Below are 141,877 nucleotides of genomic sequence, written 5' to 3' on the forward strand. Positions count from 1 at the left end.
TGCCCAGCCCAGCTCAGCTCTGCCCAGCTCAGCCCAGCAGTGCCCAGCCCAGCTCAGCAGTGCCCAGCTCAGCTCAGCTCTGCCCAGCTCAGCCCAGCAGTGCCCAGCCCAGCCCAGCAGTGCCCAGCCCAGCTCAGCTCTGCCCAGCTCAGCCCAGCAGTGCCCAGCTCAGCCCAGCAGTGCCCAGCCCAGCCCAGCCCAGCAGTGCCCAGCCCAGCTCAGCTCTGCCCAGCTCAGCCCAGCAGTGCCCAGCCCAGCTCAGCAGTGCCCAGCTCAGCTCAGCTCTGCCCAGCTCAGCCCAGCAGTGCCCAGCCCAGCCCAGCAGTGCCCAGCCCAGCTCAGCTCTGCCCAGCTCAGCCCAGCAGTGCCCAGCCCAGCCCAGCAGTGCCCAGCTCAGCCCAGCAGTGCCCAGCCCAGCCCAGCAGTGCCCAGCCCAGCTCAGCTCTGCCCAGCTCAGCTCAGCAGTGCCCAGCCCAGCTCAGCTCTGCCCAGCTCAGCCCAGCAGTGCCCAGCCCAGCCCAGCAGTGCCCAGCTCAGCTCAGCACTGCCCAGCTCAGCCCAGCAGTGCCCAGCTCAGCTCAGCTCAGCTCAGCTCTGCCCAGCTCAGCCCAGCTCAGCTCTGCCCAGCAGTGCTCAGTTCAGCTCAGCTCAGCTCAGCTCTGCTGCCCCTGCCCACCACAGGGAGCTGCCTCTGACTCTGCCCCTTCTTTTCATGTGTCCCTCCAAACTGAATCTGCTGCCTCAGCAGCCCAAATGCCTCTCCCAGTCCCTGCTTGCTTGCCCTGGGAGGCAACTTGGCGTGTCTCTGCCTCTCCAGGTGTGCCAGGGATTCCCTCTGCACATTCCCAAAGCTGCTGCTGAGAGCTCTCCAGCTGTGTGACCTGCAGCAGTCACAGAGCCCCTGCTGGGCATTGCTGCTCTGCCTCCAGAGACCAGCACGAACTGCAGCACAGACCCACTGAGGAGGACAAGGACCACTCTGGGCAGTGACTTTGGGCTTTTCTCTCAGTCCCAGCCCCATCCTGCTGCAGGACATGGCTCCACACCCCACAGGATGTTCCTGCACATTCACCAGCTTTCTCCTGCTTGTTGGCATGGATGTGGCTGAGCATGGTGCTCCCAAAGAGCCTTCCAAGGGCAGTGGTTTCAGTCATGGGGAGGAAGTCTCTGCATGCCTGTGATTCAGCCTGTGGGGTGAGGCTCCCCTGTGCCTGACCACAGAACTGGCTCACTCATCAGCTTCTCAGCCCCACTGCTCACCCCAGGAACACAGCCCTGTGTGTGAAGTGCAAGGGAAGAACCACCAGCAGCAAGAGCTGTTGGACTTTCTCCTTCTGTCAGCCAGGACCAGGCTTTGCCTGAGCAACAGGAGGCCTTTACCCTGCCCCAGCAGCAAGTGCTGCTGCCACTGACTCCAGGTGCTTCTCACAGAGGATGTCTCTCCTTTCTCCAGCTGCCTCAGTTATTTGTTCAATATTTTACAGCAGATACCTTGAACTCCTGCTCCAGACCCAGTTCCACTGCTTGTAAATACTGGACACAGATGTCACTTGGTAACTGCACACTGGTTGTTTTTGCCACAGCTGAGATTAAATCTGAGAAAGAAAACCCTACCTAGTATGGAAAGGGGCCCTGCCCTCTAGTCACTGAGTGCAATAGGAGCTGATTGTATTATTAATCTTATAGCAATGACTTCAGGAAACACAATGTGTTTACTCGAATTGCACACTTTTTTTGAACAGCTGTAAAATAGAGTATATGTGTAAATATTGCCACCACTGAAAAAGTATTTGTAATTTTAGCATATAAATATAACAGGCTTTTCAGTAGGCTTGATTATGCACAAGGCCATGCATTGAGCCCTCGGGTAATTCCAAAGTTGTAAATGTATTTGCTGTACAGAGGAAGTGTGTCAGTGCTTGCTGCTCCCAAGGAACCTCAGCTGCTGGTGCCTTCTGGAGACCCAGTGCTTTCCCCAAAGGGCTGGCTCCAGTCTGAGGGCCCAGCAGCTCACTGCTTCATGGAATGGCTTCCTTCCTGTCCAGAACCAGCTCTGCATCCTGCAGAGCTGCCCCTGCTCCCCAGAGGCTGTGGGGTGACAGCCTGGCCACTGGAGCTGGGCAGTGCCAGCACCACGGCCCCAGCAAGGGGCAGGGGCAGGAGGCACAGGGCAGAGCAATGTGCCTTGGTGCTTCAAGGGACACTTGACACAAGCAATCTCCCAGCCACAGATTGAAGCAATAGTCACACTGGTGTCACCTCTAACACAGCAGAGCTCATCTCTGCCACCCTTGCACACGCTGAAGCAATCAGGGCACTGCTCCAGGCCAGCCTGCCCCAGGCTGTGCTGTGTGTGAACACAAAGCCATTGGCTGCAGATGCCTCTGCTGGGCAGAACCCAGGGCCCAAAGGATCCTCCTGGGCTGCCCCACAGGGAAGCAGCACTCCAGGCTGCATGGAATGTATTTTTAAGAGAATAAATCTATTTTTTTGTATTTGTGAACATAGATATGGGTGGGGCAGCTTAGTTAGAAGACAATGCAAGGAATCTTTTCATAATCACAGGTTCATCCAAGTTAAGAAGATTTTCCAGGGTTGCAGTATTGCCTTTTCCCCTAAAATAAACTTTGTGTCCAATAGAGCTATGAGCAGTGTTCCACCCTCTTAGAACCTGCCCTGTCTCAGCATGCTGAGCAGAGGAAAGCCACTGCTTTCCTGCCCAGGCTGCCCATGCAGTGGATACAGATGGTGCTCACCTCCTTCCAGTGACACAGTGCTCTTAGTCTGCATGCCAAATGTAAACACACACTTATCTGCATGTCTCTCCTGACTCAAACACTGTCAGTGCTACAGTATATAACCAATAAACACTCTTTTTACATGGGTGTGATGTGGTGTTTACAGCTGAGCCCTGTGTACAGCAGTGCCCAGTGCTTGGGGGTGCTGGGAGTGTCTGTGTGTATCTGTGTGTGTGTGTGTGTGCAGAGGTGTGTGTTTATCTGTGTCTGTGTGTCTGTCTGTCTCTCTGCAGGGTGGTTCAGTGTTGGAGCTGAGCACCTTGTACTTGGTTTTGTGCCTTGGTTGAGACAGATCTCACACTCCCATTCCAGGCTGTATTTCCATCCACAGCACAGCCACTCCCCACTGAGGCTCCCTGAGCTGGATGTGGCATTGCAGAGAATGAGGAAGGGCATTACCATAGAGTGAAATGAGTCACCACTTGGAGTCCTTTCCCTCTGCCAGTACTGACTGTAATGGACCCAGGATCCTTTGGCCAACTCCTGGACAATGGCAGCAGTACAAGTGAGTGTCTCCTTCATGGTTTCCAGCTGTCACATACAGGATGAGCCCATAGGAATATAACTTGAAATACACTGAGTTTCAAGGGGTGCACCACAATTTATAGAAAAAAAATCTCTTTGAGTCTGGTTTATTCTGATTGCAAAACCAGACATGCTTTCAGGAGCTTTGGAAAATGGGTTATTATTATGGATGGGCAGTTAAGGAGTCATTCACAGCTGTCACTTCAGCTGCTGCTCCCTGGGTAGAGCCCATTAATGCAAGGTGAAGTCCTACAGAGATAGCATTTGTTAAACATTTGTCTAAGAAAATTGAATTTGGCTTGGCTGAGCTCCTTCTGTCCCAGTTCAGAGGCAGCTACTGAGCATCAATAAAGAGAGGGTTATTTACCTGTAGCTGCAAAACCACTGCTGTGTGTGGCCTGCCAAGAGCAGCAGAGCTGTACATGTGCCAGTGGTGTTATTCTCCAAAGCTGCCATGTCTGCTCCAAGTCAGTTCCATGGTTCTGTGCCCTGTGGGTCAAGACCAGGCTCACCACTGCTCCATGGGGACAGTGCACTGCACCAGTGCCACCCATCATGGCATTGCTGCTCAAGAGCCAGAAAACTTCACATTTTCCAAAACCTTTATTTCACTCTGATCTTTTCCATCAGTCACATGTGCTTGCTTCAGTGGGTTCAGGTGGACTCTGAGTGCTCCAGCTGCAAAGCTCTTTGCCTCAGTTGCACCTGTGAGAAGGTTGCTGCTGTAGATCATCTTCACTGGTGAGATGTTGAGGCAGAGCCTGTGTGCTGCCCCAGGCCCAGGGTTCCCAATCAGCTGCTCACAGAAGGGCAGTGTTGCACATTGACCTCCAGAGCCACATGCAGAGCTGCAGAGGCAGCTGACAGCTCCCCTTCACTCTGATTCCTTGTAAACAGCTGCTCAACAGCACTGCCACCAACAAGCAGCCCAATGCCCACTGGCCTGTCCTGCAGAGGCAGGGAGTGCCCAGCAGCTCTGCAGCCAGTCCCCCTGACCTCTGGCTGCTTTTATCCTGCAGCACTGCTTCTCCCTGGCACAGGGCACTGCCTGCCTGGACCCACTCACTCATGTTCCCAGCAGCCTTCCTCCTGTCAGCTGCCAGTGTTCTTATCCTTGTTGTCCTCACTAATGTGCTTTTCAATCCAGGGGTCAGAAACCCAGACTCACTTCCCTGGTTTCAGCAGTTGCACAGATGAACACACACAATATTGTTTTCAAGTTCTTGTAGCAGAGGCTTACAAAATTGAGACAAATAATTAATCCAAATATTCATTCTAACCACCATCCTACCAGTGCTGAAGTTTCCTGCCACTCTCTGCTGGTTTCTTGGAATGTATTCCCACCACTTGTGGGACATGGACCCCTTATCAAAGACAGGCCATAGAGAGGGCAGGGGCAAATCACAGGCTAATCCCAAAAGAGGTGGATATAAGTGAGAATCAGGTATCTGTCAGGGCAGGCCTATGCCATGTGAGGGGTTCTAGCAGCAGAGGATGTTTGCCACAAGCCTGGTGCCACAGCTACCAGGTGGACAAAGGGTGTTCCCTGTCCTGCTGCAGGTTAAGGCAGAGGGTCACAGGCAGACAGTGCTACTGTACCAGGAGTCAGCTCTGTGCCAGAGCTTTCTGGCAGAAAGTTACAACCATAACAAAGGCATTTGACAGATCTTTTATGGATATCCATACATCAGATGGCAGCTCCAAAGCAGGGATTTCCAGACTGGGGATGTCCCATTGTTTCTCTCATCCCAAGAAGCACTGCCTGTTCTCCTGGCCCCTTTAAGGTTAAAGGACAAGCACTGGCGTTCGCTTAGATGCCCTGGGATGACCATTTCAGTCTCCTTTGGAATGTTTAACACTCCAAGAGGCATTCAGTGGTTCTATGCACTGCAACAGGTGGGCAGCAGTACAGCACACACAGTTCACCTCAGGACATTGGAACACTCCTCAGCACCTTTTCTTTTGTTGGAAGTATTTAATAAAACAGTATGCTTAGCATACTCAGTGATAGCAGGATGCAGTGGTGTAGCAGCCAATGGACCATTTTAGAGAGGTTTGCTTTGCTGTTGCTGGTAGGCAAACAGTTGCCCCAAATTCTTGAATGCCAGACAGGAATAGAATTGGTCAAAAATATTACTCTTCAAAACAAAGCCATAAAAAAACCACAAAGAAATTTACATACATTCTACACTAAGCTAGTATTCATAGCAACCAGCTTCTAGAGGTCCTTGTGCAATTACCAAACTGTAAATACACACATAGGTAGAAAAAAAACCCCCAAACACCCTAAAAAACCCTCCAGCTATTTTGACTTCCAAGAAGTATCTGCAGAGTCGAAGTCCCTGACCAGCTTTGCAGGAAAGGATTCTCTTTACCAACCCTTCAAAGATTCTGTGAAAGCTGCCAAGCTCCCGTAGGACCGTTCTGGTGCAGAATGCGGGCTCCTCCCAGCAGCCACGGCTGCAGCTGCCCGGTGTGTCTCACAGGCTGGCGGGCGGCGGGGGCGGCCCCGCGGGGCCGGGCTGGCGCGGCAGGGTGTACATGGCGCCCAGGAACTGGTCGGCGATGCGGCCGGCCTCGCGCAGCCCGCTCAGCAGCGCCCCGTGCACCGTGGCCGGGTAGTTGCGGATGGTGTGCTCGCCCGCGAAGAACAGCCGGGGGATGGGCTGCGGAAACAGCGCAAACGGCCTCTAATGGCAGCGCGATCTCACCCGCGGCAAGTACTGAACCATTCTAAGCGCTGTACAAATCACTCGGTAACGACCTGCCCCAGCTCTAACTCTAACCCTACTGCCAAACTGTCAGTTGTGTTTCATCCTGGAACATGAACTCTACCAAAGTTAGCAAACAAAAACTTCAACAACTTACTCTAATCAGTTTCTCTTTAAACTGAGAACTTGAATAGTTACCCACAGAATCATAAAAAGTGGGAGAAAATGGCTGTATATTACATTTTGCAGGGAATCATTTTATATCATTATACTTGAATAATTACCCACAGAATCATAGAAAGTGGGAGAAAATGTCTGTATATTACATTTTGCAGGGAATAATTTTATATCATTATACTTGAATAATTACCCACAGAATCATAAAAAGTGGGAGAAAATGTTTGTGTATTACATTTTGCAGGGAATCATTTTATTCATAGCTGTGTGTATTAATGGCTTGTATCATTAGAACAAGAACTCTAATAAAGCCAAAGCCACACAGCTTTTCCTGGCAGTGCTTTCAAGTGTGGCTGTTGCTTTCAAATTAATTCCCTGACCATGATCTGGAGGTGAGTCTCCTGCCTTCATTGTGTTGGGCCCCCTTTTGGAAGAGACCTTTTGATTCTTATTCTTCTCACTCTGGCCTTTACCCTCGTTCAAATCACTACAACTCACTTAAATATGGTCATGGACAACAAAAATATGGAGTACAAAACAGAGATAATTTTAAATACTCTGTTCATAATCAAACTGGCTTTCTGAATAAAAACACTTTCTTTAGGAAATGAATTACACCAAACCTGTGATGACAGAATTAATGAATGAAAAAAACTAATTATTTTACAAGTTTTAATCATTCATTGTAAGATATAAGTTACCTAAACTTGTGTTTAGATACGAATGTAAATTTTACAGAAAAATCATTCTGTTTTGAGGTTTTTGTAAAGATAACTGGGACATTTCTCACCTGTGGAGCACCTGGAATGGCTGGCCCTGGAGTAATTGGCTGAGCCATCAGATCATAGTCATTGCCAGAGGATCCAGCAGCCACGTAGGAGTAGGAGCCCCTGGCCCAGGGGTCAGCACGCCAGCGGGACACCACGGTCTCCTTAGGCTGAGACAAGACAGGAGCTTCACTTGTTGAGAAAGTGCAAATTCCAGAGTTTGTGACAAATACAAACAAAGCAAATTGCAACAATACAAGGGACAAAGTCCTTGGGCTGATGTTATAAATGTGGTGGAACTCCACGTTTACAATTTCTGTAATAAATCTTTGATGGCAATTCCTCAAGTCTTTCCAAAGTATTACCAGCCCCCTCAGCTGAACTCAGGCATCTACAGCTGCACAGGCCTGCTGTGTGTGTTGTTTCTTCCCCCACACAAAGCCAGTGCACTCTCCCCTCTCCCTCAGCCAGATCTCACCTGGGGCACAGCACTGCTGCCAAAGATGCCTTTGAGAATAGCAAGGCACCGACCAACAATGACATCATCACTGATGTTCTCCATGATCCCTGCTGCTTCTCCTGCTACCAAGGCCAACAAAATTGGTGCTGGGAGGAGTAGGAGAGAATAAAAAACAAAGCAATTGAATTACTGAAATTGAACATTTTGATTGGACAAGTTGGACTTGGATAGACATGGATCTGCAGTTAATCCACGAGGTTAGAGACTAAAATCCAACAAAGTAGTCCTAAATTTACCATGATCAAGTCAATATAGCAAAAAGAAAATGAATTTATATATGCCATGGTACTACTTAGAATTATCAAGAGAATTGATGTATTAAAAAGTAAATAAATACATCAGGAATGATGTTCCAATGTTTCACAGTCTAAGCACATTAACTACTACCCAACTATCCATGAGAAATGGTAATTGTTTTTTATTTCAGCCATCTGACTTGTGCTTCAACATGAGGTTTTACTGCATTTCTGCTTCATTTCTACCTGCTCTTCAAGAGAAGGAAGACTTAGAATTTAGCATGTGAAGCTGATTTGTACATGACATGACCTTTCCATCTAAGCCAAACCATGACCCTACTTGTTAACTTTACAACAGAGCCATCATATAGCCACAAAAGCCATAAGAACAGCCTTGCTCATTACTTATATTCCTCCAGTAAAAGAAAACCAACTGTAAAACAACTAACTCACTTAGTAATGTTATATTCCCCTTTGCTTTTAGTCTGGGCAATGGCAGTAACAAAACCAGTACACTTAGTGCAGAGATCTCCTGACAATCCATTGTGGCAGCACCAGCCACAGATAAGCCAAAACTGTCCTGCTGTAGCAGTAATGCAATTTAACAGGCCTGGAACCTGTATTAGCATTAGTAAACTCACATTTATCTCTGTGCTGCCCTAACCTACTACAGAACTGTCTGCAATCAGTGCTGCTCTTTGTGCTTCCATTTGTCTTCCTAAAAATCCTCCCTTCTTATCATACCCACATGTGAACACTAACAGCTTTTTAAAAAGTGTTTTTTTCTAGATCTGAAACTATACAAATAAGACACTGGCAAAAGCAGACATGCACCACAGCTACCTTTGTACAGGTTCCAAAAGAGGAAAAGTTCTCCTCTGCTTGCAGTAGTGCTCCCAACATGGCCAAACAAATTGACACTGGGATCCCAGAAGACACGATCAAAACACAGCACAACCTGGAGAGAACAAGTACCAACAGTTAGGAAGAGTGCAGGAAAAAATAAAAATAAAGCAAATTACACTCATGGATGTTTATCACTGGACACATCATGAAAGGGAAATCTGGTGAATATATAGTGCATATATATAATGCATGGAGGTGTTTGCCTCCAACTGCCTCCCCACAGGTTACTGTGCTCTCAGAATTTACCAGTTTTCTGGTTAACAAGTTCCATCAGATCTACTTCTGCAATTTAATTATTTTAAGCCTGTGTGAGAAATAGACAAGAAGCCCTTATAGTTCCTCAGACAATTTTGATCATCAAAGCCTAACAAAACAGCTGTGGAAAAGGCACTGACAGATTCCACCAGGCAGATCCCCCCCAGATTTCAGATTCTATGAAGCTCTGGCCTGTGCAGCCCCAGTGACAATGCACCTTGTTCAGGTTGCCAAATCCCATCCGCTGCACTGCAGAGGTTTTCCACTCAGGAAGGGGTGGCACAAACTGCACAGCTGGAGGCTGCTGCTTCAGCACCCCCAGGGGCAGAGTGCACAGCACAGCATCACACTTATAGATGAAGGTCTGGCTGGTGGATCGGGTATTTACAGCTATCACTTCACAGCCTGGAAAAGGGAGAGAAAACCAGTTTAATAGGCCATGAGGAAAAGCACTGGATTAAAAATAAAGAAATTACCATAACCACGTCAGAAAGTATTTTGTTTATGGACAGCTTTATACTAACAGTACTTGTAGGCAAGTTGCTACTGGCCATTTAGCTCTATTCCAGGAAACACAATTAAGACAGCATCTGAAAATAGCCTTACTGGGATAAGCCTAAAGGTTCATCCAGGTCAGTAAATATTATTTAAATATAAATAAACAAGTAGAGAGTGAGCCTCTTATTGCATTGCTCTCCCAGCTGAGAGTTTCCCAAGCCCAATGTTTTGAAGAACAACAAAAAAATACATTCCTTCCATTACATTAATTTATATTTCTAATAACAGGTCCTGTAGCACCAAGCCTTAATGCAGCCTCAGATCTCTTACTTCAGATGCTTCAATCAATGAAGTAAATAAATAATGTGAACAATCAGCAAATACATCTGGAAAAGACTGTGTCAAATGAGTCACAGAAAAAAATCAAAAAACCACTCAAAAAATCTCCAGCAACTACTTATACAATCCCAATAAGAAACATGGCTGTTTATCTAACCCCAGACATGTAATAGGAGGGTTTTACACTATCATTCCTCACAGTTCCTGCCAGAAGCACTGAAATCTGTGTTCTCTGTCCCACTCCTGGGAGCAGCTCCCTCAGGCTCACGTACCTGAGGCTGTGTAGCGAACCTGCCGCACGGCCGTGTTTAATTTGATGTCCAGCCCTTCTGCTAAGGCTACTGGCACACAGGAATATCCATTCCTCACAGTCAAGTGACTGCCTGTGAATTCAAAGTCATCATCCTAAAATGAAGAGGGACAAAAAGCATGCATTCGTCATGAAGTCCCCTAAGTCAACAGAAAATAATCAACAATTCTACATAATGGCAAAAGTTATTTCAAAAACTTTTGTTAAAGAGTCATATAAATATGAAATTCTTTCTGATTATTCATCAAGTAGTAAGTGTGGAAACTTTAAGCAGACAGTACTATTAGAGATTGTTTTGGCACTAACAAAAAGCTGTCTGGAATTTCATCATCAAATAATAATCACATAAGAATTCAGTACCTGCACAAAAGCAGACACACCTAACAGTTAGAAACTCTTAACATGGACAAACTTTCATGAGAATGAAATAAAAATAATTCAAGTTTTAATGAATTGCTGAGTATTGACAACCTACCTGGTCCCAGTGCTTCAGTGAAAGTGTGGAAAGGGGTGTAGCATTAGCAAATTCTAGGTTTGCAAAATGCCAGTCAAGTATTTGCCTGTCTCTTGATGACAAATAAACATCACTAGAAAAAACAAATATAACACAAAGCCATTTAGTTTATTAGAACAGCATATTGTAAATGCATTGCTTCTGAAAATTTCTTCACAAGTCATTTCTGAGTCTCTTAGTCCAGAAATAAAAACATTAGAAAACAATACAGATTCTGTTTCAAACATCTGGACCTCTCTCATGAAAGCTGAGTATCAAAACCCAGCAAATTCAGGTTTTTAAAGCAGAGTTCATGTAAAATACTCAAAGAGAAGCTAAAAATTTCAGAAATAAAAAAGGTTACATAGAAAATGGCTAAGTAAAATTGCACAGAATAATAATATTGTACCAATATAAGTAGGATTGTATGCTGTCATCACTGACAGGTATTTAAAACCTCAAATGCCTTTTGAGATCAGGCACTGATTACTGCCAGGATTTCTACAGAATCAGCCTCTCAGAACAACCTTTTCTGTTTGAGTCATCTCTAAAAATGAGGAAGTTGAGCTCTAAAGCTGAGGGAACTCAAACTCCACGTTTGTACCTTTGTAACCCCTTGAGTTCCCATAATAAAAGCATCCCATAACATTTCAGAAATTCAAGGAAAAGGCAATAAAAGAACTGTTTTTCTAAGTATTGATCCTTTTAGTTTGTATCTTTACCTTGGTGGGTTGGCTTCAAGTTCTTGTAGTTTCTCTTCCAGTTTTCCCTGTGTTTCTGCCAATTCATCATATTCCTATTAAGATTAAAAGCTAACATTAAAACCAGTTCACATGTAAAAGGACTTGAAGACATCATGTAGCATCAAGAGAAATCCCTAGAAAAATCACTTCATGGATTTAGTGGAGGCTAAATCAAGTTTGTTTTATTTTCAACATTTAATTCAGCATATTTTGCTCTTCTGCTCTTTGTATATAGAGAGGTCTGTGTCACACTGCAGGAAAGATTAGTTTGGTGATATTTCAGATATTTCAGGAATTTAAACACAAGGGTCCATTACATTCCTGATATTTTAAGGGTTCCTATGGCTCTGACAGCTTCATATTCCACAAACTATTTCTTCTGTTCTTCTCTGTCTTAAAAGTTTATATCTAATATTGAACATGGAGATTTGCAAAGCAGAATCAATCATATGTAAAAACCAAAGACATTATTTAGTTCAAGCTTTTTCCTGATTTCAAAAAGTATAAGTAAAACTAGGTATAAAGTCAACAGCCATCTTCCTTCAAAGCACAATAATTTGGAGTGTCCAATAAAAACAACAGGAGCACAAAGCTGTTCACTGGTGACAAAACAGAAGAGCCACTACTAATGTATATACACATACAAACAGACCCAGAGCTTCCAAATAAGGGTTCATATCTCTGTTTAGCAAGCAGCTGAAAAATGATCCTTAGTTCTACCTGACCTGGGTTAGAATCTGTGCTCACCATCATAGATGGAACAGTTTTTACAGTTTCCTTTTTAAGGCACATCCCTACATCAAGATATTCCCAGAGAGGGGAAGTAACTCTGCTTGTCAAGACAGAGCTCTGTGCATGATAATCTTTGGATAGAAAGAAGTCTTTTAGTCAAGAAATCACCTTTATTTATCTTAGAGAAAAGGTAACTCTTGAAATGCAGATTTTATTTCCAGGCTATTGTGAAATCTAGCTGTATTAAAGACCAAATCTGACCTATAAATTCATCTCCAAAACATTCCATGCTGTCTGACATGAGCCAGCACAGATTTATCTAAAACTGAGCTTTAGTATTCCCCAGCTAAAGATACTCAATGCAGAGCTATCAGAGTTACTGTTAATTATGTTCTCTGGAAAACACTGGATCACAGCAAGAGATGTGCAAACATTTCTATTGGCTGATTTCATCTGGCTGTCCAAGTCCTGAGAAGACAAACACATAACATGTATGACATCCTTTACCTTGCAAAGAGCAGTCAGGTCTCTGTGCTTGCTTTTCACAAGGAACTCTGCTGTAATATCTCGAGGTGGCTTCACTTCTGATGCTTCCTTATATTGCTGATGAAGTTCTTTAATCTTCTCCTTTAAATTCACCATCTTTGAAGATAGAAAGAAAGGGGGGAAAATGATGAAAGGCAGATTTCAACAAGTTACTATGTAAACTGGATATTCACCTCAAACTATGTCATTATACAAAAGAGATTTCCTGGTTTTGGAAGTATCACAGATACATGCAAGTAAATACCACCAACCCTAAATATGGCTCAAACCCATCATCATTGATTTCTTACTATGTTGCAAGTAATTTCAGAGCAGTCCACAAGTGTTTTCAATTTGAAAAACTTCCACAGAAAAGTAAAGATGTCATTTACCACGAGCAAAAATAATGGAAGTAGTCCTAAACCACTTTTTCTGTACTGCAAATCAGATGGGTAGTAAAGACAGTAAACATTTCCAAATAGCCCCCAAAAGCCTCAGCCAGTATCAGCATCTCCAAAGGAAGCTATGAAACATCACTGTTTATCATGCCTTCCTTTCTTTTCCCATATTATGTTTTATGGTTTTCTGCCTAAGCAATTTTTCTCCTCCTCAAGCAGATGACACCTTTGTCCTAACAGGGCTTCTAAGCAGGTCTTAAGCAATGAGATATTTTAAGAACAGCATTAATAGCAACTTTTTGATGTTTTTCTTTGGACATTTTTGTACATTTTGCCACTTTCTGAGGAACACAATGCCTATTATCTTAAATATCTCATCTGACCTTGTTAAGAAGATCTTTCAATTCCTCCTGTGTTTTCACAATTTTTTTCCAGTGCTCAATCTGCTCATCCTTCACATGTTTCTCCTGCAATCTGGAAAAGGTGAGAAGTGAGAGTCAGGTCAACATAAAATGCTTGTGTTAATGAGAAAACTTATTATCACAATCTAATTAGTGGAACATGATAAAACTGCATGTCATGGGATATTTTAGTAAATACCTGTATGGCAACTGGAAAATTAATGCAAATTTCTGTAAATAAGGGATACATGACTAGCTAAAATGTGAGTGTGAAGTCACCTTCTGCTATTAAAGGGCATTACAATTGCCATTGGCTTTCAAGCAGTGTTAGTGCACTGTATGGACACCAAGCACACTGAGTGGCTGTAGCAATGATTTCAAGAAGAGAGGTTGCTCCTTTAACCATCTGTGAGATCAAGCAACTGTATCAAAAGGGTAATGCTTACATCTAGGAGCACCAGAATTGTTTCAGGTATCTTTTGGAAATTCATCCAAAAAGAGAGAAGTCACTTACTGTATGACAACCTCCAGAGCCTGACCTAGGGAGACAGGCTTATTATTGAGAACATTAAAATCCAGCTGATGACTAAGATAGGATGTGGCTTCCAGCAGACGATTAAATTCTTGCTCCACCATTTCATCTTTCTCTTTGGGAACCTAGGAGACAAAAGAACAAGCATTGTTCTTAACCCATTCATAAATAATGCAGTTGCTGAGAACAGCCCTTGGGAAAAAAAAAATTAATACCCTCAGCTCTGTCAAATGATCAGACACCAAGGTCTGTACAACACAATGTCACACTTTGCCAGGATGGGCACAAGAAGTGTCAAACCACAATGACAACAGACTTCTCTTGCAAGAGAAACCAAACTGCCTTAGGGGCTCATAGGATTTCCTTACTGGAAAGAAAGGTGTGTTCATCAAAGCTACAGAAGCTTGCCAAAAGACTCTGATGTAGAATGGCTCTACACAATCACAAGGCTTTAGAGGGCTTGGCATAGCTCAGTGAAGTAGACAGACAGTAATTTATCTTCTGGAATGGTCACTGTGAGTGAGAAGTACCAATCCAGCTTTTCTAGGATGATGGTGGAAACACTGCTGGACACGTATGGAATGGTGGCATTTAACTGTACTGATGATACTCAGTTAAATAGTGAGTGCTGCCAGTGTGAAAATACCTGTTACATGATGAGAGCTCAAGTGCTGGAAAGAGCAAACCTCACATCTGTTAAACCGCGCACGGCTTAAACAAAGGAGAGAGAACTTGGCTTCCACAAAACCTCTGAAATGCAAAGGTAAAAACTCATGTGGAAAGAGCAGGTTTTAGAAGAATATGTGCAGGTATGCTACAGTATTACTCAAATGCCTAAAAAGGGACACACACTTTCCTTCCTCCCTCTCTCTGGAAGCCATCTCATGCTACACCAATAGCCTGGTACCAAACAGATTTGAGATTTGACTTTTTTTTAAAAGGTTCATGGAAACAGTATCACACTTACAGCTTGTCCATTAGCTTCATAAAGTGGACATTTTTGTTTGATCTTTGCCAGTTCCATATTTACTTGTTTGCTGACCACAGCCATGGGATTTCCTCCTGGAAAAGATTTTCTATGGTTAACAGAGACCCTGTCTCTTTAGGGTCACTCCCATCATACAGCTTTGCTATTTATGAAAACCACTAACTGCCAAAAAGCCTGAATGAGAACACACACCTCTAAAGAGTTAAAAATACCCAAGTATTTTGGCCATGAAAGAAAATAGCATTAAGGTTTCACATTTACAGCATCTTGCCTCCCAGTTCTCCTCCCTGAGGAAATCAAATCCCTTTTTGATTTTGAAACTCACCAAGTCCTGTTACCACCATTGCTCCCAGATCAGCAACGTAATTCCCTTTGCGAAAGGTGGCAACTCTTCCTCCTACCCGGTCCTTTGGAAAGCACAAACAAGATTTTAAGCCTCCAGTTACACTCAGCAAGACATCTCACTGAAATATAATCACTGAAACATCTACAAAACATGGTGCAAGTATTCTCTTAACTGAAGGTTCAATAAACAGAATGTACACTTTTCTAAAAACCCCTGCAAATGAGCTCAATCATAATTAATTTGCCTAAGTTAAGGAATAAAATGCTTAAGTAGCATTTTAAAAAGGGGGAAAAGAAAAAAACACTAAAGAAATAGAAAAAAATATGTCTAATCTGATTTGGGCAGATTTCACACAGTATTTCTACAGTAGGATCCACTGTGATTCCAAAGCCAATCCCTTCACTGTCCATGCACAAATTTAGTTATGTACTAGATTTCCTCCTCTCCCTCATGCCTAAAGAATTTTAGCTTTTTATATATTTTTCATGTATTTTTAACTTTGTAGATTTTCAATAAACAGTTATAACTTCTAGTATTTTTCCTGCACTCTCTCACAGTTTAACAAACTATTAATAATACACTCTTGAAATTCTCCTGAAAGAACAAGCAGCCAGTTCCTACACTACAAAATGTAGCACTAATTTTAAAGTCTCTTTTAAGAACACAGTAATAAAGAATTAATCTAGGTTTAAAATCCCACTTCATGTTGTATGGCAGTTCCAAGCCATGATTATTTTTAACAAGCAAGTTCTCAAAATATGGACATGCATTCTGCTTTCTGATGAAAAAGCAGTTTCTAATCATGAAAGAAGGTTGCTGTAAGCTGTTCCTGGTATAAGCACACAGCACTAGCACCTGATTATCCAGCCCAGCTCTGAGAAGGAATCAGCCAGCTCCCAGCAAGAACAGATGCACTCAGTTCCCTGCTGTGGGACAGGTTCAGGATCAGCAGTTCATCCTGACTGCCTGGAACATCACACCCACTGACCCCCCCCTGAGCACCTGCTGGGCCACAGCCCTGCTCTGCTACTGAACAGGGTTACTGGGTAAGTTAAATAGCACAGAAATTCATACTCTGGCTTCCAGAACTGTGACATCCATTCCAAAACTCTGCAACTGGCGAGCTGCTGCCAACCCAGAGACTCCAGAACCAATAATGATCACCTTTCCTGTCTTCTTGGCTGAGGAAAGAGAAAAATCAGCTGCAGTCATTCTTTATACATGCAGCACTAAATTGCAAAAACAGTCACATTAAAGTTGCATTTAAGATATCAAGAACAAAAAACAGCTTTCTTCTCTTGAGTAGTTCTAAGAGAACAAAATCTTTAACAAAAAGAAAACTGAAGTAATTCTGATAACACTGAGACAGGTAAAAGGAAAATACACTAGCAGTGCATCTGGAACCAGGAAATTAACAGCAGAAAAAATGCTCCAGATGACTGTGTGAAGAAAGCAACTCATATTAATTACTGGGGACAAAGTATCACAGTTTGACTCCTTTCTGCTCCAGAAGAATAAAACTTTAAAAGGGCAGAGAAGTTCACTTCCAAAATTCAAGAATCACATAAGCATGTAACAAATCTAAGTACAATATTGTGCTTCTGACTTCAGTTATTCAAATGAGGAACCAAGATAACTTATTAAAAAGCAACAGCCACTGAATTATCTACAGAAGATTTGCCAACATTTTTTCCTCTCACAGTGATTTATGTAAATACATGGCTTCTCTATGCCAAAATAAAACACATTAACATCAATACTCAGATGGCTTTCCAGCCTCTTTTTTAAAATTTTCTTAGCATTGCAATTCTGAAAAAGAGCACTCAAAAAACAGTCCTAAGAAATCATGGAACAATAAAACAGAACTTCAATTAGAAACAATGTTCAAATTTCTTACTTGGAAGGGGCTTCACTCTTTTGTAGATGCCGAAGTTGATCAGCCCATGACGCTCCAGGTAGCTGTGAACCCTGTGAACGAGCACTGTGTCACCTGAAAGAATGTGCAAAGTTTCAAAGTTATTCTGTATGTCTAGCAGCACTATGATATAATTATGATATAAATATCAGGACATATTCACAGCAGCAATCTGGTCAAGTCCCACTAAGCACATCCTGCCCTACAGCTCTGCTGCCCTACTGATCCACTCATCGTCCTGAGGCTACTCTTCTGAAAATCACCCATGCTGTACTGCAGGTTTGAATCCTGCCTGAAAAGCTGTACAGGACATTAGGTGCTGCTTTTCATCTTTTCTGAAACTGACTGCAAAATCATGACACAGAACTGTGATGTGATTTCTGGTATTATGCCAATACTTACTGCAACACTGAACTCTCATTTTTATTTTTAAAAGCAAAATAATTCACTGTTTTGCAATCCTTGACAGTATATTTGCATTCATTTCAGCACTATTTTCTCCTTCAATTTTTTTTATGGCTACCCTCCACCTTTTTCCAGTTTATTGGGATCTTTTCTGAGAAGTGTGGAATGGTCTCCATTTGCAAGCAGTAACTCCTCACTCTTTTACTTCCAGTCTGTTCAAGTCTTTTAGAAAACCTCCCAAAAACCATATGATTAATAATGTTTTACAGCTGAAAACCACCAAGAAGCTGCAGCAGACCTTAAAAGCTGCACATGAATTAACCCTACTAACAATCCATCTTTTTAGCAGCTTTTATGAATCCTGCTAGTGATATTTCTTTACCAGACAATGAACTCTACCAAATCTGAGCCTTCAGTATAATGCATTATCCCAGTCTGTGCATGACCATTCATGGAGCTCCACTAACAAAGGACTGAAATATCTGAAGCAGCTTTTCATCAAACAAAACTGAAAAAAAAACCAGCAATGATACACACAGTATGATTTTGGCAATGAAAAAGTTGACTTACTATTATAAGGTGCTTCTAATTGTTGGATAGTTGCTTCAAATGTCAGCTGAATCTTGGGGTTATCCAACCAGAGCTGCAGCTGGATTTAAACAAACAATGCCACATGTTATATTGAGCAATACAAAAGGTGTTTCCAGGTGTGTGTTTGCTACCAAATACTGCCAGATGAAACCCCAGAATGAATTAAACTTTGGCAGGACTACCCAAGACACACTGAATTTCACTCTCCAGTGTTCCTTAAGGTGCAATACAGTCTGAAATTCTCACACCATTTCAAACAGTGGAAATGCACCAAGATAGCACAAAGATGTGTGTGGCTGGCAATGTCAGCCAGTACTGTCTTTTAGGCATCAGATTTCATGTCTTCATAAATCTACAGCAGTACTTATCACATTAGAAGATTTATTTATCTCTGACATTTATGATCTAATCAATCTTCACCAATATAAGACCATGGACTACACTGGCCACATATACACAAAAAAGCATATTTACACAACATTTACAGTTCAAAAATGGAGCAGGAAGAATTTTCTGTGATATGTTAGTAGGTCAATTCATACTTTCATGTTTTCCCAACAAAACTCCTACTTTGTAGCAGAGAGGCAGGAGTTAATAAATAGTTTTACTGTTCCATTCCTAGATCTAGGTCATAGATAGCATTTCCACTCCATTTTGCATTCCATAATTAGACATTTATTTGGGTATTTCCCTAGAGTTGCATTATACTCTACAGGACTATAGTAGTATAAGAGCTTCACAGTTCCTCACAGATACCACATTAAAGTGGAAATTCTACAACTATAATGAATAGGAAAGATTAAAAAATAATTCCCTCATAATTTGGGAGGCTATTTGAGGCAAATGGCTCATGAGGAGTCTGCACACTGCAGTTTGCAGCTCTGCTGAGCACTGGGTTCATATCAGCTGTGCACAGTCTCTGCTATTCTCACTGGACTCTTCTGGCTTCCTCTCACACTTCTCAAACAGGACTCCTGCTCAGGAATTTCTTCAAGTTCCTCTGTAGTCAGTAAAGCCCACAGAGCAGCAGTGCTGCTTTTCCCTGCAAATATCTCTCTCTAGTAATTTCTTAGTTTCAGTGGAAGGCTTTTCTGCTTCCAACACATTTTGTGCAAATTGCTTCCCAAACTTTTTGTCATGGTCTAGCCCGTTTTTACACATCTCATGACTTCCCAGAAGTTACAATTTGAGTTAGAGGAAAATTTGACAGGAATAACAGAAGTCATGCTCTTAGCATGAAGATGTTCACCACACATAAATCTTAAATAACTTCTTTAAGTTATTAAGCACTGGGTGTTACCATGGTCAATACCCTGTTATGTTTCTTGATCATCTTTAGTCTGTGAAAAAACTGAGTGGTGCATAAGGTGTTTTGTCTCTTAATTATGGTAGCACAACAATTTTCAAAATATTTCTTGCTTTCCTACTTTAATTTTTGAAATGTGAGTTCAGTTTTCGAAATTATTCTTTTCAAAATACAGAGAAAGTCTTGATCCCTGTTTTGGATGTTGTAAATACACTGGAGATTTTTTATGCTGCTCATAGCACTGCTTTGATCAAGAACTGGATAGCACATTCTTAACTACTTAAGAGCATGACAGATGCCAGAAATGAAACCCCACTGTCTGAAAACTAAAAATTCCATCAAACATGGTAACTGCCCAAAAGTCTCAGCAAGGTGCACAAATTTCCTGCCCTGTTTTCACCAAGACTTTACAACAAACTTACAGTGCGGTTCCTGATGTACAGAAACACCTTCTGAGTCTGCTGGGGCCCACTGATGATATCAGGGAAGCAGGCAGCTTCCTGGGATGTCATCCTGTCATGTGGGAGTCTGCTCTGGAAAGCTGCACCCTCCACACCTACAACAAAAACACAAGTAGTCTACAGGCACTGCAAAGGAACACTGCCCTTCCTGGCCAGGGCATTCAGCCAGGACATCACACAGGGGCCAACTTCATGGGATGCTTTCATTTAGTCCTTTCATTTACTTCTGCAGGACATACAGGTTTCCATGTCAACAGTTCTTTGAATTACAGGTATCTAGAGATAATGAAAAAACTACACTGTAAGAGATAAAGCAAACAAAAACCCCCAAAAAACAAAGTCTGAAAAATATCACATATCAATACATTATAAATAACACACACACACATGCACACATATGTATATGTATTAATTAAAACATGACTGTTTTAGATGCTGTCCTTAATTTGTGTGGTTTCCATTTTTTAACAGAACTGGAAAACCATTTTAGAACCTGTTCAAAGCCAAAATATCTGTAACATACAAGCACAGCATCTACCATCCACTCTCACCTGCTTCTCAAAGTTTATTTTGCACTGACCTCCTCCAGCTAAAGGAACCCACCTCAAACTCTTATTTTGCCTATCTGATATATTTACAGCACATAGTGCAATAAAATACAATCACACTTATGCATTTCCTGTGCTGCCTACAACAGATTTCCTACTTTTCACTTTTTTTTTTGCTCCACATGTAAAAGACTGATGCTGAACCCATACAAGAGAGGTGCTCTCTAAGAAAAGCCTTCATTCATATAGGAACCTGCATTCTACCAATTCCCACTGGAAGTGATGTAACTACATTTCTGTACCTTGCTTCCTTCAGTCTCCGGTATGTTGTACTACAGAAAAAGTGACAAACTAAGACACAGCTGCATCAAGTGCAACAGCACAAGTGCAGAAAGCAAATCCTGCAGGCACAGCAAGCAAAGCAAAGTCCTGAGATGTGAAATACAGCAAGAAAAATATAAACCTCCCATGTCCTAGAAGTGACTTCAATCAGGACAGAGGACAAGGTGTTCAATCTAGAAAGACAGAAGCCAATACATCCCAGGGGCAAAAAACCCCACAAGTAACACAGCATGATTCAGATCACTTACTGAAACTGGAATTGCTCAAAAGATTACAATAAATAGCAGAGTAAATATAAGCTTGCAGTGTGTTACACTAACCAAGGCAACTGTTTAAGAGGTTGAAGTTCATGTATAGCAGTACATGTCACTGTACCAGGGAGAGCAGTTCCCTGCTTTTAATTCTGGTGCCACCACACACCCCTTTAACTTCCAAGTACTTTTAATTCCCAAAGGTGCTGAAAAAAAAAAAAAAAAAATCAAAGAAGCAAATGGGGTTGTGAAACTAACAAAAAAACCCCAAACCAAAACCAAAACCCCCAAAACAAACCAACCAAAACCAATCACACAAAACCCCAACCAAACAAAAAAACCTCACAACAAGAAAAAAAAAAAAACAAAACCAAAAACCCCAAACTAAACAAACAACAAAAAAACCAACAAACCAAAAAACAACCAACCAAAAAAAAAACCCACAACCAAAAATTCATCCACAAGTAAAGATCAAAAGATCTGTGTAATGACTCAAGGTAAAGAAAACTGTCTGTAAACATTTACACAAATTTTACAAGAAGAAGAAATTAGTAAGAGAAGCTACAGAGCACTGCAAGTAAAATAAAATTAACCAAAGGAGAAGTTGACACACAATGTTTCCTGCACTAATATTCAGCTGTGGAATAGAAACCCACAGCTCTATCAGGACTTCAGTTTCTCCAGCAAGAACCATCCCCAGCCCTTCTGCTGTCCTTCCATCTAACACTGGCCCAAGTGTGCCAACATCTGCTCACCTATGAATTCTGTAAAACTGGGCATGGAAATCAAACCAGTTACCAATTTTCTGATATTTTATTAAAGCTAACAATCTTAATTAAGACCTGAAATGCTGAACCTGATTCCCTCTTACAGGTCTGTGCTAAAGGTTTGTGCTTCTCCAGGTACCTGTTGAAAAGCCATGCAGTCATCAAACACCAGCAAAATCTCAGATGTGTGAATTTAAGGCAACTTGGCAGTTTCTTAAAAAGTTTTGGGATTTACTTCTTCCAAGTGAGCAGCCAGAGAAGATGGTGCTGCTAAGTTTTGAAAAGAACTCCCAAGGTGGATTGAGTTTGGCCTTTAAGGCTTTCATGGCAATACCCAAACTTTAAAACTAGAATAACAGAGCAGCTCAAGATGAGCAAAGGTATTCAGTTAAAAAAAACAAAAAACAAACAAAACAAGTAATAAAACAACCCACAAGAGTGTTCCATACAAGAACTTAGAAAAAGCATAGCTATTATAGCAAAGATAGCATTTTTATTTGGCCAACCACTAGAAGATCTTATAAGAACTAAATGCCCTTGAATTTACTTCTGCAACTACACAGCTCAAATCTGAATGGATCTGGATTTCAGGCTAAATCCATTTCACACCCTTACTGCTTGCATTTCATGAAAACCACACATGACAGGGATTACCAGTCCAAAACTACGTGTTCCTCCTTGGGAAGGTTCTGCCTAGACTGAATTATCAGCTCCTCCTCACACACATTTGTGCACACACACTTGCCCATTCCTGACATTCAGCACTAACAACTAATTGGCTGAAGTTTTGTGTACTGAGTTTCTTCCCCACAGAAGAAATCCTGAGGGATGTTGTTTATTTAAAGAAAACATCTGCAGATGAACACACTGAATGAAAGGATTTTGGCTGTCAAACTGGACAGTTGTTAAGAGTATTCTCTCAGCATGTAATACAAAATGCAAAATATGCAGAATTTCCAATCAGCCAATGCCTATCTAAAAATGAAACAGGCATCCTTAAGCCCATGAGCCACAAAAACCAGCAGTTCCATGCAAATGATAACATCCATAACAGTATTTGGCTCCCTTACAATAGCAAAGGATGCACTCTTAGATGAGTATCCTGAAGTTCTATTTGCTTCAAAAAGAGCAACTTGGAGGTACAGAATAGATTCTGGAGCCTTTGACTCTTGTTTAAAACCCTAACCCTGAAGTGAGAGCAAAAGCAGCAGAGTTGGAGGAAGATTTTAAGTAACTTAGTACTCCAAGTACTAATCAAGTAACTCCAAGTACTTAGGAGTAAAGACAGCAATCCTGTGAGTGAAGCAGTGAGTACTGCCAGCAGCAGTACCAAGGCCAAATGGAGAATGCAATTCCCATTGCAGTCAGTGAGCAGCAGACTGTGAATCTGCCCAGCAATCTCCTGGGCTAAGTTTGACACAGGTCAAACACAAACCCTTCCAAAAGACAAAAAGAAAGGAGCAAAAAGGTACTCCTTGCTATGTTTCTTCAGCAGATTAGAAAAAAGTGTATACTGTTCTAAAGCTCTGTGTGTCAGTCTGGGTGGTACAACCTGGCTAGGTAAGAATCAGCTTCCTGTATGCTTAGACTCCTCTGAACATGGAGAGGAGTGGAGGGATGAGAGATCGGCCTGAGGCATTTCAACACAGGTTAGCTAGTGCCCTTTTCCACAGTTGTTAGAGACCTCAACTGAAATCTGAACAGCCCACATCTTTAAACAGTGGGTACCCAACTCCTGCAGCTCCTGCTAACCTGGGGCCAGCCACACCCATGCACACCTGCAAGCATCGACCCCTAACTGGCGGCTCTCGCTATCAGTGGCAAGCATCAAACGCCACCCTCACCTGATGCTTGGCCGTCTCCATACCCTCCAGAACTGTCGTCTTGAAGTCCTCCTGCTTGCCCTGTGGAAGGAAAGAGGAGAACTCAGGGACCTTACTCCATAAGTTAAACCATACTGGACATAAAGGCCCGGCAGTTGGCGTTTTAGGTATTAAATTTCACCAACTAACTAAACCCGTTTTCTGAGAATCCCATCCTCTGGAACCTAGGTTCAGGGCACCAAAAATTATGTTCTAAAGTGTCATCCAGGTTACTGGAACGCTTTACATCAGACTTAATGGGAAAGAAAGAAGTACACCACATGTAGCATTCCTGGTGGCTAAATACTTATGATCTGGCAGATGGATACCATCAGATTCTGTGGATCTCAAACCCTAAGAATTTGATAATCTTGTCTTTGGTGCTCCCAAGTCTCCCCACATCCCAAGGGGATAGTGAAAAGCATTTTGAAAAGCCTCTTATATTCAGGAGACCCTATTATTCCCCCACAAACCCTTCCTTTAAGCTTGATGCCAGAACAGTTCTTGAAAGGCTCAGACTACTTGTTTTGGCTTCAGTACCCTTGATACACCATCAGTGTTCTATCTAACACACTACAACTGCCTTTGAAGCCAATACACGTCATACCATTGATCAGGGATGTGATCAATACCCAGCACTGAAAGACACCAGCCTTTCAACATTCCCTGTGGTAGAAACATGAGGAAAGGCTAAGCACTCATCTAAAGATCTGAAGAAGTCTCAGAATTACCTTAGCCTGCATCTAAGTCCTAAACAGAACTGCAACACAGAGCACTTTGAGAAGAGGGATGAGTACAGCTGCAGTCTGCAGGAACAAAGCCATGACACACCTCACACACTGCTCACTTCACAGGAGACACCAGCTCTGAGGTGAGCCCATGGGCAATGCTCTTCCACCCTCAGATGTTCCCTGAAGTCCCCTGACCTGCAGAGCTCAGAAGCCATGGCACACTCCTGGCCCAGTGCTGTTCAGCTGGCCCCTGCTGTACAAAGGCTCCTTCAAACCACACAGCTCAACAGTCAGCAAGTCCAAATCAACAGGCACTGAAACACACTGCAGTGGTCACTGGAATGGAACAGCCACTTCCTAGAGCACAACTGCTCAGGTGGAACCTCCAAACAGGTAAGAGCAAGGTCTAACCTGAGGCTGAACACTGTTAATACTCTTCAGAGTCTGGGTGGACAATTTTACCAGATGTTATTTAAGGCTCTTAAGGAACACACTAACTGAGAAGAATTTCATCTGAACTACAGATTTAACCCCTAAAGCAAGACACAAAGTTAAACAAATGTTTCCATGCTGTTCTAAACTGGATTAATCTAGTGTCACAACATTAAACATCTACAGATAAAACAAAATAGGAACTGAAACAAGACAGACATTTTCCCTCAGTACAGCAGAGGAGCCATAGCTAGTACTTGTACAAAATTAGTCTACCAGCAGGGAAATAAAAAAACTCATGGTGAGACTGTGACAAATAATTGTATTTTGGCAGGCCTTACAAGGCCCAAGTTATGATTCTGTGAATAAACATATCTGCAACAGCAAGATATAATTCTTTACTTGATCGACATTGCAAGTATTTTATTTTGCAGGGAACATTTCAAGACTTGCTTCCATTCTAGGTGAGACTAACACAATTGAAACATAAATACTTACAGTCAAGCATAGGCCATTAATTTGCAATAGGAGTTTCACCTGTGCCTTCCATAAGTTAAGAAATTAAATAGATTCTGACTTCAGTCTATGGCATTCATAATCCCTGAATTAACACTGACAGTGAGCAGAGGGGAACAAACTGGTCTCAGCTTACAGAAAGAAATCAGAATCTTCCTCTTCTCATCACTATTACTGATTGCTTGGACACAATTCTAAATGCTACTCAGTCTGAGCAGAGAAGTGTGGAAACAAGGCCTGCTAGAGCAGATTGCCTCTCCTTCCCTGGAAGAAAGGTTCTAGCTGTAAAGGAGCTAGCAGCAAGCAAACTGCTGATCTCTGTTCAAACATCAAACTATTTCAGCTCAACAGAATGTGTGTGAAAGCAGAATCTGCTCAAAGTCTCAAGGCAACAGAATAACAGAGCATGAGCTGAAGAGCAGTGAGGAAGAAGGTCCACAAAGGAATCTAATTCATTTAACTCTCCACTGTCTCAAAATTAGGAATAGCTGCACACAAGTATCACAGAGTACTGAATTTATCTAGGAAAAGAGCCAAGTCAGATAAAATAGAGACAAAGCACCACTAAGTTTGACCATTCCCTTGATCTTAATCTTGATCATACTCAGTTCCTTAGAAAACAGCACCTAAAATTACAGGATTACCACAAAGTAAGAATACTGACAACACTAAAAGGCCAGGAGCTAGTAAAGAAAATCTTCTGTAGCTCAAAAAATGAAAATACAATTTGGTGAGGAAAAACAAAACAAAGATTCTTAGAGGAAAGAAAAAAAAGAAAAAAAGAAGCAAGCTCCTTGATTCCAAAAGGGATAGTAGCAAACAAGAACAGAAATGTCATCAGTCAGCACTGAAAGGGAGTTTGGAAGCTTTTTTGCTCTTAGACAATATTCCTCAAGTAAAAAAAAAGATACTGTAAGAAAATTACCTTAACCATGAAATACTGCCACACCTTTTGAAACTGCTCTGCAATAGCATGCAGTACATCTTGCAAATCCAGACTGTAATAGCCAAAACACCTGGAAGTCCCCACAGCTGGGCACATGGATGGAACTACTCAAGCAAGACCAGCACTGTGCTGCCACCTGTAGTGTGACACTCAATAATCCCCTTCCTGTCTGCAGGGACAGGCTAATGTAATACCACACCCTAGCACCAGCACATTTTGAAGTTGCACAACCAGGATTTTCAGCTCATGTGACAACCTGATGCCTCTACTACATTACCTGCATTTTTACAAGCTTTTAACACAGAAATGTATTTTTCAAGGTCTGCAATGAGAAAAAATTAATAGTAATAACCAGGCTAACTAAAATTTTCCTAGATTTTTAGTATGCAATCCTACTCTGGTATTACTGTCCAATTTATTTCTTACTGAACACTTCAATTTTTCCTTCAAAGTGACAGAGAGAGGGAAAACCTCAATTATAAACACTGCTTTTATATATAGCAGACTCCATGCTGCCTCCTCCTTCTAAAGGATGGCTGAACTAAAAGTTTCAAAGCACTTTTAACAGCCAGCATAAGAAGACCTGATGTTCTCCACATCTATATTAATAAAGACAAAACCAGAGAGATCCACAAACATATGTAGTCTCAAAAACCTTTAAAATTACAGCAAGACTAGCTACAGAATGACAGCTTGAAATGTCTTCTTTCTACTTTACTGCTTCATGCATATTCACAGAATTTCTAGGAATAGAGAAAATATATGATGATCTGAAACCTACTCATTTCTAGGCAGCTAGATACAGCCTGTTTGAAAATTGATTGTATTTAGATGGCTAAACATAGTGCTTGCAAAATAACTGTCTATCAGCCTGCTGTGTGTAAAGAACAGCATGATTTAAAACTGCTCATCTTCCATGTTTATTCCTTCATGGGACAAAATCTGTTCCACTGTACTTCACTGATTATGCCTCAAACTGATTTCAATACTCATTCTTAAAGGTACAAAATGGAATCTAAGAGAAATAAAAAAGTCTCTTAATACTAGGTCTCAAGGATTAAACACAATGTCTAAGCTAAATTATATTGTAAGTTTAAAATACTTGCTTAATTACACCTATTAAAATTCCATTTTTGTTATACCAGCTACAACTGGTGTGAAGGATTTTTATCACTGCAAGTATTTCAGCCAAGCATTTGAGCTACAGTATTCCTGTATCAAGGCAGGAGCCAACAGCTGCAACAAGGAGAGATTACAAGGGCAAATTGTAAGAGGTATAACACACCTACAGCTTTTTATATTTTTTCTGCAACTGAAGGTAGGTATCCCCAAGCTAACATCAGTCCTATGTTCTCAAACCTGCCAGCCAAAAAGAATATTAAGGTAACTGAAGACTAACAGTGACTCACATCAGTGATGAACCTGCAAAGATTCAACCACTAGATTTCAGCTCTAACACCAGCTAGTGCACGTTACCACATGAAATCTCCTGACCCTGAACTTTGAAAAGCATGACCTAGACAGCTGAGTGCCACCCCACCAGCAGACCTCACTAATGCTGGCAGCTGTAAACACAATGGAGGTAAAGAATGGGGTACTGCTACTACCACAAATTTCAACAGCTGCCTCCTGAACAAGACTGACCAAAAAACTTCTCAATGTAAAGTGAACCTCTGTCTAAGCTAATAAGGAAAGCACTGAAATTTAAGCAAACAGTATCCAACCAGAACTTAATATTAGTTTAAAGCCACAGGAATCACAGTAGTTTAAATCTGTTCTTCTGCATAAAAAATCCCCCATAAACCCCACCTGTTTTATCTCCCATGAATAAGTGAATGTTCATAATGAGCAGGTGTGGCAGCAAAGAGCCAGGGAGGCAATTCTGGTCAATAAGCTCCCAAAGACAAGTCAGTAAGGATCATGAGAATCTAGCACAAGAGGTTTGGCTTCATTTGGAATTACATTAATGCATATTCCTATCTTTATCAGGCTGTTCTGCATTTCTCCCTTCCTTCCACGTATGAGGCCAGCAAACAAAACACTGTAGAACAATTATTCAAAACCAGATTGAAACCAGACATGGGATTCATGATGCCACACCCAGCCCTACCTAATTTCTGTTAACAAATCAGGTAAACAGTTTCAGAGGAGGAGGTCTCTTTCCACTCACCAGAGGGCTCCTCTGGCTCACTTTCATTCTCTTCTTCTGCAGGAGCTGGTGGAGGTGGTGGGGGCAGTTTTTTCTCTTTCTCAGCTTTAGCATTTCTCTCTTCTTCAGAGTAATACTCATCTTCTGATAGGTTTGCAAGACTCTCATCCATCTCTCTATACTCGACCTGTGAAAAGCACAACAGAACATAAACACACTGAAGATGCCTGGAAGCCAGGTTACTAACATTAATGTTAGTAAAAAAATTGCTAACAGTTTAAAGAGAAGGCCTGAGTTACCTTATGTGCACTCTTATGCAGATACCATTTTATAAAATGCAACAAAGCTTAACAAGTTCCAAATGCCTTTGCCTCCATCTGAAAAAAAATCTTCAGCACCCCATAGTAGGAGCTTTCTACTCCCATCAAGCCCAGTTTATGTGTGTGATATTATCATTTAACCTATTTGGTTTTCTTTCCTTCCTTCACATCTCTGCCAAGGGACAAAAAACAACCTCTGTGTCCACTCCATGTGTTCAAACTTGAATTTCATCTGCTAAGCACAGATGACCAGAAGTGTACACCAAGATTTCCTGCAGAAATCCCACCTGTGCCCTGCATGCTTACTGGGAGTCTTGTGCTGGTACAGAGGCTCACAGCTGCTTCCTCTCCAGAATGGCCACACTAGTGGCTCCACACAAGAAACATCCCTTCCCCTCATCCCCCCTAATCTTTATTGCCATGTCTTGTTCTGTTACTGTTCTGTAAAAATAAATAAAATCACCAGCCAAAAATTCCCCAAGTTGAAGGAACATGGAAACTCCAAGAACTAGCCTGGAAGGGCTGCATCTCATACTGCTTAGTTAATCAAGCTTTAATCCAAAGAAAGAAAGTTCTGGATACTGCTATTGAATTTCCCTACTGACTGGAAAGGAAAAAAGCACTTCTCAATATGCAGCCATGGGAATAATAAAAAGAAAGCAGCTAGTGATCCTCCAACATCCAACAGATCAGCTTCCACTAGGAAATGACAAAAACAACTCTGGATTCCTCACCAAAAGAAAAAAAATCCTTCATAATCCAAGTTCAGTCACTAAAAAAGGGCAATAACAGGCACAATTCCAAGTACCTTTGGGAAGCCTGTGTACAAGAAACCCTGGATTCTTTAGGACACTAACACACTCCATGATCTGCTATCTTTTAAATATTTACATTTCACAATGTCCAACATATTCAGTTTTCCACACTTGCACATCCAGGACCTTCTGTGAACTCCCACTCTGAAGCAAGTGACCACTCAGCACATCCATACATTACCAGGGATATTTGAAGCCACACACAACTATTGTCCAAAGGCTCTTTGAAGTCTCCAATTCCCTTTAACCTTCCACAACTTTTGAAAAATATTCAAGTTCAATAAAAAACCCTAAGCTTTTCCCTAGACTTATTTTTAACCTAGATACCCTCCCAAACTAAGCTCACACCACAAACACTCATGGGAGGTGACCTCATGCTGGCCTGAGTGCTCAAGGTGACAAACACCCTTTGCAGATGGGTACTGTCAGTGCAAGGAAACACCAACACACAACCCACATAGAGCAGTAACTCCTACTAGTTAACAGACCACTATAAAGAAGGAATGCTGAAGATCCCAGAATGGTCTGGACTGGAAGGGAGATTCAAACCCATCTCATTCAACACCTTTCACTATTCCAGGCTGCTCCAAGCCCTGTCCAATGTGTCCATGAACACTTCCAGGGATGAGGCAGCCACAGCTTCTCTGAGCAACCTCTGCCAGGGCCTCAACACCCTCACTGTAAAAAATGCCTTCCTTATGTCCAGTCTACACCCATCTTATTTTGATTTAAAAGATGCACCAGACTGACCTACCCAACACCTCCTATGTGTGAAGGACAGTCCAGTTACCACATCACATCACACAATGGCTCTGAAGAGCCACATTCAATGCCACAGGACAAAACAATTCCAAAAAGCAATTTCAGCTTCCATGTCAAACACCCCAACCCCAGGCACAGTCAAGATCTTCAATACCTTCTGAAAGAAGGTTTACAAGAAAAGGTTTCACGAAAAACAAAGTAATGTTTTCATATATTCTGAGCCACAGATAAAAAATGACATACTACAGACTCAAACACTGGAGAGCTTTTACAGCTGTTAGATTTCATTGTTAAACCTCACCCTTACACAGCCTTAACTCACCAATGGAGGGAAGGTGAGGAACAGTGGACTGAGCACGGACTTCACCTTCACAACCTGCAAAACCAGCATCATCCCACACACGAGCCTCGAGAGGCTGCATCCATATACCACAATAAGAGCAGAATTTGCTGATAAAATAGAAGCTCCTGAGCACTCCAACGCACTGTCATGGATTTGGGGAGATTTTACTGCTCGGTATCCTGTCAGGAACCGCAAAAAGTTCCTAAACAACAGCAGAAAGCTCTTCTTTATGACAGGTCACGAGTCCTCCCCAGAGCCAATGAAGGTGGGCTAAGGACAAGAAGAGATCGTGATCTTCATCTGAAGCCAGTGCGGCTTCCTGCGCGCCCGCGTGTTCGTGCTTATCACTCAGGACAGCGGAGCCCTCGGCCCGGGCATGGACCCGCTCCCTGGGCCGGGCTGGTGCCGTGCTGAGCCCCGAGGAAGGGCCGGCCCGGTGCCCGGTGCCGTGCTGAGCCCTGAGGAAGCGCTGCCCCAGCAGGGCCGGTCCGTGCCGTGCTGAGCCCCGAGGAAGGGCCGGCCCGGTGCCCGGTGCCGTGCTGAGCCCTGAGGAAGCGCTGTCCCAGCAGGGCCGGTCCGTGCCGTGCTGAGCCCTGAGGAAGCGCTGCCCCAGCAGGGCCGGTCCGTGCCGTGCTGAGCCCTGAGGAAGCGCTGCCCCAGCAGGGCCCGGTGCCGTGCTGAGCCCTGAGGAAGCGCTGCCCCAGCAGGGCCGGGCCGTGCCGTGCTGAGCCCTGAGGAAGCGCTGTCCCAGCAGGGCCGGTCCGTGCCGTGCTGAGCCCTGAGGAAGCGCTGCCCCAGCAGGGCCGGGCCGTGCTGAGCCCTGAGGAAGCGCTGCCCCAGCAGGGCCGGTCCGTGCCGTGCTGAGCCCTGAGGAAGCGCTGTCCCAGCAGGGCCGGGCCGTGCCGTGCTGAGCCCTGAGGAAGCGCTGCCCCAGCAGGGTTCGGTGCCGTGCTGAGCCCTGAGGAAGCGCTGCCCCAGCAGGGCCGTGCCGTGCTGAGCCCTGAGGAAGCGCTGCCCCAGCAGGGTTCGGTGCCGTGCTGAGCCCTGAGGAAGCGCTGCCCCAGCAGGGCCGCCCCGGCCCGAGCGCGCCGCGCACGAGGCGCCAGCGGGCCCGCACCCCGAGCGCCCCACACCTACTTTGGCTCGCTTGCGGCGGCTGGTCCTGCGGCCCTCGGGGGTCTCGGCGATGCCGGTGGTTTCGGCGCCGGGCGCAGGGGCGGCCCCGACGGCCGACGGCTCGGACACACCGCCCGGAGGCGAGGCCCGCGGCGGCTCCTTCTTGCGGGGCGTGCGCTCCGAAGCCCCGCCGCTATCCGAAGAGGAGCCCAGCGCCCCGGCGGCGGCGGGCGGGGGCACCGGCGCCTCCGGCCCGGCCTCGCCGCCCGCCGCCACCTCCGCGCCCTTCTTGCCGCCCGCCAACATCGCCCCCGCCGCACAAAGGAGCCGCCCGGGGGCTGCGGCCCCAGCCCGCGTCACATCCGGGCCGCGCGCGCACCGGGGCGGCCCCGCCGGCAGCAGGGGGCGCTGCAGCCCCCGGGAGCGCCTGCGCCGCAGCGCCCCCTGCAGCCCGCGGGTCATCCGCGCCCCGCGCCCCCCGGCGCCGCCGCCGCTCCGCGCCCCGAACGGGCACAGCCCCCGAACGGGCACGGGCCCGCTCATCGCTCCGGGCCCTGAACGGGCAGAGAGCTCACACATCGCTCCCGGCCCTGAACGGGCACAGACTCCGCTCATCGCTCCTGGCCCTCACAAACGGACCCCGCGCACACAGCGCTCCCACCGCCCTCCAGCCTGCACAGCTGCTGGTGACCCAGCGCAGTAAGGAGCACTGTGGCCATAACAGTCCTGCGTGAACAAATGGAGGCCCTTGAAACGCTTTGAAAGGGAGACGTTTATGCCGATTTCATCACAGAATCACACAATGGTTTGGATTGGAAAGGACCTTAAAACTCATCTTAAAGCATGGGCAAGGACACCTTCCATTAGACCAGGTTGCTCCAAGCCCTGTCCAACCTGGACACTTTCAGGTATGAGCAGACACAGCTTCTCTGGGCAACTTGTGCCAGTTTCCCCTTAGTAAAGAATTTCTTCTAAATATCTGATCTAAATTCACCTTACTTCAGCTTAAAGCCATCCCTCCCTGTCCTGTCACTCTAGGCTCTTGTCTAAAGTCCCTCTCAGCTCTCTTGGTGCCCCTTTAGGTCCTGGAAGGGGCTCTAAGGTCTCCCTGGTGCCTTCTCTCCAGGTGAGCAATCCCAGCTCTCCCGGCCTGTCTCCAGAGCAGAGGGGCTCCAGCACAGGGAACATGTCTGTGGCCTCCTCTGGACTCACAGGGGATGCCAGAGCTGCAGGCAGCTCTGCAGATGGGGTCTCACCCTAGCAGAGCAGGGGGGCAGAATCCCTCCCTTGTCCTGCCCATCCCTGGGGGGATCAGCCCAGGGCACTTGGCACTGACAATTGCAGTGCTGAGAAGCAACTGGAGCAGAATGGAACCAACTGTGAAACCTTGTTCAGTAGTTATATATGAAATCCTGCTAGAAGAACTGCAGAGATAACTGAACACTGAGGGGAGAAAAGGAAGTATCAGGCAATTGCTATAAGAACACTATCTTTGCCTGTGAGCTAGGTATTTTAAGTATTTCATGTTTCTGTAGGAACTGGCATTTCCTTTGTATTCACACTTTAATCTCCTTCTATTTGCATTTACCCAAATTTCTGAAATAGCCAGAAAATTAATTTTTAGCTTTTACCTAATGGATGAGACAAATTATTTTCTCAAAGAACACTTCACATGTTTTCCATAGCTTTACATCAGCCAACATCTCATTCAAAACTTTACACAGTTATTTATTCTTCTGAATTGATAGATTCAAGTTACTGCTTTTATTTTTGAGGGCCTTTTATTAAATACAGTGAACGTGACAATGTATGCTTTCCAGATTTGAAAAAGTGTCTCCTAAATCCATATCTATAGTTTAGCTCCATATTTGCTGGGGTATAAACACAATTAGAATAAGGCATACAAAGGGCTTTCAGCAACATCTTGTTTCACCCAAGACATCATTGTGCCCATCATCTTATAAGGCATTTTTCCCTATGATCAGAAAAACAATGCAATCTAACAATAAAATATATGAGAATATTCTGACATGTGAAATAATGACAATTTGCTTCAGTGACTTCTCTCTTTGTACAGAGCTGAGAACTTTTAATTTACTGCAGATAGAAAATCTGATTTTTATATGGAGTATGTATATTCAGACTGGTTAAAACATTTGTATGCACATGCAAACTTATATTTTATTTTTACTTCAACAAAAGTAAATATAATCCTATTTTTCATCAGAAAAGTCTGAGATAATCAATGCCAAAGCCATTTTCATGTTTACCCACTTTGTTCTTCAATAACTGACGTGGGCAAAATGTTTCCTGGGCTTTTTATATGTAAGTATTTTTATATATAAGAACAATGATGAAGAATAAGTATGCCAACACTACTATTTCAGCTGGATTCATATTAATGAAAAACCCTCAATGGAATGCAGGATAGGCCTCCTCAGAATAAAAATGTGGCTCTGATATACTGGCTGAGTGACTGGACACTTCCATATACACAGAAAATCTAGGCAAAGTACAACAAAAATGGAGGAATTGAGATGTGGAAAAAGTAACAACAAGAGAGAATTAGTGATTTTCTCAAACATGTGGGTCCTGCTCTGATTCTCTGTAACATCCTTCCATACCCCAGCAGCACTGTGGGCAATAGAAGCAGCCTAATCCACTATAATGCCATTAAATACCACCTAGTGCTCATTTTCAAGGAAGACATGGTACATTTTCTCAGCTATAATTCATCCTTCTTCCCACACTTCAGAGAAAGAAGGTTTTATTAAGTAGCATTTTTCATTATGACAGACATGAATGCAGGAGAAAAGCCTGCAGCTGCATTCAGCTTTTTAAAACACTGGCAAGCACAAATATCATTATACAGGAAATCAAGTCACCCAAAGCCTCTTCACTGTGAAGAGGGTGAGACTGGGAAGGTTCACAGAATGCTGAGAACAGAAAAAGGATCAAAAACAATGTTCAAGGCATACACAAACCAAAGAAAAAGGTGCTTTGAAGTCTACACTTGTTTTCCTCCCTTTAAAAGTCTATACTATGATATGGAAATAAAAGTCATTGTGGTGGGTGGTGGGGGGGGAAGGTCTTCACCTTCACTAACTGAAGTTCCACAGTTTTGTTTTTGTTAAAAATAAGTCATTTATAATTTAATACCTGTTTCAGGATACTCAGATCTGTGGTGCTGTTAACAGCGCACTTAATTTGCATTATCCATTAAAAAAAAAAATTAAAAAGCAGCTCTGAACTTTGCTTCTGAGATGGAAGCACTGTCTCTGAACCAGCAATCTTTGCTGTCACTCTTGCTTTGCATCTTTCAAGGCCTGAAGTCTTTCTAAAAGGGGTGGGTGGGAGTAATGCCACATTGAAAAGATCCAGTCAGAAACAGGGAATCCTAAATTATCTTTGTTTAGCTTGATCAAAGCAGAATAGAGGTCCTTGGCCTTCCCAAGTTCCTTGGCAAATGCATCTGCTTGAAACTCAAATCGTCGGCTTAATACAGTCAAACAAAATGAGAGAACCTGTGGAGAGAAATGCATTAAAATTACTTTAAAATTCAGCTATCTGCAAATTCCTTCAGTGGCAGTAAATACTAGCACATCTAGCTTCCCACATCCCACACATTGCTGTGCCTGCAGACTGATCTCACTAAGCTTTATCCAAGCCACCCCTGAAACTGGGAGTGTTACCCAAATGCAGCACTGAGCCTGGTTATCAAAATGAGACACCCAATACAGCCCCTAGAAATTTCAAACTTCCCCTGACGAAACAGAATTGTTATTTAAATAGGATGATACCTCAGTGTCTATGTCTTGAAAGCAATTTACCTCATTGTAAGGTGAAAAAATGAACTGGAAAATAATCATCAAGCCTATCAGGGTAGGCTGGGTGTCATAGAAACCAAATGCAGCAAAGAGTTCTTTCTGACCAATTAGCACAGCAAACAAGAAGAAGCAAAGGAAGGAATTCATCTGGAGAAAACAAAAAAACATTCTTGATTAAGATATGTCATTACATAACATCACATCATAGATTGGCACATGGATGCCACTGTAAAAAAACACATAGATTATTTTTGAATACCCTAAAATACAGAGAGGAACAAACAGCTGGTCTTTACCTGCTTTCTAAAAATGCAGCAGCAGAAGAACTACTATTTTCTGTCAGTGAGCAAAAAACAAGTAATGAAGGGAGATGAAAAAGCAAGCAGAGAGGTGAGAAGAGTGTCCAGAAGAGGTTCTGAAAAGTTTAAAACCAAACAAAATGTGTCTGTGCTGTTTTGTACTTCTGTTCCTGGAAACAATCTGTGCTTCCACCTAAGCTGTGCAGTGTCATGTACAAGCTCTGGCTTTGCAGAGCCAAGAGGCAGGATCATGCCTTACCAAGTTTTCTGGAGGGGGTGATTAACTCTCCATGTGGTTGTTTGGTCTTTCTAGAGTAACATGGAAGGTGCCAGAACATTGTTTGTTATTGAAACACGTGGAACAGAAAAGAAGGATGGCTGTGATCCAGACCAACTTTCTGTCACACAGCATAAGTATACCAGATGAATGCACACTAACAAATCTGGAAGAGGGCATTTGGAAAGAGCTGTAATTAGAGATGCTCTAGGAAAAAGAAAAAAACAAAAAAAAACCAGTTTGAAATAATTTACCTGGCTAATGATTATATTTTTGACAGTATGACCTAGTTTCCAGTGACCCAATTCATGACCAAGTACAGCCAGAACTTCTTCATTCTTACATCCTTGTTTCTTATTCTGAGGGAATAACAAAGCAGAATTATTATCAGGTATGTCTGAACACAACCAAATACATTTCTTACTCATTTATTGTTTTTTTTCCTTGATCACTTAAGTGTCCCTAGATCAGGCCAAACCAGAAACACACATATCATTTCTTGCTGAGCCTTTTTCATGAAGATACTTACACAAATATAACCTTTTAAGGTTAAGAAGATTTCTACTATGAGGTGGTGTTCTCTTATTTCTATGTATGCAGATATACTGATGCAAACCTGAGAGAACAGTGTAAGATTTGCCTTCCAAACACTCTCCTATCCCTTCTCATCCCGTTTCTTTACTCAAGCAAAGCACTAGACTGGAAAAAAAAGTATTCAGAGCTGCAGACTTTCAGAGGAGAATTGAGAGCAAAGCCCTGTTCGTACTTTCCTTCAACAGTCAACATGCAGCCTTCCTCCCAAGGTAGAACTGTTCCTTTTTAAAGGAACTGTCCTCTTCAAAAAGCCCTATGATGTGCCTTAAAGCTATAATTATGCAGGACATCTGCACCTTCAAAGACCCATTAGCAAGTCAGAAGCAAACACAAAGGCTGAAGAACCTGTTGAAATGGAACACAGACTCTGATTATGACTGGATCAGGTGGGTTCAACATCCCCTCCTCCACCACCCACTCCTGAAGTATTTGCCAAACAAAGCCCTGGGCACCATCAACTTGGTTTCAAGGAACAGAAGCTGGACTAAACAACAATCTAGACATTGGCCTAACCTTAGGCTGCACAAGACCGTTTGTTTTTCTCAGAAAACCTCCTTCAGGTTATTCAGAAAGTATTCTATTAGCTTTAGTCATTTCTATACTCTTCTGAGGCCACACCAGCTGTTCCAGCAGACTCATGATGTGCAGCTGCACATCAGAAGAGAGGCCAGTGCCAGGCCATCACCCTGCTCTTGACCAGGGCATGGGAGGATGCACATGTGCAATGTGTCTGTACCTCCTGCACCAAAAACTCTGCATGCAGTAAAAGGCACACAACTGACACACTATGAACTAAAAGTACTTCCTTCATAGGGAAGCTTTGGTATGGCAGTCCCAAGAGAAGAAGATGAGCTAAAACCCTGAACAGGTCCCTTATTCAAAGAATTATTGGGAAGACCTAGTTTTTGCATGCAGAGAACTAATGTTTTGCTAAACCTCTGTGGATTTTTACAGTCTGTGGTGCTATCTGCACAACTCACACAGCCCCAGAAATTCCAAGTAGCAAACCAGGCATACTTTGGTGTTGAAATCATTAGGGTTTGGGTTTTAGCAAATTACTCAGGACCTTCCTTTAAAATACATTAGAAAACACAAGGGACTATCTCACCAAGAAGTTAACATAAACAACACAATGAAAGACAAACTCACTTTGGTTTTAGACTTTGTTTCTTCATTCTCACCATCTTCTCCTTCTGCTGGTTCTTTGTTCAAAGCAGAATATTCTTCCAGGAGTGTGTCAAAGAGTACTATCCGCTTGTTCTTGAAGAATCCATAGAAATAAGCATTGCTGTGGGAAGAACGCTTCGAACCTGATGGGGAAGATTTAAAGACCATGATGTGAATAATCCCAGGCACTGAAGCCTGTACAGTATGACACAGACCAGGATGAGTTCAGGCTTTGGGCTTCAGGAAAATGCTACAGACATTGGCAAGTATTGCAGTGTCTGAGCAATGCAAGCAACTGCCCTACCACAGCATCCACAATCAATGCTAAACCCCCACAAATTAAAAATTACAAAGCCTTTTTATTTAAAAAAAATAACAAAACCTCACCTTCAACAACATACACTTTAGTCAGTGGGAAGTCAATGCTTTTTGCCATTACTTCAATTTGCTGCTTGAGCTCTCCCTCCGGAAGTGGAATGAATTTATCAAACAAAGGTGCAATATAGTCTGCATAGATTGTAACAAGCACCTGCAAACACACACAGATATCAACAACAGAGCATGCAAATGTGTTCAGTACTAAAGGTGCAGCAAAAAGTTCAAAAAGAGGGCACAACTGCAGAAAAAACACTTGATAGCAGAGTCCTGTATGAAGTGGGATCTGTAGCCAGGCTCTCTATGGGCTGATTTGTCTGGTGCCCAGTCCACAGCTCAGACAACTAATATGAGCTATTATTCCTGAACAAGTACATTGAGAGCAAGACACTCTGTTAAAGTTCTTAGGAGGTTTAGATTTTTCTTCATTTCCTTTCAGCTGTGTTTAGCATGCTGGGCCATGCCCAGTAAGCTGGAGTCTGTAAGAAACCCAAATTTCTACTCATACTCACCAAGGAAACAACTAAAGTGAAGAGCCAGGCATAGATAAAAAAGTAGTCTCCCCCTATTTTAATAATGTAAAGTAGAAGGGATGTCACTGGCAACAGAATACACTGAGTCACAACAAACTTCTTGATAGCATCCTTAAAAAAAAATCCCAGAGTCTGCAAAAAAAGGATAAATTATATCAGTGATGTGTCAGTGTAAATATTAATATGTCATTCTGGTTAGTGAACTGATGCCTTCAGTTAAGACAAATGGCAAAACAGCAATGCCAGTGTCACAAGAAAATCACAGTCAGTCAAAAAGGAGCTCTCCTAGTAGCTCCTCACAAGCACATGCACTCAAGCCCATGCAGATGCACTCCTTAGTAAGGCCTGACCCAAACCATTAATTTGTGCTGCACATTCATTAAAGCACCAGTCTATCTAATGTCAACCAATTTGGTCTGTACAAGTGCTCTCTGCAATACCTGTTGATTGAAGCCATGTTTCTCTTCTATGACAAATGTATTATATAAACTCCATGGGAGACCAGTCATTGCACTGAAGAGGGTTGCAAGCAGCAGAAATACCAATGATTGAACAATCTAAAAAACAAAACAAAACAAAACCACCTGATATTTACTGATCCATACTAACAAGTATTCTGGGTGCTAAAAATGGCTTTTAGGTCAGTGGTGTAACTAAAACCAGTTAGAAGATGATGCTAGATAAATTCACTTGTTCATCATGAATTAACTTGTTCATGATGACAAATTATTGCTCACTATAATACCTTACTAAGGATTTGGAATACAAATTTGGATACCTGCCTCATCCACAGCACAAAGGTAACATAAGCAGTAGACTCAAGTTTCTTATCCTTTTAGTGTGCAGGTAGGTCCTAATTCTAGGATTAGTAAAAAGGAAGCACCCGAATAAAGAGCTCCCAAAAACCCAGCCCACCACCTCATTTGACTCAAGCAGATACCAGACTTTGCTTTTAACACATAAGGCTGTTTTATTTAGTAAGCTAATTTAAAAGCAAACTAATTTACTGTTACCAGTTCTCAGAATCACACAGTCATTGTGTGCACCAGAAAATATCTGCTATTTTTACTGTATTGCAGGTTAGCTAAACCTCACTTTTAACTAAATACCAATTTAAAAATAAAAATTATTATTGCAATACAGACCAAATACTTCCACAGAAATTTAAAGTCTACTTACCTCATATTCTGGTCCAAACCCAGCATGACCAGAGATTTGACCAGACACTTTCCATAGAAAAGGAATTCCTCCACAGAGGAGAATCATCTTAAAAACAAAACCACATACCACAGAGGCAGTATGAAACACACTGTCATCTTAGTCTACTAAAATTTCAGCATGATAAGAACCTTTTAAAGGTGAATAAGACAAGCTTTATAATTAGATTTTTGCCATCCATCTGATCTTAACAGTGATAAAACAAGCCTGGAACATCTGGCAATAATTAATTTTTACTTTACAGAAGTAGAGAGCAGGTAATTATTTTTTTTCCTGTGAAATACTAGCATATCTCCAAGCCTATTTTCTGTAGACTTTGCCTCTGTATTGGCACAGACATAAAGTGTATCTTCAGAAGACCTTAAAGCTGGTGTGTCCTGTGGTTGTATGAACACATACACATGTCAATATTGCAGCCACCCTCCTCTCCTAGAGCAGAGCTTCACCTGTGTTCCCTGCCCAGAGAAAAGCCCCAGTTTCACTTCAACTACTGGAGTTGCTACAGCCATTTGGAAGAAAGCTTCATGGTCTCCTCCTTGTGTCTGCTCCCACAGGTTCATCATGAAGTAGGATCATATTTCAATTTTACTTTGCAATGCCAGGCACTTCAGGATTCCTTTTTGTGCTACTAATGAGCAATGCATTTCAGCAGTGAGTTAGAAGAGGTTTCTCTTCTCCTAAGACTGTAAATCACACACATAAATATTTTGTTCTAACTTAATGGTTCTGTTTTTTCATATATATGAATATTACTTGCCCAGTGTAATTTTTCTTATACTTCAGAAGTATCCATTGGTACACTCCCTGTTTTTTTTACCTTCTGCTTAAATTTTATCTGAAAATTAAAGCAGTTGCATTTCTCCAAAGATAGGGTAAGGCCTGTATTTTAACAATTTAAAATAACTCTCATGCTGCTTAATTATTTTGCAACTGAAACTATTATAGAACACAATTGAAATGTAAGTTAACACTGTAGTTCTGCACTATGACTCAGCACTACAGAAAGAAACTACATTCTTTCTGAATAATTACTTCTTTTTGTGTAGCAAAACCAGCCACAAACACAGAACATAAATGTCAGTGTTTGCCATACAACACCAGAATGCCAGTGGTGCAGCTGCATGGGATCACTAAGAACCAAAGTACTTCCCAGTTTGAGTACATGAAAAATACCATATCCAAGGTACTTACAGTGCCCTCAACCTCTGAATAGAGGCCTGACCAAAAGCTGAAAGTACTTTTGTCCAGCTGATAGAGACGAGATTTTTCAAATGTTTCTGAGTCCATGATCTGTCCCAGTTCCTGTGGTACATGTGTTGTTGTTCTGTACACCCGCCTCTGAAAAATTGAAGACAAAACTTAAAGTCTACACCTAACACTTTAAATGAGATAAATAAAACTTAAAAGTGACACATAAAATGTCATGGGCCACCTCAGAAAGTTAAAAAAAAAAAAAGAAAAAACAACACACAAAGCAATAAATAGTCCTAAATTCTGGTTTTCTATCGAGTTCTAAATATAAAACTGAGGCATAATTATTATGTTGTAACCAGGAACTGAATTTCTGGCTTAAAAACTTATTTAGAATAGTTCAAATACAGATCACACAAACTGATTTTTCCACAGGATGTTACTGCACCAGTTAACGACTAAGCTGATTTTGAACCCAAACACCACATCCTCCTATGCAAACCATGTGGCTTCACCAGAATAAAGACCTACTGGCTGCACAAACGAAGTGATATTTCATTTTTGGTAAAAAACTTGCCACTTCAAAAATTTTTAAAACTAAAAGTCTTTTCCCTCAGCTATCTTGTTTCAGTACACTTACCCATTCTCTAAGGAAAAGCTGTCATATTGTCACTTCAAAACATTCTCCCCTGTCTGAGGATCAGGCTGCACTGTCCCCGATGCCAGGGCTCAAACACCCCGGTGTGTGGCTGCTGCTGGACCTGCCAGGTGTGCGGGCGAGAGCCGGGACTCGCTCCCTGCTCTGTGCTACCCCGCAGTAAGAGGGGCTGGATGTGCCTTCCAGGGCGGCTGGCGCTCGGAGGGTCCAGCATCGCCTGCTCGGGGAGGCGCCGATCCACGGCCTGGGCAGCGCTTCCTTCCTCCTTCCTTCACCGCTTACACTGTGGTTATTTCAATCGCGCGTTTTCTCGTTTTTGCTCGTTTTGCTGTCCCGGGGAGGAGCACGGAGCTGCTGGGGGTGCTGGGCCGCCGCTGACCCACCGCACTCACCCAACACGCCGCAGTGAGCGGTACCACCATCCGCGACAGCGCGCTGAGGCCGCGCCGCGGGACAGGGACGAGCCCTCCGAAGGGAGGTGGCAGGCTCCGCATCGCTCGGCCCCGGCCCCGGCCCCGGCCCCGGCTCCAGCACCGGCTCCAGCACCGGCCCCGGCCATTCTCCACGTGAGGCCGGGCCCGGCCCGGCGCAGCCCCGGCCCACCAGCGACCGTCCCCGCCAGAGCCCCACTGACCTGCCGGTGCGCCAGAAAAGCCTCCCAGAGGTAGACGGCCCATGAGAAAAGCAGGACGGAGCAGAAGATGCGGCGCTCAGCCGGCAGCTCTGCCCACAGGTCGCCGGACAGCGCCATGGCGGCTCCACCCGCCGCACGCTGCGGCGCCGCCTGGCGGCCGGAGGAACCGAGGGCGGGGCGGGGCGGGATCCGTGAGGGGCGAGCGGCAGCGAGGGGCGGCAGTGAGGGCCGGGCACTGTGAGGGGCTGCTGCGGTAGGCACCGTGAGGGGCGGGGACCGTGAGGGCCGGGCTCCGTGAGGGGCGGCCGTGAGGGGCGAGCGGCAGCGAGGGGCGGCAGTGAGGGGCGGCCGGGCACCGTGAGGGGCTGCTGCGGTAGGCACCCTGAGGGGCGGCCGCCGTGAGGGGCGGCTCGGGCTCGGCCCGGCCCGGCTCGGCTCCGCCCGGCTCGGCTCGGCACGGCCCAGCTCGGGCTCGGCTCCGCCCGGCTCGGCTCGGCCCGGCCCCGCCCGGTTCGGCTCGGCCCCGCCCAGCTCGGGCTCGGCTCCGCCCGGCTCGGCTCGGCTCGGCCCGGCCCGGCTCGGCTCGGCCCGGCTCGGCTCGGCTCCGCCCGGCTCGGCTCGTCCCGGCTCCGCCGCCCCAGACAAGCCCTAGCGAGGATCTGGGCAGATGCTTAAATTCTTTTAGTTCAGTATAAATTACTCAGACTGCGGACAATAATGCATATAAAGCCTCGTTAGTACTTGTCCAAAACCTTTTACAGAAACACTGTACAAAAATTAACACTGACTCCTGCAGTACTTGGTGATATATTTAAAGCCGAAACGCGCACCTCATTTTTAGTCTTCGTAATGCTCTCTAAGGACAGCACAGCGCTGCTGAAACCCAGAGCCGGCAGCACTGGGGACAAGCAAACCATGCAGAGCATAGGGACGCTGTGATCTGACAAAATGCAGTTAAGGGGGTGTTAACATTTAGTCACTTCTAGATGCAGCGTTTTATTTGATCTAATTTCTACCAGTCTAAAGTATAACAGAACATGTCTATGGATTTTTAGTCATTAACTTTTAATAAAACAATGCCAACTTAATGTTCTCGTTATCTGTCAGTTACCTTTTTTAACTATGTAGAAGAATGACCTGTCAAATATATTGAAGCCCAGCATTTTCTGTAACAGAATACATCCCTGCAGAGGAACAGGGGAGATGAGGAACTGCTGACAGCTCTGCTGATGGCTCTGCTATAAAGACAGAAGTCTGGAAGGTCTCTCATTGACTTGAAATTAAAGTCTCCAACTCTCAAGACATTTCCTATTCATGCTGACCATGAAGGGACAGGTTCCTCCGTGGGATACTCAAACCCTGAGAGGGTAACGGGGTCTCTGGCCCAATACCTGAAGCAGTCATCACATGTTTATTAGGTCTGCTCTTAAACTCTTTTCCTGCTTTGAGATATTGAAGATTTAAGTATGTTAAAATATGACTCAAACTTGACATTAAAAGGTACTTCATTATTCTAGAGAGATAAATTACTTTGGAAGTTATTGAAGGCTGTCTGATGTTGCAGTATTTGAACTTCTGACACAACTTTCTTCCATTTTTAGGACTTTGTGAGAGGATTGATGCACCATATTTCTTTCATTAAAAGACACAGTTTAGAGAGGATATTACATTAAATGCTAGGCAATAAGCTACAGCTCTCTTGCTTGGTGTATGATTTTTAACCTAACTTTTAAGGATGCCCCAATAACTTTCTTTTCCTAAACACACTACAAAGATGCCATTTCTGCCTAACTTTGGTCATACCACAGTTCACTAGACAGTTTGATAGCTGCCATCATTCCAGCTCCCAGCCAATACTCATGCTCTGTTTTAAACATTTCCCAAAGTTTTTTCCATTTCCTTTCCTCTAAGGCAGATCTAAGTATAAAAACCCAGAAGCCCCAACAGCACCCAAGCCCTCAGTCAGTAGGAAGCTGTGACTGCTGCTTGCTCATCAGAATCTCCATGGAGATGGGGGGGACAGCGATTCTGGGCCTCATGATGTAGCCATGTGTGGCAAGAAATGTGATACAGAATAAGAAAAAGAACTTAAAATATTAGCTGACTCTTGTGGTGAATCATCCAGCTAGCCCTTCTTCATTGTCAAAAAAGCTAACTGGTACTAAATGTATACTGGTACTTTAATGTGACAGAACCTGCTTGGAAGTCTGGCAACACCCATCACATGCTCAGGTGGTGCCAGACAGTCTCACAAAACACCCTCTGCCTTTAAAGGAACAAGGACTTGCTCATACATAAATATAATTAGTAAGCCTGTAGTAATTATAGTTCTTTCAAGTCTGAAAAAAGCACAGAGAATGTTGTAAAATAAAATGTAATACTTTACTTTTCTGCATCTATTTTATCAGTCTGATAAATTATCTACAAATGCATAAAACTTAAGCAACACTGTCCAATGCACTCAGAATGGTCCCAAACTCAATTACAAGTAAAGCACATTAAAGATTTACTGTACAGTAAACAAATGGGTGAAAAACTGTAATTTATTGAAACTCATAACTCAAAAAATATAAGATGCTGTAGTGTACAATATGTTACACAAAGCACCCTGGGGTGCACATTCAAGTCAAGTAATAACTCCATCGCCCCCCAAACCCTGGTACCCCAGTACTTGTTCCATATACAATCATGCACATTTACTCTTCAAGAGGAAGCCCCCAGTATTCTGATGTGTTAAATAGCACCAAAATCAGCACTGTTCATTGAAAAAAATGGGGAGCTAAATTAACTTGGCCATTACTTTTGACAGATATTATACATTCATGGAATTAAACAGTCAAAACTAACCTAAAAAGTGTGTACTGTAACAATTACTGTTCTAATTTGAAGTTCTCCCCGTACAGCAGTAGTGGAGGCTATCTGCTCTAAGCAAAGCTACTTATGTACTTCCTACACACAGCTCATCTGCCTTTTTTGTTGGAAATAAATCTATGAGAGGTGTGGAAAACTTGGATCTTTCAAGAACAACTACTGGTCGTAAGTAATGCAGCTGTTTTAAGGCAAGGTCTCCACAGTCCGTTAGGGCCTTGTCCAAGATTGCCCTCAGATTCTCTAAGGAAGGGGCAGATGAGGACTCTGACAGCAAGGGCTGGATCTCTGTTAGCTGCCCAGGATTATTTGGGGTTATGATTACATTTTCATCACTTACAAAGTTGTTTACTGGTGTATCCCCTTGGCTGTCTCCCTCATTCTGCAATGCTTCATCTACTGGCAACTGCTCAGGAGACTCCCATTCTACCACCTCATCACAATCGTCATCATCATCATCATCTTTTCCCTCACTTTCCTGAATAAATTTTAAAAATGAAGACTCAAATCCCATTGGTTTATATGTCTTTAAATCAAATGGTTTGGACACAGGAGGCTTTTGAAATTTATCTTTTGTAGCACAAAGTACATTTCTTTTTGCATTCTGATTAACTGCACTATGTTGACATCCTTCTGGGTCTTTCTCTCTTGGCAACTCTAATTGTAAACTGGAGAAAGAAGAGCTATTCTCTCTTTCACTGCTTTCAGAAAGATCTTCAGTTTTACACACAGCTGTCTCCCTGGTGTTAGGCTCTTCAAAACAGGTGCTCTTTGAACTGTGGTTATATTTTAAAGTGCCTGAATACACAAAGGCACTGGCATCACAATTCACACTACTCGGTGGGCGTTGGTTTAGGTCTTCATTACTCACATCTGGAGGATCACAGGCAGGGTCTGGAACAAGGGCTTTGTCACCCTCCTGCACAGGCTCAGAATTAGCTGATGTATCCTCATTAACTTCTTCATCTTTTTTATCCAAGTCTGAAGCTGTGTCAGAGCAAGACTGCTTTTCAATCATGACTCCACATTTAACACAGAGAACGAGTTTGTGCAGGCGCTGCTCGATGTACATGTTGGTCATCTGGTGCGTGCGCTTGTAGTGCCTCACGATGCTGCTCTCCAGTTTGACAACAGACAGGCAGCCCTGCACCATGCAGGGGTACTGTGTCTGGTTAGACTTCTCTTTGCACATTTGTAGGGCTTCCTCTTTTGTTTTGAAATTCAGCAGTTGCTTTTCTTTGCTTCTGCTAATTCTTTTAGTTTTTTCTTTTAATTGCTTCCCATTCTGCTTGCTTGTGTCAAAGCTGTCTTTCAAATAATTTTGCTCATTTTTATCTTCATTATCTTCCTCCTCTTTCTGATTTCCAAAGAGACTATCATAATATTCACTGTGTCTGAAATATACATGTTGAGAGTAGTGACTGTAATTTGTGAAAATTCGATTGCAGCCATTAAGGTCACAATGGATTTCAAAATCTTTGTTTAGTTTTTCTTCATTGGCATGTTCTTCTATTAGATGCCGTTTAAGCTTATTAAATGTATAAAATACAGCATGGCAGTGGGCTTGGTTACAAGCAAATCTGGCAGACTCAGCTTCAGAAAGCAGTTTTTGATCCTCTAAGATTTCATTGTGGAAGTCACTACAATGTTTAGAAAGAGCTTTAGAACACAGAAAACGCTTACCACACTCTTTGTGTTTGCATGCAAATATTTTTTTACATTTGACAAGTTCCCTTTTTGTTCTTGCTTTATCTTTTTCTAAGCAGAGCTGCTCCTTATTGTACTGGTGAACAGTTCTGTAATGGCGAATCAAACCTTTCTGGTTTGTGAATGCTGAGTTGCAGCTTTTATGTATACAATGAAATGGTTTGTGGTACTTATGCAATATGTAACATAAGTTTCCTTTAGCAACTGTTCTTTTGCTTCCTCTTCCCTGCCTTGCTTCCAGTTCTTCCCTATGACTGTCCAGAGAAGTTATGTTAGATGTTTTTCTTGTTACTTCATTGTCTGTCTCCTCGTTGGACTCCAAATCAGTCTCAGAAGAGCAATCTTCCTTTTTTGTGTGACACAGCTGCTCAGAGTCCGAATGTCCAGAGAACCCAATGCTGTTTGCACAGGCAGGCATTGGAGCAGTGCTATTCTTATGCATGTCTTCTGTACATAAACCTACATGATCAAACTTTTCACTAGGACACACCTTGTGAGCCACCCTCTCACCAATTTGATGTTTGTTTCTATAGTGAATTCGAAGATGTGTTTTTCTTGTAAATGATCTTTGGCAAATATGACACTTAAATGGTGAATATCGATGCTGGAACATATTTAGTTGAAGGACCATTTCCTTTGAATAGTTATGCTTTTTAACATAATGCATTAAGAGAGCTTCTCTGGTCACAAACTCACATGTACATCCATGACATTCACAGAAAAATGGTTTAGCTGCCAGTTGAGTAAGGTACTGGCTGGGTAAATTATCTTGCTCTTGAAGGTGAAATTTTGAGGTAGTTTCATCAGCTGACTCAGAGCACTTGGAATCCCTAGATGAATAGCCCAGAAAAGATTTCTGTCTTGAAGAATTCTGAATGCTAACATTTTTTAAGCTTAGATGTTTCAAGCCTAACATTAGCTCCCACATGTTATCTTCAATATCTGGTTCTCTATAACTGTCATAGAAAGATGTTTCTGGGGAAGAAGGACAAGTTTCTTCCTTCAGGCCACTGCTTCCTTTAGCATCTACAGCACAACACAGGCTTTCTGGAGAGTCAGCATTTGTATCAGAATTATGACCTAACTCTGGACTCATATCTGTAGGGGATTTACTGTTCTGAGCATCATTCAAGAGGTCAAGAAAGTATTTAGTTTTCATTTCCATATTTCTTTTACCTTTGAAGTTGTATGGATGGGCCCTTCGAAGATGTTTTTGCATACTTCTGGAATTTTTGTGGGTGGAACAGCAGCCTTCAAAACCACAGGAAAGATTTTTTTCATCAAAGCAAACTGCCACATTGGAACATTGCTGTTTCATATTTGCTGGATGGAAGACTCCTTCCTGGGACATGACAAAACCTGGAACTGACTGGTTGTGAGCCACTGTTCCAAGCAGCTGTGGCGATGTCTGACCTTGGCTTACTGCAGCCCTGTGCTCCCCACAATGCAGGCTGCAGTTACTCTCACTGATTAGATCTTCACTGTCAGAGAGAGATTCTTCCTTCACGTGTGGAATTTCCTGAGAGCCTGAGGGATCCAAGCTATCATTCAGATTGGAACTTTCAGATTGTTCAAGCAGCTGAGACTCTGGAATATACCTGGATTTTTCTTCCGAAACCAACCCTTCAAGGTTCAGCGCTTGCTTCCCTTCCCCATTTGACACTTGGATATCATGTGCCGCAAGGTGATTCTGAAATTCAGTTTTTGAATAATAAAACTTCTTGCAACCAAAGTAGTTGCAGGTGTACGAGGCATCTCTGAAGTGCTGCGCCTCGTGATGGTACAGCTGCCCTAAGTCACTGAAAACAATGTTACAGCCGTTCAGCTCGCACTTGTAGCGCAGATCGTCGTGCGTTTGTTTGTGGTTGAGCAGCTCGTTGACGGAGCCGAAGCGGGCGTAGCAGTCCATGGACACGCACATGTAGGGCTGGGGCCCGCAGTGCACGCGCTCGTGCTCCCGCAGGTGGAACGACGTCATGAAGTGCCGGCGGCAGAACGCGCACTTCTCCCGCCGGTTCTTCATGTCCAAGTAGTGTTTTGCATTCTCGTCGTTGTTCTGGTGTTCAGCTTTCAGGTGTACACTCAGGTACTTGAACTGCTTAAATACTCTAGAACAATCAGTCCCAGGACAGGGGTAGATGTCTCTGTCTTGCAGCTGGCAGTTTTCCAGTTGGCTGAATGTGACGTATTCCTGTGAGTCGTCGTCAAAGCTTTCAGGGAGCTGTGCCTGGTGGGGCCTTTCTGGAAACACCGGGGGTGGGCTGCTGGAAGGTGCTGCCTTTTGTGGTGATCTCTCTTTTTTCAGAATTATTTTCTTTTTAGGTCTGTGTGTTCTGCTAGGTGGCATCTTAACATGTTCCATTACATGTGGTACAAAGAATTCCTTTCTCTTGAACTTTTTTGTGCAAACAGGACATGTATAAATACCATCTTCCATGTGCATCTTAGAATGATGCAGTATTCTGGCCTCTATACACTCCCTTTTGCAGAGCACACAAAAAAACTTGTATTGAAGCCATCTCTGGTATCTTTCTGAAGAACCAATTGGTTTTTTTACTCTTGCTTTTTCCTTAGGGTGGCTCATTGTGTCTTTCCCATCATAATATCTGTGTTCTTTTGTCTCATCATAGTCACTAAAGGAGGTTTCGAACACGTCGGTTTCGTGGAGTGACAGATGACAACCTGCGTCATCCTCGGAATCAGAAGCTGCCTTCCCTAAGAGTTTATGACAGTGACGTTTCAAAGTCTTCCAGTCCCAAAATTCAGGATCAAATGGCCAATATGCTTTCAAAGCTAACAGCAGTTCACAGCGGAGCGAGTTTGGAACCAGTGCATTTTCTTCATCAAATTTTTGGTCTGGCTGCATATAGAGCTCTTCCAAGGCATTAAATCCACTCAAAGTTGGCTCAAGTAAGAATTCTGTGAGCTGGCAGGCTCTTCTAACTTCAAGGTCTTCTGGTAAAAGGCATGCAATTGTTTTACACACTGATGTCTTCATTTCATCACTTCCATTGGACCTGATCTGAAGGGCTCTCACACATAACAACACAGACACAGCAAGTCCTGCTTCCTCTGCCTGTTTAAAGAAAACAGAGATTTTTATTAGTATGTTTTATTAGTATCTATAGGCACTTAACCAGAAAGTATGAATAACCAAATGAGCTATGTTTTTTTTCTGTTCAATAGAATTATTAAGAAAATAATAAATTCATGTAAACAGCTCTAGCTTTGTCCAAAGATCTGGGATTGTATCTTACTTACTTCAGATTGTATGACTCTTATCAAGAAGAATAGATGCTGTAGTGTCTTAGCAATGATGCCAAACTGACGACATCTCTCCAGAAAGGAGTCTAAAGAAGGATCTATTCTTCTCTGCAGTTTGCTCCAGAACAGTGTCAGTTCCCTATGAAGAGTTGAAAGCAGAATATAAGAACATTGCAGATAGACAGAATTTATGTAGTCACAGTGTGTCAGTTCAGAGCTAATGCCAAGAAAAATTTAAATGTTATTCAAGGACAACACACACCTCAATTTGGTCCTGATCTCCAAGTGACACTGAAGAGAACTGTTCCTGTACCCCACTCCAGCACCACATCAAACCCCAGTGTATCTCCTGATACTGACTGGGGAAAGACACTGGCACTGGGATTCATCTCACTTAATGCCCACATCTATAGCTGCACAGATTTCTTTGTAGACCAAAAAACCCAGTCTCACACAGAAATTCAAAATGGGTAAGATGAATCATAATGGAAAGTTGCCACTTCTCTTCTAATAAGCAAGCAGCTCAGCTGCTGACCCCTGCAGCCAGGTGATGTGGCTGCCACAAAAGGGAACAGAACCACCTCTTGTAGAACCACCTTTGCACAGCATCATGTAAGGGATCTGTAAGGTGAAGGCTGGCTGCTGTCTCTGTGCTTCTCCACTCACACCATGACAGCACAAAGCCACTCTATTAAACAATTTATTATACTCAAGGCAGCACAGCCACTTAAGGATACAACCTTTCACTTGCTGTTGTTCTGCCAGCACATGGACTGCCTAGAGGTAGCAGAGCCATAGGTTTTACTCTACCACTCCTTTGGTAAACTTAACTTTTGCTAACATATCTACTGTGTGTACCTACTACATACAACTACAGCTGAAGAGGTTTAACATCTTCTAGACACCCCAGAGTTGCACTTTCCCTGGAACTTGTCTGACCACTGAGTAATCAGCACTAATCTGCAGAAAGCTATCTAGTTCTGGCTGGGTAAGATAACTTGCTTACTAGGTTAGAAGGGCCAGTCAGGACAACAAACAAAGCACCACAACAGGGCAAGAATGGACCTTCTGTTTTCCAGCAGCAGCAAACTGTCAGGATTGGCTTGAGTATAAGTATGGGACCAAAGCTTTAGCTTTACAACTATGCAATCCACAAAGAGAGAGCACCAAACACATTTTCCTTTTCATCTGCAGTTCACAGCTGTCCAACAGGTCTTTTCATTTGTTTACACCAGAATACTTTCAATTTGCATAATTTATACTCTGACACTGCATAAAGCAGAGCAAAGGGACTGGGAGGACTGGCTGGCAACCAGCAGGACTGCCCTGGCCAGCAGCATCTGTGACAGGCCAGCCAAGAGCTAGCAGAGAATCCTTCATCAACATACTGCTACTCTAAAAATCAAGAGGGACATGATTATAGGAAACCATTAATTTAAGGATCCTCCAGATGAACAGAACATTTCCCAGTACACAGAATTGCTAGGGCTTGCCTGTTGACCCTAATCCATAAGAGTACAAAGGACAGATGATCTGCAATGACTCTGTACCAGATGGTCTTGGCTTTTCTTACTCTCTGCTCTCCTCTGAAAGATAAGTAAATGTTTTAGTCACTACTCAGTTCTGGTCTATCAAATTACATAATACACCAGCAGTACACTATGAAAAGTGATTAAAGCTTAAATAATTTATTGACTTGAAACACCATTATGCAGGCTTATGATTACATATAAAAAAGTTACATTTTCTTACAGCAATCAAAATCCAAAAGGTGTTAATGACATTGCCAGAAAAATTTTAATTTGACTCCGAATCAGCATATCAAGCAGAGTAAAATAACTGCTCAACTACAATCCTTTTTCAACCAGACAGGACCTTCTTTGAAGTTGTCCTGGGAAACCCTCAAAAAAGGTGTATTGTATTCCACATCTGTGCTACACCAACCTGCCCCAAACTGTTACTCTCTCAGACCTGGCATCTGGAAATGGAACTGCAGAAGTCAGGGCTGCCAGGTCCTTCTAAAGCTGGGGTCACTCATTGTTTTTGTTCTTGGGGGGAAGCTGGGACAGCACAAGGTTCTTTAGCTTCTCTCTGGGCTTTGGAGGGGCTGCTTCAGGTAGGTCTCTGAGTAGCAACAGTAGCACACCCAAGAAGTTGCATTTTGCAACCCAAAATTGTTTCATAGTGAACTCGATTCAGCGACTCTGTATCCAGTGATTATTGTTACCTTGTTATTTACTGTTGTTTGGTATGTACTGATACTTTGTATTTGTTGATGTTTCTTTTTTTTTTTTTTTTTTTTTTTTTTTTTTTGTAAACTCTTTTCACTTTTATCTTCTTGCATTCGTCTTTCCTTATTGGTGAAAAAGGCAGTGGCTAAAACTAAAAGGGCAGGTAATTGATTTTGGAGTGTCCACCCCTTAAATTGTCTTAAACCAAGATAAAAGTGAATTAAGCCCCTTTAAAACCAGCAGCTGGTCACAGAAAGAAGAATGTTTCCCTTTATATTTTCAATTTAACTCATTATTTTAAGTGTATATTTATGTTGCATTTAAGCCTATATAATGGCTCACAAGCACCTGCTAGCATGTCATTCCTCTACATTAGCTTTAGCTGTAGAATCATACTAAACATCCATGTTGCAGTCAGTCCATCTTCACAGTTCCTGTCTTTCTAGCCAGCTCTGACATTTGTCAGGCTATCAGTGGAGCTTAGTTCACCAGTGCAGAGAATATTACCAAATCTCCTTTCCAGATCACTGCTCAAAATCAGCCCTACAATGATTTCAGCAAGTGCCACAACCTGTATGGAGCAGAGCTCCTCATTTTCATCAGCCATAATGCATGCCCACAACACCTGTAACATGAAATATCATGGAACATCAGGCAAGCTGGCTGATCTGACAGAATCAAAAGACATATTAAAAGTGTCATATCAGCCACTTGAATTTATCTACTTCGTGGCTAAATAAATGCTCAATCCACACCTGTCCCCAGGAACAGAGATGGAGGTCAGTGAAAAGGCCACTCCATTGAACAACACTGCACCAACAGCCAGGCATCCTGGCTTTTTTAAATACTCATACAATCTCAAATTGAGAAAGCAAAGTGATGGTCAAGAGGTGTTACACCAGCCTCACCATACAGGAATCCATCCAAGTGAACTTCCATCTGTGCTCCAGCATCCCAGCAGCTTTGCTCTGCAGTGGGTGCAGGTAGCATTGGCTGTGTGCAGTGCTGCTGTTCAAGGACTGCCAGATACTGCTAGAACTTCAATTTACACATCTCTGCAATGTCAGTGTTACCATCAGACACAAGACTTCATTCTCCCATCTCGTCCCCAGGGAAGGTAACTGGAACTGAGAAGTCTGTCAGGACAGCAGCAGAGGGGGAACTGTGCTGTGCATGGACAGGGCAGCACAGCCCGAGCCAGCACCTTTCCTCAGAATGGCTAGAAACAGTGTAGACACAAACCTGCCAACCTTCTGGAAGTAGGGACAGATTTCTGTTGCTGGACTGGTCACCTAGGGCAGCCCAGCTCAAAGCTGATGTGCAAGCTGCAGGTTACAGCTCCACCATGTTTTGTGGAGCATCAGCCTCATGTGAGCATCACTGGGGAGTCACACATTGAGAAATCTACAGGTCTGAGTTAGAGCCAAAGACCTGAAAATTGCATTCCAATGCTGAAGAGTTTCAGTTCAGACTTCATCATACTGCAAGTAAAAAAATCTACCTGCATTTGTTGTCACAAAAAAATGTTCTCCTGTAAAATTAAATGCTACATCTTCAAGCCTGTTCTCCAGTCCCAACAACACAAAGTCTGACCCTCCTCATCTGCACCCAAGGGATACAACTCTTAAAAAATAACATGTCTTCTTGGACAAAAGCAAGCAGTATAACTGAGCCTAGAAGAAAGTTTGTTGTGTGCTTCTCTCTTTGAAAAGAGAGCATGGGGGTGACTCTAGCCTTGCACCTCTTTGGACATAATTCTACTCTAATCTCTAATGACAAAATCCTATAGTGAAAAACTTCCTCTAGAATTTTAAGTGTGGTGAACTCTCCCCTCCTGAGTCTTCCAAAAGGTTCATTTCTATCTACAAGGTATTCTTTGCTCAGAAAGACATTTCTGGCCTGTTTGTACATGGCTGGACTAGGCTGAACTGTCAAACATCCTGCAGACACTGAAGTGCTGTAAAATCTTTTTTTAATGGCTTTAAAACATGGACTAAATGAACAGTACCACAGCTAACAGAACCCAAATTCCCAACATATTTTTGATATCTCTGGCCATGTAAAGCTTTATCCAGGTGGGGATTCAAATGGGAGAAAACTACATATTTAGCCATGCCTTGAAAGGCAAAACTACAAACCCATTTTCTGAAGGGCAGAAATCAGCCCCTCTGCTTTGGCTGTACAAGTTTACCACTGCTGAAACTGAAGTGCAGAAGGTTCTGCATCTCCAGACAGTTACTAGGGCAGAGTTTTACAGTCACATTCTTTTATCCATCTAGTTTCCTGAAGTTATATAAGTTGTGTAAATATAAAAGGCCTCTCAGGGGGAAATGGAGAGAAGTTACAGGGTGTTGCTTCTGTTCATTCCTATTACTGACATCTCTGTGGAACAGATGAAAAAACTGCACCAGACTCTCATGGGGCCAGGTATTCCCAAGGGAAGAACAGGCTGACAACAATCTTTGTGGAACCACAAAGGCAGGGGTTTAATACCAACCCTGAGAACACTGACAGATCTACTTACCCACAGAAGTATCAGTGTTCATGCCAATGGTGTGAGTGCTGTTTCAGTTTTAAATTGTTTAAACTTTGCTTTGGTTTAACTGCTCTATTAGCTAAGCAACTTGTGACAAACCATGTAATTATCCAGGAAGTGCTTCAGTCTGATGCACTTCTCAAGTAAAGGACAAATCTACCTTCTCTACATATTTTTTTACTATATTTGCTCAATTCTAGCCAGTGAGGAACAGTTAGCAGAAGCAGCTTATACTTACCAAGAGCAATACACATTTGCTGTTTGAAGCTGATGGGTGAGATATGTTGTACAAAGAATAAAGGCAGTGCTTTCTTGTCCCTCAGATTCCAGGTTACATATGATGTCTAGTACCTCTTTGCAATCCACCTTTGCAATCTTAAAGAAAATTAAAAAGTAAAGGCACTTTATTCTCAGTATGTTTACAAAAGAAATCCACATTTACTGTATCAAAGTCTCACAAACAAAACATTATGTCTCCCATACCCAGAGATTAGGCCACTCCCTTCAGCTACAAAACAGTATGAGAAGTTCACCTGTTAGTTCTGATCCCTTCTCAATATTAGTTTTCTTTGGGACAACCTTCCATTTTGGGCAGCTTAGCTAAATACTTGCAATCATCTGTCCAAAACTTCCCATTATGTCTCTCTGCACTTACAAGGATTCTTGTGTTACTTTTGAAAATTAGTACCCAGGTCCAAAAAGATCAAGAGTTGTGAAAAAGCCAGTCTCATGTTCTCTTCATCCTTTGGTGCTGATACTGAACAACCACATCTCAAAGCAGGATGATAGAAACAAAAGTGTTTAGAGTAGTGTGCTGATTTTGGCTGGATATGGGGCTGTGTTTGGGATTTCTGCTGGACACAGGGTTGATAATATAAAGATGTTTTTTGTTATTGCTGAGCAGCACTTACACAAAGCAAAGGAAGCTGGGAGTGCACAGGAGGTTGGAAGGAGACACAGGCAGGACAGGTGACCCCAGCTGACCAAAGGGATGTTCCAGACCATGATATCATGCTCATTATATACAGTGAGGGGAAGAAGGAGGAAGGGGAGCTTGCTGAGAGAGATGGATTTGTCTTCTCACGTCTCTGCTATGCATGACTGTGCCTTGCTCTGTCTGCCTGTGGGAACAGTGAATTAATTCCTGGTTTTGCTTTGCCTGTATGCATGGCTTTTGCTTCACCTATTACATTCTCTTCACCTCTACCTACAAGTTCTCACTTTTACCCTTTCCCTTATGTCCTGGTACCACTGCCAGGGGACTTGAGCAAGCAGCTATGAGGGGCCTGGGTCCAGCCAGGGCTAAACCATGACAAGGAGACAAATCCCAAAGATGTTCTGGAATGTCTGCTTAAGGTAGTACATAGCTGTGCATCAAACCAAGGGTATCAGCTTGGATATAAGCCACAAACAGTAATTATGAAGAGTGTTGTCTTACTATTAAGACAACACTAGGTTTTAATGCATTTTCCCACTGTATCTATTCCACTTCACAGAACAGACTGTGTTCTAGCAATATGTACTTTAAACAGCTGCTGATATTATCAACATTTCAAACATCTTATTCATCATGAATAACAATGACAGAGAACAAACAATAGGAAGTTGAACTGATTTTTGCATACATCTCATCCAGCAGGAAGAGCAGAAGCAGGGGTATTAACCCAGCTTCCCATTCAGGCTTGACACTGGAGTTCATTGAGCAATGCCAACATTTTCTAGGGTCCACTGACTTTTGGTGTTCAGCTTGAGACCCAGAAGTGACCTCTTGTAGCAGACATTTCCAGAGCAATTCATAACCCACAAGGTCCTGCAAATTTTGCATTTGATAAAGTAAAATAAGCAGATTTTGTGGGGTGGGGAAGGGGAGGGAGGCAGTTGACACTGACTTACCCCCAGCAAGAGAGAAATCTCAGAGAATTATTTAGGTGACAGTGTTTTGCTGTCTAAGGGAACAGACATCATTGCTCCTTGCATGTCAAAGATAACAAGCCCATACAGTATCTGTAAATCAAGGGCCACCTCCAGCAGGCTGGGGAGGGCTGAGAATTGAGCCCAAACCAATGGACAGCATTGTGAAGATGCTGATCACTGCCCAGGAGAGAAAGGGGCTCCTGTATGTAACAGGACACTGCTGCATGCCACCTTCCCCAACATCCCCTGCCAGCAGCACCTTTCTTACCTTGTCATTGATACCTACAGCTACACAGGCCTTGCTTGGGTGGGAAGTCTGACAGCTGAGCCACTCCAGCCTTCTCACAGTATTGTACCACCTCTCTCCACTCAACTAGTCCTATTCCTTATAGGTAACAATTTCAATCAGTGTATTTTATAAAGCAAAGTTTAAAAGCTAAAATTTAAATTTAAAGCTAAGTGACACAAACTTTTGTCTTAGATAATTTCTACAATTACAGACTGCCATCTCCCTAATACTGCAGCAAATATTCTTAAATAATGCAGAGGTTGCCTACAGCACTTTGATAAAAGCCTGATCTTCCAAGTCTTGGGTTTTAGAAACACAAATATTGTCAGTGCATGTAAGTATGGGACATGTTTCCTTCACAGATCTGAAGGGAATGTGGCAGGGTACCCAGGAGCTACTTGGCCAGACACTGCCTGACAGAGCATGTTCATCACCAGTTCCTTTAACAACTACTGAACACCACCACAACTGTTTGAAAGACTACAACATTAAAACCTACTTACTAGAGGCTACAGGATTATAAATCTCACCTTTTTAACAGCCATCAGTTATTCCTCAATCAGACCTACACTGGAACAAGTCCCATTTAACTTATGTTAAATGTGGCTGGCACTGGTGTCTCACAGAGAAAACTTCTTACATCACAGAACATTTGGGACTTCATGTTTTTGCAGTAGTTAATTACTGTGTAGGAGAACTGCTTTAATTAGCACTTTAATCAGTTCAATAAATTGGCAAATTCAAGCCAAACATTGGAAGTCTGAGAGTGACCCTTAATTCTACTTTCCATATCACACAGAGCAGCAGTGAACAAACAGCTCTAGAGTCATTTCTTGTTACATGTGTGTCTCAGAATCAATTCAAGCTCCCAGGAGGTAACAGAAATGCAAGGGACAACTTTATACACAGTGTGTGTGTGCACAGACAGAGTTATACAGAGACATAATATACATGTGTTTACACACCTCTAGAGAATATAGATGTATATACATACACTTGTGTGTGTATATATATGCTATTGCTTATAGATACAGACACAAGTAGTTGAATTTGTAAAAGCTCAGCAATTTAACTTCCACACCTGACTTAGCCAGGCCAATCACATCCAATTCCTGGAAAGAGATGACCACACACTGTCTAATCTTCCAAAATTAATTATTTCTTCTTCAATCCTCCCCAGGCTATCTTCATTCCTGTTCAAGCTTTCTGTAATATTTACTTTCTTAGCCAAGCCCTCCTCTACCTACCTCATCTGACTCTAAACTTCCAATTTCACTCAACTCTTGTTCCTTTTATTAAAGCTTATTCCCCCTTCCCCCTCATGGGGTTTCAGTTATTGCCACCTATCACTCCCAAACAGCTGCCACTGTTTGAACTCTTAATTTTTCCCACTTGTCATTAGACTTGACAACTTTCCACCTGAGGAAGGTAAGAGCTAATATAACACATTTCTTGCCTCTTAAAACAAAGGTGTAAATGAAAGTGTTTTAGAAGTCTCAAACTTCAGCAGTTCTGTAACAGTGCCAATGACAGCACACCTGTGACAAAGCAAGCAAAGAAACATGCCATGCAAATCTTCATACTGCCAGTTATTAAAGTTCACTTTCTGGCACTGCAACACCACTGACTTTGTACTTTCACAGTTTTGGCCACAGGTCCAGTTAAGTCAATAAACTGTACTGCTTTAAGACACTGCTTTGATGCTTTGTTTTCCCATTAAAAGTTTAATTAAGCAATTAATTGATTTGATTCACCAATCTGTGTTCCAACTTTTATACATGACTGGCAAGAAAATACTGCTCTGAGTATCAGGGTAAAATAGCTACAGCTCTACTTCACAACTCTTAAATTAAACTGAAAAGGGAACAGAATTTAATGTGATTTCCCCACCATTCCTCATTAGCAGCCAATGCAATCACAGAACATGCTGTAAACAACCCAGCAGCTCCAAAGCTTCCAATGCACAGATCATGTCTGCACTGAGCTGTGAAATACATTCTCTGCTCCTACAGCACACCAAGGGGAATCTGGCTCCAAGTGCAGACTGAAGAGACACCTATACAAATATTTATTTGACACAAGAAGTATTTTTAAAGGAAGAGTTTTAAAAATAATTTATACATACAACATAATCACTCTGCCACTCATGCAGGAAGTGCAGACATGAGAGTTATTTTTTTAGGATCTCAAGCTTCCCCCAGTTTCACTCAGGCTTACTCAAAATGCCCAAGTCTCACATTTAAAACCACACCAGATGCATCCAAGTGAGACTGATCCCATAACAGGTATGTGACACCGAGAGACAACAGAAGCAAGAGTCAGCTGTGTGACAGCAGTTATGTGAACACAAATCATTGCTATGATGGTTTCTGTAACAGGAAGACTGCTAAAAACCAGTTTAGAGCTCAGGAAGAACAACTCCAAAGTGTTTAGTGATTTTCTTTTTTTTCCTTAAAACTTAAGTCAGAATGACTAAATGAAAAGTAATTGCTCTGGTACCAGTGTTTGAGTCAGAAAATACAGCTTTCTGATTATATTTTGCTTATTATTGGAACTGAAGTTATAATTCTTAAGCTTTCAAATACATCCAAGCAAGCACACATATCCACAGAAGCAGTTCATACAAATGTTCTCTCCTACTGCAGTCTGCAATAGATTATTCCTCTTTTGGAACTTTGCTCCAACAGTTTCACTCTTCAGCTTCAGTTCTTAGTATTACATGAATAAATTCTAAAATGCTTCATAAATATTTGCTTAAAAGGGACTATAGGTTACTAACCTCCTTAATGGAGTCTTCATTAGGCAGCATTGAACACACACATGTGATGTAGGCTTGGCGAAAAGATGAAACATTTGCAATTTCTGGAGAATCTGCACACAGCTTTGACAAGGAAGTGGCCTGGGGGATGCAGTTGGACTTCATCAAATGTTTTATTCGCATCTGCAGAAAGGAAGGCCCTTCTCGTGTAATCAATTTATTAGCTAGGAAAAGAAAAAATCCTTTGAGAATAGACCAATTTACAGATGACACTTAAATGAAATTGTCTCACTGCATTCACACTGCTTCACAAATCTGTGTATGGACAGTGTTCTTAGGAAACCCTAGGCACAATTACAAGTGACAGCAATGGACTCTTCTCCCAAGCTCTGCAGGAAGGGAATGCTGGGCTGCAGAAACAGATCCCCACACACAGCCAGCCCTGCCATGCCCCCCAAGACAGCCATGTGTGCATGCCCCAGCAATGGCTAAAGGACACTGATCACACTAGACAGCAGCTTTACCATTTACCATTCATTACATGCTTTTCAACTGGGAAGATTTCCACTCAAGCTGCTAAAACCCCATGTAATGCCAAAATATGTAAAATGAAATTGAGGGTGAAAATATTATCATTGTGGGACTTCAGAAGAATTGTGTTTAAGACATGTTAAGCTTATGCTCTTAAACAAGATACTACTGATCATTATGAGACTTGATGAACTAATTCAATAGTAAAAACACTCTCCATCTCCTAGTTTGCTCATGTAACCAGGATTTCTGTGTCCTGGTGGACAATTCATGACTTACTCTTGTTGAAGTTCATATGGTTGGAGACTGTCCATCTGGACCTCTCTATAAGGCTCTCAAAGAAATTCACAGGTGCTAACATAGTCTCATCAGCAACTATATTTCATGTACATTCAACTTCTACACCAACATTGTTTATGAAGACATTAAAGAAACCCCACCACTGACTGCTCACAAGCCTGACAATCTGATTTACTGTAAATCTTTGCACCTGACCTATCAGCTCACTTCTCACCCAACCTACCATGGATTTATCAAGCTGTGTCCTGGACATTTAATCCAGGGATGCTGTGAGAGACAGCATCAAAGGCTATGATAAAGTACATGTACTTTTCCTTGGCTGATGGTTGTGGTTTGACACTGGCCAAACACCAGGCACCCATGAAAGTCATTCACTCTCACTCCCCTGCTACACCTGGGCAGAGGAGAGAAAAATTTAATGAAGGATTCATGATTTGAGATAAGGACTGTGAGAAAGCACTGCAAGGGCAAAACAAGCTCAGCTTAGAGGTACAAAGTAAGTTTATTACTAACAAAATCACAAGAGTATAATGAAAAGTAAAAGAAGCCCTTAAAATATCTTTTCTTTCCCCAACCCCTCCCTGCTTCCCACCAATAGTGCTTTTGGTCAGTTCATCACCCAAGGTTTTTCTTCCACTGCCCAGGGAGAGGAGTCCTTCCCCTGTGAGGCTGTGGGGTCCCTCCCACAGGAGACAGCTCTCCATTAACTTCTCCAGCATGGGTCCAATCTCAGGACCAGCAGTCCTCCCAGAACTGCTGCAGCATGGGTCACTCTCCCACAGGGTGCAGTCCTCCAAGGACAGGCTGCTCCAGCCTGGAAGCAGGGCCCTCTCCACTGGGTCTTCCATGGATCACCATCTTCTCCAGGCACAAACCTGCTCTGGTGTGGGCACCTCCCCCAGGGGCTGTGGGTGCATCCCTGCACCCCCTGTGGATCCCCAGGGGCTGTGGGTGCATCTCTGCACCCCCTGTGGATCCCCAGGGGCTGCAGGGGCACAGCTGCTTCACCAGCAGCAGCTGCAGAGAATTCTGAGAACCTGGAGCACCTCCTCCCCCTCCTCCTCCACTGACCTTGGTGTTCCCATGCTGTTTTTCTCACATGTTCTCTCCTCCTCTAGCAGAAATTCAGTTTGCTCCCACTTTGTTTCATGTTTCTTCTTAAATGTTATCACAGGGGTGTTACCATCATCTTTAACTGGCCCAGCCTTGGACAGCAGCATGTCCATCCTCAGAGCCATCAGGGACTGGCTCTGCTGGACATGTCAGAAGCTTCCAGCAGCTTCTCACAGAAACCACCTCCAGCTCCACTATCAAAAACCAGGCTGTGCAAAACCAACATGATGAAATCATATGCTTCAAAATAGCTGTGGTGCTATTTTCAGCTTAACATAAACATCTACACAAAGCCTTGACATGAGTCTCTGATGATCTGTACATGATTCAAAAGACTCTTGTGGATTAAGAGAGATGGTTCAACACATTCTTATACTACATGTAGTAATGCATATGAACCAAGGAACAAACTGCCTGGTGAACTGTAGAAGAAATCATGGAAATGCATGAGACATTCTGATAAAACACAGATTAGAATGGTGTTCTGCAGCAACTGTAGCCAATCAGTTACCTCTGGTGCCTGCAAGAGACTCTGGATAAGTCAAAAAAGCAATCTTGATTTAGACTAACAGCTTAAGAAAATATTTCTGTTCAATGGCTCTTCTACTCTGTTAGCATCTTATTATTACTGTGCAAAGTGAGTAGTTAAGAAATCAATGGCATATAAATTTCTAACAGAATATTGCACATAACACAGAACCATAAAGTTTTCATGCTTTCTGCACTTAACATACTGCCCAAACAAACAACAGTGTGTTCTAACAGACATTACATTAGTTGGCAGAAAATTCACAATGTGCACCTGAACAGAAAACTCATCTCAGGTATATACCACATGCCTGTAGTGAAACCTACTTGTATTCTGCAGGAGTCAGCTTAGTGGTCCTTTAGAGAATCATTTTAAGATTTAAGTCTATGGTAAAGATTTCTGTTTTTCACAGGAAAAGCTTCTGAGCATTAAACTCCTGACCCAGCTGACACTTCACATAAAAGGAACTCCAGTGGATAAAGTAAAAAGAACTGCCTGACCAGGAGGCAGCCTGCAGTAAGATCTCCAGTTGCTAGGAAACAAGCCTCCTCTCTTCCTTAAAAATTGCATCTGTATGACACTGTGCTTGAATACTTATCAGGAAAGCCATCAGTGCTTCAAGATGGATATCTGATGTAAGACTGCTACCACAACACAGTGGCCAGGAGATCACTGTTGAGGGAAAAGGCCCAGAGAGCTGTCCCAGCATCAGATCAGTCCCCTCTCCAAGTGGAGCTGCTGTTCATGGGGTTTATTGCCCACAAGCAATTCATACCCTATTTCTACACCTCTTACCTCAGCAAATACTTTTTTTAGGTCCATTAGAGGAATAAAAGACATACTAGAAAAAAAATACTCTTTTTACCTCCTCTAAGAACTATTTAGATTCCTCTTGTTTACACAACTAGACATGCACTTGGGCCATTGCTTAAATGAAGTTTTACTAATGTGCCAGAGCCAGGTAGTCAAGACAAGGGAAGTATTTTAAGACTACCTGCAGCCAACCAAATTAAACACTTCCAGTTTAACAGCTACATTTTTATCTTGCAGCAGAAATGAGAGAAACTTGGATGGAGGTGGATGCACAAGAGGGTCTCAACTTGCTGCAGTCTTTGAGAGTGATCAGTAAGCACATGGTCCCCAAGGGTGGCAGCTCTGTGCCCTCGGGCCAATTCTCTCACACCTAAGGGAGTGCTTAGTGAACTTTGCAAAGGAGGTAAATGACAAACTGAGCTCCTCTGTCATGCAGATGGAAGTGATGATGGTAGGAACAAAATTCAGGAATGAGTCACTAGTCAGACATCCATCTTAGCACTTAGCTTTACTTTAAGTGGAAAGTTTCCTCTTTTCCTGAAAAAGGAACAAAACCTGAGGAATAGACAGAAAAAGGAGAAGAGTTGTTTTTCCTCAGAGAATCTAATTTTGTACTCAGTCCCAAATCTGTTACATTTCCATACATGTCCATGACAGACTTTCTTGTTCCTTCTCTTTCTAGATCTCCTGCTGTTATGTGTTCTGTCACAGTGTTCCATCAGACATCTCAAGACTAAAACAGCTTGCTATAAAAACCGTAGCAAACCCTGCAATCCTTCCCTCTTCCAAATCCTTTAGCCAAAAGGGAGATGCAGTTTCAAACTCTACACGTATCTTAAGAGCTCTCTTAAGCCAGGACCAGAAAGTGATGATAAGAGATTCCTCTCTCACCCAAAACACTTGAAGTGAAAGATAAGTTACACCACAATATTGTGAATACAAGCTTTATAAAGCATGAAAATACTGTGGTCACTATGATAAATATTCCAGAGAAAACCTCGGTGAGCATTCCTGTGGAACAGGACAAAGTGCTGGAGTGAGGAACACATGTTAAGGCCACACAATGCCACTGAGGTCTGTGGATCACACAGCAGCAGTGTGCTGGATGCTGATCCCAGCTGTCCTACAAACCAACTCCCATCCACACAGACACCAAGCTGCTGGATTCACCTGCTGCACTCTGCAACAAGCTCACCCCAACCTCCCTGCTTCAGGGGATGTTTGTTAAGACAAAAGTGTGAGGGGGAAGTCTTGGAGTCAGTACTAAAGCACAGAACTACATGGGATGTCACAACTGCTGAACAGCATCAATTATGGTCCCATCAGGATGTTGGTACTGTTCAGTCACCTAAAAGGCCCAAGTTGAAATGGGTTTTTTGAAAGCCCTTTCCTCAAGCGAATATTAATGCTCCAAACAACCATCCTCACCAGCTGACAGGAAAAATCAGGAATCACCAGCCTTGCACATGGCAGTGCAATTTATTAACAGCCATAGGAAGCAGCAGACAGAACCCAAGCTGCTATGAAAGTTCTGCTGGAACAAATTTGGCAAACCACATTTATATTTGATGTCAGTTCCTTTTCCAGGACAGTGCATTAAAAAACAAAATTAAAATTAAAAACTCTAAACAAGAAAGGCAAGAAGCTGACACACCATCAGGATTGCTCACTCCAGTAGCATCTGATGATCATGAACATGAACTAGCAGTTGATAAAACACAGAGCAGCTGGGCACACTGAGCTGCTCTCACATCTGGCTTACAGCAGCAAAAACTAGGAATGCATTTCAGGTACTCATCACAAAAACCCAAAAAGCATTAAATACAAACTATTCAAAGAAATTAAGCTTTAGATGACTGGAAAAGACACTTTGTGAGGCTGCTGTTGTAGTGAAGGATAAACAGCAGTTTGACTAAAGGCAACTGAAAATCCAGTGCATTTCTGCAGCCCCTACTCCCAAGTCCAAAAGCAGAACTGCCATCCCCTCTGGGACCTGAGGAATGACATTTTGATTCCATTTCTATCAGCTGGAGCCTGCTAGCACAGAACATCATACAGATCAAAGGAGTGACACAAGTGAAAGAAGGAAAACAAACCTCTTAACTCACCAGTGACTTACAATCTACTACAGAAAATAGCATTTACTTTATATGATTCTGATGGTAACAAATGATTAAGTTAATTTAGTAGATATCTAGAGATAGTGGCTTAATACCAACTCCAGCCATGTCCTACACAAGGCCAAGAGAATAATTCCAGCTGCTCAGTTTCTGCAAGCAAAATAAAATCACAGCAGCACTTGACTCCCTGACATAGAGAAAAGACAGGACTGAACAATAAAAAGGAAGTACAACAAAACCAAGATTTTACTAATCATAACACATGGTATCATACATATCTCATCACTGTTTTCAAGTAAATTGCTCTTATTTCAACCCAGCCTTTGTCTCCCTCTCACCAGAGGGGGTGGGGGAAAAGGGAGCAGCTGAGTGGGGCTTAATGTTTCCAGCTGAGTTTAACCACAACAGTTCAAATGTTTCTGCATTCTATTAATACCTGACATGAAGGGTACTGAAGACTGCAGTCCAACTTGGCTACTCTTTTTTTAGCACAAGGAACAACATATTGTCTCAATAACCATAACATGTTTCTATTTCATATCAAAAATACTGACATACTGCAACTCAAAGAGAGCCTAGCCAAAGTCAGAAAAAAGGATTCTGCTCTGGAAGAAAACTAAAATTAAAATACATTTTTGTTCTCCTTTAATTTTTAAGACTTTATTTTAAACTCTTCTTCCCTTCTGTATTATTTTTTACTTTAGACTATCAGAGGTAAGCTGCAGTCCAGTGCACTGCTAATGAAACATCAAATACCTACAAGTACTTAATGGTACCACTAATGGGAAAAGAATTCAGAGTAAAGGGCGAATTTAATAGAAGACACTAGAAAGACTATATTACATAAAAGTGACACCTTTTTTTTTCTTTTTAAGTGACTCCTTTTCCTCACCTCTCAGCAGTTTCTGCTTCAAGATCTTATTTCCATTGTCTAGACTCAAAATGCCTCCCAACCTAGAGCTAATAACACTCCACACTTCCCTTCCACATGAATCTTTTATGTCTCTGAAAAGTACAGACATACTCAACTCCTCCCTGTGAAGAATTCAGGAAAACACTAAAAAGCTCAGAGTTATAAGAAATAAACCATTTTAGGAAGAAAAATTTCTTTATTTTTATGATGGAAAAAGAAATAATTAGTTTTAAAAATGGAGTTTCAAAATATTCAAACTGATGGATAGTCCAGTCCAAGCAGAGATGCATTGGTTGTACAACTGGACACATTATTCAAAATGCCAGTGAGACAGTTTCATAATAAACATTATTTAACAACATATGAATACTACTGCACAATACAATTTAAAATGCAACTCTCTTCTGTCTTCAAATCACTGCTTACCCACCAAAACTGCCCCAAGTAATTTCTGAACAACCACTCTAAAAACACACTCTTACCTTCCTCAGTTTCTACAGGTTGCTGGGATAGAATTTTAAGAAGAACTGGATTTTTCCATACCCCTTCCCTTGTGATATCCACCAATATTTGCAGGTTGTTATTCCCAAATTCCAGTAAAGCATCATGTGAATCCTATAAAATGTAAAAAAAAGTCATTAAAAGTCTTAGCTAAAAATTAAACCAATGTAATTTTACATTATCTAGCCTAATATTTCACTACATTCTAATACTTTCACACTATTCCTCTCAGTCATTACTGCTTTGACAAGTTTGCACTGGGATTTTAATAGTCCAATGTACTCTCACTTCTCTAATCCTGCTGCAAAACTTCCAATTTCAGACTACTGAGTTTATTAAAATGGTTAATCAAAACCTCTATTCTGCAGTTGTAACTCTTCTGCAATTTTTATGGTTCTCCATGCACATGTGTATGTATTAAAGAAACAGGAAGTGTATAAAAGACAAAGGATGATTTTGTTATCAAAGCATATAATGCTATTGAAATACTCAGAAGAAAGACTAAACAGTTTTCAAAATGAGTAACAAAATAATAAGTCTAAAATTGTACATTCAGTGTTAACACTAAAGATGAGCCAGTCAATCCACTCTGAGCATCATGAAAACCATCAGTCACCAGCTGAAGAATGCCATGGGAGATTTCATCATTAAGATGAAAACATCCTTCTACTGGAGATGAAGATGTAATTTTCTTAGAACTAATCTAAGACCCAGGGATTTCTGATCCTAGCACATTTGGTGCTGTGCAGCCTGACCCAGAGGCCTCCAGCTGAAGTTCACCCACAAAACCTCTGCACATTGCTCAGTGATCAGATTCTGGAAATCTAAGAAGTGTAGCAGGAATTCAAAAAGACATTACACATAGGGAGAATCTAGAGTCTAACACAGAAAATAAAGCAACTTGAAATAAACTGCAGGCATTTCATGACCCTAGTACAAAAACAAATGTAGTGTTCCTTGAACTGAAATAATTAAAATATCACCTTTCAGCATTTCCTAATGCTGACAAATAAAGCCAACTAACTGTAAGCAATTTGTGGCTACACCTTCAGTAAAAATGCTTCTCACAGCAGATCCTAAGCATGTCAATGCCCCCAAGTTCTGGTGAGCTGTGGTTCAAGCTGTTTGTGTTTTTAACACAACCTTTAACCTCAGGCTTGCTTTTGATAGCCTCTGTTGTATGCTTTAGATATACTGGAATCAATTCTATGTTCTGAATTATCAGAATTAAATGGAGCTAGTGCTATGACCACTAAAATAAGAGAGTAACCAAAGAAGTTTGGATCATGGGCTATGAAAAGGCACCAATGCTTTCCACAGTGCATCACACAGGACATGTTAAAATCCATGAGTTTCCTTCCACAATCAAGGCAATCTGCTATGAAAATTACCATGATTTTCCCACTAACCATTCACAGTAAAGGGCATCTTAGAATTTAATGACTGAAAGTATTTTATGACTTGAAGCTACACTAAGAGTAAGAAACACACAGGAAACTACAGGCCAGTCAGCACAGCCTGACCCCAGAAAGAACATGGGACAAATTCTCCTGGAAACTACTTCCAACAGTCTGACTACCTCCTGTGGTACCAAGCTACAGATGACATTAGTCATACTTGGCAAGGCTTCTGACAATCTCCCATAGTGTCCTGGAAACCAAATTGTTAAAACAAGGAAAAGTGGACAAAACACATAAAAAACCAGCTCAACAGCCAGACTTAAAAGGCTTGTGCCAAACTGTCCAGAACCCAACTGGCAGCTGTGTCCCAGCAGCACTTCTCAGGGTGGGCTGGTATTTTTAACACATTTATTGTCTGAATAATGGAACAAAGCACATTCATCACCTGCCATCCCACAGCTTTTACAGAAGCAGGAGAGCAGCTGACACTGTGGGGCAGGACATTCAACAGGCTGCAGAACATCACTGACAGGGACTCAGTGAAGCTCAACACAGGCAAATCAAAGTGCTGTACATGGTACAAGCCCAAGAATCAGAACAGGCTGCTGAGCAGCTGGCCAGGCTCCAGTTTGGCACCACAGGTCTCACAGGTCTAATTTCAGTGCAGGTCAGCAGAGAGCTCTTCCTGCACACAAGGCCAGCTATGCTGAACAGTGTCCAACAGAGCACAACCAGGAGATTCCTGAAGTGCTTATTCCTGTTTGACACTTCTGAAATTCCACTGCAGTACAACACCTAGTTTACAACCATGCCATAGTGATGCACTCCAGCAAAGACCACCACCTGCAGAAGAGAGGGTGAGAAGGAAAATCTTAGAGCTGTCTTTATCTTTGCTACATTGCCAGAAGGCAGTTGGAGCTGTCTAGCAAGGGAGTCATAATTCTGTAAGTGTGTGTGCAAGAAGTGTTTCCATATATAAAACACTCATTTTGAAAGGACTAATGTAAGTTTGTGCATTTCCCATTTCTTAAAGACAACATCTGGTGGGGGCAGGACCCTAAGCAACCTGATTGAAGAAAGCCCTCTTACTCTGATTGAAGAGCTGGAACTGAGCTTTCTTCCAGCAAACTCATGACTCTGCCACAACAGAAACCTTCAGACAGTTGCAGATTCAGCACACTGAAATTTCAAACTATGTCAGAAAGCACACTGAAACTATGGCTGACAGCACACTTTGTGGAACTCAGCACTTCTGTCCTACATAGATAATTTTTCCAACTGCAAGAACAAAACCAAACCAACATCAGAAGAGAACAGAAAAGCTCATGTTAGGAATTCTTTCCCAATGCAAAACTGTAGTGCAAACTTCCACCTTCTAAGGATCATAAAATTAGAAATCTTATAGCTGAATATAACAATCAAGCAGTTTTCATAACTTTGACAATCTCATCTTCCTTAGCAGTACCAAAGATTTTCTGTAGATATTGTCCCAAAGATAATTTTATTTTTAAATAACTGCTGTAACCCTGTTCCAACTGTTAGCTCATAGCAACCTGCGACCCAAAATCATTAAACACCACACTAGTTCTAAAAATGATTATAAAGGAAGTAAAACTAGTGAGTTACTGGTAAGACCACCTCAAAAATTAGGTGTTGGTGCTAATTGGCAGATGCAAAGATAGCCAAGTTGGATGCTTGCAATGACAGATTCCTGATTGAGCCTGAAATGCTACTCACAAGGTTAAAAGTAATTTTGAAGTGTCACAGCTGGACCTTACAGATGCAAGGGACTTTACATGCTCCTGACCAGAGTTCAAACTGCTCTTAGTTAACAGCAGTGAGAGACTGACACACAAAGGTTTCCAGCTGTGTTTAAGCATTTGAGAACATCACTTAAGCAATCCTTATGCTCATACAGGATCCTGCTCCTCCTCTCAAGTCTTTGCTTCCAGTGCAAGCTGGAACACTGAACAAAACTCACCACAAAGACCCTCAGGGACAAAGTGGGCTTTTTTTTTTTTTGTTTTTTTAAAACTAAAGCATTATCAATTCCCCACTTTACACTCAGCTAAATGGCATGCCAACAGAATCAGCCAGGTGAAGGACACACAATACTACTGCCAAAAGATGCTCAAGTTGTAGCCTCAGAAAAGCTTTAAGAACATCACTAGAAAACAACAAACTGATCTAAATTTGCATCCATGAAACACCTAACCACAGCCCAGTTTCTGCAGCTGGCAGTTACTTCCCATGGGAAGTCCATGTATATTATTCTGTCTTCAGTCATCAATCAATCATTCTCAATCAGCTTGAGGATGATTAAGAGAACAGCTACAGGTGTACAGATAGAAGAGAAACTGGATCTTATCTAAAAAAGATCAATAGAAGTCCATTTTAACAACCTCTACCTTCCAGCTACACGTCACACAGCATTAAATCTTTTCATATCAACAGGTTGCCAGAGCATCCACAATGCATTCTCTTCCCTCACACTAATGCTGGAGCATTAATCTCTCTCAGTCTTAAGTGCAGAGCAGGTCAAAGACTAACTCCAAAACACCATCAGCATTTAAGAGCCTGTGTGTTCAAACCTCACCTGCAAGATGAGCTCCATGAGCTTTACTGAGCTCTCTGAAGGCATTCAGCACAGAGTTATGTCCTACAAAGGGTGGAAGTACCAATCAAAGCACTGAGGAGCCAGAAGCCACAGTCTCAGAAACAGCCAAAGCAGCTCACTTATCTGCCATCACTACTGATGACATGGCTGACAAAAAAAACTTAAAAAAAAAAAAAAAAATCACACAGCCCAGACGCAAATGAGGTACTAAGGCACCAGTGTCCCTCAGATTATGACATTCAGTGATCCAGACATCCAACATAAACAATGTCTTCCCAACAGCAGCTGCTGCCTACTCTGAGGGCTTCAGGATGCAGTGCAGAGCCCTGTCCAATTATGGGGATCAATCACATTTCAGCAACACTGTATTAAGGGCTGAAAGGAGCTAAGGTGAGAAAGAAGGGCTTTGGATACAAGCAAACTGATTTCCTGAGTCAGCACTGTGTTTGACATTCAGGGTATCAATACCAAAATACCAAATATAAAATTCACCAAATATGTAGCATAAGTAGTTAACTACTGTAAATACACTCCCCTTTCACTACAGTGCTTAGCTGAACCATATTGGGCCTGCTGAAGAATATACAGCTAACATTAATGGGAATATATGCAAAAATCTATTATGAATACATCAAAAGTCCTTGAAGAAACTTAATACAACATTTATGTATACAGATCTCATTAAGTTAGGACAACATCATAAACAGGTTCTAAAGAGCAGGACATAAAACATTTCATCCTAGATTAAATCAGGAAAAAAATATACAGTAAGAGCCTATGGACAAAGTTCAACAGAAAAGATAAGCCTTAAAACATTGTACTGAAGATGTCAGATTTTTCAGTCCTGCTGATTGGACATATCCTTGTCACCACCAAGGCCACAGGATTTAACCTGTACCAACTGCATTTCTTTCTGTTACCCAGTACATGTCACACCAAAGCGTTTCTAAGGTTCCCAGGACAATAAATATTCCTTGGTATTTCAGGAAAATGAGGCTTCTCTACACCTGGAATCACTCCAGCACAGACCATCTCTATCCCTTCTGCTACTAGCAGGACTACAGAGCTCTGCTAGACTGCTGCTCTCAAAGTGACAGGTTTATTCATCTTCAGTCTACTGGAAAGTTTTCACACCTCCTGTTTCCTTGACTGCAGGCAAAACAAATGCAGAAACTCAGTACCAGCATCTTCAGAGCTAGTGCAGCAGTAGCCAAGTCTCAGGGGCTGAGAAAAGCCCCAGGGGTACAAGGTCTTGAGATAAAGACAGCTGCAAGGCTAGGTTCAATTCCAACTATCTCCTGCCAGGGTCTTCACTTCAGTAACTTTTTACTGGGATTAGCTTCCAACTTCACCAGTCACAGCTAAAGCCAGAAGAGGCAATAACAAAACCAGAGCAGCCCCTGGTCCTGCAAGGGATCAATACAAACACAGCAACACACTCCTGTCCTTCAGCTCCACGAGGAACACCAGCTCCTGCAGACAGCTAGCTACTACCTCCAGACTAAAAACCAGAAAACATCATCTTCCTACACAGTCTACATTAGCCAGCTTGATTTGAGTGTAGGAATGTTGTAGTGTGAGCTTATTTCAGCTCCACCTGTAAAGAAACACTTCCAGGAAGCACATGGACTAAAGATCTGTTCTACCATTTCCATCCCTCTCACTAACCTGCCACTCAGACCTCCACAAAAGCTCTTTTGTCATCAAAGCAATGCTTCAGAGCTGTTAAATCACTTCATTTAACTCTGTCTCTCATAAAAATCATTTGATGAAGACTTACTAAGGCTCTCTTGCTGAAGCTGACATCAGCCATGTGGCTATAAATATTCTGTTGGACTCCCAACATGGTTGCTGCAATTAGACTTTTGCTGCTCAGAAATTCTTGCTGCCTAGGTAACAGCAATGCAGGACAAGTGGAACACATGGGAAGTGTAGAAGAAAAGGAATACTACTGCAGCCTTTTTATTTTTTTATTATTTTAAATATGTAAATTGCAAAAAAGAAATTCAGAACACTTACCTGAATGGATTGATGGAATCCTAACCACACCTCATGTGGCAATTCACTTTCAGGAATTGAAAGCAGTAGCTCAAAACAACTCCTGGAAAAGCAAAAGGCAAGTAAACAAGCTACCTGAACACATTCTCTTGTTACATTAAATAACATTTCTGGCACATACTACTTAGTGCTCTAATGCTTATTAGATAAGCAATGACAGTAACAGTGAAACATGTTAGAATGTGCAAATCAATTAAAGGCCTGAAACAGCCTGTACATCAGGCATGATTCATCACAAGGAAACAGTGCTCCTTTTCACTACACACAATCTCTCTAATTTAAGATTGCAGCTACTCTTATAAAATAATCCATTCAACGTGGCTCAGGAACATTACACCACAGAATTCTTTCTTCTCAAAGGAAACCTAAAAACCATTCTAAATAAAGCTCACTGCAGTCCAGCATGGTCTCTGCCTGGAGGGACAATGAAAACCAGCTTCACCTAACTTAACATTTCAGCACTGGCATACCTAAGGAAAAAAACCCAAGAAGCAGCTTGACAGAAGACACATGCATCAGCACAAAAATGGATCTGGACAAGATATGTCAAGAGGAGCATCAGCCCCTAGAAACACCTTATGAGCCTTTGATACCAGCTGGGGGAACATTCCAATACCTACAGCACAAACTGCAACCTGCCATGGCAGGACTGCTGCCTATCTTGTTCTCAAACAGGAGATTCCAACCTTGTACAGCAAGTCAGCTTTTCTACTGTCCTCTAACACAAGGTTTTCTGAATATGCAAGCTACAACAAACTCCTCACACTGCAAGCTGGAAAAAAAAACTATCAGTAAAGCAGAATATTCTGACATTTCTTAAATAGAGAAAAGCAACTTTGATACAGAATTGCTATTTACATCCCAACATATCTAACAGTGGCAAAATATATAGAAAATACTCCAAGTAGAGATGCCCTGCAGACACTAAAAGACAAACTTTTAAAATTATCTAAGTAGGAAACAACAAAATACTCCAGCTAATTAACAATAGTATGATGAAGACAATGAAGATATTTTGCCAAAAATGTGTAACCTGTACCAGGTAAATGATTTAGCAGTTAAAGTTTTAGGTTTCCATAGTAAGAACCTAAGGCACACTTCTCCTGATTTCATGTTTTCAAAAAACACAAAAACATTCCTAGTTCACATATTTCTCACATTTATAAAGAAAATAATTCAAGGCATCATTTGGAGATAATCTGGTTCTGACCTGTTCATTTATACTGCAAGTCAGTCCATTACAAAATAAAGTATTTGACCTTAAAGAGAATACCCAAGTTCAGACCACAAAACAAGTAAGAGATAAAAAAAACCCCAAATATGTCACAGAATCACTTTTATTCTACGATAATCTTCATATTCAAGGCTCTAGATCCTCACCCTCCTCCTCAGATAAGCCTCACTAGCAAGGAATGAGCAGCACATCATTCAGGTTATGCTGATTATTCCCAGTGCACATGAAAGCCCTCAGGCAACACTTCAATTACAAAAAGCTGCTTTGCACTCAGGACAGACTTTGAGGAACTACAAGTTATCCCAATTCAGCTATGAACTGTAAAATGGTTCTCTATTCTTTAAATCATGGCTAGGCTGCTTTTCAGTCTTATAGCACAACTCAGACAGCCATGAACACAAATCAGCTTGTCCTGTTCAACAAGGGACACATTCAGAATGCCCCTGCACTGAAGGGAACAGGACACACAAAGCTGCAGAGCAAGGGATACAGGTTTACTAATCCATGCATCAAGGTCTAATGTTGAAGCTTTGGTTAAATGAGTTCTACACTAAGTTTCTTCTACAGAAATAATACTTGTAGATGTTTTAAGAAAGAACAGAACCTTCCTAATACCTACATGATTATCCAAATACAGAAGAACAAAGCCTTAAAACTTGTCTACATTAATTAAATGCTCAAATACATTTTTGTGGTATGATTAAAAAGGTACTAAAGACATTTACTAGATAAACTGCAAATACAGTTGTCAAATTAAGCAATAAACTATTTCAACAGCTTGCACTTTAATTTATAAAGTGTGGTTCTTTTTAAAACAAACAAAAAAATTAATATACCAACTTACAGCACTAGCCTGCCAAGCACCAAAAGAACATCTTCACATTCTGTAGTCAAGTAAGGTCTTGCATTAGCAAAGCTTTGGATGGAGATTCGATACACTTCCAAAAAAGGTAAAATATGTTCTGATGCACCCCGACTGCCAGCATACTGGAGCAGTGTCTGAAACAAAAGCAGCTCTCATTAGAAGTTCTCATAACACACTTCTGCTTAAAAAACAAATATACAAACACATACAGTGGAATAATTCTGAAAGTGAGAAATTTTTACTCTGAAGGAGAATTTAAAGTGGCAGCTTTCACCTCAACAGAAATTCTCCCTTTTATTGAAATACATTTTTATTTATGTTATTGTTTTGACAAAGTCATCAGAATTTCTACTGGGGAGAATGCTAAAATGCAATTGGCAGAAATGTGAGCTATTAAGGAGAAAATTCAGGGAGAAGTCCTACACTTAGCTCCTTTTGTACAACTACCATGGAGACAGAACCACGTATGTAACACTGGAATCCTTATTATTAGTGAGAATGCAGGAAAAATAGGAAGAAACCCAAGGTTAGGAATATTAGTACAGGTGTAGTGTTTTAAACATACATGCATTACCCACACAGCAAACATGAAGCCACCAGAAAGGGACACAAAACCCAGATTTGATCACTATGTAGGCATTTTTCAAATGCAAAATCACCCTAGATTTACTCCTTGACCACAGCAATCCCACATTCCCTGGACACAGTACTAAAGCAGCAATATAAAATCCAGCCAGTTCTAACAGAAATCACACCAACACAGGGACAACACTAGTATGTCCCAAACTTTTTAAAACATTCCTACACTACCATGCTGTGAAGAACAATTTGAGAGCAAGGAGGGCAATGTGCTGAGGACAGCTCAGCTCTTCTGACTGCTCACTTCACAATGAACACCCTCCTGCACCTCCAGAGTGATGCTCATACACTTACCAGCTCCCTCTGCCATTGGTACTCCCCCTAGACTAAACAAGGTAACAATCTTGATTAAAGCCAGCTGCAAAAAAAAACCAAAACCAATGAAAGAGGCTGTGCTTTTTGGAATCCTTAGGGCCAAGACTGCAGGGGAAAAAAAAAAAAAAAAAAAAAAAAAAAAGATCAGAGCACTTCACCCTACCATTGAAAACAAGTCAAACTGTCCTACAAGGATGGTGATGCCATATCAGTTTTCAAATCACTTAAAGTTAGGACTCTGACACAAACTTATTTTAACACCTTAAAAAAAACCATATGATCCTATCAGATGGTGAATGGAAGGAGGGCACTATGGAACAAACCCTACTACAAGCTTGCTAAAACCAAATGCAGTCACAATAATGACCAAAAATTTCTTAGGCAAAACCTACCCTCCACCACAGCAAGAAATAAGTGGCCAGTATCCAATACTACATCAGTGATACAACTATACTGTACTACTCCTTGCCTAAAAACAATGCAGACTGGCAAATCATGTGCTATACTTAATAAATATATAAAAAATACCATCTAAGAATTAATAATCTGCTGCTCTGTGGATTGTTCTCCAACAATTCATGAACAGAAGTTCTGTGTGAATCAAAGTTACAAACTTTCCCAAAACCCCACATATTAATAGTTACAAAGACATAAGTGGGGAATTGGAAGTTTGCAGAAATAATCCTTAAGCACAGCACAGAGATCATCAGCTGCAGCAGTCAATGGTGAGTAATACCAGTCTTCAAGCTTATTTAACAGATTAATGAAGGATTTGATAACTCAGATCATATATTGCTTTGTAGCATTAAATCATATTCAAAGACTGTCAAGCTGCAGTCCCCAAAGAGTCAACTGATGCCTATCATAAATCAGCTGTTTAGTAAAGTCAGCAGTAACACTACCATTACAGTGACTACAGAAACAGATCAAACACACCAATCCCTGCACATTTCTAAACATATATCCATCAAAAACAATCTGCTTTAAAAGCCAAATTTAGCACTCAATTATTTTGACAGACACTTTGATCATAAACTACCTGGTCTGTGTAAACCATAAAACACAGCAGAATACTTTCTAGGATTAAATAAATATTCTAGAAAACACTGCACCCTTGCTCAAGTGCAATTTGAACACTGGTATCAAAGTCTTAAATCTAGCATTAAGAATTCACTGAGTAACCATCTATGAGAAACTTCTTGTCAAACACATAAACAATGGTTTCAGTGTAAAAAACAGATTCAAGGTGACAGACTTATTAATAGCTTGAACTTCAAAGATCTGTAGTTTTGATTATATTTATTCTATTAGTATTAGGAACTGAGAAATAAGCCAAATATAGTAACTGTATTAAAGAAGTTCTTCAAAGCCCTTGTGCTATTTCACAAGTAATAATTGTTTAGTTGTCCACTACAGGTTTCTCCTGGCAGTCTATACAAAAACTACTATGGAAAAAAGAACTTGACAGAATTAGATAACCTACAAGTTTAAGGGATTCTTAAGCAACAATTTAGAAGTGTAATTACCTGGCCAGACTATTCATGCATGTGCCCACTCAACACTTCATCCCCCCCTCCTCTTTGATTCCATAACACATGGGCAAGTGCAGAGGCCACATCCACCTAATGTGGGACACACAGACCAGCCAGGCCCCCCACACTGCACAGATTTTCATATTTGCAATGGCACAACACCTGCTCAGCTGCATCATTTTTTTTGCTCAGCCCCAATTTAAAGACAAAGATCTCAAAGTTTCCTGACCTCTTGTTACAGCTTTGAGACTCTTTAAGAAAAATACTTCCTTGTCTTCTTAACCACATCTGATTGCACTCAACAATTCTTCAAAAATTTCAGAAAGCCAACAGCTGCTGGCAGATGGGATCCTTTAACATCCTACAACCTCCACTGATAACTGTTCTTCCTATTTATGATAGCACAGCCACAAGCACTCCCCTTAGTCATTCTATCTGGCTGTTTGAGTACACACTCTCCAAAAAAAAAATGTGTTTTTCCCAAGGTGAATGTGCAAAGCATTCATGCCTACACAATATAAAGTTGCAGAGTCAACCCATTATTTAGGCATCAACAGTTTCTTTGTTATCCTGGATAAAAGTACTATTTCCCTGCTTAAAAATAGAGTTCTTCAAGGAAATTGTAACATCCAGCATCAGTCCCTGTAAGAGTTACTGTATAGCTGCACCCAGCAGCAGAGGTTTACAAGGAGTAAAACAGCATTCAGACAGCTCACAGCACAGGGAATTCACTAATTTAGTCCATAGTTTGCCTGACAACCATGGTAATTTCCACAGCAAAACAGAGCACCTTCCAGCCCCCTACCTTGGATGAACTCACAGGATGGCAAATGCAAAAAACATTTCAGGTCTCCCTATGTCAGCTACATCCCAAAATCTAACTTAAGCCAGATAAATTCAGCTTCTCTCTAGGCATATTCTGCTGTAGCTGAATAACTTTATGACAAGCTATCAGTGGCACCTTCCAAGTAATTACTACAAAATTGAGCTCCCTAAATTTCACTTATGGGCAGACTTTAAGTTATTTAAGTTATTACAAACATCCCCTGTCAGGAGAAACCCAGACATAAAATTACACCCCACCCACAGTGTCTGACTGCACAATGACATCACAAACTCATCCTTGGCTGAAGCTGCTGCAGACAGACCAGCACTTCCATGTCCCCTGTTGCATCTCCTGGAGTAGAGCACAACAAAAGGTCCCAGACCAATGGCAACTCAAAACCAATCTTTTCCATTTTTATCTGTGCTATCACAGGATTTTAAAATCAGACTTCAGTAATAGCACAAGGACTTAGAGAGCTACATTACTTGTGGGACATGGTTTGGGGGGTTTTTTTGGGTAGCAGAATGGTCTTTCACCACATTCCACTGATCAAGTATCTCTAAAGCTTCTTCTGTACCAAGCTAATCTGGAAAACTGGACCTGACACACACAGACCATCTTGACAATCACTACTAAGTGCTAGCTGAAAATCTGTGTCAATGTTCTGATGCAGTGTTCCACCACTGGAAACAATTTTAGCAAAATCTAAACAGGGGCAGAGTCCCATTTTGCAGCAGGCTCCATGTCAATGCAAGATCACAGATCCTCACCATATACTGAACTTGGGACAAACACAGCAGGATGCAGCTGCACTCTGCAGTTTGAGAGGGAAGACTTTTGAAACCTAGCACATAAACTTATTGTCTCAGTAAGTGATGAGCTGAACACCCTCCCAGAATGGTACTGCAAAGGACACAACCTGTAAATGCAACAATGGAAGGCTGAGAAGGGTAACACCACTTATACACAACTTGTGACATGCCAGCAAGCTTTCTTCTCTTATTTTGCCATTTACCAGTCAAATGCTATAGCTTTATCAGCTGAGGTGTTGTAAACTAGCTTAGAAAACAGATTTACTTTAAAACCCACAATTTCTTCAGACTCAACAGGGACAACTCTCCAACCCAGCATCATAACTACAATTTTTCAACCTCAGAGCTCACAGTAAATGATGCTGTTAGGGTAGCAAAAAACAACCATTGGAAGAGTTTACTTAAGAACAAGTTATCTCCATCACTGTGGCTTTAATCAAGTTCAGCTCTTCTGGAAATTAGGGCCTCGATTCAGAAATTGGTGATCTTCCTCTGTGTTGCACTAAGCAAGTATTCAGATATCCAAGCCACAGTTCAGACCAGCAAGCACTCCTTGCATCCCAGGGCAGATCTCAAACAAGGTGGAACACACAGATTTGATCCCGAGACAAATGAAACACAGAGAGCCGGAGCTCTCGGAACCGAGCCAAGACTGCACCGAGAAAATGCGGTGCGGGCCGCCTGCCCCAGAGACCCACCGAGGGCCGCGGGATGTCCCGGGCCGAAGCAACGCCAGAGCCCAAAGGCGAGCGGTGCCCTCGGCCTCGGCTCGGGGCTGGCGGGGCAAAACCCGCGGAGCGCCCTCGGTACAGCTCCGCTGGGTAGGCGGGCACGGCCCCGCTCGGCAGGAGGGCACGGCCCCGCCGGGCAGGAGGGCACGGCCCCGCCGGGCAGGAGGGCACGGCCCCGCCGGGCAGGAGAGAACGGCCCCGCTCGGCAAAAGGGAACGGCCCCGCCGGGCAGGAGGGCACGGCCCCGCTCGGCAGGCGGGAACGGCGCCCCGAGCCCCGCGCACCGCCAGCCGGGGAACACCCGGCGCACAGGGCGGCAGCGCCGTGCCTGTCCCACGCCTGTCCCGCGCCTGCCCCGCCGCATCCCCGCTGCCCGCACCCGGCCCGCAGCCCCCGCCGCGGCCCGCCCCGCCCGCCTCCTACCTGGCAGAAGCCCCGGCAGTAGGCTCGGGACGAGGCCTCCGACACCTCCTGCTCACGCAGCTCCGTCTGCAGCTGCCAGAGGCGAGCGCGAAGCGCCGGCACCACCCGCGACACCTCCGGCCGCGCCGCCGCCTCGGCCTCCGCGTCCGCCATCTGCACCCGGCCCTACTGCGCGTAGGCACCGGTCACGTGACCCAGCGCTGACCTCATCGGCCGGGGACGGCGCCACGTGACCCGCCACGTGACGCGTCGCTGTGCCCGCGCGAGCCGCCCCACGTGATGAGGCGGAGGCGCGCGCGCCCTCAGCGTGAGGGGGCGGGGCTGCAGCGCCCGCCGGCCCCGCCCCCGCGGCCGTGAGGGCTCGGGCCCCGCGGGACAGCGACAGCGGCGCGGCTCGGGAGCGCCAGCCCCGCCGGCGACAAAGGTGACTGACTGCAGGGCTCAGGCACTTGAAAGAGGATAATGGACGCCGGCCAGAGCCAGCTTTTAAACTTAGATTGCCGTTATTCTGATCTCCCGTTTGGCAACACGTTGTTGAAAGCAGGACGTTCGTGTCTGTAGCATAGCCCTGGAGCGGCTGTTGCCCAGACACGGGAACGGGGAGGATGGTAAATAGATTCGCCAAGAATTTTCAGTGTGTCTGGTGATGCGAGATGCTGGGCCCGTGAATCGGAGCACATATCCTTAACCCATGAATTGTATATTTTCTCCCCACTTTACATTTCTGGAGGAGAGTGACAGACAGGCTTTGGTGGGAGCCTGGCATCCAGCCGGGGTCATTCCAGTAGAGGTGGGGAAGGGAAGGGAAGGGAAGGGAAGGGAAGGGAAGGGAAGGGAAGGGAAGGGAAGGGAAGGGAAGGGAAGGGAAGGGAAGGGAAGGGAAGGGAAGGGAAGGGAAGGGAAGGGAAGGGAAGTCATGACAGTTCAAGGGAGGAGTAGGCAAGACATGGAAAGGAAGGTGTAGGCATGGCTTGACAAGTCAATGAAGTTCTAGGCAAGGCGGGCAAGCAAATGCATGTGCGGGCAAGGCCCAGGTTATGCAGGTGCCGGCTGTCCCATGTCCCCCGCCTGCCCAGCCCCGTTCCCTCTCGCGGTTCCATTCCCGCACGGTCCCGCCTCGGCAGCGGCCCCTGCTGGAGCCTTCGGAGGCGGCAGGGACGGCGCTGTGCGCTCCAGTGATGTCACTGCCTCGGGTTGATGCCTTAGGTGATATCTCAAGTTTTTATCTTTTTGTATTTTTCAGATCCTGTACATTAGTGTATAATTCTGAAGTCCATAGAGAGTGTTAATAAGCGCTCTTCACATTTTGGTCAGACAAAACAATCCTTCCAGGCCTGAGACAAGGACACCCTCTTTTTTGTGTGAATTAAGTGAGCTGGGGAAAGGGGAACAAACTGGGGGTATCTGACTTCATTACCTGAGGATGTAATTGGAGAATTAACCCCTGATATGCAAATAGACCAAACATATCTGAATGAAGAACTCGTGACCACCGTCTATCTTGGGTGCAGCCTCTGGGAGGCTTTTGACTGCCCAAGGTGCATCTACTGAAAGCCTTTATTAAATACCCACTTTATTCTCTTAATTCTGTCTACCCTCTGTTTTAGGTAGCCACTCCAAGGCATCATTTGGGCTAGCTATAAACAGAGGCCAGACAAAGTTAGGAGAATAAAAAGGAGTTGTATTTATTGAAGGGCCTTCAGGTACATTTCAGGCAGACAAAGCCCCCCTAGGGGCTATAGCCAAAATGGACGATGGGTCACAGGTTTTCAGCCTTTTATAAGTTTGTGCCATTTGCATACTGAGGGTTAATCTTCCAATTACAGCTTCAGATAATGAAGTCATTTACCCCAAGTTTGCTCCCCCCCAGCTCACTTTTGTTTACATTTCTCAGGGCCTGAGGCAGTGAGGTGTCCTTGATTCCCAGCCTAGAGAGGAATTGTTGTGTCTGACCAAAATGGGAAAGCAGTAGCTAACACTAGATATGGAGTTTAGAGTTATACACTAAAGAATTGCAGGGTTACAAATATAAAAGCTAAAATCCTAAGGCATCAGGCTGTCCAAACACGAATATTCAAAGTTGAAAACATCCTTCACTCTTGCTGACAAAATGTACCAGAACAGAAAGATTTCACTGACCTTCCCTTTCATCTGCAAACTTGAATTCACACCAGAATCAAGTGGCAGCTACATTTCCTTGCAGCTTGTAAACTGTGCACACAACCACGGTGGCAATGTCCTTTTGTTCTCCACTCTATTATGCAGTTTCAGTCTTGCAGAGTCTGAAATGTTTATTTCTTGCACAGAAAAATGTGTCAGGATAGAAGCAGTCTGGCAGGCTGCTTCTGTTGAAACACAGTGATGTCATGCACTTTCTTAGCTATTCATAGCAGAGAAAGCATCTCTGCTTTCTGCAACATGTTCTTGTAGTCTGTAAATTTTGAATTGCTGGTGTCCTGATGTGCTCAGGCCAGCAGCAGGACTCAGCCAGAGCTGACTTACAAGATGAACCCTGGACATTATGTGACTAACACGATCAGTATTATTTAGCTAAAAATAGATGCCTGAGATGCTTATTCCAGCTGTTTAACACACAACCACTGGAGGGGCACTGGGATGGACTGAGGACAGACTGAGGGCACTTGGGAAAAACACTCAGATTTTAAGAAAGGTTTTATTTAATTCCAGAATTCCTTCAATTTTGTGGCTTTCCCCTCCAATTTGGCATACTCTACCCCAACTCCCCCAATTTGGAGGATACATTCCTCATTAGCAGCCCCCATTAATGAGGCTGGGGGGGAGGGCTCTGTGGGGAGGAAAGGGGGACTGGACCCCCTCCGTGCTCCTCCCCCCACCAAACCAATGTGGTTCAGACTCATTTCACAGAAATTTGGGGCCAATTTCATTGAAATCAGGAAAAATTAACTTGGAGGGGGGAAATCCCCCAATATGGGGGTGTCCCCCCATCTGATACCCGGGTGACCCCGCCCCTCTGACGTCACTCGGCGGTGGGGGGCGGGCGGTGGGACCCCCGGCGGCTCCTCAGGAGGAGGCGGAGCTGTGGGGGAGGGAGGGGTCAGGGAAGTCCCCAAAACACAGGGTTCTGCCCCAGAACCTCGGGATGTCACCCAAAGGTCCCGAGACGGGACCCCACAGTTTGGGGGGCTGTGATAATGAGGGGGTAAAGCAGCAGGATTTTGGAGTAAAACAGAACTTTGGGGCACAGCAGCAGGGATTTGAGGCAAAACAGTGGGATTTTGGGGTTCCAGGAATAATTCCAGGTATTTCCCCGATCAGCAGGAAGTTTTAGGGTGCACTGGGGTGCTAGGTGTGAGGGCGATCTGGGGTCTCACCTGGTCTCCGGGGGCCCCGGGGGGCAGCAGGCTCTGCGGCAGGTCGTGCTCCAGGTTGCGGGCGCTGGGGTCAGCGCCCCAGGCCAGCAGCAGCCTGACGAGGGGCTCCTGGCTGGGGGTCCCAGGCAGCGCTGCTGCCATGTGCAGGGGGGTGTTCCCGTGGGCCTGCGGGACATCAGGGGGCTCAAGGGTACCTACAGGTCACCGTCCAGCCCCCCCCAGACTCTCCACAGACACCCCAAAGCCCCCAGTGCCCTTTCGATCCCTCTGAACCTCCCAGAGCCCCTTCACGGCCCACAAGCCCCTAGAGGGACCCCGAAGAGCTCCACAGCCCCCAGAGCCTCACAGAGCTGCCCCCAGCCCCGCCTGTCCCTCAGACCTTCACGTTGACGAGGCGGGGCGCCATGCCGGGCTGGCGCAGCAGCAGGTGGGCCAGGGCCAGGTTGCCTCCCCGCACGGCCAGGTGCAGCGCTGTCAGGCTGCTCTTGGTGTCCTGGGGGCGACACGGCGCTCAGGGCTGGCCCCACCCCTACAACCTCCTCAGCCTCCCCAAAGGGACCCCAAGAGACCCCAGTGCCCGGGAGCACAGCTCTGTCCAGCCCATGGGGACTCTGCAGGGAGATACAGGCGTTGTGGGGTCTCACACCCTTCCCCAGTCCTCCCAAGGTACCCCAATGCACCCCAATGATCAGGAGCTCAGGTCTGCCCAGCACACTGGGCCTTGAGGTGGGACATAGTCATCTTTGAGGGGAACAGAGGTCTCTGTGCAAGGAACCCAGGGAATCTGAGAGGCCCCTGGAGAGTCGTGGGGTACCTGGGGGTCCTTGGGGGGTCTGTACCTGGCTGCTGCTGTCTGCCCCCATCTGCAGGAGCAGCTCAACACAGCGGAATCGGTCCTGGGGAGTGGGGGACCCTTCTCCAGAGCCCCCCTGCAGCGAGGCGTTGTGGGCCAGGACAGCACAGTGCAGAGGGGTCTGGCCTGGGGGGAACCAAGAGGGGTCAGGAAGGGCCCCTCCCCCAAACAGGACCCCCTTGGAGTTGGGAACTCTCCTAGGGACCCCCTCAAAGTACAGACACACTCACTGGGACCCTCCCAGCATCAACCCAGGACCCCCAAACTGGAGATCCCCCATCCCCCCAAAACAGTGATGCATCCATCCACCAGGAATCCCACCAAGAGCTACCAAAAAATGGGGATCCCCAGGGTCCCCTTCAAACCAGGGACCCCTAAGCCCCTTCTGCTTTGAGTACCCCTCAAGTGGGACTCTCCCAAGACACCCTGAAATAGGGGACTCATCAGATACCCCAAATCAGGGAGTAGTCCCCCTGAGTCTCCCTCCCCCTCCAATTGAGGACCCACTAACTGAACTCTCCCAGGTCCCACCCAAACAAGAACTTACCAAGAATCACCCTCATCCCAAAAACAGAGACCCACCCCAAGCCCCTCCACCACCCTTGCCCCCCCACAAATTTGCTGACCTTCAAAATTTCTGGCCTCCACGTTGACAGGAACCCCTGAGGACATAAAGGCCTGGGAAGGCAAGGGGAAGGGTTTGGGGTCCCCCTAGATACCAGGGACTCCCCGAGGCCAGTTCCCTGGTCTTCCAGGACAACTTTGTCCCTTCTGGACCCATTTTGGGGTCCCCTTTGGGTGGGTTTTGTGGTCCCCACGGGGGTTGGGGTGTTACCTGGAGGATTTTGGGGTGCCCATAGGCCGCAGCCAGGTGCAGGGCAGTGCGGCCCCTGTGGTCAGCAGCATCAGGATTGGCCCCCAGGACAAGCAGGTCCCGCACAATGTCCGGGGCTGCAGCTGCTGCTGCCACCAGCAGTGGAGTCTGGGGGATAAAATGGGGGGGTTCAGGGAGAGAATGAAGGGGGAGTGGGGGGCTTGAGTGACTCCTGGGGGGAGTTAGATGTCTAGGGGGTAAAGGGGGCCTCGGGGGTCTTGCCGGGGAAACAGGAAGGTCAGTGGGATTTGGGGAAGTCAGGGGTGGTTAGGGGGAACCAAGCACCCCCCCCCAAACCCTCAAATTACCACCCTGGTATTCTGTCACCACTCTGCCCCCTTTATCATTCCCTTATCATCCCCTCATTAATTATTTGTAATTAATTGCCTCTTCATTAGTCCTTTACTGGCCTCTAATTACATTATCACTAATCACCCTTTATTACCCCCCAGTATTAATTACCTCTTTATCCTCCATCACTCTCCATTATTAGGGTGCAACAGAATCCTGTGATTATTTATCCCAGAATTAACTACCCCACCCTGATTGTTAATTTCCCCATAACCCCTGATCCATTATTGTTTTTTTACCTCATGACCCCTTTATTGCATCAATTAAGACTCATTTATTACCCCTAGAACCCCTTCTTTACCCCCAATGCCCTCAACTTTCCCAACTTTCTTGCACTTCTAGCTTCTCCTGCCTCCCCCCCCCCCACTCAAAACTTGTTTAGGTGCTCCTGCACCTTGATCTCCTCCAGAAGCCCAATCAGGCCCCCCAGGTGTGTTGTCCCCCTCACCTTGCCCAGGTGCTCCCGCACCTCAAGTCCCCCCAGGTCCCGCAGAGCCTCGGCCGCAGCCCGGGCGAGGGCCCAGAGCCCCCCAGCACAGAGCACGTGCAGCAGCCTGGGGGGACAGGGGGGTTAGAGGGGACACCCTTGCCCCTCTACCTGCCCCCCACATTCCACCCAGAACACAGAACGCCCAAAATGACTTGTCGCCCCATAACCCCACCCAGTGCCTCACCACTGCCCCTGGGGGCTTCCCAGCCCTGCTCTTGCACCACTGCCTCCCACGGCCTCCACGTTTACTCTCCTATTTACCCCACACTGATCTCGCCTGCACTGACCTCATTTCATTCCATTGCCCCCCACTGAGCACCACATTGACCTCCACTCACCCCACGGTACCCCTATGGGCTCCACTGACTGTCCTTCACACACTGACCACCTAAATTGATCCCCCGTTGCCCCCCATTTGCTCCACTTTAGCCCATGGACCCCTCATGGAGCCCTCGACCCCCGTACCCCCCTATGACCCCTGTACCCCCCATGGCCCTCCCATGCCCCTCCTGCTCACGTGTCCCCCTCCTCGTCCTGCCGCAGCAGCTCCCGTGGGTCTCGGCCCCCCAGTGCAGCGCGGGCAGCTGCAAGTTCCTGGGGTTCAGGATACGGCTCTGGGGTCTGCCTTCCCAGCAGGGGCACCCCAAATTCTCCCCATGGCACAGCGGGATTGGGCCAGGTAGGGCCAGGGACGGCAGCAGCCTTGGGAGGGGAGCAGTCAAGGTGGAGGGGAATTAATCCCAGTTACTGCCCAGGGCTCCAGGTGTCCCCCAGTCCTGCCCCAATGACCCCCCCCCTCCCCCTATTTTCTTCCCCTTGCCCCCTCCCAGCTGCCACCTCATTGCCCCATCTACATCATCTGCTCCCATTGCCCCTCCACTGACCCCAATTGCTTCCTTCATTCCCTCCCATTGCCTCCCTCAACCATCCCCTCCCACTTGTCTACCCCCCCATCCCCTCCCTTTGCCTCCCATTCCCCCCCATTCTCCCCCCACTGCCCTCTCATTTTCCCCCATTGACCCCCATTTACCACACTGCCCCCCTTTAACCTCCCAGTTCACGCTGCATTTCTCCCCCTCCCTTCTCCACTGTCCCCTCCAACCCCTCACCTGAAACCCGCTCAGACCGGGGGCTCTTCCCCCATGGGACCCCCCCGCGCTGCCGAGGGGGGACACCTGTGGGACCGCGCAGAGCTGGGGCGTCCCTGCGGCGCCGGGCCAGGGGGCACCTGAGGGAACAGCAGTGATGGGGGGACATGGGGAGGTCTGGGGGAGGGACATGGAGGGGAATTGAGGGACACAGGGAGGATTGAAGGGGGGACGTAGGGGTTGGGGGGGGCATGGAGAGGGCACAGCTGATGTGTGGTGGGGGGGATCTGGGGGATCCAGTCTGGAGAATCAGAGGTCACTCACCATCCGAGAGGCGCGGGGAGGGCAGAGCCAAAACCTGGGGGGCAGAGGAGAGAGCGAGGGGGTCAGCGAGGAGAGTGGGGGTGTCCCGGGGGGAGGTGTCACCAGGAGAGGGGTCACCCACCGGCGATCTCGCCTCTTCCCTGCTCTTCTGCTGCCGGAGCTCCTTCAGCAGCTGCTTCACCGTCTGGGGCGGAGCGGCGCGGGAGGCACCTGCAGGTGCGCAAGGCGGGGCCCGAGGGTCACCGTGTCTCATCCAGACCCTCGGGGGTTCCCCCTGAACTCCTGAGACCCCTCAAACCGCCGGGACCACCAAACCCCTGCGCCATCCCCCAGCGAGGCAGGAATCCCTCTGCCGTGACGTCACGGGGATTCCCATGCGTCACCTCCCGCCCCCGCTGGCACCGCCCTCCTCCCGGGGGAACCCCGTCCTCCCCCGCGGGGAGAATCCAGCGGGGAGGCCCCTGGAATTCCCCCGCTCCTTGAATGCCAGGGTCCCCCCTCCTCCCCCCCAGGTCTCCTAAAGTGTCAGCAGACCCTTCTTGGCTCTCTTAAAGGGCCAGTGTCCCCTAAAAGCGAGACTTAAAGGGCCAGTGTCTCCTAAAAGCAGCTCTTAAAGGGCCAGCGTCCCTTAAAAGGGGGTCTTGAAAGGTCAGCGCTCCCTCCCAGGTGTTTTAAAGGGCCAGCACCCTGTCCCAGAGCTCTTAAAAGGCCAGCGTCCCCTAACAGCGGGTCTTAAGGGGCCCGCGACACTCCCTCCCCGGTACCCCACATCCCCCCTACCTCTCTGGGGCCGCATCCCGCGGGATCCGGGGCCAAGTGGGGCCGGGGCGGGCGCGGGGGCCGTTTTTGGAGGGATTGAGCGAGGAAGCCCCGCCCCGGAGGGAAATGCCATCACAACGCCGACGCTGTCACTGTAGCGACGGGTGACAAGGGGAGGGCGGAGCTTCGGGGGGACCCGTGGGACCCGATGGATGGGGGAAGGTTCGGGGTCACCCGGGGGCCGGGGTCCTCTGAGAGCTGTCGGGAAGGGTCTCGGGTCCTGGGTTGTTCCCTTGGGACGTCATCAGCACCGATCTGGGGCGACAATCCAGGGTCCCTCCCATCCCCCCATCATTTAGTGTGGGTCTTTGCCCTATTTGGGGGGCTCTGCCTTCCCAACCCCAGAAGATCTCAAGTCCCACGAAGACCATGAGGAGTGTGGAATCCCAGGGCTGGTGTCTTTTGGGGGTGGATGGTCCACCGGGCTGTCCCCCCACCTGCAATTTGCAGGGTGTCACTGCTCCCCTCCATACCCCACACTTGGGGGGTGTGGGCTGTCTCTTACCCATTTGTGGGGTGTCTCTTACCCATTTGTGGGGTGTCTCTTACCCATTTGTGGGGTGTCTCTTACCCAGAGATCCTTGGGGGAATCTCTGCCCTATTTGAGGGAGGATTCTGACCCACTTGGGGGGGCCCATTTAGGATGGGGTGGCTCAGCCCGATTTTGATGGCAGTCTCTGACACATGGGACCCCAATTCAAGGAGATCATGAGACCCACTGAGACCATGGAGACCCCTGAGGCCACCAAGGCTGGTGGTTTTATTTTGGGGGATGACACGCAGCAGGGGGATTCCCTCCAGGAGCCTGACTGGGGTGTGTCACACGTGTACTTTCTACTACAGCTGCTGAACTCCTACCAGTCCTGAAGCCTTACTCAGACAGGCACTTCCACTCCTCTAAATGCCAGAACATACCTGCCCAAAGAGCTGAAACAGCCTAGGAGCTGCCAGCAGCTGAAGGAACAGCAAAGCAGCCTGATGAGAAGCTGTGGTTTGTACACCCCAGCCTCAGTGGCTGCACCTTTTGCTGCCCCAGCCCAGCCCTTCCTGCAGCCTGTCTTAATCCTTGGCTCAGCCACTTTCATACCTCATGAGTACAACCTGCAGCTCACAGGTGAAGTTCATCTCCCTTCCCCTGGCCCCAGCCTCAGACACTGGCCCTGAGCCCAGCAGATGGATACAGAACAGGCAGGAAAAAAGAAAAAAAAATAGAGAAAAAGCCTAATGAAGTAGACATGGAAAGAAACTTGAAAATGCAAAGAGGAGCAAGGTCAGGAGAGAACTAAAAACAGGCACAGAAAGCTCCAGTACCAGTGTATATGTATAAACAAAATTTTAAAGCCAAGGGATTGAGAGGAAAATAGCAAGCTAGATAAAAGTATACAGAAAATACAAATTTTGGAAGCTAAGGAACTAAGAGAGGAATTAATTTAAATATATCAACAGTGAAATAATATAAAGACAGACAGAAACTGTAAAAAAAACCACCTTAAACTTTCTGATACAGACCAGGGCACCCTCAGAAACTTTGCTTGTGAAAGTGAAAATGTAAATGTGCACCTACTGATTTGCATGTGTATCTTAGCAATAAAAAGTGAATCTATAAGGCAGCACAGAAAATACACTAATATGGAGAACATGTGGTTCAGTCTTGATATAGTAATTTCTGGTCTGCCTTCTAACACAGTACTGCTGAATCTGGTGATCCTAAAGACAATGTTGAGTAGAACAATTGTCCAAATTTCTCCTTGTTGCAGTTTATCATTTGTGGTCCTCCCTTCACTACTGAAAGAAAACGATGGGAGTGAGCTCATGTTACCCTGAAAACATGTAGGACACATCACTGATGTTTGTGCCTCTACTTATCTAGCTGTCCATTGTGGGTCACACAGATAACAGTAGCAAATAAAAAATCAATTGTACACATAAAGTACACAGTATTGATGTATAGAAATGAAAAGGCCTTCATCTTCAGAGAATATTTCCATTTGATGTTTGACCCTAAGCTAAGAAAAATCAATATAGTCATAAAAATTTTGAGAATGTTTTGCAGTGAATATAAAGCCAGTGAGGTAGCTTCTAGACCTGGAAGAAAAATGAATAGTCTCTCCATGTGTCACTAAATTACTAAATTCTGAATGTTGTTATAAGCAGTTTGTGTAAATAGTCGGAGTTGCAAGCTGTCTGAACTAAGGTAAAAAGCAATATCAGCACTATAAAATTATTGTTGGCACTTGAATTTATTTTCCCTCGTGACTTGTCAAGTTCTCATTTAACTGTAGTACCATTTTAAATGAGATAATGCATCCTGGAACACTGTGTGGATCATTACATGTTTGTTTTAATATTTTGATTTTACACAGAGCACTTAAATCTCCAGCCCTGCTAGTTCAGTCTCACCAAACACTTTGAGTTTTCAAACAAAGCTTCAGCATCTCTGCACAAGCTGCTGTGCCTGTGGACCACTTCAGCAGAGTCAGACGATTTTTTATCTATAACAGAAAAATATTTAGAGACCTACTGTAAGTACTGAATAGAAGACACATGTTTAGCATCCTGCTTTAAGGGCTTCATGGAAATGGCTGGCTGGAGACTGCTGGCTGGCCAAAGTGATTGGGTACTTCAGGCAAGCTGTCAAGTGTGAAATTGGACATGACCTATTGACAGATCTTCAGCACCAAAATTAAAATATAATGATTAGCTTTTTAGAGTTCTCAGCAGAGGAAGTTCAATCATTCTTTATAGGGCATTTGAATCAGCACTACACGTTTGCAGAGTGCTGATGAGGATCACTGGAAAGAACATTACAGTGCTGGACGTGCTGCTGATCTCATACTGGTCCTAGCAGAGGACTTGCACATTAATACCAGGCATGCCTAAAGAGGCTGTGCCCTTGGCCATTGCACTGCTAATGCTGTTTCCAGAAACATTTTTCTACAGAAAATAAACATATTTATTTATTTTTTCCCTTTTCTAAAATAAGGTATTTTCCCTTGCACAATATTTCTTAATGTTTAGTGTCTGAAAGTGTTTTCCCAGCTTACCATCAGTACCCAAAATGGACTTAAGCAGTTTGATCACCTCAAAAAAAAATATAATCAAGTGGATTTTTAAGCTCTCCTAAATAATTTTCATGCATAATCTCATCTTCCAAGCTGTGGTCTATCCCCAGGTGCCAAGAGGAATTTCTAAAGAGAGCATTTACTCTGAGAATTTTTATGTGAGCAAACCAAGACTATACAGATGAGGGTGATGAGAACTGGAACAGCTTGTCAGAGAAGTTGTGGATCCCCATCATTGGAAGCATTCAAACTCAGTTTAGATGAGGCTTTGAGGAAGCCAATCTGGCAAAAGCTGAATCTGCCCATGGAAGGGGCTTGGACTAGGCACTGTCTGACTCATTCTATCATTCTCTGTACCTTTAACATGTAAAACTTCCACTGCCATTCTTCCAAAAACATTTAAACTAAGTAAAATGTGATTTAGGAGTATTCATTCTGTTCCAATGGCTTTATCCTCCTCTAGGAAGACACAGAGAATGATAACTTTGTGGAGTATAGGTACAACTGTGGTTTTCATTTCTAATTCTGTTAACATGGTGAGGATGTAAAATGCATAGCTTTATCAAATCTTCTACCAGAAGCAATCATGTTCTTAACAGAAGAAAACTATGCATTCATCTCAGTCACAGGGCAACTGTGCTACAACAATCCATCTGAAGTAAAGAAAGGAATAGGAAAGGGAGGAATACAAAATAAAAAGTTAGCAACAGTAGATTGTAATCTATGCACAATTACATCATTAATGTTCTCTGAGACCAGGCAGTTTGTGTGCACTTTTATAACAGACAATATTTCAGCCAGTTCTCACTATTTTTCCTGCTGAGGTAATGCAGATAGGTAGCTTATGGTCTGGATTAAAAATGGAATTTGTGTCACCTAGGCAGTTTTTATAGGCTATACCTGAGTATCACTATCAAGAAGAATGACACCTTTATTATGTCTGACATTTAATATAGGAATTATAATTATTTACTCCCCAGAAGAAATACTGAATTACTGTGTGACAAGTAAGATGTCCTCAGCAGAATAAATGAAAAGCAAAGAATCACAGAATATGAGAGATGCTGTCTGTGAAGAGGGAGTGAGTTTGGAAAGGCCAAAAGTAGAGCCACTGATTTGTTTTTACATCAGGAGTGTGGTGCTAAGCTGTCAAAGGAGAACAGACTGCCTGCAGGAATTTACAGTGATAGTGTTTGGAAGATTTACCTTCTCTTGCACAGGCAAGGTGAATGTTTGCTACTACTGAGATACAGAAACTAAAACTTAGTCTGAAAGTTCTGTTTTATTCTGCTTTTCTGAGCTGGAATTCTTCTTAAAATTTAGAAGGTGCTATAGAGGCAAAAGAGAAGATAATCTCAAAGAACTTAAAGCTGCAGATTTTTTATTTCTAGCTTTTTAAAAATTAGAATATTTTATGGTTCACAATTAAATTATGCTTGGAGCGGTAGTAGGCTGAACAATAAATCGATTTTCTCCTCCCTTCAGCCCCAGCACATATAAATTCCATGTGCAAAGCCTACACTCTGTCACTTGCTCCTGTAGCAAAATAAACTGCTCATAATGTATCAATTTACTCACATAGATGGAAGATAGCAGGGGTTGTAATTTTTTATTGGACGTCGCAGATGGTTAGTTTTACACATTTTTGTAAAGAAAGGTATGTTTTATTTTTAATTTACCACTTATTTTTAATTTGTTTCTCTTTAAAAAATGTCTAACTTGCCTATTCATATACTGATTTGCTAAAGTATTTTCATGTTTAGAAGCCTTAACATAAAGATTCCTCTACAGACATCAATATTGTAACCATAAGATTCCAGCTTCTGTTAACTTGTTAGCACTCCTGTTTGACAGGGTAAAAATTAATCCATTTGAAGAGAAAATGCTATGCTAAAGCACCTTTATCCTAAAAAGTACCAAAATAAGATACTATTCTATTGTACTGTACATACAATGAAAAGATAAATCTACAAGTGTTTTGCTTGTCCCCACACATACAAAAAATGGTGTTAAAATTGTGTATATATACAATAGCATAAATATTGAAAAGGAATTAAAAAATTTGTCCACAATGTGGTATCCTGTTAGTGGAGAAATAAACACATGAAAGAAAGGTGAGATGTACAATTACACACCTATATTACCAGTTTATCTGTATTCAAATGATAGTCATTTAGGAAAATGCTGATAAAGAACTTTTGTGTAAATAATTTATTATTCAAAGAGATGAGGTCAAAGATAGTAATGCTTGACACTTAGGCACTCTATTCACTATTTTAAATGCAGGTATCATTGATCAGAGGAAGCTAACCAATTAGAGCAATTCTATTTATTTATTGTTGACATCCATAACTGAAAAGCAAATGTCTGCACAAATTATACGGTTAAATGAGTCTTTTTAATTAATATTGACATTTTCATGAGATGATTTATTCCCTCTTGAGCTCCTTTACATAACCAATTTTCTCTGTGAAACAGTAATTGGACTGCCATAATTACAGCTGTGACATGGGGCTTGGAACATCCAAAAAAGAGGACAAGCAAATATTCCTGTATTCCGATAAGTGTCCTAAATATAAGATGAGCATAAATATTTATATAAATAAATAAAAACAGATAATATATATAATCATGTATATAAATAATGTTTTTATTTATATAAATATAAATGTACTGCTTTCATATTTTTATTGGATGATGGTTCAAATAGATCACATAATGCCCTTAAAATCCTGCCACAAGTCAGGCTCTCTAGTTTCCACTGATCTGATGCAGACTGAAGGTGTTTAATATCTTGTAGTGATGTGCTTATCAGGATGTTAATAATAAAGTAGACACAGGCAGATGATGCATTTCTCCATCTCATAGATAGGAGAAAATAATATCTAATTATCAATAAGCAGTTGGTCATATTCCCATGATCATTTTCTCAGTGTTGTTTTTTAATAATACATTAAGGTAGGAATGCAACTTTTACAATGCTTGATACTTTTTTCTCTCATACATTTTAGTGTTAAAATGGCAGAATAACCATGGGAGACTGGAATTTCCTTGGAGGCATTTTAGAGGAGGTCCACATTCATTCCACTATTATTGGAAAGATTTGGCTAACGATCCTCTTCGTATTCCGAATGCTTGTCCTGGGAGTGGCAACCGAGGATGTTTGGAATGATGAACAATCAGAATTTATATGCAATACTGAGCAGCCTGGTTGCAGAAATGTGTGCTATGATGAGGCCTTTCCCATCTCTCTCATAAGATACTGGGTCTTGCAGGTTATATTTGTGTCTTCCCCTTCCTTGGTGTATATGGGTCATGCCTTATACAGACTAAGAGCCTTGGAAAAAGAGAGGCAAAGAAAGAAAGCTCAGGTAAGGGTGGAACTTGAAAGCACTGAATTAGAAATGACTGAAAACCGTAGGAGACTGGAGAGAGAGCTCCGGCAGCTGGATCAAAGAAAGCTAAATAAAGCACCCCTCAGAGGCTCTTTGCTCTGCACTTATGTGATACATATTTTCACGAGATCTGCAGTGGAAGTTGGCTTTATGATTGGGCAGTATCTTCTTTATGGTTTTCACTTAGATCCCCTTTATAAATGTCAGAGACACCCATGTCCAAACACAGTTGACTGCTTTGTATCTAGGCCAACAGAAAAGACAGTGTTTATATTATTCATGCAATCAATAGCGACTGTATCATTGCTTTTAAATATTCTAGAAATTATCCACTTAGGATTCCGAAAAATTAAAATGGGACTCTGTGAGCAGAATAAAAACAAGGATGACTATGACAATTTCTATATAAACAAATCCAAGAAATACTCTGTGATACCACACTCTTCTTTGGAAATACCCGCCACCCCTCAGAAAACACTTCCTTGTGCTCTTAGCAGTCAAACCTTTTTGATGGAAAAGCAAACTGACACTATGCTCTACCCAGTTTTAAATTCTCCTGTATTTCAGTCTGTGCAAAATACCCGTAAAGAAAGCAGCAGCAATTACACCCACTGCAATCAGGAAAGTAAATCTCCAAAGAAGAGGCCAGCTGCAAATGCTTTAGACAATCAGACTCAAAATGCTAGCACAAATAACAACGAAGGCTTTCTTGGCCAGCTTTGGACTGAGATGCATGATGCTCAAGAAGAGGCTGAAAAGAAACATTTTCTCCTTGTTACTCAGAATGCAGATACAGCTTCAACCTTTCACTTGAGAAGCTTTGCTGAGATGCCATCTCAAACTTCATTGCAACCAGGTACAACTTTTCCTAGTACCAGTTTTAGACAACAGGCAGTGGCTGAGAGCACAGGAGCACCAGCAAATTCTCTTCTGAAGAACAGTGATAGAAGACAAAGCAGTTTCAGTGTAAACAAAGCCCAAATTTCTTACAATGCTGATGTAAAAAATTCCAGCCGACCAGACACTTCTGATTCTATGGGGGTGGTGAACTCAGAATCTACACAAAGCAGAAACAGGAGTAGTGCTAAGCTTTTCTCTCCATCCAGGCAACAGTCACTGACAAGTAATGCCAGCAGTAGGCGTGCCCCCACTGATCTTCAAATATAGTGTGAGTTACCCTTCATCTGCACTAACCAATGCTGGGATAATTCCTGAACTGAGACATAATCCAGACCCATGTCTAAGTGTAGCTATTCAACTTTAACCAGCTGCTTACATAGAAAAGTTCTGTAGCCCTTTGAATAGTAGCTAAGTAATTTTAAACAGTCTCTTTATTTCCTTTGTAATGAAAATGTGGCATAGACCTCAGTGTATAAACTTCTACACTCAGCTAAAAAGGAAAACATACATCCAGTTTTTTCAGTGTAAGATCCTGTGGGCAATAACTGCTAATGCTTGTTTTGCATTTAACCTCTCCATAATAGAAACCCTTGTATTTCATGCACTCTGTTCCTGCTGTCTAAATAATAGAACATTAGCATTTAGCTGTTCACGTATGGGATATGACATTTGTATTTTTGTTGTTCAAGACAAGTTAAGAAAATATTTTTTCTGCTGCTGCGAGAGGAATTTTATTAACTTTTTTATGTGTAGACATGAGTCAAACATTCTGTTTCATCACAGCACCTTGCCAAATGAAGAGTAACTACTAAAAAATATAAACATTGCAGAAGAGCATGGAGAAAAAGTGTAAAAAGTCCCTAACATCATACATTCAATATAATTTGGTTGGTCTCTTTATAATTTCTATAATAAATATATTTTATCTGTCATCGTTTCAGAAAAATAAAAATACAAAAAATAAACAGATAAAAAAATAAAACAGATAAAAAAATAAACAGATATAACTGCTTCTGTTTTTTTAAACACAGGCTAAGATTTTCCTTCCGATGCGAAGTTTTCACCACTTATCATTTTTCCGAGCCTCTTGGGTAGCTGCTGCTTGCTGCTTGCTGCAACTTTCTCCTGCGATTGCAGTCAGATGAAATCTATTAATCAGACATTTTGAATTTCACAAACCAGAAGGCTTGAAACGGAAAACAGAAAAGCCTCGAGCGCCCAGCACACAGCTCGCGGCCGCGCCCGCCCGGAGGGAGGCTCGGGCCCCGCTCCGCTCCGGCCGTTCCCGCACCGCGCCCTCTCCGCGGGGCGCTCCGGCCGAGGCTGAGATGAGCGGCGGGACCGAGCCCGGGGAGGCGAGCAGGGCGGAGCGGGACGAGAGCCAGGGCGGCGCACGGAGCGGGGTACGGCGGCAGCCGCGGCTCTCCTCGCGCCGGGGCGGGGCCGCGCTGAGGGCAGCGGGGCGGGCGGGCGGGGCCGCGCTGAGGGCAGCGGGGCGGTGCGCGGGGCGGGGCCGCGCTGAGGGCAGCGGGGCGGGCGCGGGGCGGGCGCGGGGCGGGGCCGCGCTGAGGGCAGCGGGGCGGGCGCGGGGCGGGGCCGCGCTGAGGGCAGCGGGGCGGGCGGGCGGGGCCGCGCTGAGGGCAGCGAGGCGGGCGGGCGGGGCCGCGCTGAGGGCAGCGAGGCGGTGCGCGGGGCGGGCGCGGGGCGGGCGCGGGGCGGGGCCCGGACGTTGCCGCGGCGCCGTCGCCGTGGTAACCGCGGGGAAGCGCTCGCGCCGTTAAAGCGCAGGGCGCAGGCGCGCGGCCGGGGCAGGCGCCGTGCGGGTTAGATGGCGCACTACAAGGTAGGGGCGAGCGCGCCGGCGTGGGCGCGGTGCCGCTCTCCGTGCCGGCTGCGCGGAGCGGCGGGTGTCGCTCGGCGCTTCGTGCCGCCTCCGCGGCGGAGAGCGGGACCGGCCTCGGCCAAAGGGCCGCCTCCGCAGTCGAGGCGGGGCGCGCCGCCGAACTGACCGTGTGGGCGTCCTCCCTCAGGCCGCGGACTCCAAGCGGGAGCAGTTCCGCCAGTACTTGGAGAAGTCGGGAGTGCTGGACATGCTCACCAAGGGTAAGGCTCCGGCTCGCGCCCGGCGCGGGTGCCGTTCCTCTCAGGGTGTCCCGCGGCCGCGCCTCGGGCAGCCCCGCCGCTCTCCAGCGGCTTCCCGCCTCGCCTCGCCCATCGCTTTTCCCCTCAGCCCGGCGAGGCCGGCAGAAGAACTCGCCCGGAAAACTTGGTGCGGCGCGGCCCGGAGATGGAGCCGGCGGGGCGGGGCCCGGAGCGGCCGCGGCCCCTGCGGAGCGCTCGGTGCCCGCGGGGGGCGATGGCCGGAGCGCGTCCTCCCCTGCTGCTGTCCTGGAAAGGCCAAAGCCTTTCTTCCCATGCGTGCTCGGGGTTATTTTCTTCTCTTTCAACGCGTGCTTTTCTTTATGTTCTGTTATTCTGGCAGAGCTCCGCAGAGGAAGTCAGTGCTTGAGATGAAATAATAGCAAATTAATTAAAAAAACTTTAATTATTTAATACGCTTTGTTGGATGGAGCTTAGTGCTTTTTCTACAATGAATGAAACTAAGTTCTGGTATAATAACTTCATATCAAACTGGGGAAAATGATGCTAAACTTGGCACATGTGACTTTGTATCTTTGAAATACTTCTAAAATACTTTTTAAAACCTTCCAGTAGTATGTGGCAAAAATATGTTAATATTTCAGTTAATATTGAAAATAAATAATATTCTCTTAATATTGAAAACATGCTGTTTAAAGAGGGAGCAGCAGATCTAGGATGTCAAGCAGATAGCTGCTCCACTAAGACTCTTGGCCTGGTGTGTGAGTACCATTTGATTTTTCAATCGCAGTACCATCCTATGGAATGGCAAAACAAGTCTTCTAAGCAGTAAGGCAGTCTAATTTTGCTTTTAACTTAGGAGTACTTAGCTTAAAACCAGTTTGGCTGTGTAGTTCAGAGATCTGAAGCTGGCACTACACCCCCGTGGGGAGCAGGTTATGTTTGGGAACTTGCTGGGTATCCATGTGACAGTCTCCAGTTATGTTGCTATGGATGTGGCTAATTTGATTTTAGTTGTGGGGGTGTTGCTGCTTTTGTCTGGTGGTTTTGGCCATTAGAGCCCCCATCCATGAGGATTATTAGTGTCACCTAGCCATTTAGTAGCTGTTTAGTTTTGTAACTCTAGATGCACAATGGAGGTTTGCTTTTAAGCTGGAACTTACACAAATGCTGGTGTCATGTTGTTCAAAGATGTAGCTTAAGTAGAAGTTTTATGAACAATATAGTTAGAATTTCAGTCTTACCGGTAAAAGCTAGTACTGGGGTACTTGTAGGAAAATATGACAAATTTTTTCAGGTCCTTTTGTGTTCAGTGCTAGAATAACCAAAGGCTGTGTGGGTTTAGGGATCAAGAAAACTCTTTAGCTGTTGCTAGGTGGAATGCTCTGTCCCCTCTGACACAGCAGACCTGTTGCTTATGTCAAAGTATGCAGGTGAAAATCTTGTTAAATGGAAAAATACAACTTGTACACTTTCTGACTGCTGGTGTGTGTTTTAAAAGCTTAGAGTTGTGTGAACTTCTTGCAATTGTTAAATATTTTCTATTTGCAGTGTTGGTAGCCTTATATGAAGAGCCAGAGAAACCAGATAGTGCACTGGAGTATCCTTTTTCTTTGCTGTGGCTTATTTATTGAGACATCATGCATATGCTTCTGACTCATGGGTGAACTGCATAGGCTCATTTTGAAGCCTTGGATTGGGAGCATGACTTTTATCAATGCCCTCTACCTAATATTTGCATTTTCACAAGCTTACAGAGTCTGACAGGATGCAAGAAAAGTGGATGTTACAGTATGCCAGCAGTTATGAAGCTAAATTCTAGGCCATTTCAGAGTGTTCTAGACCTACAGCATTAGATTTGGGTACCTGCAGTGGCAATGGGTTCTGAAGTTTGCTTCTTCACACTTCCTTTTTCTGTTGTTTGTTTGTTCTTAAATACACTAGCATATTTTGTTTCTTGCTGTTTTAATTAGCCTCCATTTTTGGGTATTGCTTTTTTTTGTTATTTGTTTTAATTCTTCAAAATATCTCCAATTAAGAAAAGGAAAGAAGGGGGTAGTAACATAAGAATTTGTACTGATAGCTTGTTTTTGTTTGAATTTGAAAAGCTCTTTTATTTTGCTAAATTTTTTCCTGTAGTAATCTTAATGGTTTAGTGCAATTTTGGCCATGTGTACTGCATACTAACTTCAACATGAGTGTTAAAACTAAAATGTAGTTATATAACTGAAGAAATACTTAACATCTAAATATCAGTTTTCTGAAGCATCATCTGGGAGCTTCAGCTCCTGAGAATCCGGAAATAGAGGCACTTCGCTTGGAAGTGGCAGAGATGAAAGAAAAATATGAAGCTGTGCTGGAAGAAAATCTAAAACTGAAAAACAAGGTAAAAGTCTACTTGGTGTTACTCTATAGTTCCATATTATACAACAAGAAAAAATATTTTAATTGCTTAGAATAGTGATAACTTCCATTAGAGTAACTGATAGATGTTGTTTAGCCTCATGACTGAGAAATGCTGATAGAATTCATTGTAGTAAAGATTATTATTTTTTATGGAACACTTATTATAGAATGCAACATAAAATATTGCTAAACTAGGGATTTTATTTATTTAGGGAAAGTGTATTATGGTGTCTAATATGTTGTATTGAGTCTCATGTGGATGTGTTTAAGTTGTCTGATATTATGTAGATCATGCTTTCAGGACAGTTTTGAAAAACAAGTGAGGTAATGTGTCCATTATAAAGCCTTGCAAAAGGCAGATTGAAGGAGGAATATTATGTATTACTTTGTGTCACTTGGCACAGACTTACACATGGCAGGATCTTACACAGCACTTAGATCTGTGTAGAACAATTTGTGCTTTTTACCCAAAATGATCCTGGTGTAACAGTGACTCTGGGGTGCTAGGACAGGGCCATTCTTCAGTGGGTCTGCAGGGTGTCTCAGAGAGCTCTGAGGTGTGAGCAGCTTTCTAACCCTGGAGAAGGAAATCCATGAGTTAATATGCTAGTAGCTTATGTGCTGCTACAGCTTTCCATGCATTTGTTCAAAGAGGATGGTGGCTGTTATCTGTGAATACCCCTGATGAGACATCTCACTTTAGTTCTGTGGGAAAGGATTCTTGGGCATTACCCCTTTGTATCTCTTGTTCAGACTGCCATCTTGCTGTCCTAGTAATTCTCTTTCCTGTTACTCATTATGAGTCCTCAGCTACATTTGTTATTTCTTACTAGGAAATATGGCAAAGAATTTTAGGCAGAGTAGCAATAGACCAGCCACTTGTTTTGGCAGACTTAAAAATGCAGCTGATAGTAAAGAGATGAGAGCAGAGTAATCTGGGTCTTTGTTTAAACCACTTCATATCTTTCTTTGGTAGTAACTTTACTTGTAAAGGTCATATTTAAGTGTTTACTTGCCCAGGCTATACTCTCCAGAAAGCATCATGGATGCTAATAAGAAACGTTAGGTTGGATACTATTGCAATGAGAATGACTTTCATTTAATTATGTTTTAGTGCAAGCTTATAGTCACTACCAACTGCTATTTAAGACGAGAGTACTTAAAGACTGATTGAGTAAGAAACAGGGAAAAGTTAAGGGCAAGACATATGTGGTTCAAAGTGCATTTAAAAATCCACCTTGTTATGGCTGCATGATTATACAGTGTGAGAAATGGATGTTTTGGGAGAAGGTATTGCCTGACTTTAAAATGGATTTGCATAAGGATGAGAGAGTTCAAATGCACAAAGTAGATGGAACAAGTCCAGACCATACATTTTCCTTCACTTCTTAATATAGGGCATAGCATGAAATATTTTGACTAACTAAATTCCTTTCTTTGAATCCACAGCTGGCTCAGTATGAACAACCTCAAGATGAGAAGCATGGTGAATAACAGTAGTTTTTCCTTTATTGCCTTGACTTAATAAAGGGCTTCCTGAGAAATGTGGTCTTTTGTATATATGTGTGTGTGTGTGAACTCTGTATTGTCTACTTTGTTACTGCATCATCTCAAAGAAAGAATGCATTACCATGAGCATGCAGGTGCCATGGCAACTGCTGAGTTAAGCATACTGGCTACTGTTCCTGCTTTCTGTGCTTAAGAAAAGGTGACAGCTATGGTTAACTTTGAGAGAACTGTGCTTGCCAACTTCATGTAATTTTCACATCGTGGTCAGTGGTCCTGTTGAATTGCTGATCTGTCTCAGTTTTATTTTAACTAAAAGGGGTGACATGACACTGATGGACCAACTGTAAATTAAATCAGGACCTTCACATTACTTTCTATGTTTGTACTCAGCACTGAGGTGAGACTTCTACTGAAGCTGATGGGGTAATGCTCTACTCAGAAGGGCGTGAAATGAGCAAGAATAGTCAAGTGATGGATATAGCAGAATGTGAAATGCAGTACCTGCTGAACTCACACTTAAATTTGCATCAGGTGTGCCTCTTCCCATGCAGTTCATGTCTGCTCCCACCTCAGAAACTGAGCCTGGGAGAGTTGATCCAGATATTGCCTGTGCAGTTCTGAACATAATACAAAATTCTGACTTGTGCTGAAAGTCCTGTGCAATTGGAGTGGCACATGTAAGACTACAGTGTGGAGAGTTCTGCTTTCTGATTCATCTAACAGGGAAAATAAAATCCAAGTGAGGTGGGATGTGGGTGTGATTTTTCATTATTAATTTTCCCCTTTCCCTGACATGGTTTAATGACTTTTCTGAAATGCAAAGTAGACCTTTATAAAAAAAGTCATATTTTAAAGAGCTGCATTTGTTTCTACCCTAAAACTAGGTACTTTAAAGGCAGCTGATAACAGGAAAAATAAAGGGAGAAATTAAATGCAGTAGTTGTCTTATATTTATTGGCTGTAAGTGTGCAAAATCCATCCTAAAAAAAAGTTACACTATCTTGAAAGTGTAGTAGGATTGATCAGAACTTTTATTAGTCATCATAATCAAGGGCTAGTGAATGTAATAACTTCTTACCTTAAAAGTACCTTAAAGTAAAAATAAATACTGTTGTATTTATTGCCTGAAGAGACCAGAAGTGAGGTAAAATGAGGGGGAAATACTGTTTTAAGTCTGTGAAGCATTAATTAGGAAAAAAAAAAGCCCTGAACCAACAAACCAAAGGCAAAGAAAATGTCCCCGATGTCTGGAACAAAGGACAGAAGAAAGCTCCCGTGAATGTAAGCTAGAACATTAAGCATTAAGTTGCACCAGGTGGAAGCAGGGAGAGGGTAATGCTGTGGGGAAGGTGTTGTACAGCTGAACATGTTTCTGGGTGATGTGAGTGCCATGTGCTGAAGGAGCAGCAAGGCAGGTAAAGGTGTTGGTCAAGCAACCACAGGGCACGAACTCCTGACTCGAGCTGCCGGTGCCAGGGAAATAATCCAAACTTAGTTTCATAATTGTGCGTGCTTCCCTCTGAAAGCACTGGGATGTGGCGAACTTAAAATTATAATTGTGATGAAATAACAAATATTTGTTAAAACTTCATCTCAGTGCCTTCTTACACCAGGGCTGCTAGAAGAGAATTAATGCCCGTTTAATGAAGACTATTGCGTCGCAAGGTAACGTTGTGTTGTGAAAAGCTCCTTAAAGGAAGCGGGAGGGGCGGGAGCTGCGGGCTGTCCGGAACCGGGCTGGGGCGCTCCGGTGCTCGGTGTCACTGCCCCGTCTAGGGGCGGGCTCGGCGGGGCGCTGCTCCCCGGTGCTCGGTGTCACTGCCCCGTCTAGGGGCGGGCTCGGCGGGGCGCTGCTCCCCGGTGCTCGGTGTCACTGCCCCGCTCGAGGGGCGGGCTCGGCGGGGCGCTGCTCCCCGGTGCTCGGTGTCACTGCCCCGCTCGAGGGGCGGCTCGGCGGGGCGCTGCTCCCCGGTGCTCGGTGTCACTGCCCCGTCTGGGGGCGGGCTCGGCGGGGCGCTGCTCCCCGGTGCTCGGTGCCCCCGCCCCGCCCCGCCCCGCCCCGCTCACGTGCGGCGGCGCCGTCAGGTGACTCGGGCCGGCTGACCGGAGCCTTCCTGCCCCGCTGCCCGCCGCAGCCAATCAGCTGCCCCGCAGCCTGGCGGCGGCCAATGGGCGCGGCGCTGGGCCGGGCCGGGCCGGGCCGCGGGCAGGAGGCGGCGCTGGGCCGGGCGCTGGCGGCTGAGGGGCGGCGGGCTCGGGCGGACATGGCGCTGCAGTTCGGCGGGGCGGGCGCGCCAGGCACAGCCGAGGAGCCGGCCTTGGTGGGGGGGAGCTTCGGGGCTGCGGACTCCTTCCCCAAGGACTTCGGCTACGGGGAGGAGGAGGAAGAGGCGGAGCTGGAGGGAGGCCCGGGGCCCGGTGGGCCCGGGGGCGGCGCGGGCGGGCCTGGCGGCGGCGCGGGCGGGGCGGACTCCAAGCCGCGGATTCTGCTCATGGGGCTGCGGCGCAGCGGGAAATCTTCCATCCAGAAGGTGAGGGGCAGCCGGCGGCTCCCCGCCTCTGCCTGCCGCGCTGCCTCTCCGGCGCCGAGCTGGTTCTCCCCGCTGTGCTGCTGTGCGGCCAGTTCCTACTCTTTATTGTGGGCCCATGTGGCGAAGTTCGAGCGACGGGAGCCTCCTCCTTAGAGACGTTTGCTTTCCAGAATGGACTCTGATCATCTGCCCTAGAGAGGAAGGTTGGGTAGCATAGGTTGTAGCATTTGCATCTCTTCACTTTTAAGCCTTCAAAAGTAAAAAGTGAAGATAGTGGTATGAAATATATTGTATATAATGAGGTGTTGTCTTACATGGTACAGGTGTGTGGTATTTAGGTGGTGCTTCCTCTCGGAAGAAGACTTGAGCTGTCGTTCTGCCCTTTGATGTTTTGGAAGAGACTTCTGCTTTTGTGTGAGCAGAAAGAGCCTCTGGTTTCCTTTAGTTGCTTGACGAGTAACAAGAGTCACTTGTCAAGGAGGAAGCGCAACAGTTCTGGTGCCTTAGGTTTGTTGGTAGCTTTGTGAAGTCACTGGCGTTTCTTAATAAAAATAAGACAAAACTGACTTTTCATTTGCCAAGTAGCTCAGTAGAATTGTAGTGCTCAGAACAATCTTTGTTCCTCAGTGTCAGTTTTATGTTTGCAGTCCATATTGTGAACTTTGCAGGTGATATTTTTATGGGAAGATATTAGTAGTGAGATGCATCAGTCTCAGCTCTAGACTTAAGGGGCCTCAAATTTGTTTCAGATGCAAGTGTGAAAACCTGCAGAGATTTCTATAGAGGTTTTGTGCAGAGAAGCCTTTTTGGACATTGCAGTATAGCAGGTATGCATCTGCTTTTTGCAGCTATCTTATGCAGACTGCTTGGTTATCCATAGACTGCAGTAAACCAGTTCTGATTTCAGACTCTCTTAGTGAGAAATATTTTCCATTGTGCTCTGCTGAAATACAGTGGCAGACTGGACTGTTGTTGCTTTTTAGCCTTACCAGTTATTCCCCATTATTTAGGTCAAATGCTTCCACTGTATGTGCAAATGTACTGCTTCCACTGAGAGCCTTTTTTTGACTCTTTTAGTCATACGAATGATATTTGTTGCAGACTCTTAGAGATCTTATTGTATCCACTTTTGAAAAAATGGAACCCTAAAAGCTAGAGGAGGACAGGAACTCCAAATTGCAGATAGATTTTAAGACATTACAAGTCTTTATAGATGTGGCTTTTGGACTTTTTTTTATGGCCAGGATTGGTAGTTTTCAATTCTTTGAGGGCCTATTCCAGTAGTTGTATAGGAAAGGAATAGTGTCATGTTGAATATGCAATAGGAGGACATAGAATTTATCTTTTGCCAGTTAGTTACCAATCTTAGGAATTAGAAGCTGTGATTCAGGTACCTGATGTTATGCTGCCTGAGCAAACTCTAATATCAGGAAATTTCTTATTAACAGTGTCTCTGCTCTTAAATCTCTCTGGTTCAAAAATGGTCATAACCAGACCCAGCCCTTCTGTCTGGGCACTCACTGTTGATCCCCTTGCCAGAAAAGAGGGTATATGTAAGATTAACACTGTATGGGGGAAAGCATTGGCTTTGTGATTATCTAGAAAGTTCTGTGAAAAACATGAATTATTAAATAATTTCATGAGCAGTATTGACAAGAGGTCTCTCACAAAAGAAAAAAACCATGGGACTCTTTTTTTTCCCCTTTGGTCAATTGGGTTTTCCATACTGGTGTAATCTATGAATATTCAGTAAATTGTAGGTAGATTTTGGGAATGTGGTGGTTACTTCAGTTCATAAACAAATTTTTGTGCAGACTTGCATAACTGGAGTTGCTGTACTGATGTAATAGGAAACTGGAAAGAGTTCAGGTGGAGAACATCAATCTGATGAAATGTGTTATTTTGGGAATAAAGGAAAAAAGGTGACAGTGTTGCTTCCCAGAGACTTAGCAGCTTTAAAATGAATTTACTAATTCTGTCCTGCTCTTGTGGGAGATGCTGAGTTCCAAAAGAAATGTTGATTTCAGAATACTTTAAAACTATGCTGCAAACCTGGAAGAATGCAGTATAGCTGCTGTGTATCCAGAACTGTTCTTACTTTTCCATACTTCTCTGTTCTGTTTAAAACCTCATTTAGATCCTGACCTCCTAAGATGTTTGCCCCAAGGAAATAAATTCTTTTCCTTGGCCTTCAAAATCTAGGCTGAAGTATTACTTTAAACCTCACTAAACTGTACCAGGTGTGGAGCTGTTTGTCTTGCAGTTTTTTTTGACAGTTTGTTGCATCAGGTCTCTAATGGATGACTTCTGTAAGTGTCTGAAACATTTGAAGAAACTGAAATTACCAAGTTTGCAGTCCCTATTGTGAAGTTTTTAGGTTTACCAAGTGCTGCATATGAAACTTCTTTATTTTTTGCAGTCCTAGAGTGTGACTGCATTATTTGGAGTACATTGTTTGGAGTAACTTTGATATTGTCTAGTTGAGTTGCATTAGGACAACGTTCTCTGTGGACACTGAGAGTTTTTGCTACAGGCTAAAACAGCTTTTGCTGGTTCTGTGCAAGGAAGGGTTAAAATCCCAGTGGGGCTTTTTGAGTTCTAACAATGAGTATGTTTGTCATCCTGCAGCTAAACTGTTTTTACCAGCTAGTGTGAAATCCTTCATCCTTTCTTTAGTGAACTTTCACAGGAAGTTCCACCTGCACATGAGGAATTACTTATTTACTGTGTGGATGCCTGGGCCCTGGAACAGGCTGTCCAGAGAGGGTGTGGAGTCTCCCTCACTGGAGTTACTCAAGAACTGTCTGGATGCAATCCTGTGTCACTGCTCTGGGATGACCCTGCTTGAGCAGGGAGGTTGGATCAGATGAACCCACTGTGCTCCCTTCCAGCCTTACCCATTCTGTGATTCTCTAGTCAAAAGGAGCTATTAATGGATGGCAAACTACCTGTTTGGGCCTCTGAAACTGAGATATTATTTTTGTACACTTCTATTGTAGTTTAGGAACCATCTGATTATATTGTGTTTTAACACTTTGACACCAGACTAAAAGCAAAATTTCCTTTAGGAATTTCTAAGACTGGAAAGGTTCTTAACTTGCAGTTATTTAATTAACTGGCTTTATACCAGATCTGAATATAACAGAATTTGAAAACTCTATGCTAGCCTTGCAGGGAAAGAAAGAGTATGTCTTTATGGATGTCTGTGTCTTCAGCCAGTAGTGTTATTTTGGACTTTGGAAGGTGTTTAACTGTATTCAGTTGCTTGGTTCTTTCAGGGGGTAGGTAATTTCCTTAGCTGATGCTATTTACCAAAAGGAAGCTGTACATTTTATAATGGATAAACCTATTTGTAAAATTCAAGTCACAAATCTTTCACTAATTTTTTTCTAATAAGGTAAAATCTAGACTATTGTTTGTGTTCTTTTAACAGGTGGTGTTTCACAAAATGTCTCCCAATGAGACTCTGTTCTTGGAAAGTACCAACAAAATCTACAAGGATGATATTTCCAACAGTTCATTTGTGAACTTCCAAATATGGGATTTTCCTGGACAGATGGACTTTTTTGATCCAACCTTTGATTATGAGATGATCTTCAGAGGAACAGGTGCCCTAATATATGTTATTGATGCCCAGGTAAATACAAATGGCAACAAGTTTTTTTTTCCTTTTTATGTGAAAGGAATGATCAAGAGGCCAATATTTTATATTTTTAGATAAGTTCATAAGGCTTCTGCTGTGCATGAAGAGATGCATTGGCCATCTGACTTCTGGTGTGTGGTTTTATTTTGGTGAAGTGACTGGGCATAGGTTACTGGTGGAGAGAGTGGAAAAGGGCTTGTACTCTGAACTTAGACATTATCCAATAATAGCTAGAACCTGCTTGGCTAGGTCTGAATTATCCCTTTTTTCTGCTCTGGAGTTCAATTAATAATAACACACTTCTGACCTCAGTTCCTAGTATTGGTACTACTGGGTATCTGGTAGCTTCTAATAAACCTAAGAATTGCACCATGGGAGGTTACTGGTTATTAGGACCATCCTGGAGATCACTGCTGCCTTGTGCTGGAGTTGAAGTGTAAACCACCTTTTGCTCTGAAGTCTGGTTTTGTGTAGCTGAGCTTTGTATAGCTAATGAAACTTAATTGACATAAAGAATCTAAGCTGCTTGGATTTATGACATGTCAAGGTATTCTCTTCTCCCATACTTCTGTTTAGTTACAGAAGTGAAGTTCTTGCACTGAAATATTTTGTATTTGTGCAGAATGGAATAGTTATCAGGCAGCAACTTTGTCATTCATTCCTGCCAAAACTGATTTACAGGATGACTACATGGAAGCTTTAACAAGACTCCACATTACAGTTTCAAAAGCCTACAAGGTCAACCCAGAAATGAACTTTGAAGTTTTTATTCATAAAGTTGATGGTTTATCAGATGACCATAAAATAGAAACTCAGAGGGATATTCATCAGAGGGCTAATGATGATCTTACAGATGCTGGGCTTGAAAAACTTCACCTTAGGTGAGTTAAAGACTCTGGCATATGTGGTTCATACTGTTGCTGATGTGCACACAGAAAAAGGCTTTCAGGTGTAATACTGAACAACTGGAGCAAGGTCTGGGGTAGTTTCTGAATATTGAACCAATTTGTGTTAATAGGATCCACTGAGTTTATGGACAAGCCTCAGCTGCTAGGCTGACTAAAAAGGAGGCAGGCTACTGTATCAGATCCAATCTGCAGATTTATCCATACCGGCTGATAATTGAAAGTCTTTCTCATTCAGTGTAACAGATTTGTAACAAATCTTGTGGGCTGGAGGGGCAGGGAAGAGAGAGGGGGACCTCTCTGCATGCTAGTCCTGACTTGCACTGACTTTTTCCTGTTATTAATGTGATTGGTTCCAAAAGCTCAGTCTGTTACTTGAGATTTGGCTCACCTTTAAGGTATCTTCTACAGACACCTTTAAAACAAACTATCATTTCCCTGGTTTTGTTGTTCTTTTGGTTTTTTTGGAGCCAGTATCTTTTGATGTTAATGAGAAAAAAGTGGAAGGCCAGGAACTGAAAGAAATCTGATTAAGCATTTTTACACCTTTGTGATAAGCATTCTGTGGGCTGTGTTCTAACAATGTTCACATTTTTATCTTTGGTCTCCTGTCTCTTGAGGATGGGGACAGTCTGCTTCATGTGCACTTCAGCTGCTCAGAACTTAAAATCTATGTGCAATATCCAGACAGATTTCTGATAAAGGCAAAATAGCAAAATAGCAGGCCTGAATATTAGAAAACATAACTTCACAATTTCTATTGCAATTCTGAAATACTTTTAAATCTTCTTTTATTTTTTATTTCTTTGCCTTTCCTCATCATCTCAGCTTTTATTTGACCAGTATCTATGACCATTCAATATTTGAAGCCTTCAGTAAAGTGGTACAGAAGCTCATTCCACAACTGCCAACTCTGGAAAATCTACTTAATATCTTCATATCAGTAAGTGTTCATCTAACACAACTTTGAATGAAATATGCAGAATGGTAAAACAAGTCCTTCTGCTCAAGATTGCTGGCTAGATCTGCCCTTGAGAGATTTGGGTGGTGCTCATGTAGGTGTACTCTGCTGACCTGCTTTTCTCTGTTAAAAGCTCTTTACCACAGCTGAATTGTACTGGTGTGTGCTTTGTGGGATTTCTCTAAATATTGACAAAATGTAGTTTGCCTGGTTCTAGCAGCTGATAGAAGATTCCTGCCAGCAGGGAATGCTGACTGCTTTCCTAAGGCACTTAGCAGTCTAACCTAGCTGAATTGGCAAGAGACTTTTGTGATAAAATGAACTTGGCCTTGGACTTAGCTGTCTTTCATTTGACCTGTGAGGCTTTTGCCCTTATTCTTTCAGTGTTTGTGTTTCTTGTGCAATTAGTGTCATAGAAATTTGCTGCTCTATACTTTTAATCAAGTAAAATATCATCCTAGAGAAAAGACCAGCTCATTTAAGTTGTCTGTGAGGCCAGTGCAGGCATGTGGACAGCAAAGAAAAAACCATTTCTATCCAGGAGGATTAGACATGTCCCCATGTGCTACCATGTAATGCTTGTTTGTTAGAGGACTCTTTGTAATAACCTGGCCCAGTGGATTAAGGCCATGTTGACCTTGCCCAGTGCCATGAGGATGTGGAGGGTAATCCTGATGCCAGAAGGATTGTCTGGATGTTCTCAGGACACTGTCCTGACTATTCAGATAGCTAGGAAGAGATAAGGAGTGCTTCTGGTGAATATAAAGCAAATAAGCATTACCAGTAGTGTATATGCAGTAAATTGAACCATAGAAGACTTGTGAACTTTGTATGAGCATGTGCACTTTACCAAAGTGCTCTGTTACAAATGGCTTTGTGCTGTTCCTTTTTCAAAATGTACTTTTCATGGATTTTTCAGTTCTGTAGCTGACATAGTTACTATGTGTGTTAAACTGCATGGCAAATGCTTCCTGCAGAAACTGAGCTGCCAAGATACTACAAGCATAAAATTTAAGAATCAGCATAGTACTATGAAATGTCTCATCTCTGAGCCCAGTCCCTTAGGTGGATGTGAATTATGGCTCTTCTGGAGTTAATAGAAATACAGAAGAGGTAAATTGCTGAATGTGGATTCTGGAATCGTAGTAAAATGTAACCTTAGTAATGATTAGTTAAATAATAAACTAAAAAGAATGGTAACAAAGTCCCCAGTTTTATTTTTGTCAGTTTTGTGATGTTGATATCTACTATGACAAGGGTATTGTATTTATAAGGTATATGCTCTAAATATTGAATCTGTCTTAAGCCTCTAAATTGCTTATTTTTAAACCATTTTCTGCTACTAAGAATGTGAAAATGTATGACTTCTACTTGAGTTATTTTAAAAATTCATCCAAATTCTTTCTCTTTCTGAAGAATTCAGGCATTGAAAAAGCTTTTCTCTTCGATGTAGTCAGCAAAATCTACATTGCAACAGACAGTTCCCCTGTGGACATGCAGTCATATGAGTTGTGCTGTGACATGATTGATGTAGTTATAGATGTTTCCTGTATATATGGGTAAGTCATGAATACTTTTAGGAAAAAAAATTCTCAGAAGGTGTAGAATAGGTTGCAAGCTGTGCAATTGGTGCTTGTTTTGTCATGCAGCAAAATGCTGTCAATTGGTGTTTAGAGCACATTGGTTCTGTGAGTAAATAAAATAAATCCAAATGATTTGGCAGCATTTACATTTGGTTTGTTTCCCTCTACTCATGGCCCTAGACAGATATCTGACATTTGTAGAAATTGTGTTTCATGTAAAATATGAATGCTGCTTGTCTTGTTTGGCATGGTGGATGCAAGTACATAAATACCTGCAAATAACTGGGGTCAGTAGCACACAGTAAGTGTAATTTGCAGTGACATTTTGAGACTTGCTGCAGTCTGAACAAAACAACATTTGTGAGGTCAGCTCATCTCCTGCTTTCTATGAGGGATGCATGTAGTGGTAATATCTCACAATTTACAGCAGAATTATACTTGCCACTGGACTTCTGAAGTGGTTCTGAAGAAGTGGTAACTTATCTTAGAATTGTGATTGTAGCCTGGAAAATGCAGTGCTACCAAGAAAATACCACAGCATTTAATGGTCTGTCTCCTGGTGGGTTGATCCAGGGTTGTGTAACTTTGGTTTTTTTCAGGAGTGCTTACAAGTAACTTGTTTTACATCATTTGTTTCTCTAGTAATTTAACTAACACTAATAACTTGAAGACAGAAAACAGCATCCTCATCTTTTCTTGTAAATGCAGGCTGGTTTAGCTTAAGACAAAAGGTGTCCTGCTCCATGTTGCATTCTCTGCCCCAGCCTCACTAAGGAAACCTTTGTTTTAATTTACCTGAAGTAATTTCACTGAGATGTCACTCCATTGACATCAAAAGAGTGCACACTGGTGGCTTGCTTCACACTGCTCATTTATGATAAACAGTACATAATGAAGGCCTCTGCTCTGCTCAGATCTGACTTTCCTGAGAAACTTTAGGTCTGATAATGGCTTTACTCACTGATGGTATTAAGCCCTGCATTGCAGGTTCTCCATTTGCTTAGTTCAGGATGAGTAATATTCTTCTAACTGCATTTAACAGCTGTTTGTCTTGGAAGTTACATATGCATGCCTATTAGATTATGCCTTGGCTTAACTTCTTCTTTTTTAGGTTAAAAGAAGATGGCAGTGGAAGTGCTTATGATAAAGAGTCAATGGCAATTATCAAGCTCAATAACACAACAGTCCTGTACTTAAAGGAAGTAACAAAGTTTTTGGCATTAGTTTGCATTCTTAGAGAAGAGAGTTTTGAGCGCAAAGGTGAGAACTTTCCTGCCACTGAACTGCTTTTATCTGATATTTTTATCTGCTGTAAAATATTAATATGGCTTTGCAAGTCACCTTGATTTTTGTATGAGCAAATTTGTGTAGTTTCTTATGGGAGGAATTTTTTTATTTCTTGGAGATATAATGACAAATTTAAAAATATGATTTTATCACTTTAATCCTCCTGCCAGAGTGGCTTGTGTAGCTAATGTGAGCTGTCCCTGCCATTTGTTCTAGTGGAATCAGTGGTAAGGAGCAATGGTCCCCTTACCTACTATTTGATCATGAATATACACCTTGCATTCCAAATTAGTACCTTTTTTACCAAAAAATGAGACAGTCCAAATAAATACTAGCATCAGTCAACTTCATTAAATATTCTGAGTCCAAGTGTATACTAAATAAATAGCAAAATACCTATTGGTTAAATGAATATTGATTTTGAAGCTCTGTTTCTATAAAAATGCCAATGTGAACAGTTTTTCCTCTCCTGGCAGGTTTGATAGACTACAACTTCCATTGCTTCCGCAAAGCCATTCATGAAGTTTTTGAAGTAGGTGTTGCCTCCCACAGGATCTGCAACCATCAATCAAGCACCTCAAATATGAAAGCAGTGACTCACAATGGCACACCTAGGAATGCAGTCTAGAGGAAAGCTAAAGACCTTGGATAGACTTGTCAGCTCTTCACTCCAAAGTTTTGTGGAACAAGAGAAGAGTAGTCTGAAAGCCTGAAGTATGTTTCAGAGGAGAGCAGTCCTAACTGTGGAACAGCAGATTGTAACTCATGTTGGGCAACTGAAACTACTGTGAAAATACTTTGAGGCCAGTGGAGCTAGAAATGCCAGTTTGAAATCAGCTGTATTGCAAATGCAGTAGGTTTTCAGTTTGGAGTCCTCTTTTAACAGTCTGTGTCTGACTGATTGCCTGGTCAAAACTTACAAACAATTGAGTTGGGTTTTGTGTGGAGCACTGAACAGTCACTTGCTTAACTTTTAAAAGTTTTTTTTAAAATTAATCTGTAGAATATCCTCTTTTGCTTAAGATTACCTCCTGTCATGCAAAAGCAGAATTAGTGTTATTAAGGCTTGTGAAACTCAGGCTTTTTGCTTGCTGAGGCTGGTCTCACAAATCATTCCATTAAGTAGTTCTTGTTCTTGCTGGTGTGCTCATAGTTCTCATGAATTCTGTGCTTGTTAAGTGGATGCAAGGTAGAGAGCTCTGTTCCAGTGATCATGTGTTTGTTTTGAGAACTGATCTGGAGCTTCATTTTAAGAGAGAGTGATACTTTGCTTTCAGACCACACTTCTTGATATGTCCCCTTTGATGGAAGGGAAGGATTAAAATCAGAAATAAACTACCTGCTCTCTTTTGCAAAAACATGGATGTCATAAATCTGTGTGATTAATCCTATTCATGAAACAACTGCATGGCTAACTAAACTGAAATGTCTGCCATCTGTTGGAATAAAGCAGCCACTTCCAGCTATTCCCAAGCCAAGAAATTACAAAGATACTGACTTTTGATGGTGGATCTTTCTCCACTCTCTGACTGATAATCAAGACAATTCCTAGCAAAATGTCTGAGGGTGTTATCTGTGCATGGCAATTAAGTTCACTGTGCCATAATTCACTAATAGTACTGGACTCTGAAAGTTCATTGATTCTGTACTATGACAAACACCTGCTTGTTTGTCCCTGTGCAATCTGACTAGAATAGTGGTTTTTCTGATTTTGTGAATTCTGCTGACTTTCATACTATGGGCAGTATATGTGAATTCTTTAATTTATTGGTATTAGTACTGCAGATGTCATTCTTTACACCAGCCTTGCTGTGCAGGAAGCCCAGCCACTGGCCCATAAAGACCTTGCCTCCTTTTACCTGTCCTCTAGGTGTTGCAAAGCCATTGGACCAACTATACAAGTCCCACTATAAAAGTTTCTGCCAGAGGAGCTAATTGAAGTGATCTCTGCAACTGGTGTATTTATGTGGTCAGGAGTAACCATGGGACTGCTTCTGTGCTTATAGAATGAACTTCCATTGATCTATGTAAAAATGAATATACATGCATTAACATTGGGGTGTATGCACATACTGTGTAAATGATTTTTTTTTTGTTTTTTTACAGCAGGAAACTGGAATTCAAGTGCCCTAGGTCTGTTCTCTTAAATCTAAGCTGAACCCCTTTTTGCTAATGGAACTGCAGAGCTTTCTTTAAGAAGTGCTGCAGGCTCATAAGACTGGGTTTTGTATTTTGCAAGCATTATCACAATTCAAATTCTGAAGGTAAGAGAAGTAATTGGCAAAGTAACAGGAAGCAGGAATCCCCATTTGTGCAGTGAGTTTTCCATGTTCTAAGTACATGCATATGTTCTCTTTCTTTTCACCCACTACAGGATTTTGTGCTAATAAAATGAAAAAAAAAGTCAAACTGTAACACTGTTGTTTCTTCTTGTGTTTATAAACAAAAGTCTGTAAAGGCCTATGTGATTAAGCAAACTCTTAAAAGCCATGTTATCTTTATGGTCTACTTAAAAAAAGTTAAATACCACATTCCCATTTAGTCAGCCTTAGGTTTCATCTTAATTAAAAGCTGACTCAGAACTGAATCCTTAATTTTCAGGCAATGACTCTCAACAGTAAAGACACAAAAAATGATTGAGTGACTTGTCCTTTTCATGAATGGAGAGCTTTAGACTGTGTTCTGGAATTCTGCCTTCTGGTGTGCATGTTGTGGTGGCTTGCTGTGTTTTGATTTGGTGCAGGTACTTTGGCCATTGTTTACCTTTTTCTTGAATTGTTGCCCTTACTAAAGGTAAATGTAGCATCTCAAGAAATAATACTGCTGTTTTCACTCTTACATGCACAATATTAGCTCTAAAATTTACATTTGTCTCCAGTAAGGAGTACAGTAATATTTTAGTTTACTGAACTGTTACAGAAGGAGAGTGTTGATAACCTGTTGCTGCTTTAGTGAGGCAGTTTTTGGTTTCTGAAATTTTTATGGTGCCAGGCAGGAGGAAGGATAGGAGTCAGGCTTTATTTTCTTCCTTATGCAGGAACTCCTCTCCTTCCTGTGCTGACCTGCTGCAGGGAGTGATCCTGTTAGAGAAAAGGGAAGGCAGTTTCACAGTATCTCCAATAAAAGCACTGAACTTGTGGAGGAAACCATCAATTGAGGTTTCACTTTTCTGCCTTTTTTCCCCCTTCTTCCTCCTCTGAACCTGTAGTGGTGTTGATGTTGTGGCATTTTTTCTGCAGATTGAGGACATGTGCTTTGGAGGAGAAGAATGGTGCTGCCAGGGCAGGGCACAGGTGAAATGGTAACCTATCTGCTGAGAGAAGGAATAAAACTTATTTCTATTGAAGAATAAAGCAATCCCTTGCAAGGTACCTTTCAAAGCTTGTTGGGCACTGGGGCATTGCTGATGGCTGGCTGAGTTTCCCTGTTACCAATTCTGCCAGCTGTACACAGGAGGGGGATGGAGGGACAGGCCAAGCCTGGGGAGAGGGGGCAGAATAATCCCAGGCAATATCTCTCTGCTGTTCTGGAGGTCTGTGAAAAACGAGGTTCACTTTAAAAAGTTTAATAAAAGGCAAAAAGAGACAATAAAGCAAAAGGTTACAAGGACTGAGTCCTTGGCATCCAGCCAGGAGCACACCTTAGCTCAGAGAACACTTTGTTAAATGCATCAACGTGTTGCATATGCATAGACTTTCATGCATTATTCAAAAACACCCCCTCCCAACCTCTAATCAACATTTTTTTATTTTTTAATTTTTTTTTTTTCTTTTGGCTCCTTCTTGTTGGCCCACTTGGTGGTAACAGAGATCAATTAATTCCTTCCCTGGAGTTCTGGTGTTCATTACCCTGATCTTCCTCCAGACAGGATAATCCACAAATGTGCAGAGTTTTCTGATTATCTTTTTACCATTCTCTGAGTTACTTACATGAACAAAAGCTTTTTACATCTCCATGTTATAGTCCAAGAAAAATATAATCACACTACTATTCCTAAATTTTGTTAATAGCAGAGCTAAAAGAAACTGTATTAATTCAGCAAAGTTTTCCAGTGTTATACACACAGCATGTCTGACCCTGTGTGACAGTGCTGGGAGGTGTCAGCTGGACTGACCCCTGTGTGTGTGTGTTGTGTTCTCATTTAGGAAAGATTTTATGTTCCCTTTGGCTTTGAGTTTTTTGCTTGGAGCCCCTGCTCACAGTAGATGGTGCTCTGGTAACGTGTCTGCAAGGAGATTTTAAAAAATGCATTTCCACTGCCTCCTGCTGCTGTGCATATGGACATCCTCTCCCTTCTTTCCTTCTCTTGCTGTGCTTTTCCTTCCCACCACCCTGTTCTACCCTGACACTTGTGCAGATGGATAGCAGGAGAAACACAGTCTTTAAAAAAGGACTTCTAGAGGTGAATGCTGGTGGGTTTTGAGTCCTATGTTTAGTAAAAATCTTTTGCACTGCCTGTATAAACAAGTTGGAAGCTGAACTTCAAGGGATACTAATGAAGTTTGCTCATGGCAGTAAATTTGGGAGAGATGTGAACTCCCTGGGAGGCAGAGGCCCTGCAGTGAGACCTTGACAAGCAGAGGCTGGGGCAATCAGCTCTGGGAAATGTAATAAATGTTGGATTTTGTAACCCTGGATGGGACAGACTGGAGAACAAGAGGCTGAGGAGTGTCATGGAAAGTGAAAATTGCTGTCTCATGCAGGGTAGAAAAGGAAACTAGCAGAAAGGAAATGGGTCCAGTCAGAGAGAAAAGCATTGCTGATTAATTATTTGTTTCCTTCCACAGCCTTTCCCTAATCTGAATCCAAACTCTAGAAATAGCTTTCTCTGTACTTAGTTCTGATCACTGTGAACTGATAATTTGGTTCTTCTGCACATCTTTCTTCATCCACACCATCTGTTCCAGAACAGCCAAATTATTAGAGCTGTACTGAGCTTTCTCACTGGCAGGAACAAACAGTAAGAATTATTCAGAATCCTTTCCCACTGGGCTGGAGTCCCCATATTTATCCTATTCTCTTATGTGTCAAGATATAACTGCTTGAAAAGATGCTTTACTTGGAAATCCCACTTCTTTTCCTTCCTGTGAAGGTTCACAAACTTAGAAGTTGTGAGCTCTGATGGGCAGTGTGGTGATAAATGCTGGTTCACAATCCTGCTGTAAGGGGGTATTGCTGCTTTAGCCACCTTTTCCTGTTTTCTTCTGTACCAGAGTCAGTGCAGGAAATGATGAGTCCAGTACAGTAGGTAAGAAATTACCCAGAACTGTTATGTCTATCCCTAATCATGGATCAGTGCTTTTAATTTTTTAGACATCTGTGCCATATAGTAAAAATCATTTTGCTTTGGAAAAACCCACACTTTCTTTATAAGTTATCATCCTAAATGGAAAAAAATCAGTCCCTTTTGGGGTTCCAGGTTATTGATTAACTGACTCTTGTTGAAATACCAAGTAATATTAAACTGCCTGTGGATAAAGGCACCATGGATCTATTTCATTCTTTCTACTTGCAATGAATTGGTTATTCAGTGCTCCCTGTGATCTAAAGGTAGTTTTTATTTCATGCCCTCTAGATGGCTGTCTTGTTCTCTTTGAAAGAATATTACTCAGAGTCTAGTAGAGCTGTAAGGGAGAAAGTTTATCTAATTAGTCTGGGTTTTGACACATTTGTGTTTTTGCAATGTACTTGAATGTTTATGAACAAAAATTATGAAATGTGACTATTGAAAACCTTCTGTGAACCACTGTCAGCTGATATGTCTTCTGCTTCTGGCCAGGAGGTAGGTAAGTACTAACTTGTTTCAGAGAATTGAAAGTATTTCCTAATAAACTTTCCATTATATCAAAAAGCTGCTAATTTATTGCACAAGAAAACTTATGTAGATGATAATACAATTGTCAAACCACAGCTTAATAAAACCACATCTTGATTCACCCATCAGCAGAGTGAAAACTTCCTGAGGTTTTCAGTTCTTCCTTGTTAAAAAAAAAAACAAAAAAAACTCTAAAATTTTTGGTTCTTGAAGTCCTAAATTTATTTTGTTAGATAAGCTGCTTAATGCAGGAAGGAGCAAGTCCTGTTATCTGTTCAGCTGACATTGCCTGTAGGTAAAAAATCAACTTAGAATGGGACCTGGTATTTCCTGTGAGTTCATACAGAGGCAGAAGGATCTATTGCCCAGTCTCTGAATTGGGATTGTCTTGGTCTGAAAGCCAAGTGTCTGCCAAGGAAGTCAGTGAACTCCCTTGGAATGGAAAATACAATCCTCTTCCCTCCAGATTATTATAACCTTGAAATTCCATGCTCTTGGAGGAGTGGGGATGATGCCTTGGGTTTCAGCTTTTATATTTTTCATAAATTCTGCTGCTTAGTTTGTAACTCTGAAACTTCATATTAGGTGTAGCACTCAAGTAAATCTAGATCTCATGTGAAGAACATTAAAATAACAAGAGGTTTCTAATCACACAAAAAATGAACAAGAGGAAATAGATTCATCACCACATGACACTGCAGGTAATGCAGATATGTCCTGACACAGTGGGACATTTTATTAGAGTGGCATAATAGCAGGAAATATTTAAAGTCTGGTGTCAATTTTGTCCATGTTTCTTGAGCTGATGCTGCCAAATGAGTAATAAATGGAAAATTGGTACCACTCTGTGTGAGATGTAAGTGATGCAACCACGTTTTGGTTTAAGTAACATTCATCAAATTCTAAAAAGGAATTCTTCAAATTCTAAAGGAATTTGTTCTGTTCCAACAGTGATAAGAAAATAGGTAGGGGGATAACAAGCTCTGGTTTTTATCCTAGCTGCTAAGGTGCAGCTAAATAAATGAGTCATCTTTCTTTCTTTATTTTTAATTCTGCAGAATTTCATTAACAGAAGAGGAATGTGTGAAGTAACAGAGGTTGTAACTGTGTTGTTGGAAGGAGATGTCTGCATCTATTTATTAGGATGTGCTAGAAGAGTGTATCTTAACTTCTTCCACAGAACACTCTGGGTGAAGCTGTGAGACTCCCTCACAGCAGAAGGTTATTAAAAATGAGCATATGGCTCCTGTCCTGGTGGTGGCACTTAGTGCCCTCCCTGCAACGCACCGAGGAACGGGAGCACAAAAGAATAAATAAAAATAAACAATCAAAAAGGCACAGTGAGATGATAATGAGGGAGTGTGCAGTCCCTCTCAGCGAGCAGCTCAGCAGAGCAGAAGTGTGGCCTCAGCCAGGCACTGGGAGTCATTATCAGCAGCCTCTGCCAGGGGCTGGGGCAGTGATGCGGGAGGGGCTCACGCTGGGAGCTGATAGCTCGGCAATCAGCCTGCTGAAGGCTCCGTTTGTTCCCTGACACACACGCTCAGAGTCAAACATCAGCTCTGTGAGAGCACAAAGCATCCCTGCTTATTGAGTATGAAATGTTGCTGCTGTTCTTGTTGTTGCAATAATCAAAATTATTATCATTTTTAGCAGCTTCGGTTCTCTGAGGAATAAGAAAATGTCCCTCTGGAGCTGCTGCAAAGATGACATTTTATTTTGTAAATTATTTCTCTGATTTGGACAGGGCAGGATGTTAATCTTCAACATTAGAATAATATTTTTCTATTAGCCTAGGACAGGCATTACTAGAATGTATATTCTTCTGGTGCTGCTCTCCATCATTATAGTGACAACACAGGAATTATAATATTTGCCTAATTCTAAAAATTTTCTACCTTGTGCTCAATTTATATTCCTAATTGTTTCAGCATCTTTGCATAATGCGACTGCCACACAACTCTTCTTTTGTAATGATGAAGGCATTCATCCTTGGTCACTTAATAATGCTTCAGAATCTTTATTATAGTATTTAAAGCCTCTTGAAGTTTGAATAGAGTTCCAGTTTTTTTATGGTCTTTACCATGTTGAGCCTTCTTAGCTAGCTATCTGTATTTGTAACTGTTTGTAAAAAGAACAAAATTTGATGTTAAATGGAAGCATGGGAGGCGTTCAGGGAAGACTGAAGCCTGAGAAAGCCAAAAAATGTGGGTTCACTGTAGGCTGCTATTTCAGCATTGTAGTTCTCAAACCTTATGTTTTATACACCATGTATTCTGTCCTTTTTCCAGTGATGATGCTGGAAAGCTTTTGCATTTCTTTACATTGACATGGGGAGTCCAATCTTAAACATCTCCTGCTCATTGTACCATATAAAGAAAATGCCCACTGACCAGAACTGGGCTCCACACAGCCTGTTAACCAAATTGCTTTAAACAGCAAAGAGAAAATACCACAGGAAATTCTGGGCTTAAGGTTCTACTCTGTTAAGGATTTGGATGTCTGACTTCATCAAGCAACTGAGGCAGGGCAGTTTTTTGTACAGAATACAGCAAGAGAAGGTTCAGGCAGGAATTTGAGTGGATTGAGAACTTGGCCAGTGGAAATTCAGAGAGCTCAGAGCTGACTGATGGAGCATTTGGGAATTAGGGTGATAGACAGACTTATAAATTTATTGCCAATGGCTCTTTTATGAGTTCTGTATTTCCTTTATCCTGAAGATTTGAGAGAAGATCATGTGGTTCTTTATGCCTGTGCACAGGACCAAAATGATAAAACTTATTGAGGCCAGGAACAGCAGTCATGGGTTCCCACCATTTCTAATTGTCATGGCTGGAAATATGAGCTGTGGAGACTGAGTTTATTGTTTTCTAAACCAAGTGGTCCAGACATGCTTTTCCTCTCTCATTTTCTCTGTTGATTTTATTTGAAATATATTGAATGCAGCAATGGTTTGTGGAGCAGCACTGGAAGTTGAAATGTGATTAAACCAGAGACTGGATAAAGTGTCAGAGACTTTGATTTGCCTCATCTGGCTGAAATTAATTTGGAATATAGGATAAACTTTCACCCTCATATGCTCCTGTGACATAAACAGCAGTTATACAGAGCTATGAATTTAACCCCTTTGTGGCTGGGTTTAAAATCTGAGCAAAACAAAGTGCTAGATTTGGATGCATTTTTGGGAATTTGCATCATTGTTTTATAACTCTGTAGAAGCACATGAGCTGCAAATGCTGATTTAGATGCACACAATTTTGAACTTTAAGTATTTAAAATAGTATTGGGTAATCATTTCGTTGCTTGGGTTTGGAAAATATTATTTCTGCAGGTGTTACTTGGTTTTCTTTGAAAATTTTATTGTGCTTTAGAAGGTTAATTAACTAGAGCAGTGTACTTGTCCAGAAATATTTTGTGTATCTGGACTTTGTGAGTGCTAAATAGTAATTTGCAAGCTGTATGGCCAGAATACTTGGCAGTGATTTGCAGATTTCAATGCACAAACTGAAAAAATTTATAGAAAACTTTAAATTTGAGGATTTTGACTTTAAAGACTGTAAGTAATTGTCTCTGCTTTGGTTGTAGTGGAGCTGCAGGTTCAAATGACATTTTGATAGCAGCAGAAAACAGCAATTATTGGAATATTTTGTTCATCAGTGAACATTCTTCTTGGGCATATCTCAATTGATTTCTGTTTGTATTGGTTTTAATTCTCTAAACATTAAGATAACAGTATAGACAATGGAATTATTGTCTCTGCTGCTGTTCTTTCATTTTTGGGTTTTTTCATGAAGAATTACACTGCAGGATTTGTTTGCTTCTTTTGGTTTTGTTTTGTTGCTGGCTTCTCACAGCAGGATATAATACTAAATGCTTTATTTTCCACCATCTCTTCACTGTGCTCCTTCCCTGAAATTTCTACTCAGTCCTACTGAAGAATTTCTAGTTTCATCTCTTAAAAGTAGATTTGTGTAAGACAGTTTAAATGTGTTTACAGTGAATGTCTTAAACATCTAAGTGGCCAAAGCATCAGTTAGGGCTTTTAGAATTTCCTTCTGCTCTACTTATTGCTTTGGGCAAATAATTTGAAAGAAAATATGGATGCTTTAGTGAAGGGCAATAAGTTGAAAGAAATTTATTTCTTAGTTTAAATACATATTGAATACAGGTAGAATGTGAATCTTGTTTAACATAATATTCCAGTTTAGTTATTGTGTAACAGAGTAAGAAATCCCAGAGGAATTTTTTTAGCAAGGTAAAATAGAATCACATACACTCCTTATTATTGCAAAAGTTTCCTTAATCACATTGTTTAACCTCTGCAATACACTGTAATGCTCATTAGTGAGTTTTCATTTTCAGCTGTGAAATATTTCCTTTTGCTAACTCTGGATAAATAGCACCCTCAATACTTTCTGTTTTAGTTACAGATGATTTATATATGACCAGACAGCTGATAAAATAAAGAACTATTGTGTTTTCCACTGTGCTGCATTTGGAGGTTCAGATGCAATTTATTTGATTTGTAGTATTTTATAAAAGTTTCTTCAACTAAAATTCTGTTAGTGATTCTTGTTGTCAAAGGTAATGAAAGGAAATTAAATGTTCTTTGACCTGTGATGACAACAGATGGTCAGGGTCTAAACAAACAGAAAGAGAAATACTCTCATGGTCTCTTTTTGTTCCTATTTTCCAAAGAAAATTCTACATTATCTAAAGTCCCTATAATTAGAGGAAATGTGTGTTCTCTTCAATGGACTTGTATGAGGAAATAAATTTGGAATATCAGTTTGCCATGCCATTTCCAATAATGGTTCCCATTTTCAGTTTTTCCTTGTTATTATTTTCTTTACCAATTTGAAATTTGATTTGATTTTGAGTTGGAAATATTCTGAGAAAAGTGGAGAAGGATCTTCAAGAAACTCATCAAGGCAGAAATGAAGGTTTGAAAGTCAATATGTAAATAAGTCTATTTTTTGTTGTTTGCTTGCTAGTTTCTTGTTCTTTCTCTCTCTTTCTCCCTTTTCCTTTTCCTTTTCCTTTTCCTTTTCCTTTTCCTTTTCCTTTTCCTTTTCCTTTTCCTTTTCCTTTTCCTTTTCCTTTTCCTTTTCCTTTTCCTTTTCCTTTTCCTTTTCCTTTTCCTTTTCCTTTTCCTTTTCCTTTTCCTTTTCCTTTTCCTTTTCCTTTCCTTTTTAATTTATATATAATGAATTCTATAAAATAAAAGTTACTGATCATTCTTGGCATACTGCATTGGGGTGACTATGTATTCTACTTATTCTACTTATAGAATTTCTAGAGCTATATAGAGTGCTTACTTGAAAGTGTAAAGAAAGCCAGAATATACTTTTCCTTCAGCAGTATATTTCATTTATTGATCCTTTTCCATTAATGAGTGTGGCTAGTGTTGTTGCTTTGAACTTTAATAAACTAGTCCATGATTCCAAGACAGGAAAAGCAGATAAACATAAGAACAATCAGAAATCAGTGCTTATGATTTCTTGTAATTTTTTTGGCCAATGAGAAAAGAAGGGGTGATCCTTATTGTCTGGGTTTTTTTTATCTGTAACTTTATTAGTGGTTGTAAATCATTGCTATTAAAAGAAGGTGATTCTCCTAAGGGCAAACCTTTTGAGATAAGAAAATTAACACTTTACTAAGCTAATCACGTGAAGACCTGAGTTACTCAGCTTATATTTAGATGATTTTTCTTCTCCTTCCTTAGCACTTGGGCCATCATTTCTGTGATTCCAGACGGGAGTGAGCTGTCCCCGGGCTCGGAGCGTGTCCTTGGTGCTCCCGCACCCTGAGCCAGGAGGGCTGACCCGGCACAGCCGCTGCGACTCCCTGGAAGGTTGAGCTCCTGTCTCGCAGCAGCTCAAACCACGGCGCGGGGATGTCGCGCCGCTCTGAGTGACAGAAGTTAATAATTAGTGACACTGATTGACGGGAGGCGCTCCGGCGGGCAGGAGCAGCCGCTGCTCCGCTGTCTGCGGCTCCTGCGGGATGCAGGATGCTGTGAGTGACAGCTGCCTGCGAGACACGGGCTGACAGCTCCAGCCTCCCTGCTCCCCGCACCCTCACTGCCTCCGCGCATCTATTCTCTCTCATTTATCCTGTCGGCTGGGGTTTTAAATATATTATTAGCCAGTCGTTTTCCTAACTGTAGGGTTTTTTTATTCCGGTGGTAATGTAGAGATCCATACACAGTGAGGTGATTTCACCTCTCTGCAGCTGAGTGTAGACCAGCATACTGACATCTCTCTGTCTAATTAATCTTTCTGTCTGTTGGGAAAGAAGGAATATTGCATTATTTCTCTCTGTACTGAAATATTGAATGTTCATGTAGCAGTGTTGCACTTTTTCTATTTTCAGGTGCAGAAAAATATCTGTAAATGTTTTATAATTTAAGCCTGCTGTATTATCCCTTCAGATTTGCAGTATTATAGTAGAAACATAGGTTGGTTTTGACAGAGATAGTAATCTGTGGGAGTTTTTTAACACCATGCATAAAGCTAAGATTTGTAATGTAAAATTGTACTAAAAAAAAGACAAGCCAACTAGTTCCTGCATTCTGTAAGGTAGATATAGGTAAGAAAATTTAGTGTGGCATGCTTAACACATTCATTTCATCACTTTACCTATTTATAAATTATTTGTTCTATGAAAGTAGGTGCAAATAGCATTAATATTTTGTGGGTCTCATTTCATGATACCTTCATAAGAACCTTCAATGTTTGGGAAGATTTAAGAGTATAATTCTTTTTAGATTTTCTTTTTTTCTGTTTTATTTTCTTCTAAATGACATCAGTTTAGCAGAATATGTTTATCCAAACCTTATATAAAATTGCAGTTGTGAAATATTAGATGCCAAGGTATTTCCATTTAACAGGGAGTAGGACTTGCCCTACCATGCATATAAGAAGAAATTCTGTGATCCATTCATAATTGCTGCTTTCTTCCCTGTAGCATATGATACCACAGAAAAAAAAAAATACAATTGTTTCTCCAAGAAATTCCTGCAGATGCTGCAGCAGCTCTTTGAGGGTGTTATTTTTTCACTGTTTTGTGAAGCTGTCAGGTCTTTCATTAATCAAATATTGTATATTAGTAGAGGAGATCTATGTTGAGTTTTATTCCTGTTTCCTTTTGCATTTTGAACCCCTCCCCATATTTCCCTAGCTATACATTTTGGATTGCCTGGCTACACAGAAAGCTATCAAATGTAGAATGAGCAAAATACTGAAGGAAGCTTCATCTTTGATCTTCTCATTAGAACCCTCACTATAGTAATAGTACAGTTCATAGTTCATAGTAATAAAATCAATGCTTTAAATTTGACTTTGCTGACTTTTAAAAAATTCAATCGATTTATGTGGGAATTTTTAAAGTGATCAGATAATCTTCAGGTTGTTCATTGTGACAGACAAAGAGGAAATCAGGAAGGATTCAGTCAAAACAGAGAGTTTGTCTGCAGGAGGGTTTGGTCACCTTCCATCCCTCTGTTACAGTTCTCTTGCTGAATTGTGCTGCTGAAATCTCTGCTGCTGCTCCTGCCAGGCCAGCAAGGAAACACAACCCTACAAGGTTCAGTGGAGCTGAAGTTTATAAAATTTTCATGTATTTTGCATCTTGACTCTATCTGGCATTTAAGGAAAGCAATTAGACTATAATTGGCTCTATTCTATTAATTCCTTTCAAAATCCCAGAATTTGTGGAGCAACTGTGCTCCTGAGCTCTCACTTTAGCTTTTACAATAGATGAAATGTTTATTTTCTTCTAAGGATAGACTTTGTCAGCCTGAAAAAAAGTGAAGAATGGTCTAAATCCCTATTAATAACACATAGAGCTGTGAACCCCTGATACACTGTCTGTAAAAAAGGAGGTGTGATATCTCATAAGAACCTTCCTCTATTTAAAGATTTGTTATGTAATCATCAGGGATATTTGACTTAGATGTCCTTTACAACATATTCTGTTCTCAGGAATCCCATAACCAGAGCATCAAAGTATAAATGGACACTAATTGGAAGTGTAAAATATGTTGTTTCAATTTCAGTAATGAATTTTAGCCTAAGGGCAACATTCTAACAATTCAAGTATTCTGAATGGCAAATAGAAAAAAAAACAAACAAACAAACAAACAACCAAACTCCTCTTTATTTCTTGGTTTTGCTGGTTTTTTGTTTGTTTTTACTTGTATTAGTTTCCTAATATCTCACCCTGCAAACACACCATATTTTGTGTGATATGCCAAAGAAAAGCAGAAATCAATTTGCCACAGAAAGGGAGAAATGAAAGAAACCCCATCTGTCTGTGAAGGTTTAAAAAATGGTAATTTTTATGAAAACATAAGAGATCACAATTTATTGCTTGTGTTGCTCTTCAGTTCTTTCAGCTGTGCTTTTCTTGTGGTGTGATGATAATCAGTCTAAATGAAGATTTGCACCAGCTTTTAAACCAGCTTGGATTTGTTACTTGTCTGTGAGAAAACAGAGGGTGCAATTCAGAATTCTGAATTTTGAGAAGTCTGTCTTGGCAGTGTGTGTGTGTATGTTCTGTTTTTTTTGCTTCTAATCTGAATGCTAGAGGAAAAGACTCCTAACCAAGAGTAACTGAGTTCTTACCAAGTCAATATGCAAGAAAATATCCTCATTTCTGAGTTCTGAGTGCCCTGAGCTCCTCCTCTGCCTCACCTGACTCTTACATCACTAAGCTGCTCTTGGCTGTGGCAGAACAAATAAAAATCCACAGAAACCATCTGCAGATTTGCTGCTGAAGGATGACCAATAACTGAGTTTACTTGGCAACAGATGGAATTTTTCCCTCTCTTTGTCTGTTAGTTTTGTGGGAGATTTTTGGTTGGTTGATTCCTTTGGTTTGGCATGGTCTTGGGTTTTTTTTGGGTTTTTTTGAAAAATGGAATTGAAAAGAGCTTTGTACTTTAATTCTTCTGCCAAATTTGCTTGCAGTTAATAAACCAGATGAAAGCAATAATTGGGCATGGATGGAGAACTACTGCCATTCATAAATCTATAAACTCTATTAAAGGAAAGGTGCCATCACTGCTCTCCCTCTGCCCTTCTTATGTGGCTCCACTCACTTTCAAACTTCAACCAGTTTACACTTTAATATCTGCACTGGATTCCTCTGACCTGCTCTTGCTTTACACTGTGATAAATAACAGACTCTGATACTCTTTATCTATATTTTGTGCACTGAAGGTATCTGTAAGACACAAACATTCATTGTGATTTTATTTTTCTTTTAATAGTTGTAATTTTGGATAATTGCTCACTAAAAAAAATCCCAGCATGCTTTTATACATTGATTATTGAATGGTTTTGACTAAAGAACACACTTAGATTTTCTTAAAACTACTAAACATAATAGAGATCCTCCTTGAAGTATCAAGAATGCTGTGCTGCTTTCTCCTGCTTCCCTTCTTGGAAAGCCTTTTACCACATGCCATCAGAAACTTGTGAGAAAGTTCTTCCCACTTGAAGCACCAAAGTTTAATTTATTTTTTTTTTATTACCATAAACATCAAGAAAGTTCATACCTAAAGGATAGAATGCTTTAGCTTCTTGGGTATTCCTTAGTTTTGTTTTAAGAATGCCTTGTCAGTGATCAGGCTACAATTATTATAAGTAATGTAGATGTAAGTTCACAGTCACTGTCATTCTGTTCTGGGAAATAGCTCTGGATTGTCTCCCTGCTTTCCTTCCAAGTAATTATTTAGGTAAATTAACTAGAAAATTCTGGGTTACTATAGTGAAATAAAGTTCAGCACACAAAGTTATTTCAGTTACTACAAAGTCTGTAAGAAAAAGCTCTTATGCAATATAATGGTAAAATACTTCAAAACTAAAGGAAATTTGTTGTTTTATTTTAAGAAGCGAATCACATTATTCTATTAAACTATTATGATTTTCCAGAATTTTTTATTTTGGACTGTGAATAGTCCAGTTGTGTGCCTTTCCCAATTTCAAACCTTTCCTTGATCCACAACTTGATTTAAAATTCCAGAAAGAACAAGGCTGGCTGGGAGAGCTGCTTTGATGCAGCTGAGGGGCAGAGCCTGCAGCCTGGAGCTTTGGGCTTTTTTGGACAGATTCTTTCAGTCTGAGGCTTCATTTGCAAAGTTCACTGTCCATGCCTGTGAGCAGTGGAAGTCAAGTCGTGTTTGGTGCTGTTTGCAGCACAGCAGGAGGTTCAGCATCTGTCTCTGCTGTCGTCTCAGCTGACAGGACAGGGGAAGCATGCCTTGCAGAAATGAGAGTGTGATAACTATACACTGAACAAAATCTTCTGAAGGCATTGGGAAACCAAACAGATCTCACTGTGTTACATTCATCCCCACAATTCAAAATGACACGTTTTTAGAAGTTCAGCAGAATCCATGTGTCTGGCCCTGTGAACATGACCCTTTAAAACCTCTCAAGTTTTCTGGGCTGCTTTGCAACCCTGAGCTCTGCAGAGACACTTTTTAAAGAGAAGGGGGAAAAAAACCTTCATCTGTTAAAAGTGTGGTTAGAAAGAACATCCCCCACTGCAATCTTTGACTCACAGTACTTAAAATACTTATGGGATGAGAATCAGCTGAGAGCATCTTTTCTCCATCTTCATAATTTTCTTTCCTCCTCTTTGTTTTTTATTTACACATCCATTCTAGTGTGTGCTGCCTCATCATTATTAAGCAGATGATCTCAGCAGAAAGATCTAGCTGTAATTTTTGTCTCATCATTAACATGCTGTGAATCTGTTCTTCAGTTAATGGCCATTGATCCAGTAATACACATTTCCTCAGAGATCCTTTTCCCTCAGTGTTGCTTTTTCTGCTTCTCCTTGTACAAAAATTAACCCTTTTGGCCAGTACAGTGAGATAACCTCAAACTCTGCACATAAACCCTGCAGGGAAATGAGGAAACAGATGCTGCCAGCACTTTATTGTTTAATTATGATTACAGATGTTTTTGCACTCAGGAGACTTGTCTGTCTTGGCAGAACATTTCCCATCCAGCCAGTCAACAGAATGTGAAATAAGTTTCTGGGTTGTTTTTGCAATACAATATTGAATTACCTCCCAATAGGAAGAAGCAGATCAGGTATTTTTTTTCCAGAGTCAGAGCAATGTTAAATGACTTAACTCTGTGTAGACTTGATTGCAGACCTAAATTATTATTATTATTATTATTATTATTATTATTATTATTATTATTATTATTATTATTATTATTATTATTATCATTATTAATTTGAAGTCCCAAGTTACATGTGGATGACTATATAGAAACACAGCTGTAGCATTTATATGTTTTGGCCTGCATGGTTCATTCCTTGCAAGGCTTTTTCCTCCTCTGATTTTATCCCTTTAAAACACATTTTAATATTATTCTTTATACTGGTCTGTGCCTTTGGTCAGTTTTCTCAAGTTAAGTTGAATGAGTTTGAATTTCATGTGGAGAGTGGAAATGAGCCTGTAGTAATGAAAATCACAGGAACAGTGAACAGATGAAATGTCTCAGTTGAAAATGAGAGGCAGTTAACAAGTGGGCAAATTTCACCAAAATTTGCCCTTCTAAAACATCTTTGTGATTAAGCCATTCCTAATCTTATTTTTTAAGTTGCTAAGTAGCAATTTGAAAACCATTTAAGTATTTTAGTGAAATTTCTTTCTTTGCTACCTTGAGGTTCCAGCCAATGTTGAACCTGTGCCTGACTCAGCCAGGTGGGTTTCCAGGAAATGAGAACTCTGCTGATGAGGTTCCAGCTCTGCAGCCACATTTCCAGCCCTGGAAAAAATCAACTTCCATTTTTCACTTCCACAGTGAGTGATCACATGGTGATGTTCACACCTTGTTGTTTCACCAAAAGAATGCAGTAAGAGAATAAAAATAATTATAATAACACTAAATAGTCTGACAAGAATGTAAGCATGTTCTCAAATGCATTAGTACAAAGATTTGCTAGTTTATTGCTTTTGCAATAAATAAATAAATAAAATATGTTTAACTTTTTATGAAGATACTGACAGTTTCTAAAGACAACTTAGTGGCACACTGCTTTTACAAAATCTTCATTTTTACAGGCACTATGCTAGATCTTCATTGAAGAGAAGGGTTTTCCTTTTTGGTTAAAGTTTTGTACAATTTCAAGCAGTATATTTGGAAGTAAAGCAGATAGTTCAGAGAGTGTCATTAAGTTTTGCTTAAGGTAATCCAGGAATTCAGGAGTGTCAGCAGTAAGTGCTTTTGCTTCTATCTACAGAATGGATCAAAGGGTTTTACAGACAGGCTACAAATACTCTAATCTTTTTAATAAATATTTTGAGAGGATTTTTTGGTAACTATTCAGATCACAATAATTTTTTTTTCTGATTTGAGATGTATTTTCTTTAAATGCTTATGTTTGCAAGAAGTACATGGCTGCATGACAGAATCAGTTGTGAACTCTGTAGTTCCTCAGCTGTTCCTGGAAGGGAAATGAACAAAGCTCTCTTTCAGACTAAGTTTTTTAGTGAGAGTAAAAGAAGAATAATTTATTTTTACCTAGTCAGATGAACTGGGAATGCCCTTAACATCCCTTATTTTTTCAGGTCAGACATTTTAGATTTTTCTGTGAGATGAAAGGGAGAGGGCCTGCAACAAAGCTGCTCCAATTGAAGAGAAATGTGAATATGAATCACATCAAAGACAATTCTCTTGTTATCTTCTCCCATGAATGGGCAGATTCTCATTTAAAGAAGAAAAAGCACACAGTTTACCAAAGAGGAATATGATTTCAGGCATGTTTATACTTCCTTGAGTTCTTCTGCAAGAAAAAAATTCAGCTATCATGTCAAGGTGTGTTCCCTTGCAAAAGAATTATTGTGCTCTAGTTCAGTTTCCTTCTCTATTTATGTGGCTGTAGATAGATCATAAAACAACATAATTCTGGCTGCAAAATTACCTTCATGGTTAGGTTAAGCTGTGCATTAGAAACATGTGGAAGCTTTGTCATACTCACAGTAGATTCTGCCATTCAATCCTTGTTCTTGTGGCACTACCACACTTTTGATCATTAAATCAATGTTTGTCTAACTGCCAGGCATATTTTTAAACAAATTATATTAAAGTAATTATGGTATTATTGATTACAGGTTTTTGGAAAGGGCAAAATATTTATACTTGAGAAATATTCTTTGTCTGGGAAACAGAAATCCTAATGATACCTAATACTGGTTTTATCATTGTTGTGTTTCTGGGTGCTGAGTTAATTTGGTTCCTTAAATTCCCTTGGGTGTAGCTGTTAAAGGGAACTGCACAGCTCTACTCTTGTTTATTATTATGTAATGCAGGCTCAAAATTTGGAGGTGGAGAAACCAGTGGTGTCTCCAACGTCATGTAAACTAATCAGCTGTTAATGAGCTCACAAAGCTTCTTGAAGAAAAATGCATCACATTTTGGTATTTTTAATAGACAAGCCTTGAGGTGTTTAGCATTTAAGATTTCTGGTGTGTTTGTTAAACTCCTGTAACATTGGGGTGTCAAGCTGCTCTTTTAAGAAGTTATACAGTGTAGGGTCCTTCCATATTTCTCCTTTACTGTAATTTTTTTTTCTTGTTTAATGACTTAAAAGCCATAAAAATAGGCCTTAGTAATTTGAAAAACAAATCTTTTCAGCAGCTCTTTTAATCAAGAAGAGAGTGCCTGGTTAAGGGTTCCAGTTTCATTTGCAAGGTGTTGGCCTTGCTTCACTCAGTATAAACTGTAATGCAAAGGTCATGGAGATGAAATAACATATTTAAAAATTATAATGATGCAGATAGGATATCACATTTTTGCAATCTAAAATTTTTGACTAATGTAATGAATCAAGAATTGTGTTTGTTAGAAGATAGAGGTCTTTGACCTTCCTTAGACTTGATTAACTGAGAGTGAGATGGTAATTCCAAAAGTGATGGGATTGATATTTAATATCTTCCAGTGTTTTGTTTATAATTAAACATTAACATTTTTAATTACTATTTAAATCAGCCGAATATAAAAACCTCTTATTGTACTTCTTCAACAAAACACATGGACATGAATGGATTGGTTCAGTTACTTGAATGCCAGAACATGAAGTGTTTTAGGTGCTGCCAGTATCTTATCCAGAAGAGAATGAATCACAGAATCACAGAATCAACTGTTGGAAAAGACCTTTGAGACCCTTGAGTCCCATCTGTGACCTAACACTACTTTTTCAAGTAAACCATGGCACCACATCCAGCCTGTTCAATACCCAGCCACCCTTTCTGTGAATAATTTATTCCTAAGGTCCAACTTAAACCTGCCCTGGCTCAGTTTAAGTGTGTCCTCTTGTCCTAGTGCCAGTTGTCTGGGAGAACACAGAATCATAGAATGGCTCTTTTCCATCCTGTATTACATGTGATTACAGAGGGATCCTGAAAAGCTCAGGGTTTAGACCATTTAATAGCAGAAGTTAGTTACTTTTTCATCTTATTTTTATGCTGTTACCTGCTAAAGCTGAGATATATTAATGACATTTCTTGGGTAATGCTTTAATTCCCCTGAAAGTGTCTGGATGCAATTACCTGCTGAGAGATAACATTTTCCTCTTGCCTGTTTGGGTGAACAAACAGGTTTACCTGTTTACCCCCTGGAAGGGTGAACAGTGTGCCAGCTCTGAGCTGGGTGGTTCCAGAGTGGTCACATCACCTTGTCTGGTGGTTGTGCTGAGAGCCTGAGCCAGCAGGAATTGAGAGATGCTGCTGGAGCAGCTGCTTGCTGTGGCTCTGGAAAGGTTCTGTGTAGAATAGTTTGTAAGGAGAGTGCAGGAGGCAACCTTCCCAATGAATTACAGCTGCACTGATTGCCAAAGAATAGAAACAGCCTCACCTGCCCAATGAGGCTGGTGTTATAAAAAATGGGTCTCTGTTGTAGGTGGAGTTGGATCTTGAGACTGAGCTGCAGTTTTTTGGGCTGCCGGCTGTGCTGTGAGCAGGAAGAGTTGTGCAGGGGACAGACAAGGTAAGAAGATGCTGTGTGAGGGACAGACAGGTTAGGAGGCTGGGTAAGGGACAGCTTGGGGTTAGCTGGTCATGCAGAAGGGAGAAGGAAATTTGCAGAGAGGAGAGAAGGAGTCAGTGCTGAGTGGAGCTGCCTGTGAGGAGTTGGATAAAGTTTGATAAAAGACTGGAGTGGTGCCTAGAGGAGCTGGAACTGAGGCCACACAGAGTTAAGGGGAATAAAATATCCATTTTATTGAGAGGCCTTCAAAAGCCACACCCTGGCAATAGCAGTGCCACAGTCCCTGCCTGGATGGCTCTGAGATGGAAGCAAAAGAGAGCTGGGTCAGGAGATCTCACATTTTTACAGATTTTATTCCATCTGCATTCAGGAGTCAACTCTCCAATTAATAGTCTTAAATCATGGAGTTTCATCCTCCTTGCTTGCCTGCCCTCTTCTTTTCCCATTGTTTGTGCTTAGGGCCTGAAGTTTGAAGAGATTGTCCTTGAGTCCTTAGCTGGACTAGGACTGTTTGGTCTTCACCCAAGTGTCACTATAAGACTAGGAGCAGTGAATGATACAGCAACACAAGACTTCTTTCAGAGGCAGAAAAGAAGATTTATTAAAAATGCAACCATGCTTTTATAGACTAGATCATGGAGCACAAGCAGAACAGAAAAACTTAAAGCTTAAGGCATCAGGTGATGGTGGCAGTTGTGTCCATCTGGAGATATTTACTCCAGTTCTGCTGTGCAAGGCAGGTTTGTCTGGCTGCAGATCCTCCTCACCCCCCTCATAAGAATGCACTGAGTGTGTTTGCCCTCCCTCCTCCCCTGGAGGAGCCACCTGCTCACCTCTGCTCTGCCTTCAGTCACCCCTCCCTGGCTGTGAGCAAAGTTCTTACAGAGAACGTTTCTCCCTCTGCTGCTGCAATCCTCTCAGTGGCACAGGAAATGTCACTCATGGTCATTAACATTTTAAAGGGGTAAATCTTGAAGGTCAGTCTGAAACAGAGGACAGGGAGTGCTCGTGGCTTCCTTCCCTGTCTGCCTCCCATGAGGAAATGTATAGCAAGAAAGAAGTGTTGGCAGGGTAATAACCACACCTTGCTTTTCCAGTATTTTCCATCAATAAAAGGCAGGAATAATTTTTGACACACTTCAGGTAAATATAAAATAAATAAGCAATTGTATTTATCATATAGAAAACCTTGACACATTCCCATATTGCCAGGAAAGAGCTGCTGCATAAACCAATGCACCTTCTTCTAACAGTGCCATATTGCTCTGTGGAACTCATTAATTAGAAATAGTAAACATAAAACTCAGTAGCATAAGAACAGGAGATATTTTTAATACTAAAAGATGCCCCTTCTATAGAACCACCATATTTCAGAACTCCTCAGACCATGTATCTCACTGTCCCACTCTGCTTCTTGCTAAGTGCATTCTGATGCCACATTGAAACATAAAATAGAATCAAGCAGCCACCAGTGGCCATTTATATGTTAATATACATCCTCTAAGCTGAAGTAGGCACCTAAATCCTGTTGCTGCTATTAATGATGGCTATGTTTTAACCTTCATGGGGAAAAAAGTATTTCTCCTTAAGAAAACAACTCAGTTTCTGTAAGATGAAATGTAATTATCTGTTATCAGATGTCCTTTAAAAGTGGAAGGCATGTTTAAGCTGCTAAAAATATTGAAGCCCTAATTCCACCATAATAGCATTTTAATTTCAGTTAATCACATCTCTATTGTTACAGGACATTTTGCTGTAGCAATGGGGTAAGAGGTACATCTTAGCTTTTTTTGAGAAACGTTTTTCTTTCTTTTAGACATTCAATTAAATCTTTCTTTGCAATCATCTAACCTTTTGTGGCACAAATTTTTGCTTACTAAGTGAGAAAACGATGGCTATTAGCATCTGAAAGACTTTGTTTTAAAAAGTAGTTGAAGTTTAGTTCTGATGTATTCTCATCAGAATATTCTTTGGCTGCTGGATTACCCCTTTATATTAAAAAGCAGGAGTTAAATTCACTACTGCTTTCCATTCAGAATACTTATTTTACATGCTGAACAAAGTTGGTGTAAAATCCTTCTGTAACTGGTCTGTGGTTTGATTCTGACAATCATTTAAAGGGAAATTGTTTTGTTATCAACAAGTGCATTTACTTTTCTATTTAAAATTGTTTACTTATCACCACTTTGATTTTCATACTTCACATACATGACTGGTACAATTTTAGCATCCTCATCTATATTGATGATTTTGTACTGTCATGAGAGCAGTTGGTTTATACAAAGCTGTTTTTCCAACAGGTACCTTGGATTTCTTTTTAAAATGTTGAGCTTTGCTTCACCTTTTCTATTTTGTGCTACTCTTGCTTGTCTCTAGAGTTTTTGTTCTACAGTAACAAATGAAAAACTTTTGTGTACTGGCTTCATGATGATGACCAGTGTGATTATAAGAACTATTTTCATCCATCATTCAGTAGCACAGGGACTTCTGGTACTGTGAAATAGTTTCAGTAACCCTGGAGCTGAATCTTTTTGGAACTTGCATTTGAATGCCAAAATCTGAAAAAATGCAGCTTCCTCTCACATCAGAAAAAACAATACATAATGTTATTTCCCAGTCTGTTTTTCTTGTCTGAACTTTATCTTGGAGTAAAGTCTTTAACTTCAGGTAGTCTTTACTGCTTTAGCACTGAATTTTAAATTTAATAGGTTATTTGCTCTGGGTTTTCACTATTGGGCTTTTTGATTTTAAACAAAACAAAATGGAAAATATTGTTGGGTTGCTAGTAATGCATAATGAAATTGTAACCCTCCTGTATCCTGCTTAAAATGTGTTCTTGTGGTTGTACAATCAAGCAAAATTCAGCTGTGTGAGATGTGGTCTCAGTATTGTGAGAAGTGCATTAATGAAACACTTTTATTTTCAAAACTATATAGGCTGTGTATAGTGCAAATGCTTCTGCATACTTGCAAAATAATGATGCTAATACTCTGAAAAAAGCAACAATAAGAAATTCTTGAATTTGAGAAGTTCTGCTACCTGGGGTGAAAAAGCAGCATTGAGAATTTAAATCTGTGACCACTGATGAAATGCTTCTGCTTTAGTTATTTTTTTTAAGAATTTGAGTAACAGGTTGAAGTAAGTTATGTAGCACTTTCTTTGTTTAAAAGGAGAGTGAGTTTTCTTTTTTACTTTTTTTTTATTCTTACCTTCCATTCACTTTTCACTGAAAATATGAAGTCATCCTTTCACTTGCTCAATAGATTATTTTCTCCAATTTAAAACTTGTGCTTTAAAAACAGCAACCTACATTGATTGTATCCAGATTATTTATAGACTTAAATGTCTGTCATATTGAAAAGAAATGAAGCAGAATGTCCTTATACCTGCTCTCAACATCTGTAATTCTGTGTCAGCAGGGAAGAGAAGGCCAAAGCCCAAAGAGGGGTTAAGGCTCCTGTCAGGTTTTTTTTTTTTTTTTTGTGCTGTATGGACAGTATTGTTATGCATTTGTGCATAAATAAGGTACCAAATTATGAAATATGTAGGTGCATGAAGTCTTCTTTTGATCCATGATGTCTTCTCTGATATTGTCACTAGGGAGTGATGGTTGCCTTTTTAAACAAAAACCTTGGTTAAACTTGACACTAATAAAAGGGTCAACTCTCTAAACAGAATAAAAGATTCTGGCTGTACAGCACGTGGAATTAGTGTGGCCTTATTTTGCAAGATGCAATAAATAGAGTGTGATACATGCATGGAACAGTCATCACTCAGTTAAAATTTAGTTATTCCAGCACTAACAAGAATAGCAGTGTATAGGTGTGGTGTGTAGCTGTATGAAACAACTTATTTAAGGTCAATTACCTCTCACTTAAATGACCATAATAAGCATCCTCTGAGCAGCTCTGGGGATGCCATTTATCACAGTGTAATAGAAAATTGTAATGAATAATAGCACCTAGCTATTCTACAGCAGCTTGCATGTGTTAGGAAAAATGCAAATAATGCATCCAAGAGGAGTGTTGTTCTGGATTTTGGGTTTTTTTTGTTTGTTGATTTGGGTTGGGGGTTTCTTTTTTTGTCCTTTACCTCTCCCCACCCTTTCAAAAATGATGTGGCTCTAATGTGTGCAGAAAGAATTCTTCTTGCCTAGAAGATTTTTGTCTCAGAGGTAAAAACTATAACTCTAACATGCATCTCTTTTCTCTGCACTGTATTATCTGATGCCTCTATAGGTAATAATTAATGAACAGGAAAGTGAACAGAAAGAAAACTTGTTTTGTAAGGATTGTGAGCTTTGGCCCAAGCTTTAGCAGATGTCTAAGAATGCAAAATTGCAACAACAAATTTGCTAAGGCTCTAAACAAGATTTTACAGTTGCTATTCCCCTTAATGTTGATAACTAATTTTCAGTGTTCTCACTCTCTTTCCCCTGCTCCTCTTGTACCAGATACCCAAATCCACATCTCTGTGCTCCTTTGTGTTTACAGAGGACCCTGGAGTCAGATACCCCCAGTTTGCTCCTCCCCAAATCACTTTTTTATACTTTTTGGGGCCTGAGGCTGCAGGGTGCTCTTGGATTTCGGGCCTGGAGGGATTGCATTGTCTGACCACAATGTGAGGACAGCAGCTGACATTTTATATGGAGTTCAGAGCTGTGCACTACTGCAGTACAGGATTTGAAAAATATAAAATATAAAATCCTAAGGCATCATGGTGATGGAGGGAGAACTGAGTGAGCAGGGCATGGGGAGCATGACATGGGAGAATTCCATTCCTAAACCTCAACAGATGAGCATCCTGCCATCCAAGGTGTGCTAATGGCATCCACCTAGTTATTATTCCATTAGTGAGACTGTTATAGCCATTGAATATCAGAAATTTACTTTAAGAAGCAAATATCACTTGCAAGTGGGCTGTTACAGCTGAATAAGTGCATTTCTACACTTAAATTAATAGAAGATCTTCTAGTATTACTTTATTTTGATGATGAATGAAAAGAGTGAACCATTAACAAGCCCTTTAAAAGTTACTGACTACACCAATATCTTTTGTAAATGGAAATGGAACTTTTAAATGAAGTATTTAAGGTTATATACTCTCTAGTAAGTGCTGCTTTGAGTATTAATAATGAAACTTTCTGTACTGTAATAAAAGGTAAAAATCAGGATATAATTCCAAATGGCTAATTAAGCTATTCTGGAGGTCAAGTGTTTGTTTGAAATTGAATCAATGTGACACTTAAAATTTTTTTTTCTTTTTTATCATAAATGGGGGTCACCATGGTTACACTGTTTTAGGGAGAATTCAAAGAAAAGGATGGTGAAGGAATTTGCTTTAGGATGAGCCTGCTTGAACAGGGGGGTTGGACTATACACCTGACTGATTCTGTGGCTCTGGAATTTGGGGAATTATTTTCATGCCTTGCTTACAGGACCTGTACTTTGAGGGAAGTTTTGAGGGTAGGAAGAAAATCTTGCTCTTGCAACATGTGTTTTGATAAAATAGCTGGAAAAGGGTTGAGTAAATAGGAAACATGTGAACATTTTCCTAGAGGTGCTGCTATGAAAAAAAGCTTCCAAAAATTATCTGCTTCAGAAAATCTAAATTAGATATTTCACTTCTGACACTCAGTGATGTAAAAGGTTGGTTTGGTTTCTATGAGGTGAAAATTTAAATGTGTATGGAAAAAAAATACCTGTGAAGTAGTTTTTAAATGTAATGTTTTATTTTGAAAGAAGAACTAACAGGAAATGCCCATAATAACAGAAAATGTGTATTTAATATTAGGGAGAATATATAGAGAGTTTTATGTTTAAATATCCATAAAACTTCTTAGATTTGATAGATCAGTAGTTTTTTAAAATTTTTCTTTGCAGTATTTCTATATTTGGGGCAAGTTTTTTTTAATGTTCAGATCTGAAAAGATAGGAAGCTGATCCAATCTGACATTTAGTTGTGAAATGTTTGAATAAAACAGATTCAGGAGAGATAGACAGTACCAATAGCTAAAGTTACCAAATTTGAACAAAAAATACACATTGGTCTGTGAAATGATCCATGTTTCTGTTCTTAGTAAGCTGTTTTCAAATGGTATAAATGTGTTTAAGAAAAAATAGTAACATGATCCAAGAGATAAGAGAATGTCAGCCTTTTTTGTTATGTCCCTCTCAAAACTGATATGATACTATTACTTTTTCATAGAGATGTTTACCACCTTACAAATGATTACATAGAATATATTTTTCAAATTTCTCTTCTTTAGGTAGAGGGTAATGTGAAATATGGCCAAAAAAAGGGTGAAAGTACAAGAAATTGCAGCAGAAATTTTGTAAACTGTCATTTCACTTGGTCATTATCTGCTGAGCATAAATAGATAGAAATAGATAGAATAGATAGAAATTGTTTTACACTGTTCAATGTTGGCTAATATCCTTCTTTGTGTTAGTGGAACTTTAAGATTTGTTTTCAAAATTAGAAGTCTAACAGACTGTGGTCCCACAACATTGCTTCTGAGCAATCAAGTACAATTTTGATAAATTATTGTCTGGGCTGAAATGCCCCTTCAGACTCAAGCCTTTTCCTTCCCCTCTCCCTACCAGATGAGCAAGCTCTTGGGTCCATATATTATTCATTACAATCAAATAATACACAGTGGTGGCTCAGTAAACTTGCTTTTCATATAAGAATTGATTTTATTGAGTAATGCACACTGCAGACCCCAGCTTCCAGCAGCCAGGGCTGAAATGAGCAATTCTCTCATTGTAATAATGTGCCTCTGTCATCTCCTTATTATCAGCATGATAAAAGATGAAATATTCACAGATGCTGCCCTCCTAACCTGATCACAGTTTGATATTTGAGCTTTGGAAATGAGTTTTATGGGCTTTAATATTCTCCTTAGCGGAGTGACCCCTGAAATTAAACATTATTACAGAGCGGATATTTAAAAAGCTGGGGCTGCAAATTACATCAAAATGAAAATATTAAGGAGTACTGTGACTGTACCTAGTGGGAGCTCACCACTGCTGAAATGGTGAATGCCATAAAGCTCAGCACATTGGTGTCAAAAACATCAGAAAAAAAATAATAACAGTGCAGGCACCTTGACTTCTGTTATTTTATATGTAGGGCTAAACTAAATTACTGGAATGGGTTTTTCCTATAGCTGGTTTTCCAGGAAGAAAATGCATATTGTTCTCAACTTTGTCTGCAGCACCCTTCACAGTTCTGCTAAAATGCACATTGCAAACACCAATAAAATATACTTAAGTGTAGTGAAACCAAAGACTACACTTAAGAAAAGAATAAGCCAATATAACTAGGTGAAATTTTGATTCCATTTCCACTGCTGTTGCTGTTTCTATGGACAAGGTCCTGCCAAAGTCTGGGTGTGAAGAGCTAAGGAAGTTCTCCAGACAAGAAAATATTAAAGGTCTTTCAATCCAAATACTGTATTGTTAAAGTTAGGAAGTAGCAAATTTTAAATACCTGTAAAGGTAAATGAACAACGTGTAATTTATTAATTTATATAAAGCATCAGTTAAAGGATAATAAAAGATGAATTAAAAGGAAGGGGATTAAATGTTTGTGAATATGTGCTTCAGCTTTTTTAGATATGCATAATCTAAAGAGAAACAATCTTACAGAAAATTCTGCATTTTTAGCCATCAACTTTCTCCTGATTGCAGTGATCATTAGACAGTCCTCATAGGAAGAAAGGAGACTGAAATTCAAATCCCGTCATTCAGTGGGATGGTCCTCAGTGCACTTGGAAGAAATGTGTGGTTATGGTTGAAAGGTTTCTGTCTGTGACAGAAAGGAGAGGTGGAGTTTTTGTTTGCTTTAAACTGAGGCATTTCATGAGCACCTGAAGTCCTTGTTGGCCTCACTATGCCTAAGTGCATGAACTGCATCCCACTTTTTTAGCTCCTAATTAATGATAACTTTAAGGACATTATTTAATTTCTGTTTCCATCTTAGCTTTTTAATCTGTCTGTGTACTGAAACATGTTCAGCTTTCAGTCTATTTATAGTTTTGAGTTAGGAATTTGTTGTAGTTTGGACATCACCAAGTCAATGTGATTGTAATACCCTCTGCATAGATCTTGCTAAAGCTCTTGCTAAATTGAGCTCAGCAGGAGCATGTCCTGTGACCTCATAAATAGTGGAAATGATTGCAAATCAGAATTCATATATGTTGCTGTCTCAGTGGGTAACT

The 141,877-nt window shown here is 42.2% G+C and overlaps 7 protein-coding genes across 10 annotated transcripts; 3 read left to right on the forward strand and 4 right to left on the reverse strand.

Moving 5' to 3' along the window:
* Window positions 1-3,907: 3,907 nt before the first annotated feature.
* Window positions 3,908-32,127, reverse strand: KDM1A (lysine demethylase 1A). Of its 2 annotated transcripts, XM_056508887.1 has the most exons (20): window positions 31,800-32,127; window positions 28,444-28,609; window positions 23,631-23,690; window positions 19,840-19,973; window positions 18,091-18,169; window positions 17,098-17,190; window positions 16,275-16,381; window positions 15,180-15,261; window positions 14,834-14,928; window positions 13,849-13,991; window positions 13,317-13,407; window positions 12,518-12,652; window positions 11,258-11,331; window positions 10,518-10,629; window positions 10,005-10,137; window positions 9,113-9,300; window positions 8,578-8,692; window positions 7,457-7,584; window positions 7,002-7,148; window positions 3,908-5,989 (listed from the first exon to the last, which is right to left on the reverse strand). In XM_056508887.1, the coding sequence occupies exons 1-20, from the start codon at window positions 32,082-32,084 to the stop codon at window positions 5,804-5,806; spliced, it is 2,553 nt and encodes an 850-aa protein (XP_056364862.1). In that variant the 5' UTR covers window positions 32,085-32,127; the 3' UTR covers window positions 3,908-5,803. The 2 variants fall into 2 exon arrangements, with proteins under 2 accessions (XP_056364862.1, XP_056364863.1); XM_056508888.1 differs by lacking the exon at window positions 23,631-23,690.
* Window positions 32,128-33,839: 1,712 nt separating this feature from the next.
* On the reverse strand, window positions 33,840-43,013 carry ZMPSTE24 (zinc metallopeptidase STE24). Its single transcript, XM_056508891.1, has 10 exons — window positions 42,552-43,013; window positions 41,260-41,406; window positions 40,030-40,116; window positions 39,291-39,407; window positions 38,830-38,982; window positions 38,330-38,471; window positions 37,925-38,085; window positions 36,436-36,540; window positions 35,609-35,752; window positions 33,840-35,302 (listed from the first exon to the last, which is right to left on the reverse strand). Exons 1-10 carry the CDS (start codon window positions 42,666-42,668, stop codon window positions 35,078-35,080), a joined length of 1,398 nt encoding a protein of 465 aa, XP_056364866.1. The 5' UTR covers window positions 42,669-43,013; the 3' UTR covers window positions 33,840-35,077.
* A 2,063-nt stretch (window positions 43,014-45,076) lies between these two features.
* RLF (RLF zinc finger) lies at window positions 45,077-80,624 on the reverse strand. Of its 3 annotated transcripts, XM_056509076.1 has the most exons (8): window positions 80,391-80,624; window positions 75,092-75,246; window positions 72,975-73,056; window positions 66,920-67,052; window positions 60,140-60,342; window positions 55,396-55,532; window positions 50,388-50,529; window positions 45,077-50,202 (listed from the first exon to the last, which is right to left on the reverse strand). In XM_056509076.1, exons 1-8 carry the CDS (start codon window positions 80,541-80,543, stop codon window positions 45,490-45,492), a joined length of 5,718 nt encoding a protein of 1,905 aa, XP_056365051.1. In that variant the 5' UTR covers window positions 80,544-80,624; the 3' UTR covers window positions 45,077-45,489. The 3 variants fall into 3 exon arrangements, with proteins under 3 accessions (XP_056365051.1, XP_056365052.1, XP_056365053.1); XM_056509077.1 differs by lacking the exons at window positions 72,975-73,056; window positions 75,092-75,246; window positions 80,391-80,624 and having other exon boundaries at window positions 60,140-60,301; window positions 66,920-66,976; XM_056509078.1 differs by lacking the exons at window positions 60,140-60,342; window positions 66,920-67,052; window positions 72,975-73,056; window positions 75,092-75,246; window positions 80,391-80,624 and adding an exon at window positions 56,069-56,231.
* A 2,334-nt stretch (window positions 80,625-82,958) lies between these two features.
* Window positions 82,959-88,594, reverse strand: LOC130262198 (NF-kappa-B inhibitor delta-like). The gene is made up of 12 exons (XM_056509066.1): window positions 88,504-88,594; window positions 87,845-87,933; window positions 87,724-87,757; window positions 87,421-87,539; window positions 86,829-87,013; window positions 86,270-86,375; window positions 85,432-85,578; window positions 85,223-85,274; window positions 84,583-84,722; window positions 84,123-84,236; window positions 83,744-83,908; window positions 82,959-83,448 (listed from the first exon to the last, which is right to left on the reverse strand). Exons 1-12 carry the CDS (start codon window positions 88,517-88,519, stop codon window positions 83,389-83,391), a joined length of 1,227 nt encoding a protein of 408 aa, XP_056365041.1. The 5' UTR covers window positions 88,520-88,594; the 3' UTR covers window positions 82,959-83,388.
* A 5,693-nt stretch (window positions 88,595-94,287) lies between these two features.
* GJA9 (gap junction protein alpha 9) lies at window positions 94,288-96,897 on the forward strand. Its single transcript, XM_056509064.1, has one exon. It carries the CDS (start codon window positions 94,637-94,639, stop codon window positions 96,164-96,166), a length of 1,530 nt encoding a protein of 509 aa, XP_056365039.1. The 5' UTR covers window positions 94,288-94,636; the 3' UTR covers window positions 96,167-96,897.
* A 719-nt stretch (window positions 96,898-97,616) lies between these two features.
* Window positions 97,617-101,949, forward strand: MYCBP (MYC binding protein). The gene is made up of 5 exons (XM_056509067.1): window positions 97,617-97,742; window positions 97,930-98,002; window positions 99,551-99,599; window positions 100,256-100,385; window positions 101,855-101,949. Exons 1-5 carry the CDS (start codon window positions 97,728-97,730, stop codon window positions 101,897-101,899), a joined length of 312 nt encoding a protein of 103 aa, XP_056365042.1. The 5' UTR covers window positions 97,617-97,727; the 3' UTR covers window positions 101,900-101,949.
* A 2,196-nt stretch (window positions 101,950-104,145) lies between these two features.
* RRAGC (Ras related GTP binding C) lies at window positions 104,146-115,446 on the forward strand. Its single transcript, XM_056509065.1, has 7 exons — window positions 104,146-104,445; window positions 107,879-108,082; window positions 108,770-108,969; window positions 109,822-109,936; window positions 111,371-111,513; window positions 112,649-112,797; window positions 113,301-115,446. Exons 1-7 carry the CDS (start codon window positions 104,179-104,181, stop codon window positions 113,450-113,452), a joined length of 1,230 nt encoding a protein of 409 aa, XP_056365040.1. The 5' UTR covers window positions 104,146-104,178; the 3' UTR covers window positions 113,453-115,446.
* Window positions 115,447-141,877: the final 26,431 nt, after the last annotated feature.

Source organism: Oenanthe melanoleuca, chromosome 23, assembly GCF_029582105.1.
Source record: "Oenanthe melanoleuca isolate GR-GAL-2019-014 chromosome 23, OMel1.0, whole genome shotgun sequence".
Taxonomy (NCBI): Eukaryota; Metazoa; Chordata; class Aves; order Passeriformes; family Muscicapidae; genus Oenanthe; species Oenanthe melanoleuca.

What these genes read in the sequence shown, in the direction of transcription:
- KDM1A (XM_056508887.1), bottom strand. Translation starts at nt 32,084, where the DNA reads ATGTTGGCGGGCGGCAAGAAGGGCGCGGAGGTGGCGGCGGGCGGCGAG. An exon ending in GCTCTGGAGGTTGTCATACA is followed by an intron (nt 13,408 to 13,848) that starts GTAAGTGACTTC and finishes CACCTTTTCCAG; the next exon opens with ATTGCAGGAGAAACATGTGA. An exon ending in CCATTCCAGGTGCTCCACAG is followed by an intron (nt 5,990 to 7,001) that starts GTGAGAAATGTC and finishes CTGTTTCCGCAG; the next exon opens with CCCATCCCCCGGCTGTTCTT.
- ZMPSTE24 (XM_056508891.1), bottom strand. Translation starts at nt 42,668, where the DNA reads ATGGCGCTGTCCGGCGACCTGTGGGCAGAGCTGCCGGCTGAGCGCCGC. An exon ending in GGTTTGGACCAGAATATGAG is followed by an intron (nt 39,408 to 40,029) that starts GTAAGTAGACTT and finishes TTTGTTTTTTAG; the next exon opens with ATTGTTCAATCATTGGTATT. An exon ending in TTTTTTCACCTTACAATGAG is followed by an intron (nt 35,303 to 35,608) that starts GTAAATTGCTTT and finishes TTCTCTCCACAG; the next exon opens with GTTCTCTCATTTTGTTTGAC.
- RLF (XM_056509076.1), bottom strand. Translation starts at nt 80,543, where the DNA reads ATGGCGGACGCGGAGGCCGAGGCGGCGGCGCGGCCGGAGGTGTCGCGG. An exon ending in GATTCCATCAATCCATTCAG is followed by an intron (nt 67,053 to 72,974) that starts GTAAGTGTTCTG and finishes TACATTTTATAG; the next exon opens with GATTCACATGATGCTTTACT. An exon ending in ACCTGTAGAAACTGAGGAAG is followed by an intron (nt 60,343 to 66,919) that starts GTAAGAGTGTGT and finishes TTCTTTTCCTAG; the next exon opens with CTAATAAATTGATTACACGA.
- LOC130262198 (XM_056509066.1), bottom strand. An exon ending in GGGAAGAGGCGAGATCGCCG is followed by an intron (nt 87,758 to 87,844) that starts GTGGGTGACCCC and finishes TCTGCCCCCCAG; the next exon opens with GTTTTGGCTCTGCCCTCCCC. An exon ending in GGAGGCCAGAAATTTTGAAG is followed by an intron (nt 84,723 to 85,222) that starts GTCAGCAAATTT and finishes GGTTCCCCCCAG; the next exon opens with GCCAGACCCCTCTGCACTGT.
- GJA9 (XM_056509064.1), top strand. Translation starts at nt 94,637, where the DNA reads ATGGGAGACTGGAATTTCCTTGGAGGCATTTTAGAGGAGGTCCACATT.
- MYCBP (XM_056509067.1), top strand. An exon ending in GCTGGACATGCTCACCAAGG is followed by an intron (nt 98,003 to 99,550) that starts GTAAGGCTCCGG and finishes TTCTATTTGCAG; the next exon opens with TGTTGGTAGCCTTATATGAA. An exon ending in AAACCAGATAGTGCACTGGA is followed by an intron (nt 99,600 to 100,255) that starts GTATCCTTTTTC and finishes TCTAAATATCAG; the next exon opens with TTTTCTGAAGCATCATCTGG.
- RRAGC (XM_056509065.1), top strand. Translation starts at nt 104,179, where the DNA reads ATGGCGCTGCAGTTCGGCGGGGCGGGCGCGCCAGGCACAGCCGAGGAG. An exon ending in GATGTTTCCTGTATATATGG is followed by an intron (nt 111,514 to 112,648) that starts GTAAGTCATGAA and finishes CTTCTTTTTTAG; the next exon opens with GTTAAAAGAAGATGGCAGTG. An exon ending in AGAGAGTTTTGAGCGCAAAG is followed by an intron (nt 112,798 to 113,300) that starts GTGAGAACTTTC and finishes CTCTCCTGGCAG; the next exon opens with GTTTGATAGACTACAACTTC.